Source organism: Falco rusticolus, chromosome 1 (genome assembly GCF_015220075.1).
Source record: "Falco rusticolus isolate bFalRus1 chromosome 1, bFalRus1.pri, whole genome shotgun sequence".
Taxonomy (NCBI): domain Eukaryota; kingdom Metazoa; phylum Chordata; class Aves; order Falconiformes; family Falconidae; genus Falco; species Falco rusticolus.
The window spans coordinates 80828120-80954612 of record NC_051187.1 but is presented as its reverse complement, the minus strand read 5'-3'; the positions used below and the strand labels follow the sequence as shown (position 1 = coordinate 80954612).

General features: G+C 42.8%; 5 protein-coding genes across 5 annotated transcripts; 2 read left to right on the top strand and 3 right to left on the bottom strand.

Moving 5' to 3' along the window:
- Positions 1-5063: 5063 nt before the first annotated feature.
- On the bottom strand, positions 5064-13256 carry LOC119147571 (stem-loop binding protein). The gene is made up of 8 exons (XM_037386773.1): positions 13058-13256; positions 12471-12599; positions 9924-10028; positions 9327-9386; positions 8956-9087; positions 8161-8310; positions 6789-6873; positions 5064-6050 (listed from the first exon to the last, which is right to left on the bottom strand). Exons 1-8 carry the CDS (start codon positions 13099-13101, stop codon positions 5934-5936), a joined length of 822 nt encoding a protein of 273 aa, XP_037242670.1. The 5' UTR covers positions 13102-13256; the 3' UTR covers positions 5064-5933.
- A 5457-nt stretch (positions 13257-18713) lies between these two features.
- Positions 18714-33313, bottom strand: LOC119151420 (histone RNA hairpin-binding protein-like). The gene is made up of 12 exons (XM_037395351.1): positions 33056-33313; positions 31798-31820; positions 29952-30053; positions 29114-29245; positions 25803-25952; positions 24806-24930; positions 24004-24120; positions 22909-23016; positions 22399-22512; positions 21987-22100; positions 21023-21215; positions 18714-20120 (listed from the first exon to the last, which is right to left on the bottom strand). The coding sequence occupies exons 1-8, from the start codon at positions 33311-33313 to the stop codon at positions 22940-22942; spliced, it is 984 nt and encodes a 327-aa protein (XP_037251248.1). The 3' UTR covers positions 18714-20120; positions 21023-21215; positions 21987-22100; positions 22399-22512; positions 22909-22939.
- A 1219-nt stretch (positions 33314-34532) lies between these two features.
- On the bottom strand, positions 34533-50566 carry TMEM129 (transmembrane protein 129, E3 ubiquitin ligase). Its single transcript, XM_037386758.1, is given in 7 exon segments — positions 34533-38873; positions 46565-46724; positions 49106-49137; positions 49140-49324; positions 49327-49368; positions 49371-49580; positions 50274-50566. Coding segments are annotated over 7 exon segments (1083 nt in total). The 5' UTR covers positions 50479-50566; the 3' UTR covers positions 34533-38624.
- A 4819-nt stretch (positions 50567-55385) lies between these two features.
- On the top strand, positions 55386-57085 carry LOC119151356 (transforming acidic coiled-coil-containing protein 3-like). Its single transcript, XM_037395224.1, is given in 6 exon segments — positions 55386-55407; positions 56630-56707; positions 56710-56754; positions 56757-56800; positions 56940-57027; positions 57030-57085. Coding segments are annotated over 6 exon segments (333 nt in total).
- Positions 57086-58709: 1624 nt separating this feature from the next.
- Positions 58710-73134, top strand: TACC3 (transforming acidic coiled-coil containing protein 3; the record flags this gene model as incomplete). The annotated part of the gene is given in 15 exon segments (XM_037386746.1): positions 58710-58834; positions 59369-60415; positions 61559-61658; positions 62098-62152; positions 62155-62289; positions 63289-63341; positions 64188-64312; positions 64984-65095; positions 65804-65956; positions 68287-68363; positions 68456-68499; positions 69523-69683; positions 70977-71083; positions 71292-71412; positions 72967-73134. Coding segments are annotated over 15 exon segments (2481 nt in total), but the record flags the coding sequence as incomplete, so codon positions are not given.
- Positions 73135-126493: the final 53359 nt, after the last annotated feature.

Here is a 126493-nt window from a genome sequence, read left to right as displayed (position 1 = left end):
ATCAGGCAAAGCCTCAGCTCTGTGCTTTACATTTCCTGCCATACTTGGCCTAGCATAAAGATTGTTCCTGCCAATTTAGTTTGTCCAATAAGAATGAGGATAAGGAGTTTTATGGGCAAATGTCAGAAAAATTGTAACTGATTATTTTGGTAACCAGTTTGCTAGACTTAGCATTAAATGTGTTTAAGCATCCTCAAGCCATTCTTTCTTAGTCAGTACTGTGTATTTTCTTACTAGTCTTATCTTTAGAGTACACTGTTCCAGAAATTCTAGCAGAATACTGAGGCATGAGTCTGCTTCCAGATAAGCCTGGCTGGCTTACAATGTCTTTTTTCATTCCAGGTAAGTGCTGAACTGCAGAGGACCACCAGAACATCCTTTCATTCCTTATACCGTGTCCTTGCATACAATGTCCAGTCACTCAGGCTACAAGCAGACTCTAGATGGGACTGACTCTCTCGATTACTTTTTCTGGCAGCCCTTCCTCCGTGTACCACATGGGATAACCTGATCAACATACTCTTTTCAGTTGCTGCTAATTCCCTGCTTTGATTTCCCATCCCACACTCCCAACTACAATGTGTAATTTTAATTCAGACGGCAATGCTTTTACAGCACTGCTGATTCAGTAGGTGCAAGAGACAAACATGTTCTGACAAATGTCAAAGAATATGGATTCAGTGTTCAGGAATATTCTGAAAGTAGTTAGCTGTGGATAAAATCCTGAAATTAATCTTCCCTGGGAAATCTCAAATCGTCAGGAAAAAAAAAAAAATCAGTTTTCTCTATTCTTTACAAAAGTAAAAAAAGAAGTGTCTTCATCAAGCTAATTTAAGCATTTTCAGATAATTCTGCTGTATAGCACTAAGGATTTTAAATGCAAGCAGGCTAGTACTATCTGTCAGGAGGACTTTTTACCCCCCTGAAGTCCATTTTTTCTCATTTCTGCTGTTAAGTTACTATTATCTCCCATTCCCTGTAATAATGGGCTTAAGATCAAGTGAAACTGGAAATGGAAAGAACAGTGAAAGATGACAGACTTGAAGGGGTTTTATTGGAACTGTGAGTTGCTCCTAAGGTCAGAATCAGTAAGTATAATTAGATTCCTGGCATTTACAATAAATGTAAAGCAACTCTGAGATCTCTTTTGTGTGCATGTAATTAAACACGCACTGTTACTGCCCTCTGCAGTACTGCAAAGTTACTTTGATTCTAGCACATGAAAGCTGATTGAAAGAGCAGGCGCAAATCTTCATCTCTATATTGCACTCATATTTCTGAAAACAAAGCATTTTTCAGAAGAAATGGAATAGCCCCTTTCTAAAGAAACACAAAAGAGAACATTGTTTTGGCTAATAATTAGAGCCATTCCTGTACCTCCCAGGAACTTTCTCAATAGAAACTTGAATAGCTTGAAGGCTCCCAGCATAGACAGCTGAACCCCAGTTTAATCCACGGAACAAGTTCCAACTTCCCACTTTAAGTTATTTCTCAAGTGCATGAATTGGCACTTCTTGGATAAATTAGTTTGCTCTTGTGCTCAAACACAATCCAAGAGAGGTAAGTGGCAAACTCAAAGAATGAATAGCACTGGTAATCCAAAAATGCAGTGGGGACCAGAAGTGACAGATGCTAGATCTTGATTCCTTGCATGTTTTGCATTTAGGTACTACCCAGATGCCACAAAATTATATACTACATGTATAGAATAAATTCTGCGCAGCAATACCACTTTCTCTTCTAACCAATCCAAGTATATGCACTACATCCTAACTACGCTGTTTTCTTTGAAAATAAAATGGGGTTTTGACACTTCCCAAAGTAACTTCAATCTCTTTAAATATTTATATATTTTGCCAAAATTACGCCTGTTTATCAGGAAGCACTTAAAAAGTTATTCTTGCAGAGTTAGTCACCAATCCTCTCACATTTTGAGAAACTGTAGAAGAAGAAAACACAGATGAGTAAGAACTTCCAGTAAGTTCGAGATTATTTCAAAATGGCTTTTTTACCCATCCAGTTTTGATAAAGAAATGCCTGATCCCCCAGCAGACTTCCACATAGATCCATACTCCAGTGTACACCGTTGCTCTACGCATGCCTTGCCTCTCTACCAGGGGTTGTATTTGCATTAGCAGCACGACAAAGCAGATAATCCCAAAAACAGCTTCAGTAAATACAGGCATGAACGACATGTTGTTAGAATGGTATTTTTGACTTAAAAACGGATCCACAGAACAAAGGTGGTTTTAGCTTGGCTTACTTAGGGGCTTAAATTGTTGCACTGTCTTGTCTTTTCCAAAACATCTGTTCTGCCCCTCTAATTTTTGAACTAGCCTTCAAGGTATTTAACAAAAAGGTATATATGTTCCGTTAAATTTTACGTGACAACAGGTAATTAAACAAAGGAAGACCCAGTTAACGCCCAAGTGAAGGAAAAGTTGGGACAGCTTAGCTCTTAAATGTTCTGCTTGCTATCCTATCAGCACTTGCATACCAACTACCCAGTCAAAACAGATGGAGCTTTAAATTAGCCATAGCTGACACTAATGTCAGTTAGCCAGGCATGGTATGAAGGATGTTGAAAGAAGACAGGACTCGGTGTGAAGGGAGTAAGAGAAACTTAAAACAGAAGGCACAAATCTATAAAAAGCAGGGTTGACAGGTTCTGCTGCCTACGTAACAACCTGTTCATTTTTATTTTTAAAGGAATTTAACCTAATAAGTCTAAATCTTGACAGCAGTACATGCCAATGCTCCATCTGAAGCAAACTCCACTGTATGCAGCTATGCACAACTGAGCATATCGATGTTATTTTTCCCTAAGATTAGGCTATTACCAGACGCGAAGCCGAATGACTGACGCTATCCCACACATAACCTCCAGAGGGCTTTATTCTAGTGCAAAAAAAGCTCTTTTCCAATTCAGTGTTTGGTACCTTTGAAACAACATCCAAACTCAAGAGAACAGAAGCACTCCCCCTAAATGCAATCCATAAAAACTAAGTTCTCTAAGTAGCTGAAGCAAAAGGGACTAATTCACAGGATTAAAGACACTACTGTGGATTCCCGGCTGCTTCAGGATAAATTAAAAAAAATCTGAGCCTGTCTCACAAACAGCTACTGAACATGGACCAGCTACATTTCTAGGCTGAAATGTTTTACCAACACATACCTAGCTCCTGGGTAAGCACACATGCTGAACAGCATACACCTGAAAAGCTGAGCAGCACCTAAGGTTTGCGTATAACGAAGGCAGCAGAATTAAGTTATCTGTAAGCTTCCTGGAACACATCAGAGGAAAAAAAAACAGGTGACAAATTAGCACATAAAAGGAACAGTAACACAGGACCTTACACCCTGAAGCAGAAGTGACACAGCATAGCTCTGAAAGATGGAAGGATGGAACACAGTTGGAACTGAGTGCAGCACAGTGAAAAGCAACAACAGGGATGTCATGTATGCAAGTGCAATGCAACAGGGCAGACTGCATGCAATGCTGAGAGCAAGATGATCACACCCCAAGGCCTATACTGAAAATCTTGGCTGAGTAGTAGCAGGTTAGTTGGATTTGTCTCAAATAGACATGAGTTTATGGACTAACCACTTAGAAGTTACTCTGCAGAAACTTAAAAGCAACACATTTGCCAAAGTAGAAATATTTGTTCTATGTTCCGTTGTAACAGAAAAGTCCTAGTCTCAGTTGTTTGCCTAGTACCTTTCTATACTGCATAGTATTGGGGTTCTTCACAATGTCTTCCCCACATTCCCCCACACCTAAATCTTACAGACTCGTACATTTCCTCCTCCAGTACAGATTCCAAAGAACATGGCTTCACATTACTCATTACTAACCTTTAAAACATTCAGAAGTAACACACATTCTCAAAAAACCTCTCTTATGAAAATAGTCTAGTACCATCAATTACTAATGGTCAAGTGGCACAGAGACGTAACTGCGTTAAGCTTTAAGTGGCTGACTCAAATTAGATGTATTAACCATTAAAGAAACCTAACAGTAAGTAGCCATGACTTGAAAGTGTTCCCAAGTAGCTTCATATGCAATTGTCTGTCAGGCCTATCATCAAGGTCAAAACCAGAAACACTCAGAAGTTACTGTGCTACCTGGAAAGTCTTGTTTAAACCCCTTTTAGACATTATATAAAAGCCTTAAGTAAAGGGATCAAGTGATTCTAGTTAGACATGGAAGAATTTGGCTTGACATTAAGACCACTCTTCCTATATCCCCTTCAATAAAAAAGTTCCAAAGCAAATTGCGGCTGAAGCTACAATCAGGCATTACACAACAAAAACACTTAAGAACAACCAGAGACAGCGTAGTCAGAAAATGTGCCATGAGAAAAGCAGTCTGGGGAGGGCAGAGAGGGTTTACTCCAGGTAGCGAGCAGAATGAACTATCACTTTGCTGCCTTTTCTGGAAAAAAATACATCCTAGGAAGGCTGTCCCCTTAACACCCGAGTGTAGCTCCAACCTTATCCCAATGCCACTGCTTCCTCTTTTAAGTTTCCCCATCAGATCAAGCTACCAGATTTAATTTAAGAGTGCCTAGCAAACTGGATATCTAGTAGTATTGCTTACAGTTAGAGTACTCACTTGAGTTGAAAAGTTTAGTGTCTCCACTGAGCCTGACAGTGTCGTAACACCAACACGCAGAAATCCCATTTTAGAGATAAAACCAGGTACAGTGACTTTAAAAAAAGGTCCTGTAGAGTAAACAAGACTGAAGGGCCCATCTAGCTATTCTAGCAGTTTTACTAGAGAACAGAACTTGGTAACCAGCTAACAGGCATCTACTAAACTAAACCGCTTCTAAGGAGTCTGCAAAAGGTCAACAACAGGCTTACCCATTATAACCAAGTTTTAAACTCACTCCAGTGGCCTGTACACAAATAAACAGCTTTTAAGGTCTCCTTAACTTAAAGCACGGCGCTAACACATCTCCTAGCCTAGTATTGGTATCAGTCTTAGATCCATGGCTTTCAGGATTTTCCTGCATTTTGTTATCCATGGAACATCACTAGTAGGAAATGAAGAAGAAGAGTTGTAAGTAAATGCAATTCGATTTATTTTCCAACAACAACTCATACAAAAGCAAAAGAAACACTGACTGCTTTCAGCAGAAAATCTGTACAGCGTTATCATTTACAACAGTTTTACATTTAAAAATCAGAAAAACAGAAGAAACAAGCACTTTCCCTAGACATTGTTTTCTTGACTGTATTAACAAATGACTCCTGACTATTTACAAATTTCAAATTCAGGCTACTGCTTCTTAAAGCGTTATCGCCTAGGCTATACCATATTGAATTCCAATTTCTTGAAAGTATTTCATTTCCCAATTGTTTTTGAAACAATTTTTGCAAATAAAGAAATTATTTTTCTAAAAGGTGAGGCAGTTAATCTTACAGTAAATTATTGCAGGAGTGAGTTTACTGGTAAAAATGAGCAGTATAGTTTAGTTACCACTCATATTACTTCAAGTCAGATCTTTGTAGAAGAGCCAGATGAAAAAGCAAGGTAACATATAGATGCTCAAAAATATCTCCCTTTGCTCTTGGTCTGCAGGTGGACAACTGAAATTTTGGACACAATGGCAGGGGTGGGGGAAGGGTATCAGTAAAATCTTGCTGAACTAATTTTAATTACTTGAAGACAGTACTGCCTTTGGCTAGTTTTATTATTAGAAGCTTTCATTATAAAAATCTCATATACATAAATTAAAAGTTAAACAGAAGTCACACAACTTAATTGTATTTTTACATAAGTTTTGTTCAGAAATTATGTAGACCAACCACAACAGAGAACAGTCTTCAACTTTGCTTAAGCTTTCTTACTCTTAACAGTTTATGATTCAAGCTAACTTTTCAAATTTTAAAATAAACTTCCTCTAAAACAGCTTGCACAACACTATTTAACTCACAGTATCAAAATCTTTAAGTGGCTCACTTAAACACACTTCCAAGTCAAATTCACCTTCTGCTTGATAATCAACATGTCTGACTTTGGTGACAATGCCAGCACAGGTATCCTGGAATACAAAGCAGTTAATAATTAGCAGTTAAATACAGGTTTAGTTATGCTGTAATTCATTTCACTCCTGTAATTCATTTAGACCACCTGGTAACAGAGGCTTACAAACACTTTAAAGGCCATACAAAACCCAAGGCTAGTCTAAGATCAGAGAGTTAAATGAAGGCTTCTGCCCATTCAACCACATTCTAAGATTTCCTGCAAATGTTTTAAGGCTCTATCTATGCATAGAGTGAAACATTATACAGATTCAATATTCACCAGAGAAACAAATCCAGTAACAAAGCCATTACTACATCTTTACTGAAGTTTACTGCTCAACTGTACTAAATGCTTTCTGGATATAAAAGGAGCCTACTTCAAAAAGCCTGAGTATGCCGAGAAAATTACATCTTATTTTAACATTAGAAATTGCAATCTGAAGTAGTATTTCCACTGTACATCACAGTCCATAACCAACATGCTTTGAACAGATACATTTTCTTTTGCAGGCTATGAAAAAATGAGACACTTGTCATTTGAGATGGTAACTTAAGTTCTAATTCTCTGGACTCAGACTACAGATGGATATTGGCTATAGCTGAGAAAATGTCTGAATTTGAAGATTGATCAGCTTTATGAACAGTCCCTAAACACAGCGGATTATGGAATTTTTCGTGTATTAAGGCTACTCTGGATGTAATTCTTTACAGACCAATTACTGACAACTATTTATGTAAATGACAGATATGCTTACATCATTATCTTGACAGCTCGTTTGAGATTCAGTAGAATTACTTCCAACAGATTCTGTCTCCATCTCACCAAGGTCAACAGGACTACTGTAAAATAATTAAAAAACAATACAGCTTAAAACAAATTTATTTTTTTCAGTAGTAGGTGCAGTTCTGAAAATGATAGCCAAACAAGAGCAGAGACGTGCAGAGATTTTAGGGACAAACTGCAATGCAAACTGCAGAGACCAAACAGGTCAACTCAATACAACCAAAATGCCAAAGACTAAATTAAATTCTCGAGATTGAATACTGCAAGCTGTCAAAGAAAAACACCCAACACTCAAACAATGCCCCAACACAAATGATGACGAATGTTATGAAAGAGCCAGGAAATTCTTTTTCCAAATAAGGTTTTCATCAACTTGTTTTGAAACCTAAGATTTAACACCTACTATACACAGAACTAGACCCCAGCATCTGAAGACAAGACTAGTATTTCTAGACCAATGTATACAGTAGGGTTCAGGCTGAAATACCAACTCCCATCTCATCTATTATAAGGAAGCTAAAAGTAAGCTTTTGCTTTTAGATCCCATTGCTCCATTTTGGTTTTAATATCAGCACCGTTATGGAAAACAACAGTAGTTTATTACCACAAAACTGTTTCCTGAGGAATAAATTTACATCTGTGTCCCCTTTATTCTGTAGTCCCAGTTTTATTTCAGATGTTCCCTGATTAGCTTTATTGCTTTCTATAGAGGAAAATAACTAGTCACATTATTCTACATCTTTTAGAGCAGAATACCATAGTAGCTTGGACTGTGAATAACGTGTGGCCACGCTTTTAATTTAATGGTATTTTGCAATGATTTTACAAGTACTTCTTTCCTCCTGTCTGCTCAAAAAGCATTTATACCACTTTTCTTGAACTAGCAAGTGAGGCTACAAAGGCAGGTTCTTGTACACTGTACTGGTCCAAGCTCAATATTCATGAGATCTGTCAGCTAGTGAGAACCCTCCAGCACTGCTTGACCACAGATAAGTCTGCAGACTGCTCTGAAAGAATCAGCTTGCCTCAATGGTGTGGTATTTTCTTTTCTGATTTCACCAAGTGGATATACATTAAAAAAGTAAGGGATATATATATGTACGCCCTTGCAAGGATACTGCGTAAGTTTAATCCCTCCAGCTAGGTCCAGAAAGCTCTTAGATATTTTGACCGAGGAGGAACTGAAATAGCACTAAAGTGTGGACAAGTAACTAATGAAAACATTCAGTAATCACTGACTTGTTTCAAAAAGGGCTATGCTGGTTTTTTTGTTTGGTTGGTTCTTTAACATCACATTTTATATATTAATTTCTATAAAGGTATCTTGAATACTGTGTACATACATTTCTTGCAGATCACATCCTTCTTCAGTAGGCGGATCCCAGGAATGCAATGCAACTTTCCATAGTTTAATTTGCTGGTCCCATGACCTACGGCTGTACTTCTTAAATTTATTTGGAGTTCTGGGATGAACTCCTGGTATACGATGGCATCTATTCAGATATTGGACACAAAAAAATCATTAGTGTTTTTCACATACTTAACATTTAGTTTTAAATGCTAAGACTGACTGCAGGCTACGCAGATTCATTACAACACAGCAAATTCTGGATTATATCATTTATGAGAAAAGACTACTACACAGTTCCAGCACTCAGGTGAATGTCAGCTGTATGATAAAATTATTAGGTTTTCTGTCTTTGAGTCAAATGAAATAAAGTAAAATAAAATTTTAAAAAAGGCATATCAATCATAGGTCTGAAAACCTCATTTCAAACTTAGGAGCAACTGTAGTCTATTTTGTGTTTTATTTTACTAATTAGAAAGTTGACTGCAAAAAGCAGTTTCATTTCCTCTAGTTGATGAGCACAACAAAAAATACTTTCACTTCCATTTCTGCAGCATGGGAAAGCCTGAAGGGATATTCTTCATGTACTGACTAGTCAAACAAAAAAATCCACATTTCATTTGATTGTTAGTATGACTTATCAATTAAAAAATGTCTTGGAAAGTTTAATTTGTAGATGCCTCCTATTTGCATGTGTCTCAAATACCAAGTTCAGTATGTTAATATTCTTATAAAGAACAGGTATGGCTTACAATCGAACATTACTTTTCCAGAAACTCAAGCAGCTTACCTAGGAACTTCTTTAATGTATCTATCATAGGCGATTGTGTTTTTTCCGTAGTTTATCTGTTTTTGTCTTCTCATCAAAACCACTTCATCTGTCTCAAGTTCTACTGTCACAGTGGACTCTTTTGAATCAGAACTAAAGAAAAACATCATCGATTCGGGACTACTAGAAAACAAGCACCGCTCAAACTCACGTGTAAAAGATTATAAACATGTTAAAACTTTTCAAATGAATGCTTTGAATGTTACTAAACTATGATGTTGGGGCTTAAAATGAACTACTTCAAAACAAGCATTTTCAGAAGCAATATGGTACGTGTGAAAATTCAGATCTGTTTCAGGATTTTCCTCAGCTAAGCTAGAAATTTATCCTACCTTCCAGAGGAGGACTTCCTTTCTCTTGTAAATTCATTTATCAGAAGTTTTCTTCTGTATCTGTAAGAGTTCAAATCAGTATTAAAAATACATATACACAGAGATAACATGTAAGGCTGCACTGTCATAGCTCACAGTTGATTCCACTTCTCAACTAAGCAGCAGTCTTAAAGACAACCCAGACACTGTAAAAGTCTTTCCACTATGGACTGGATGCTTCAGTTTCCCACTAAAAAGAAAAAAATAATCTGAGGACTTTCTTTTCCCAAGTCTTTTCCCTAAAAATCTTTTTATAGCAATGATATGCAAAAACAGTAATTAGTGAAATAACATGCCAAGTAATCGAATCCAAGAGATTCAGGAAAGGCTTCTTCCAAAAGGGAGATACTTAATGATACACATCAACTCTACAGAGAGTACGCTACGTTATTCCTGCAGGACTTAAGTCAAAGCTGACCTAAAAGCACCGGACAAGAAGCTAAGGCTGGTCTTATTTTACTGCAGTGGTGAAGTTGAAAATAAAAGTCAATACAGATTCTGCAAGACAACTACCGTTTCCCCTCGTTTCCCCACTTCATCTTAAACACCCATGAATACCTGGCAATTTCTTTGTTAACACTGGTCCTCATTTCATCTTCTTCCACTGCAGTTCCCCAGTCTGCACTCCGCGAAAGGGGTCCAGGGCCTTCTGGTGTTGTAAAACTAGAAAAAAAACCCAACTCTACATTAAAATTGTATTATTTTTTTTTAATTTCCCACCCCCAACTCAATAGCTATTTAATATATTAATTTATAGTATTCACAATGGCTGTAAAAATCTTGTGTTGAATTAAAATGTCATCATTATAAAGTTAAGCATCAGTTTAGAGTTCCACCTTGAAGCTGTCTGGTTTAGGTTTGGAGTTTTTTATTCTTAAAAAGTTTATGTAGATATCTATAGAAACATACCACTGCAGCATGTAACCTAGCCTACACTTTCAATAACTTTAAGCTGGTATCCTTCACAAAGCAGTATGTGAAATATCAGCTTCACTTATTTACTCATTTATTTTCATTCCACTGAACGATCTAACGAATATTTTTTCTTCATGATCGCAGACTCACTAGCTATGAGACAAAGTTAGAACACAGAATTAAATTGTACAACTAATTAATTAAAATTACACAATAGCACCAAGAGTTTCTGCATGTGAAAATATACTTAGTAGAGAAGGCAAAGGCACAAGAAAAGCCATCTATTTTTAGCTAGCAAACCAAAATTTGTTACGACTTTGCAAACTGGTATTTAACAACTTTATTGCAGCCCATTAGCATCACAAGCAGATTCAGACTGTTGCAGGGGAATAAACTTATATCCCTTCCCAGCATCAACAATAGCTTGCATTCAGATTATTAAGTATGCTTTCCAGTTTTTCCCCTTGATGATCAATTTTCCTAAAGTACAAACTCAAAACTGTATCCTACAGACCAGAGCTTTTTCAGTAGACCTGGAAATGCTCTGGAGACTTACCAGGACTCTGTGTAAATAAGTGCCTTGAAGTCAGGGAATTAGATGCATCTGTGCTAAAACCAGTTCCAACTGCCTCCCTGCTCCCAGCTCAGCAAGTGGCTCGCACTACACTTTTAAGCTTTTAGTAACTTCAAACTAAAAGTTCTTTTTAGATTAAATCCAGTTATGGCCTCAGAAAAATTAAAAATCCATAGCAAACAGTACAGGTCCCTCTCCAAATATCTGTTCAAACTCCAAGGATTTTTAACATTTGTGTATATTGATTTCTAACTTTGAAGAAAATGCAGGTCACGTTCAGTTACAGCTCTCCCATGGCAGAGAACAGTGCAATCCCAGAAGTACTCTGTTAGTCTCACCATCTGAGCTTTGTCCTCAAAAATGTGTCATACTTTTTCATATTTGTTTGATTCTGAACCTGTGCTGCGTATACAGAGAATTAGGGAGAACATGGAAGGGTCTACAGCTTTTTCTCTTGATTAATTTGCTCTGGTGTCAGACATACTAGGCTTAGCCATCTTTCTAAAGCCTCTCATCCCCACATGCTATTTCATGCTCAGTAAGAAGCTCTGGTGCTGTACTAGGACTGCAAATGGTGCTCAAACTCTGCCAGAGGGGCAGAAAAACGAGGCCATAACCGCCCTGCCTCCATCTCGATCCCCTTCCCATTTTAAAATTTTATTTTGACAATGTTGAATTAGCATAAATAAGAAGTAGTTTTAGTGCAGGAAGAGAACAACTTCAATCAGCCGAATCCAAACTAAACCAAAAAGTATGCCTGTTCAGTTCAACAATGGAAGACACAAAAAAGCACTGCTTATTTTGGTTGAAACTGATGAAGGACACAGGTCCTGAAATGAATTTCATTTACACCAGATACTGTAATTTGAGCCATTAACCAGTGCCTTCCCTGCTTATTCTCAGCAAAGAAAAATGGGGAGTGACAGGGCATAACCCATCTTTTTTAGATTAGAAATCTATCTAGATTCAATCAATTGGGCTGCAGGCCACAACTCCCATGCACTAATAAAAGGGACTAAAAGCACCATGGCATAAACAGCTCAGACATGAAAACTGAGATAAAATAAGATACTTTCACTAAACTGAAGTTTACTTGTGCTGGGAAATGGTAAGGAAGGCAGTGAGCAGCAGTATGAAGAGTGAGTGACCTCAGAAGTGGACCCCACCACACATGTGCCAACATACTTAGACAAAACTTCCCAAGATGGTCTGTACTGCTTCCAGAAACATGAAGGCACCTGACTTTTAAGACTTGACTTTTTAATTTGTTGTCTTGTTTAATTTTAATGCAACAGTACGTACAACCTACATCCACAAACATAGTTAGTTTGTGCAGTTATTGCATCATGGTAAACAGCAATAAAAAAAGCGTGAAATAGAACCGAAAATGACGAAGAATATAACTAAAGACATAAGAATGAAAAATGTTCGTTCTTAAGAAGTGACTCCAAGATAAGCACACTGCACTAGGTTCTTTTCCCCTCCTTTAAGACCAGCTGTTCATGATGAGTGATCTACAAACAGACAGGGCTGGAAAAACAGAGTACAACAGTCAATTCAACAGCTCCTGATACACAAAACGGCAGAGAGTAGTTTCTTTTGCAAGCGGTAGCTACCTGTCCAGTCTGCTGTCAGGTCTGTACTTTTCTTCCTCAAAAACGGATGAATCGGGCTCATTCTGCTTTCTCCGCTTCCCATCCGCACCACGTTTCCTTCCTTGGGACCAGCGAGGCGGAGGCTGAGGGCTGGCAGCAGAAAAGCGAAGACGACGTGAGCATGCCAGGTGGCTTTATTTTACTAACCTCTGGGAAACCTCATCGCATGCAGGCACCGTAGTTTATTTACTAATTTTACCTCACCCAGCCAAGCTCAGCGACACAACTGGGGCCTGGAGAGCCCCTCAGAAGGAGGCTCTCCCACCCCAGGCAACCGGGCCGCTGCGGACAGCGGCGGCCCGGCCTCGCTTTCCCTGAGGGACCCGCACCTCGGCGAGGGGCGGCCGAACATGGCGGACGCCGGCCGGCGGCCACGCAACCGCCGATGCCTCACGCAGGTGAGCGCGGGCCGCCGTTCCCGCCCCCCTCGGCGCCGGGCCCGCCCGGGGGACGGGGAGCGAGGGCCGCTCGCCGCCGCCCGCTGCTCCGCGCCCGGGGGGGGGGGGGGGCAGAAGGGCAAGGGGTGAGCAATGGTACCGCCGCCCCACCTGCTCTCGGTGCCGCCGTGCGGGCTCCTCTGGCGGAAGGACATGACACGGAGTGTCCTTAGGAAGGCTGGAGGGAGAACCGGGCGGCGAGGGACCGGCGCAGGCTGCGGACGAGCGGCACGGGAGAGAAGAACAGCCTGTCTTCCCGCTCAGCCCCTTCGCATCTCCCGCCAGCGCGGACTGACGCCGCCCGCCCCGCCTGCCCGCGGGGCGCCTGCGCCGGCCGCTCCATGAGGACAGGTGCGCGGGGCGGACGAGGGGGAGAAGAGGGAAAGCGCAGCGGCCAGCCCGCGCCCCCTCCCCGCCCAGCCGAGCCGGCCGCTGGGCGCGAAGCAAACCCGCTCCCACGCCGCGGCCCGCGCGTCTCTGAGGGCGCCTACCACCCTACACCCCCCCGCCTAGGGTAATGGTTTAGCCCGCGCCCTGCGGCCCGCCCCGGCCCCGCCCCGGGGCGTGTTGGCGGGAGAATCAAGCGCAGCGGCGCGCGGTTTTGGCGCGCGCTTGCTGCGGGGCGGGGCCGGGGTGAATGGCGGGACCCCCACCGCGACCACCCGCCCCGCTAAACGACAAAAACAGCCCAAACAAAAGGAAAAAGAGAGTGTCCCGTGGTTTAAAGGTGAAGGGTCGCAGTCATCGGCTCTGTAATCCATGGAGAGCGCATGGCATTGCAACCCAATATAAATGGCAAATTTATATTCCATAACATGACATATGAAATATTTTTTAATCAATATTGATTAAGGTTGGATAATGGCACAACACTGCAATGCTTTAGGAAGTGGAGTTTCCAGGTGTTTTTAGTGGCAGACACAGAATGAGATCCTGTTATCTGTGGGATCTGGTACATACGGACATTGTGCAACAGTCACCTGGGAACAACCTGGAGAAGGCCTACGGCAGAACACAAGCACAGCTGTCAGTAAAAACGCCTTTGCAGCCCTTGTGGACTGAAGGCTGTTGGAACACTTCACAGAGAGATGCACACAAACCGGGCAGCATTTTCCTCTTCTGGCCTTAGGGTCACAGAATCATTCAGGTTGGAAAAGGCCTGTAAGATCATCAAGTCCACCCATTAATCCAGCACTGCCAAGCCCACCACTACACCACGTCCCTAAGCGCCACATCTACACAGCTTTTAAATACCCCCAGGGATGGGGATGGTGTCTCCACCACGTCCCTGGGAAGCCTGTCCCAATGCTCAGTCTGTTTTCAGTATACCACAACGATCCCCATCACGACACCCCAACTGACCTTTAAAGTTACAAAAAGGTGCCGCCTACTGCTGCAGTTCACAGGAGCAACACGCGAGAGAAGAAAGCCTGCAGTGGGGACAGTCATCCTTTCTTCCCCCACTCCTAGCCCATTTCTCCACAGCACACTCAGGTAATACTCATTCATCCTAATTTTTCTGGTCATAATTTTTCTGCTGTCAAAAGATAAGTTCTCAAGAATTACAGGCTAAGAGCTACTGTCACCTATGGCCATATTAGCTCTAACTTGCCATATAAGCTGGCACAATTTTGCATTAATTCTAATAACATGGTTTCTGCTAGCCACGTCATGAACCCAATCATCTGTTGCACTGGCCCAGCTTGCCTCTTCATAGTATTTGGTTACTGCATGCAGCATACAATTAACTTATCACCATCTGTGTTCGCTGCCTTTTTTAAAAAAAAAATTAAAAAATTACCACTGTACAACTATGATAACAAAAGTTAAAAAAATCCCCAAAACCAAAAAAACCCACAACAAACCAAAACCAGAGCAGTATTACAGTCGTGGTAACAGGATACAGAAAATAGGATTTTAAACTTAGTTTTAGCAAGCTTTCTTCAGGATCATACATGGTTTGCTTGTCTACATTTTTGCTACATGCTTTCTCTCGCAGGTAGCAGAAAGCCAGCAAACCTGGGCTCTGCTTACTTGTCAGAAACACAGTTATAGGCTCATACTGAATCTAGCTCATAAATGCATGGATTCAGTCTAATCTGAAATCTAGCTCTGAAAACAATACAAAAATTCTGCAGGTTTCACCAGTAAAGCTTTCTAGTGCTGATATGGCCGTAGTCCAAAATACTTCTGATGATATTTAGGGATACGAGACTACTTTAAAAAGTGCAATCAAGATTTCTTGCTGTTTTAACTTGCTTATTTGTTTAGCAAGGTTGCAACAACCAGTGCAGTTCTCAATCTCTGCTCTCTCACTCTAAGACTTGAAGAGCAGCAATAGAAAATTTAATAGTCACCTGAGCACGTGCAAAGCAGCCCTGGAGTAGGTGTTTTTCAAATTAAAGCATAAAACATGTCTTCTGACGAACCTGGGTGATATTCATTACTATGAAAGGCTGTATTTGAGTAATACTCGCAAGATCGGCAATGGAATGCGTCAAATGAATGGCAGAAGTAGCAAAAAGAAGTTGGTTTGTTTGGGTTTGTTTGAACAGCTTAACACAAAAAAGAAACTACCAAAGCCCAGCAACATTTTTTGGAGAGCGTTTCTGAGCACACATTGACAGCTGGTGTTTTGATTTTTTTCACGCGTACTAGCAGGGTTGAAGCATATATTGAGAGGGAGAATTTGCATCTCTCTACTGCATGGTTTCACAAACTACACAGCTTATGCAATTATTTACAGAACTGAAAGATACCTGCTACTCTGACTGGTGTTTCTGGTTATCATTTATATAGAATTGGAACTCTTGTGGTCCACAAGTTGAGTAGAAAGAACAGTCACCAGGCAGAGTGGGTGGCAGGACACACCTTCACGTGCTAGGAAGAAGGAATTACCTGAACAGCGTAACTGCAGCAGAAACAAATACATTCCTCTAGGCCCGTATTATTTAAGTAATTAAGACAGCTGTTAGAGGAACAGCACCTGCAAATACGCAATACATACCTTAGGTCTTTCTGCCTTTTCTTCACCACATACTCCCATTAATTCCAGGTCTCTAGACTCAAACCTCGAGTAGTTTCAGGAACACATTTTCTTCGTTTCCTGATTCATCTTTTTCAGATTTGAACTGAATGGCCTACAGGAACATCCCAGCTGAAGTGTAGTGAATAACCACACAGCCTTCCTTAACCCTTTTGCAGGTATAAAAAGGGGCTTTCTTCAAGGCTGTGCAAACCCATACAGTACAGTATCGACAGCTGCTTTTAACTCTGGGCATAAGACCAAAGCAAAGAAGGTAGAGGTCAGATAAGGGTCTCAGATCAGCCCAGTAAAAACTGCTGAATTTTCTTCTACCAGAGACCACTGCTGTATTATATATGTGGTCTTGAAAGCCAAGAGAAAGCACCTGCTCAGTGAAGCTCAGGATTCCTCAGATGCACGAAAGACCCTCTTCACGGTGAATTCAGAAAGCTCGTTGTACATTGTCTTGTTAGAAGTGGGAAAAACTCACATTACTTTTTTCCAAAAAGGCACAAATACTATTCAACCACCTGGCTGGTTTTTTTTTTTTTTTCCTCCTTTTTGCAAAGCTGTGCTAGACAACAGAGGAATGAGTACACACAAGACACACCAACTTCCCAGCAAAACTAACTTCAGCAGTGGGAAGACGACTGCTCCCTGCTAGCCTGCCTTGGGGACTGCACCAGGCCAGACCAAGAGTCTTCAGACATAATTTGCAATAGCTTTTAGAAATTAAAACTGTTTGAAATCTCAGCAGTTGGCTTGCTTTGTATTGAGTTATCTTGCATTACTTCGCTTGACTCTTCAATGGTTTTACACTCCCCCCCCCATTTGTGAATTCACTGAATTCAAATGTTTCACTTCTACAAACTGCATCTGCATTCTCATGATGCGTATCTCAGACTCCTGCTAAGTATCTATTTGGAAACAGTGTTTTAGTTGTTTAATGCCTTTTGGTTGGAATGACTACATACTTTAGTGCTCCTAGCTGAAATCAGTGGTATTTTGAGAGGAGGTAAGGGGAAACTGTGTTCACTTTCCATCAACTCCTCAGTTTTTCCTCAAAGGCTGTACACAGTTCCTGTACTTAATGTCCTCAGAGATCTCTGTTGTAGGATGTCTCCAAAATGCTTGCCTCTGGGCGGTAACAGTCAGGCTGGCTCTATGCTCAGTAAAACACTAAACAGTACAATGTAAAGGATTTACCTTGGAAGTTCTTTTCCCTTTACCTGGCCTTACCATAACCGTACAAACGCATGCACCTCCTGTGTGGCATCTGCATAAACACCCATGCTCCTGCAGGAAAGTCTGCCATGCTAGCACCTTTTCTTTCCCACACACTGCTATGAAAAACAGAACTGTGTTCCTGAACCAAGGACATGCCTGAAGTACAGCATAGGTTCAAAACACATACAAACTCTTGCTCTGAGATAAGAAGTCTTGAACTGCACGTTTACCTGAACACATCCAAGTGAGCCAGACAGATAGCTCCAGCCTAGAGGCCACACTACTTCTAGCACAACACTGTGTAGAAGTTAAATTCAGTTTATCCAGCAGAACTGCCTGCTGTAACACAGCTTAGGGATTACAGCTGCCTTGCATCTTTCTGTCCTTGTCAGCAAAGAAATTCCTTCAAAGAAAACACTTTCACACCACAAGTACACATAACCAATGGCATAGCAGAACTGCTGGTGAAGGACTGTTTCTACAAGCACAGATAACGTATCATCTGTAAGGAGATTCTCCCAGTGGAAGCATGCCAACAGGAGATACGTGTCACTTCTTTGAAGAAATTTAAACTTGGCCGTTCAAGTTCAGTGTTTATTTTGACTTAATTGCAAACTTGAGCACAGATATATGCAAAGTGGATTTAATTAAAATAGGTAAAATTTATGGAAGGCTAGCAAATACAAACTGGAGATGGACTACCAGACTTCAGCTTTGCCTACCTCAGTTGTAAACTCTTATGCCAAACAGCCTTGGATAAACAAATTAGTGGACTGTCCGCATTCCAGTTTTAACTGCTCTGCTCAGACTGATGAGGTTACTGTTACTAATTAGAAGACATTAGGATGGTCCTACATCCAGTGGCAGCACTGCAAGAACGACTTTAGCAGACCTCAAACCTATCTCAGTATCATTCCTTTCCTTGTGCTACCATAGCTTGGCCAAGCATACAGAACCTGGATTAGGGAATAAATCTGCCCAAAATTTAACTGCCACAGGCAAAATGGTTATATTCTATTTCTAGTCTAAGTATCTTCAACTGAGAAATAAAAGATCTTTTAAGGACTGCTGAATTACAAATCCTATGGATTTGTGTCCATATATCCACTGCAGGTCCTATCCATCATAGGCAAAAATTTAAGGGCTCTGACAGCTGACCTTAAGTATTCCATGACAGCCTATTACTCTTACCCAACTGCTCCATCTTCTCCAGGACACCTTTCTCATGGCAGAATGAGTGCTGGGGCTTCAGCTGCTCCCTTCCACTAGGTTACAATGCACTAAAGTTCATGACTAGATGTCAAAATAAAAATGAAGGGTTGGACACAACTCAAATTGTAAACTCCCTTTAAGAGTTTGTTTTCATCTCTGAAGAGTCCTCCTTCCCCCTTTTAGCAAGGGTTACAAATAACTCAAAACACCATAAAACAAACAAACAAAAAAAAGACAACTGAACCCACATGCTCCTTTTGTAATGAAACTCTGACAACATAACATCAAAAGCAGACTAATAGGGATCTTTAAAGTTAAAGTCTTTAATTCTGCTGCATAAAGACAAAATGCCAAAAATTTAACACATTCCCGTATTTACAATCACCATAAATCACATGAAAGCATGCAGGCTGGAACAACAAGGTTCTAAGTTATTCTTACTATTACTTCTTAGAAAACTGCTGTACAACTGTGTTCCTACTATACACACACTTGAGTGCTCTGTGGTGTGTGACTGAGCCACCCTTGTGCTGGGACACTACTGAACGCTATGCCCGAGCATGCTAGGAAATCATGTTTTAGAAGGGACTGGGAGTAGTTTCTGGGGAAGCAGCTTACTCCCACATCAGCAGCACAATAGGTTTTTGGCCCTTGGGTACACTGCCAGCCCCACAACAAGGCCACTGTGTGTCATCCCTAGGCCTGACATAGTTCTGCAGTGGTCTTGCAAAAAAAAAAACCACCAACCAAACTCCTACAGAGAGACAATTCCCAGCTCTACCAGGCATTTGTATCCCAGTACATGACACACAAAATGCCACAAGGGCTGTAAAAAATTCTTGTAACTGGCACATGAATCTGGTCTAAATTCTACTGTAGCCACAAGCCCTCACTTTGACCTTCTGATCACAGTGCTAGAAGAGTAAAACAAAGGAGAGCCTATCTCAACACCATCACCACCCTTAGCCCAGACAGCCCATGCCCAGAAGCAGCTCCAAACCTGCAAATGCTGCTGCTCACCTCCAATTCCTGTAGGAACAGCAGGCACTGAACTCATCCTCTTAATACCCTTAGCAGTAGATTGTCTCTTCAGGTCAGGATGCAATAACATAAAAGCAAAATCCAGGTATTTACACTGTGTTGCTGTTCATACAGTCACTTACCCCCTTAAAGAGAGGGATCAGATTTTGATAAACCATCTGCCCTTGCTCTCTCTTTTCTCTCACTAGGCACAGACAAATTCAAACTTAATATATCTTATCTCAGAGAACAGTAAATAAGGCCAAATGGATGAGCAACCAATCCAAAAGCTAAGAACAGTTTAACTGGAGAAAGGTTACAATTATGTACATTCTTTTGAAGCAGTTCTTCAGGTTGGATGTTACAATTCTGGTCCAGTAAAAGAAACAGAGTTTAACTCCTTCGTTTAAAGGGTGGCATTCTGCAGATTGACTCAATATTGGACCAATTCACCAGCGTAACATTAGCATGCTAAGTAGCACGATCTCCAAATGGCAACAGCAGGATCCATCAACTGAAACAGCCTTTATAACGATGCACATGTCATCTGCCAACACAGGTACAGCAGAAACGTTCTCGCAAAAGCTTTAAGGAACATCCATCATCATTGTAGCACAGGCTTAGTGAAACCTGAAGTTTTACACTTGAGGCAGAGCTTGCAGAAAACTATCCTTAAAGAACTGGAGAAACCTAAAAAGGTAGATAACAGCATTTTATAAATACAATCTATCTAGTCATTAAGAGCAAAACATTTACTATTTTAAGCTGCAGTGTTATAGTAACAGTAAATGAAACACAGCGCTGCATATGGTGAGCTTAAAACACAGTATAAAAGACAAACCTATATTGTCAATACTAAAGAAAGTTACAGATAGTATGAACACTTTGCGAACATAAGTTATTGGAAAAACATAGAGAATACTACATATTCTATACTCCTGAAGTATTTGTCAGAGCAAATGAAGCAGCTGAGCCTATCTTTCCCAGTCCCTTGCATAATTTTCACATAAATGTCATTATTAATTCATAAAATACATTTTTATCTCAATTCTAATTAACACATTTCTGCTGTATCATAAGTGTCCTACTAAGGTTTTTTCCTTTCAAAAGCAACCACATACATTCAAACTTACAGACATTTAACTGGGCTTCAAAACAGCCACTTCTGTTTTTCCCATTTAAGACAGAAGTTTTCTTTTAGCAAAAAGGCAGGCGGTATGGAATTCTACCATGTAAACCAGTATCTGGTTTGCAAGCAACTTTTCCCTGCCACAGCTGACGTTCTGCCAATTGAGTTAGAGCTCATCACACCTAAAACCCATGGTTAAAGGCAGTGTCTCTTAAATACTGATCTTTGCATCCCCAGGAAACCCATGTGTTGCTCCACAGAGAAGCTATTTAATTCACTTTCTACATTTTACGTGTCACAAAGATTTTTTCAATTAGAATGAGTGATTACGAACCCACTGAATATATATATTCCGTAATAGAGCCTTATTTACAAAGACAACTGCAAAGCAGCTAAATATCAATTATACAGAAGATCAGAAAGGCTCTCTTAACTATGATGTACAAAGGCATGCTTCTTTTACCTGCACATTTCACCTTACGTTGATTGCACATATGCTGACTGTAAATCTCTTGCTTTTTCAGTACAGATTTTATGCGACTGCATCAGTTTTCCAAGACTTGATCTGCTGATCTCACGACTATAACCCTATTCTTCAAATCATTTTCTGTCACAGGAGAAAGTCCTTCTTCGATACTTCTATATACAAAGAGAGACTAAATATTTTCAAATACTGAATTAGCACTTTTCTAAAGTGAATCCGTATTGTCTTATTCATGCTCAAAGAGTTTAAATTAAAAATTAATAAAGTCAACATAAAAATATCATTAGCACAATTTTTTACTCTACCTGCCTTTTCCTCATATTGCTAGAATTCAAAATCTACATAGTCTAAAATTAATACTGTGCTGTATATTTAATGCCATATGTTTTACTATGCAAAATATTCCCACATCACTATTAAACAGATATTTACATCCTAGTCCATAACATTTCAGAGCCTGCACTGAATGTAGATCAAAGACAATCAAGTCATACAAAAGGCTATTTGCTAATAAAAGCTATTTTGACTCAAGATTACTACCCATCCTATTAATGCACTAAAGGAATCTACAGTCCAAGAGAAAATTTTCATTGAAATCTACTGCTGCAAATGCAAAGTTGTGATTTCATCACAAAAATATTAAAAGGCAACAAAGCCGCTACTGAAATAATTTAAAAACCTGACTCGTTATCATTCGGGTGATAACACAATGATAAAAATTTTCTGGCTGAACAGGTAAAATGTTTCAATTTACCGGGTCCGAAGTATTAGATCTTTAAGTTGCTGCATTAAATGCAATCAGAAGTGATAAAATACTAATACAATACAGGAATAAAAAGAAAAACTGGGCTGCTTGAACTGAACAGTTGGATTCTGTAGAATGACACCTGTATATTGGCTACTGAAAAAAAACAGGTAAAATAAGTAGTCAGCATGAGCTCACCTTGGTATTTAAATTTTTTTCCTCATTATTCTACCTTCAGCACTTGCACTTCCCCATCCCCTTTCAGGGTATTCTGGCTGATGTCCTTCCAATAAACTGCTACAAAGTTTAAGCCTACAAATGAAAAAAAAACAAAAACCAAAGAGCAATTTGTTTTAATATGGTAACCTTTTATACTAAATACAGCTACAACCTGCTATTTACTCTAATACAGACCATAACACAAGAACATTAAGGACATAATATTACCACACAACATATAAATACTGGCCAACACATCCCTAAGAAGAATAGTTAAAAAAAATATCTATGTTTATAAGAAAAGCTTGGATTGAAATACAGCAATAAAGCAACTGTGTTTCTAACTTAATACGGAAAGAAAAGCCCCTGATCGATGAGTTGCATTTTATACCTCTCCAGCCTGCAGTCTGTATCTCTGCAAATTTTGCTGTCAGGCAGAATGAAGTTAGTTTTTTTCTGTTTCTGATTGTTCCATCCTGAAGAACAGCTAGCTGGAATCGGGTCACTGCATAAAAACAAACAACTATCATTATCAGCACAAAACATCTTAACCTCTAAGGAGGCAGAGAGGAAGCTTTCAGCTCCTAGGCTGTGCAAGTGAGAGGCTAGTAACAACCATGGGGACCAATTCTGTAAAATGCTATTGCTTTCCATAATACAAAGAGGGTGAAAGGGGTTCACCATTTTCCAGCATTACTTAATGGCAGAAGCAGCAGATGGAGAATCAGACTGGAAAAAGCCAAGTAAATACAAATAACAACCAAACACACCGCATGTTGGAAGAAATGGAAGAAGAAAAAACCAGTGGTATTAAACAGTGAAAGAAAAGAAAGATAAAAAGCAAAGGACAACTTCACAGCACAAGCAATAGACAGGAAATCATGATGACTATGGTATTTACCTTGTTATTTCTATACCATGCTGTACTGTCATTACTTCGTTATTTTCACCAAAGGCTTCCCACTCTGAGCACTTTGAAAAAGCCTCCTGACATCCTGATTCAGTAAGACTAGAAAGAAAGTGAAAAGGTCTGAAACCATGGACCTTTGCAACACAGTTCCTCTAAATTCTTCTGAGGGTAAGGGGGCTAAGTAGAGAGAAAAAAACCCACACCTGTATAAACTAAACTTAGTGTGAAAAGTCTACTAAATCCCCAAAAACGTAAATAATTGTTCCACTTTTCCTGGGGTTCTGACAAAACTTTGTATAATTAAACTATGCTCTCCTCTACATAGCCTATCAGTTCTCATTTATAAGAAGACTTCTTGTGAAGCAGCTAGGAAAGGAAAAAAAAGGAAATATGATAAAGACCAATTGCTAGAGGAGTAGTTTAATTCCTGAACAACTTCAAATGAAGACGTAGCCTGAAAAACTCTACCCTTTTCTTCCATCTACCCATACCATCTTTCATAAAGGCAGGGAAAAGCTTAACTAAAACACACAAAGTTTCTTTCACATTCCTTCATGGATACGTATTCTCTTTAATACCTGTAGCAAAGGAGGCAATATGGTGAGAATTAAACAGGCAGCAAGTTCAGTATTTGCTGACAGATTGCAATGAACACTGGCTGATTCCCTTACCATAACATTCATCAACTTGTACACACTCTGCAAGCCAAAAAGCAGAATACAGTGCACATAAGAGGTACAAGAAATAACTACGGCAGATGCCTAACAAGTTCAGAATTACAACCTCTGAAGCAGAAACCAAGTTCCACGAGAAAGCAACAGCACATTAGTTTTGCCTAAATCTACACACTAGACTGTGCTATTTTGTGCATTCTGACACTGAAGTTTCTTCACTTTTGCAAAGGATCACTGCAAATATTTGCTATCATACAACACAATTATCTGGCATGATTTCCCTTCCCCATTAAATTGCACACACATTTAGATAAAAGTAAAGCTATTAAGAAATGGAGGGATAAATACTAGCCATATTCCAAAAGTCAGTGCATAGTATCAATGAATCTCCATATGGAAAATAATTTCATACCTTTCCAGTGTGTGGCACATATGCACATAATGTTTTTTGCTCTGTGAAACCCCAGAGGAGTCAGAATTGTTTCTTTTTCTGCGTTTCCAGACTGGAGAAGAATCTGGAGAACAGGGACTACAAAAAAAAGACAAATTACACACTCAACATTTCTCATTTGTGTTTAAATGCTTATCAGAGTCCTGCAAAATAACAGTACATGCTACACAGGAAGACTTTTTTTGAGGTATCACTCTTCAGTCACAACAGAAGAACAGAGAAAACGGCTCAAATTTTGGTAACCACTCCACTGTATTCCGGCAAGTGAACCCAGCCACAATCGCAGAAGAAACTTGGAAGCAGGACCATTTTCAGCTCCATGCACATGCCCCAGATCAAGGTATCTCAGTAAACAGGGAAGTGCATGAGGTGCTGCACTGTTAAGTCTCCCTGCTGTTCTGCACACAGGCATAATACTGTTAATTAATGATGGTCACTCTTGTTTCTGAAAAAGGTATCCATCCTACTTTCAGCATTTGGCAACAGTAGTTGAAGAAATGTCAGTACCCCACTGTATAACCACAGAAGCTGAAAAAACACTCCCTTTTGCCACTGTTAATCATGCAGTTCTGTAATGCTGATATTTTTCCACATTTAGCACTCCATACCAGTGTGGATTACATTCAACAGCAAAAGTGCCAAACTCCAAAGCTGAGCATTAACTGCCCTCCCTTGTTAAATGTTTCCTACAAAACATCATTCCTGACAGCATCAACGTGTATTGAATTGTTTCAGTAAGTTAACCATAGAAGTGACCTCATACCTCTCCAGTGCGTGGTTAGTCTGTCTGCATTCATCTTCACACTCGTTTTCTGCTTTTCGTCAAATACAAAGGAGCCGGAAACATCCTCGTCTTTGCAGAACCATTCCTGGAACTGCCTGAGGGTTCTGTACTTCTAAAACCAAGAAATTAAAAAAGTGAAAAAGCCGGGGGGGGAAGGAAAAAAAGGGATTTACATACTACCCATCTGGCTTACCATTCCAAGCAGAAGACAGTTAAGCTGCAGTAATAATTAACAGTTCATCTTGTATGACATCGAAATGGTGCAAACAACTGCGCTTCGACCTTAGGTCAATTACACACAGCTAAAACTATTTACACAATGCAGTAACAGAGCTAATAGAATTCCATAACTCTTTCCTCTCAATTTACTAGTTCAAATCTTACAAAGTTTTAGGTGGTGTCAATTAGCAGAGCTAGCCTTGTTACAGAAATACAAAGTTCTGAAAAGATAAAAAAAATTCCATCTTGAACATAGCTGCCACTGTCCTGCAGAGCACAGAAATCTCTTAATACTCTTACACTTCTCAAACCCTCTAACGTATTTTTATTGCATGAGAAAGGCTGTTCCACTGACATCAGAAAAAGGAAATATGGAAAGGTTATCAATGTCAAGGCACAGCAATAATGGAATTTCTGCTTATGCCTATCCTTTTCTAGAAAAATAATTGCACCTTGTGCTCACCAGCATAAACACCCAGAGGAAAGAAGCATACTAATGTAGACAGACCAAATACCTTGCTCCCCAAAGCGCCGTATTGAAGATGAATTTAGACTAAATAATGGGAATATCTTGAAGACTAACAATTCAAAAGGAAAACAAGGCATTCAAGGAGACTTCCATTTCTAAGCCTGATCCCCTCTTTTCTTCCCAGTTAGGAATTCTCTAAAGGAAATACAGATAGGAATGCTCTAAAGGAAATAGAGAGTCCTCCTGTATAGCTAGAGACACATGCCGACTTAATTCACCCATACGCACACTGGCTGCAGATCCCAGGTTTCTTCAGTAGGAGGATCCCAGGCATGCAGTGCTATCTTCCATAACCTGATCTGCTGGTCCCAGGACCTGCGGCTGTACTTCTTAAATTTGTTGGGAGTTCTAGGATGCACTCCTGGTATTCGCTGATTCCTGTAAATACAAAGTAACATTTATTATTTCAGAACATGATTTCTGTTCTTAAAAAAACCCTCAGTCTATCAGATCACACAGGCGTCAGTGGCCTAATAAATTAAATTTTCATATTTTTAAACACTTAACTGAAATGCCTATGTTCTAAAACATTGTCAAAACCAGACCACTCTAGCAACAACTAACAATAACATGCTGAGTCAGACAGAGGTTCTTCAAGTCCAGCAATCTGACAGCTGTCAAAACCTGATCCCTACTGCCCATGGTCAAATATGAAACAGAAGCAGCATAACTGATACTCCTTTGACAGCATCCTAGCCTCCAGCTACTTCTGTCTCAGTTTTACTGAGACAGGTGCAGTTTCTTTGTGTTTAGCCTTGTACGGAGTCTGGCTGGGATGGAGTTAACTTCATTCATAGCAGTACTGTGTTTGGGATTTATGGCTAAAACACTGCTGATAACACACAAATTTTTGGCTATTGCTGAACAGTACTTGCACAGCTTCAAGGCCTCCTCTTTTTCCCCCACTCTGCCCTGCGCCCTCTCGCAGCCACTAAGTTCAGGGCGAACAAGAAGTTGAGAGGGCAAACTGCTGGAACAGTTGACTCAAGTTACCTAAAGAGATATATTCCACACCATAGAATATCATGCTTAGCATAAAAAACAAGAGCACAGGAAGAAGGGGAGGTGTCTTCCAAAGCGGCCACTGGTCAGAGACTGTCAAGGCACCAGTCTGCTTGCAGCAGGCAGTGAGAGTGATTGAGTGCATTTGCATCGTTTGCTTCCCCCCCCCCCCTTCTCTTCTTCACCTATTAAACTGCCCTTATCTCAATCCATCAGTTTTCTTGCTTCTGTTCTTCCTATTCTTTCCCCATCACACTGGGGAGAGGGAGGGAGCAAGTAGCTGTGTGGGTACTTAGCTGCTGGCAGGGGTCAATGCACAAGTATCTTACGTCAACTTTTATTTCACCACTGTCCATGCGTTACTACAACAGGAATTGCTAGAATTCTAAATAGCATTTGTCGCTTAGGAGTTTAGAAAACAAAGTACCCCACTCTCTGCGTAAAATGTAAATGATATGCCTTTCCACTGAGTTACACTGAGCAGACACTGTAACAATGGGGTCTGGGATCATCTCATGGCTGGAAGTACTTTTTCTCAGCTGGTATCTCAAACCCAGATCCTGCCCACCAGATTACTACTGGAGAGCTCACTCAAACTGTATCTACAGCACAAAACAATCCCGTTTATAGTCCTACTATATCAGAGTCAGCTTTATGCCTGGCAGGACGTATATTACAATAATGTTTTAAATCATAGTAAATACCTTGGTCTTAAGTGGTTCCGTCTACCAGCTTTACAGATCAACATACCATAACACTTTTCTAAGTTAAGATAAACAGATCCCTGCTAAGGAACAGTATTAAAAACTACCCCATTAAAGTGCAACCCAAACACTTTTTTTTTTTTTTTTTTTTAAGGTTTATCCCATGTTTTTTCTGAACACTGTTCTCACCTTTTCCTGATTTCCACCTATGATTTAACTGAACACAGCACAGCTATGCAAGTGCCAGGCATCACCGTAAGACTGGCTGCAGTCCTACCACCGACAACAAAATGACAAGCAAAATGACAATTCACAAAGCAATCCCAGACTCTTTGAAGAAAAAAAAAAGTGTAACTGAAGATGTGACAGTGTGTCCTGGTTTCAGCTGGGATTGAGTTAATTTTCTTCTTAATAGCTGGTACAATGCTGTGTTTTGGATTTAGTATAAAAATAATGTGGATAACACACTGATGTTTTAGCTGTTGCTCAGTAATGCTCACTCTAAACCAAGGACTTGACAAGTTTCCCATGCTCTGCCAGTGAGCAGATGCACAAGAAGCCAGGAGGGAGCAGATCCAGGACAGCTGACCCAAACTAGCCAAAGGGCTATTCCACACCATTGAGCGTCATGTCCAGTATATAACTGGGGTGGAGTTAGCCTGCCGATCACTGCATGGGGACTGGCTGGGTGTTGGTTGGCACGTAGTGAGCAACCGTATTGTGCATCGCTTGTTTTTTTCTTTTGAGTTTTATTCCTCTCTCCCCTTTCATTAAAATAGTTATTATTTTATTTCATTTCACTATTAAACTCTTATCTCAACCCATGAGCTTTACATTTTCCCCCCGATTCTCCTCCCCATCCTGCTGGGCAGGATGGTGGAAGAATTGAGTGAACGGCTGCGTGGTGCTTAGTTGCCAGCTGGGGTTGATTCTCCTCCCCATCCTGCTGGGGCAGGATGGTGGAAGAATTGAGTGAACGGCTGCATGGTGCTTAGTTGCCAGGTGGGGTTAAACCACAACACCATGTCATTGTGTGATATCTGTGATCATTTATGGTATCTGTTAGTTGATTTTTAGTCATCTAGTCTAATCTTCAAGTTTTGCTCAACAACAAGCTTGCAGTGTCCACTGCACTTGGCTGGCAATTTTCACCCAGACTCTTAACAGGTAGAATCCATAGAAAGCTGGCAACTGTAAGCAGCAAGCCATATTAGAAAAACACCTCTAAAAAAATAACCCTCAAAACAAACAAACAAATGAAACACAAAAAACCAATAGCACAAGTACACATCCACACATTGCTACAACTAGCTTCTGAATCTTGACAGCTCTGCAGTAAGTAGAGGGGGCTGGCTAAGAAATCTTGTCTGAAGCCCAAACTGGAATGACAAAGAATGACAAAAAAAAATTCAGGTTTTGATTTGTTAGTTACTGATGAATTATTAAAGACTGTTCTCCCTTACCAACACTTAAATGCAAGGCTTGATTCAGTCCTCATTCAAAGCTGACATTTTCTGGTATCAATTAACGTCACATTGACCTAGCAGCACAGTCACCAGAAGCATCACAAGGAGCTGATTAATACAGAATTTATTTAAAGTATATTTGCTAATAGTAACAGCAATACACAAAGGGAACATTTAGCTTTAAATTTTCGCTAAATTTGCTCATATACAGAAAATACCTAGCTTCTCTTTGATAAAAATAAATTTAAGTTTTCTTCATTTACTGCTCATATAGTTTTAAGAGAACTAAACCTGTGTGCCGATCTACACACACACACCAGGAACAAGTAAGAGTTTATTTGGAAATGTGCGACACAGTGCAACTTACTTTGGAACTTCTTTAATATATCTGTCATATGCAAGAGTATTCTTTCCAAAGTTGATCTGTTTCTGTCTTCTCCTCAGAACCACTTCATCGGTTTCCCTTTCAGCTGGATTAGCAGAATCAGTTGAAACAGAACTTAGAAATAGAATTAGAATTAGGTTGAAAAGAACCTTAATAGCTTCACAGCAAGTTATATGAACACGTACTCTAGAACTGCTTGGGTTCTTACCCTGACAGACAGCAAGCACAACTCTTACTTCACTAGTTTACACAAGTGAAAGTTGTGCTAACCAAATGAATCATCGCAAGAGCAGGTTTTGCAAGTTCATGCAATTGCTCAGGTTTGTAACAAGTAAACATACACCTGAGGGTACTGGTGCTAGAGCTGCCTTACTAGAAGCTTATAGCTAGCCCTACAAGCAAACCAAATGGTACATGATTATTGCATATGTATGTAACCTCCTAATACAAATATGAAAAAAGCTTAAACTCAGTAAGACGGATAATAATAAAGGAAGCTAGCTTAAATAATCTAATAGTCATTTCTCTCTCCAAGCCTCAGTGGTTGGTTTTCATTTTTCCTTTCACAATTCCTGTATTTTCTCCTATGGAAAATTGTAATGAATGTACAATTTAAACTGAAGAAGATAATCTGAAATGATCATACAAGTAGCTTTTGAGATAAGACTTCTCAGTGCTACTATGTCCTTAAGGATTCCTTCAGGCTTGAAATGCAACAGCCTGACTGTATTTCAAACCTTCATTAATACATGTAAAGTAGTCAGAGATCATCAGATGGCTATTGCTATGCAACAATAGTTAATAGTTGTTCAGTACTTACTTCATAATTTTTTTAGATGTTCTCATTGCTTTGTCTTCTTCAATTCTACTTTCCCAGTCAGGGTAACTAGAAAGAGGCCTAGAATGTTCTGGTGCTGTAGAGCTGGAAATAACGATAACTCAGTATGAACATTATTGATGAACATTTTTAATGAACAGAATCTTCAGTAGTGGACAAAACAGCTTCATAACTATAACATCACGGGCATGCCCCTACTCTTATTTCAGTTCAAAGTCAAACAATAAAACATTTCAGCCCAAGTCACCTTCCAGCAGTGATGTAAGATTATCAGTTTTACTTTGCCAGGAAGAAATGGACATGAAGTGAATTTCATGTCAGAACACAGACCTGGCAACCTCTTAAAATACTCCCAGCTCAGCCAATGCGAACCCACCTTTCTACTACTCGAGGACCTTCTCAATACTGCAATGCCATTAAGGGCACAACTCATGAATTACTTGAAGTCAAACTCATATCTAGTTGCTGCTCTCTGTCACTGGCAAAGGACTTTGTAAAGGACCAGGGAGATGCTCAAAAAATAGAAAAATGCCCATCATGTGAGCAGAAACAACATTTTGTCAGACACCTGTCCTATCACAACATAATCATTTCAAGAATGTAAAGCTGGTATGTAAAGCCAAAGAGTGAGTCAGGAAGCTCTTAGTTAAATAATCAGTTGGATCACCGGTGCTCTCCGAGCAGAGAAACACTTATCAGGTTCCTCATTCAACTTAAAAAATATAATAAATGAAAACTGTATAATGTTGTAATTATCTGCAGTGATGAAAACTCCCTTCTTTTAGTCTGTCCACTTCTTTCAACATTAATGCCTTAACAGTTAACATAATACAGAAGTACATTTAGCTTATAGTCATACTTACCTAAACAGTTCACATGAATAGACAAAATTACCATCTATGCCACCAATCTTATTTTAACACACAACAAAGATTCCACGGAGGAATCTACTCAGCAGAAGAGAACACCAAAATGCTGCTAGCACATCCAATGCGACTCACAATCATAATATACCGTTAATATTTTTTATGATAGTATCAAAGACAGAAAACAGTCCTGAATACAAAGGCTTTCCTAAGCTCCTCAAAAAGATTCATTATTAACTGAAGCATACAAACAGCCACAGAACTTACAATAGCCTTCGTACAATGTAATACCAGAGATGTACAAATTATATATTATTCAGTAAAATATTAATCTCCTTTCTAACTTACATTCTACCCATGTATCTGCACATATCCAAGCACTCACCACTTTCATATTCTGTCCGACATAAAGATACCAATCTCAACATGCCCTCCACCTTAGGTGGTAGTCTAAAATACCCAAAGCAAAGCAAAATACTCTTAAAAACTACCTACCTATAAAATTTGATCTCATCTCAGAATGTTCTCAGTACTGGACTACAGGAAAGAAAATATTTACTAAAACTGTAGTACAGCTAAATATACCAAATATACTGTCAAGTGAAGAGGCAAACATCATGCTTGGCCCACGCTTAAACTTTTTATGCTTTGCTTATGCACCTTATATAAAAGCATATTGCTTTAATGGGAATGTTACACTAACACTGAAGACCTCCACAATAAGGGCTTAAACTACTACCTCAGCATGTACCATTTCTCTCAAATGGAATACTTGCTAAATTATGGCATGTATTTCAATTAGCCAACTGAATGGTCTACTCTTGCACAATGCAGATACTGTCTGCTAACTCTGTACTACTGTATTAAACATTTCATCTAATCACATCTAAGGTTTTGTTGGAATCCTAAAGAAAAGAGCACAGCAAAGTGAAGATTTAAAACAAACCGCACATACTCCTTACCTCTCCAGCCATTGGTCTAATGTCTACGTTGATATTCATCAAACACCAAAGAATCTGAATCATTCCAGTTTCTACATTCCTGTACTTGATGCCAGCAGTATGGATGTTGCACAGAACTAGAACACAGAATTTTCATCAGAAATCAAGTCACTGGAAGTCGCTGAACATTGCCTATACAAAACAACATGGACAAAAGAGTATCATCATCTATATTTACAAAATGCAGATTTGGCATACAGATATGTTATTTGTGTCAATTTACTCATTCAGGCAACACTAACTTAACAAAGTGTGTTAGACAATGCAATTGCTGAGAAAGATCTTGAGTAATCCAAATAAGACATCAGAATTTTAAAATAAACTATTAATACTTAGATTGCAAACAGAAAGGGTATACTTTTGGCTAACAAAAAGGGGGAAAAAAACCCCAAGAGGACTGTCACCAGTGCTTATGGAACTGCTGATATGTGCCAACATTCATAGACTATCTTCTGTCAGCAACACATTATTTGACATTATATGCCATTCTACCTGCTACTAAACTTGTGGAAGAGGCAAATACAGAAACATCACTTCAACATAAGAAACCAGCATGTCTAAGGAGAAGTAGGTCAAATGTTTACATGGAACACTTTTACACAGGAAATTCTTTACCAGACACTGCTGTGGAGTCCTCACAAGTAAGCAGGGGGACAAGGAGTTATCTACATTTTCCTCCTCAAGTTCTGGCGGCTTGGCACCTTAAATGATAGGTTACTAATCAAAACACCATCACAGAATGTGCTAACATCAGGCCTGGCTTCTGGGCTAAGGACCACACCTGCAGATGCATCACCACCAAGCCTGAGAGAATGATCCCATATTGCAGACTCCACACTGTAAACATACTGTTGTTCTGTATGTGAGAGTAAACAGCAAACACACATTCTGCATGTGTGAGATCACTTTTTAACTCAACAAGCGAGAGGGAAGGAAGGCTTCTGCTATTTTAATCCTGCATTAACAACCCATTTTCTTCCCCTTCCTCCTCCACCCTGACTGGCTTTGGGAGTTTCCTGCTCCCAGAGGCCTCAAAGTTACTAACACACAGCACAAATAGCTCACTCCAAATCGTGCATCTAGGCAAACAGACACTTTCAACACATCACATTCCATTTTTGCAAAGGTAGCGAGTGGATAAAACTTTTCTCCAATCACCCTCAACAACAACTACTCAAAAGACTTGAAAAAGACCGGGAAGGCACACCACCTAGCATACCTTAGGGACAACACTATTTGAAAATCTGGGGAAATACGGTAACCGAAAAGTATGCCTTTTAGAAACACTCCAGTATTTCTTCACCTGCCGAGCCGTGCAGTCGCTGCCCACCTCAGGGTCCGCCCTAAGGCGACCCCGCCGGACCGGCGCCCTCCCCACCCGGGCCCACAGGCTGCTGCCCGGGCTGCAGCCCGTCTGCCCCGACCCAGCTCCCTCCCACTGCCAGAAGAGACCAAAAGAGCCCCCCGCAAGAGACATGCCCTCAGCGAGGGGCTGAAGACGCTCGGTGGAGGACGGCGAGCTGCTAGCACCTGCTTCCCCCGGCTACCGAGGGGGGCCGGGCTGCAGGCCGGGGAAGGCGAACGAAGCCCACCCCGCGGCCGGCACCGCCTACCCCCACCCACAGACGCCACACGCCCCACCCGCCCACACAGCAGAGCGCCGGGAGCTCTACCGCCGCCCTGAGGGAGCAATGCCCCTCACGCCCCGGCCCCCCGCAGTAGCTCCCACCTGCGCAGCTCCCCCGGCTCCCCGCCGCCGCCCCGGCGCCGCGGGCCCCGCTGCCCTCCGAACATGGCTGAGGCGAGCCAGCCGCCGCTGCCCGCCGAACATGGCTGCGCCCGCCGCCTGAGGCAGCGCGCACGCGCGCCGTTCCTGCCGGGCGGGGCGGCCCCGGCGCATGCGCACCAGCTCCGGTGGGTGCTGGCGCACTGTTTGGGGCAGTGCTGCGGGCCGGCAGCGGGAGCGGGCCGGCGGGGAGCGGGTTTTACACGGGCAAGGCGCGTCCTTCAGCCCACGCTCCTGTGAGGCGGCGGGGCGCAGCTTCCTCAGGCCGAGGGCACCGTTTCCCTCACAGCCTCCCCGGCGGCTGGTCCCCCAGGCCCGCCCCGCCCACCGATTACCTCACTCGTTAGCCAAGGATTCGGTTTTGGCCGAGCCAGGCTCCTGCTAGATGTGACGTGAATGAGCTCAGCAAGGGGAGTCGACAGGCTCCACAACTTACGCTGGAGAAATGTCCCCCACATCTCATCCTGCTACTGAAATGCACTGCCTTCTGTAGCCTGGCGCTTGTCAGTGCATCGAAGCAAGGCCACAATAAAAAAGTTGTTTTATACAGGATATCTCACCACTATAGGCCACCGCTCCCCTGGAAAGACAAATTTCTAGTCATCACCCCTGCTGATTTCATGACATCCAGTGTCAATCCCTCCCCCTGCTAGTTAGGGAAAGTATCTTTTTTTCCTGGGATACATACATCAATTTTTACACACCTCCTTTCATTTGTGCAACACTCTGCGTTCAGGTTACAGTAGGAAAATTCATCAAAGAAGGAATTATCAGGTGCACCTTCAGAAGAATTAAGTCCTCATTGTATTCATACATTCTAAGCTAAATTCTGGTAAGTCAGACTGCATTCTACCCACATAAAATTTTTACTGGTAAACATAACTTCAAAATGAAAACCAGAAGTCTTATATAAAATCAATTGTATTTTTATTCAGCTCTTCAGAGAATTTTAAGATTAACTACATGTATTCATTAAGCCTTTTCCTTAAAGCCTATCCAAGTAATACTGTCCATTTAAAAATAGGTAAGCTATCCAGGTAAAAAAACCCCAACAACCAACCACAAATAACCAACCCTGCGGTGTATCTTTGGAAGAAAATGCTTGCAATGCATGTAAGAGCTTGAATATTTGTATCTCAAAGTCAAAATTTCTTTAGAAATGGTACTCAGAACTTTAGTTAGTTATGTCTTATTGAGGTTTAACCTGACTAGAACAGTACATAGCTGCAGTCTATCAAGTTTCAACACAATAAAAATACTCATACTGAAGAGATCACATAATAACCTGGTATTTTGGTTTCAAGCTATAGCAAACCTCATGGCAAACAACTGCATTCATATCATGGATCCAAACCAAATCCTGCTTGGACAAAATGCCTTTTTTGGGTCAGCAAAGTATGTTAACCTAAAAAATCAACAGATATGTAACAAGTTTTGCTACTATTTTCCGGAATGCTACAATTACAGAAAGAGCACAACTGTGCAAATAAATAATACAGCCACAGCCCATGTTTTCAGAAACATCTGTTCAGCTGCAGCACACAGGGAAAGTTGGGCTATACATGTATACACACATATGGGGTATTTATACTGACACTGTGCACCCACATATAGATTGTCGTATTGTAATGACATTACATTTATATAACATACTTCAGACTACTAACATTGCCTACCCACAATGTGATGTGGAATTCAGTGACATGGAAAAGCAACACTAAATCACTAGTAATTCAAGAAAATTCTTTAAGTATTTTAGCGCATCACATTACTTAGTTCATTTTTTTCTTAGAAAAATGCTGTAAAAAGGCTGATTCTAAACCCTATCGTTATGTTTGAGAAACATATCAAGATTGGATGGGAGGTAATGTATTTCTTTTTACTGCAGATGGAGAGAGATCTTCTCTAGAAATAGCCCTATATGTGCATGTGGTTCTTCAGGTGATGACCTGAAACTACCATGTAGAAAATGCCTGTTCTTGTACTCTGTTCTTTTCACGTTCAGTGATTTATTCAAGACAAGTAATATATCACATGACTGTGCTGTGGGAGAGGTCACAGTTTCACCTTCTACTGTCTCTAAGAAGAATACATCACATGCATTTTTACAAGTTGGTTCTCTAACACAGCCTTTAAGAAGCTTACAAACTGTGGAGGCATGCCAGGTTACTTTGAAAATTTAAACTTGGGGAAAAAAATGCTTGTTTTAAGGGATTTAAGCCAGGCACTGTTATTAACATAAATTGTAATTTTATTTTGGTAATTATTACTAAGTTTTCTAAGAGGCACTTCTGTGGATAGAGCACTACCATTAAAAGATGCAAGAGCATTACACACTTATGACTGTTACTTTGTCATACTGTTATATTGGCAAAAGAAGTAAGATGAATAAAAGCAAAGGTCCACTGAAATGAAAACTTCCAATCAATTAAAAGTAAACTTCTGTAAAGAACAACTCTACTGCACAAGCAATTAAGAGACCAAAGCTCTTACTACATGAGATACTACTGGCAACTGAACTACTTTTCTTGTATAAAACCACCTGCAACCACAAGTATCTATTATCTCAGTTTCTCAAGGCCTTTGTGATTTTAACTTTACACATCTTTACAATAAATATTTGTATTCCAAACAGGAAAAAAGCTGTAGGAATTGAATGACTGTCAATGGCAAAACAACTCCAAAATCCTATCTTCTCTTCTGCAACTATTTCAAGGACCGGACCACATACCTTATCTGTGACACATGATGCAAACTTGCTAGAAGTAAATGTTACAAAATACTTATCTGTAAAGGCTGTTGTGTAGTGAGGAGGTGTATGTCAGATGACACTACCCGGGCCCTGGAAGAATCTTCCAAAGGTCAAAAAATCCTGAAGAGGCCATTTCAGACTTCCTAATAACTTTCCCACAGATGTACTGGAAAATATTTTAAATTCAATCACTGATCAGTTCCTTCATTTTTTATTAATTTTCAGACTTATTAACAAATCTGTCTGAAACTCAGGAACTCAATTAAATCCTATTCAGTTGAAGAGGGACATACCTCTCTAGATCTTTTTGAGAAAAAGTGACAAAACCATACTACCAGTCTTAATGTCAAATTTTCAGTCTGTACAATCCAAACCAACAGGTACTGAAAAACAGAAAAATCACCCTTATTAATAGGTAGTATAGGTAATTGCATAGTAAATGTATATGTAACAACTGAGATATGCTCAAGCAATTAGCATCCTTAAACCCAAACAGTTTGGACTTTTTAAGTGTATGACTAAAAAAACCCCACAAACAAATACTCAACACCAACAATAGAACATATATAGTTCTCCAATGACGCTGTCAAATCTGTTCTCAGTTCCTTATCCCTCTCCAAAACATGGCTTGCAGCCACATTTGTAACCATTTTCTGGCTGGCTGGCTCTAAGTGCAGTTCAGCATCCTGTAGCTAGGCTGAGCCTCTAATCTTTCACGGTTGTGCTTCCAGTACTTCTACCGTTTTTAACATCCTGCCACCTATTCCTGCTCAAAGCAGTTGCCTGTCATGGTAATCAAGACATTTTCATGTAATCACTGACATGTCACCTACAGTAGTGATTTACTGATAAGATCCATCTGATCATGCAGGTAGGAGGTATTAGGGCTTTTATTCTCCTATAAGACCAAAGCTTTAAAACATTCCTTTCTCTCACTATCTGACCCACCTGTCTGCCTGAGGTTACTACCCCTCTAAGGTGGACAACCCAAGCAAGCAAATACCTGCATCTCAGCCCCTGCTGTGTACAGGTCAGTGTAACAACTCACACATTCTCCAACAGCTCAAGGATTTCCATCAAGCAGTATGCCAAATAACTGTTCATTGAAGGGTGTGATGGATAGCTAAAACACTAAGCACTGCATTTGGGTTTAGGAGTAGGGCTTTCTTAAATGTATGGAAATGCTTTTATTGTAATTTACAAATTATTCTGATGCAGATCAGATCAAGAAGTATGCATCAGACCCTATGAATATTAAAACAGTGACTACTGCTTATGATCAGTTTTTGAATTGCAAACCTGAAAAACTTCTGTTAATGATGGTTATTCTTCGGGTATGTAGCATGGCGACTTAGACCTTTGTGATCCTGGCATCTCTTTCAGCGGAAAGGTTACCCCTCAGGAAAAGCTTACAGGCTTTGGAATAGCTGGGCATTCCTTCAGAATATTTAGATAGTTCAGATGTTTGCTGCAATCCCTCCAAAAGTATAAAAAAAGCCCATCACCTAAAAAGCATCGAAATAAGCAATGTAGCTCCTGGAAACTGATAGATTTAACGATGCATAGCATAACCATGTAGGTAGATGGCATATTTTTCTGAATCCTGCTGTTGTTTGAAATAAATGCATCCATCAAAAAATAAGCTAGAGGCAGATTAATGGAATAAAAGCTCCCTATAGGAGTTTTAAATCTTCAAGGATTAAATTCCTTAACCTACAGAAACCTATCCCCTTCATAAGTGTAGGGGACCAGGAGAAGGAATACAACTGGTATAGTTTGGTGAACACTTGCGAAGATTAGTAAGAACTGTACAAATGTATTAAAGAAAACCAAAAGTATCAATGAAGTCTAACCAAAGTAATTTTCTCAGTTAGCCCTTTTGCTGAAGAGTCAAAACCCAAGTTAAACTTAAAAATTGAAAGAATTTAACCTACGTTAAAACTTGAAAAGAGAATAGTACTGAAAATATAGAGGGATACCCTTATCCATCCAAGATATAAGAAAGTCAAAATAGGGTTTAAAAAATCCCAGTAAGTACAAAAAATGACATCTGGTGAATAAAATCCCAAGGAAAGGTAAAAGTGGAGAGGAACTGAAAAGGTTTACACCTTTTTCAACACTGTAAAAGAAAGCTTTGGAGTCTGCACCCCAGTAGAATATGAAGTCTCAGAAAACAATCTACAGCGCTTTCAACCAACCCACTATGAAATACATTCAAATTAAAAAAGTTAAAACATACCCAAGTGTTATTCATCGTATTATGCAAACATCTAAAATGCAAAATTTGGCTCGGCAAGTTGGACAAGGCACTTGGCTTGACAGCCAGGTCTCTGGGTGCTGCTGATCCTGTCGACTCGCAAACCATTTGCCCATGCAGGTGAGGCACCACATGGGACGACAGTAGCATTGCTGGCATTCCCCTTCATTTGGCTCCTGGCAGTTCTTGACGAGCTTGATGTTAGCGATAGTCTGCATACACCCTATGCATGGCTCCAGCTCCTAAAGGAGGAGAAAAATGTCAAAATAATGAACTGCACAGAATGGTTTCTGTTACTGCTTTTCAAAGGCTTTTGGAAAATTATCTGTGCACAGGCATAGCAGGAATCTGAGTTGGGCAGAGCCTCAAAGCAGAACTGCCCCATCAGAAGACACCAAATGGTTTCCATCTTCACAGCAGTGTTTTATTAGAACACCCTCTAATGAATGAGAACAAAATACCTCTTTAAACAGAAAACTGAAAACTGCTGCATGAGACTGATTAAACAAAAATGACTGGAAATAAACATCTCTCCCTCTGAAGAGCGCCACCTGTTTCCAGAGCACAGCAGCCAGAGCAAGGTATGCAAGTAGCCCTCCTTATCATTCAGACATAGTATTTTTCAAAAAGCATACCAATATAAAGGACAATAAACAAAGTAAACAGTTCTTACCATTTATTACAGCAAATGGCTGTTCTTGTCTTCCGTCTTGGTAAGTAAGAGGCATAAATAACAGAGGAAATTAGGGCTTTACTGAACACAATGGGCGCTCATCTTGAAGAACCAGAAATCCACTTAATTTTTCTTGGCTAATATTAGAATAATTCATATTTCCCTGAAGTTAATTACGCCACACAAACTTGCAGTTGCATATAGGAAGATCATCTTGCTATGAAGTGATTTACAATTAATAAACAATAATTAGCGTTTCCCATGTGTACTCCAGCCCATGCTCCCCAAGAACTTAACAAAATTCAAAAGACAGCACACTGAACAGGCACGGAGACCTGAATACTATTCATACCACTACTGGTGTAACAAAAAGCAGCTCTGCTTTGTGATCTCTAGTTCCCACCTCCACTGTCTCTTCCCTCATCAGCTCAAGTGTCTGTTCAACCACACTGGCAGCTTGACTGTGGGGCGGATCCAGATGAAAACTAGTCATCTTTCTTTGCCTCTTTTAACCTCAATTACTTCCCCCAACCAGGTTCATTGCAGGCAAAGTCTTGTGTCAACATGGGGACAAGGAGTGTGCAGGAAGCAGGACTGCTTCTTTCAGAGGCTGTTATCAGCTTTAACTTAGGAAATTAGGGCTTATCTTAGTTTTTCGGCAGGAAAAACTCTTAGCATAGAACAGTTAAATAACTTTTTTCACTTATTAATAGAGCTCCAGAACAGGGAGGAACCCCATGCTGTATTTTTAATGTCTGTATCATAACTTCTGATGTTATTTATCACTCAATGTCATACCAAAGTTCAGTAGTTCAGCTGACATTTAAATGTGTCACTAATTAAAAGCCCTGCAAGAAAGCAACTCAAGTGAATAGTATCTTCTATTTTGAACATTTCTTTTTGCTGTACGCTGGCACTGCAATCAGAACAAACAACCACATTATGTGCAGACATATCTGATCCAGTTTTTTTTAGCTAGCTCATGTAACCATATAGTGAAGACACCATATAAGCTGCATGACATTACCAAAGATATCAACTACTCACTACATTAGCTGAAACATCTGACACACTGCAAAGTCACCAGAACCAGTTTTATTAGTTACCTCTGGTACACTGAACAGTGCTCTACTCACACTTCCAAATGTTGAACAAGTATAGTAATGACCAGGTCTCCGTGAATATTACTGAAGGTAGGACTCTATGGCGTTACTGACAACTAAAGCAAGATCCAGTTAAGAATAATTCATTTATTTCAGCAGAAGATCCAGCAAAATCTGGCTGTCTAGAAAAGCAAGCTGTAATGCAGCAAACTGCCTAAAGAACAGGCATTACAACTGCGATTCTAGCTCCCCATAAACTTTCTGGAAATATAACCTCACCATTTCCAAATAAAATTTTAATGGAAATTATTATAGGGGACTTTCTTCCACTATGCTGTTTCTCATGTCTTAAAAATGCAATGCTCATGATACAGTTCATCTCCTCACAGAAGGCACAGAAGAAGCTGCCAGAACTGTATTTACTGCATGTTTACTGAAATGGAAGGTAAGCCCTGTGACAGAGGCACCCACACTGACCGACTGAACAGCATTTTGGTTTAGTCTTCACGGACAAGGAGACCTGACTACAGTCAGTCCTGCTGTGCAGACCTTGAGAAATTGTGCTAGGCCATGTCTTCTCAGGAGCTGATGGTGCCAGCCTGAGCTGGAACTATACGAAAATAAAATTGCCACAGCTGCACACCCTCACTGGAGGGGAGTGTGACTACCAGTCAATCACTTTATGCTACAAATATCCATAGCTCCCCCACCCCCCCCAACCCTGAGTCCATTAAGCTCTCCTGTAAGGCAGCGGGCTGCACAGTGGTGATCTCCCCTTAGGCAGGACGCCTCTCAAGGTTACTCCTTAAGGTCAAGAGACTCCTTACCCAGCATCTCTTATCTACAATGAAGTAAGACATTTTATATAAGATCTAAAGCATACTGTATACAAACTAGCTTAATTATTAGAATTGTAGTAGGTCACGGGGTGTCTGACTGCTGTTTGATTACCATTTAATTACTATTTAATTACTGTTTTATTCTTTTTAAATAATCATTGTTTAATAACTATTGTTTGCTCATAATATAATCATTGTTTAATAAAACTGGTTAACCCCACAACTTCTCTTAATAATTCACCTGCAACAAGGATTGGCATAGTCAGCATTAGGGCGGGCTCAATCACTGACTACTTATGGAGGCATGGGATTAGCCCTTCGCTGAAATTTTTGGAATATTGGGCATGTGAAAACTGGGATAATTGGAATAAGATAGAGGAACAGTTAAACCTCACTAATGGGAAAATGAGAGACGGTAAAGAAGAGGAAATAATATGCAAAACATTGGAAACATGTTTGGAAGCAGCCTGTCAGTATAAGGAATGCAAGGAAAGGGAAATGCAAATCTTAGAAGATAAGGTTGAAAGAAAGCAACAAAAGAAAAAAATCAGTTTATTTACAGCCAATTACTATTTTACAATAATGCTTGCTTGGCTCACAAATATATGTAAAAAGTCCACAGATGTAAATAAAGCCCAATTTGAAAGAAAATGGACAACCTTTTCTTGCTAGGAACTTGAGAGTCCTAATTGTGCTGGCAGTCTGTAATTGCCCTCATACCACTTCCTTTGTGCACCTATACGAATCAAAGAATATTTTGGGTTGGAAGGGACCTTAAAAGATCTAGCCCAACTCCCCCTGCCATGGGCAGGGATACCTTCAACTACATCAGGTTGCTCAGAGCCCTGACCAATGTGATCTTGAATGGTTCCAGGGATGGGCGTCTATCATCTCTCTGGGCAACCTGGTCCAGTGTTTCGCCACCCTCATCATAAGACATTTCTTCCTTATATCTACCCTGTTTCAGTTTAAGACCATTGCCTTTTGTCCTATTGCAACAGGCCCTGCTAAAGTCTGTCCCCATCTTTCTTACAACCCCCCAGTAAGTACTGAAGGCTCCAATAAGGTCTTCCTGGAGCTTTCTCTTCTTCTCTAGGCCGAACAACCCAGCTCTCTCAGCCTGCCTTCATAGGAGAGGTGCTCCGTCCCTCTGATCATCTTCATGGGCCCCTCTGTGGACCTGCTCCAACAGGTCCATGTCCTTCTTATGCGGGGCCCCAGAGCTGGATGCAGTACTGCAGGTGGGCTCTCACCAGAGCAGAGGAGCAGAATCACCTCCCTTGACCTGCTGGCCATGCTGCTTTTGATGCAGTCTGGGACACAGTTGGCTTTCTGGGAGACGAGCACACATTGCTGACTGGTGTCTGGCTTTTCATCCACCAGTACTCCCAATTCCTTCTCCTCAGGGCTGCTCTCAATCCATCCAGGAAATCAAATGAGTTTTATATTACTGGCATTTGTCACCTCCTGGATTTGCTCCTTAAGATGTTGATATCTCCCTAACTTTCTCAGCCACTGCATCAGCAGTGATGATGGGTTTACTCTCATATCTAACAGTTAAGTCCATCACAGAAGCCTGACCTCTCTTGACAAGTATCATGTCAGTTACATAATTAATTTTGATGGTCTTTTAAATTGGCTCCTGAATATTACCCGTTCTTTCTTTTTAGCTTCCTCTGCCAAGGTGGTTGTGTCTCTTTACTCTAGCACCTTGAACCACAGCGCAATATCCAATACGGAAAATGTCTCACTCTCTGCTTGACAATGCCGTTTTAATTAGTGTGTCCCTGCCTTACCTCTTGCCAAAGCTCTCTTGTGGGTAGACTTTAGCTCTTAATTGTAATTCGGTGATGAGCTTTCTGTGAGGAATATCCCTATAATATTAAATCCAGTTATTACTAATTTTATCCTTGTCAAAGTTGGTAATCCCATGGCCTTGGGATGGCAACTTGGTCCCAATTCAAAATTCCTGCTTTCACCAGTCACAGGGTCTCAGAAAGATGACCTTCAGAGCAGACATCTCCCATTCCAAGACTGGTTCCCCACTGCCCACAGCTTCTGAGATTGACATGACTGCTCAGGGGTCCCAGTAGATGGCATTTTCTCTTTATCACCACCTGCCATAATCTATAGTTTTTCAGACTCTTTCTCTATACCAGGGGTCCTCAAACTACGGCCTGCGGGGCGGATACGGACCCCCCGGGGTCCTCAATTCGGCCCCCAGTATTTACAGAACCCCCCGCACCCCCCACCAGGGGTTGGGGGGGAAACCAAGCAGCCGCAGATGACTGCCTCCCACTTCATCCGCAACGCCGGCCCCCTGTTAAAAGTTTGAGGACCCCTGCTCTATACCTTCTTGCCAGACAATAGATCTTATAGCATCATCCAATGACTGTGTGATTCCTGACAGTCTATGGGCCTGCACACTAGGAATCCATCCAGAGAGGCCTGGTAATACCCGCCCTCCACACCAAGTGCTGGAATACAGGATGGCATCACAGGTACGTGCAGGCAGATGTAACCAATCCTTGATGGCCGCGTGAATTGCCAGATCAAGGGTCTTGTAGGCATGTGGCTTTCACACTGGCTTGGTCTGCTAAGTAAATCAATCACGAGATAGTGTATCTGTTCAAGATGTCCACTTTCTGAAAAAACTTCAACAAAGCCTGCCCAATCTGCTTTAACCATTTGTTGTTTTTCTAGTACTTTTGGCTTAGATATTCTAACCCACGGCCTCTATACGTAGTCCCAGGTATTTTTCCAAACTACTTGGATCAATCATATTGAGAAGCATGCCATTTACTGTCTGTGCCAGACAGTCATTAACTGTGTAGAATCCTTTGTAGGCTGAATGTAAAAGGCATGGCACTTCTCCCCTTGTGTTTTGAGGCTTGTTAGATTGCAGGAAGACCTCTAGAATTTAAATATTTTTCTGCATTCCATCTCAAGATTCACTTCATAGGACCAAGCCTGTCCTGCGAAGACTGCTAGGTAGATCTATCCTGGCTACTAAAAGATGTAAGCAGTCCAGAGTATCCTGCCAAGACTTGTGTTATTCTCCCTTTCCAGTAACAGTACTGGAAATGAGACTGGAATGCCTCTCTTGGAGATAGGATTGATCATCAGAGGAATATTCATCCTTCTCACAGGAGGTAATTATCATCAAGATGGACCAGATCCGGTTTACACCTCGACAAGCCCGGTGCACAGGGTGGAGGCCCTCACTTCTTTTATTTGTGCGAAACAATATGGTAACTGTAGTACATTCTGCATCATCCATGTTTAAAATTGATGGAAGTACAGGGATATTGGGGGGAACCAATAAAAACCTAACAATGACAATTGTAAAAGCAAGTAAGAATCACCTTATTTCTGTTACACTAGGTGACAAGAATCTCTATTGAATGTAATGTGACAATTATGCAAAGGAAAACACCTACATGATCATCAAGAAGATAAATCAAACTCAATCAAAAAGCAAAGTAGGCTGTCCTCATGCCCAAATTGTATTATTAGTTTCCTCTTTAATGACCCAACTATAGAAGCAGTGCACCTGTGGACAGATAAAGGGAGAGAGAGTGAAAATGGACTATCCCTAAAAGCATGCTGCCATCTACTTCCTGACCTCACACTATGCCAACAACTGCCGCTACTACCTATCAACCTACTTCCCTATTCTATTATTCCCACAACTGACCAAGCTACGTATCCACAAATTTCTGTGACTGGACCCCTACACTAATAAATGTACAGAACAGGAAGAAGTCATATTTAACCTGGTGTGATCCCTGAAAAGGGTAAAACTGTCCATATATACTAATCCATGTAAGAACACTTTGGAAAGACTTAATTGTTGATAGAAATCTTACCCATAATGTGATCAATCAATCAAATGTGTATCTTCATAACTTTGTAAACATTACTGGATGTGACTTCAATTGCACAGCCCCAGTGACACTCATACGTACTGTTAAAGGAAAACTATACACTGTATCAAAGACAGTTTTACCTTTTCTCATCGGAATAACTTGACACTGTTTCACAAGCTACTTGAAACATAAAGACTTACAGGCCTTATTACAAAAAGTACAACAACAAAGCAAAAATGCAGTAACTGTACATCGCAATAGAGAAGACATACTTCTCTGCATACTAGGAAGAGTGAAGAAAGATGGGGAACATCACTGGTAGGAAACCCTACTATGATGGTCTCCAATGGCAACAGATGTATTGAATGCCAGGTTACATCCTGTAGTAATAATGTTTGCCTTCCTGATAGTTTGTTTTGCTGTTACTGTCTTTTTATATATTTGAGTCTGGGTTTTGGACCAATCGGTGTATCTCATTATAAAACATACACAGTATCTTGCTACTGATTGTATGGACCTATCTTATAATCAACTTACTTTTTTTTTTTTCATTTGTCACTTAACCCTCCAGTAGACAACATGATGCTATTACTGCCTCGTATTTACAGCACAGAGGCAAGAGATGGCTGTACCACCACTCTGTGAAGCAAAGTGAATTGACCGTCATCACGGGTGGAGTGTGAATGGATGCACCCACCATGACCAACTGAACAGCATTTTGGTCAGCCTTCACGGACAAGGAGACCTGACTGGAGTCAGCCCTGCTGTGTAGACCTTGAGAAACTGTGCTAGGCCAAGTCTTCTCAGGAAGGTAGGGAATCTAAGCCATGTCTTCTCAGGAGCTGATGATGCCAGCCTGAGCTGGAACTAGATGTAACTAGAACTGCCATGGCTGCACACCTGCACATACAACAAAGGGGGGGTTGACTATGAGTCAATCATTTTACACTATAAATATCAGTAGCTCCCCCGAGCCCACCGAGCTCTCCCTAAAGCAGCAGGCTGCGCAGTGGTGATCACCCCTTACGTAGGATGCCTTTCACGGTTATTTCATGAGGTTGAGAGATATGTGGACCTAGCACCAGTTATCTACAGTGAAGTAAGTGACATTTTACATTAGATCTAAGCATATTGTATACAAGTTAGAAGCTAGCTTGATTATTAGAAGTGTAAAGTTGTAGAGTGTTTGACTGCTGTTAATTACCATTTAATTACTTTTTGATTACTGTTTAATTACCATTAATAACAATAATTTAATAAGTATAATTAATCATCATTCTATTTTGGCTTAGACTTAATAAAACCTTTGGGTAACCCCAGAAGAATGATTTCTCTTAATAATTCCACCTGTGACAGCCTCAGGCAAACAGTTATCAATTACAGAGTAATCACAGGCTCAACTATATTGCAAATATATTATTACAGGCTCATATGGATAGAAGGTCTCACCTGAGTGCTTGGAACAGAATACGTCTGGTTAATTTCCACCAGAGATGTAAAGGTTTCTAGAAATAAGTCACTAAGGCTTTGATGGATCACAACATTAGCTGCATTGATAATAGGAGCACGGAGCTTTTCTCGGAGCTCCCCATACTCTGTGGAGTTCAACCTGAAGAAGAAAAGATGGAACAAAATGTCATCATGATTATCCATTCAAATACCTTGATAGTACGTTGCAGAGGCTAGCATCAGAGAAGTGAATCCCACAGAAAAGCTATTTAGTCAGAATATAAGTCACATACTAACCAGAATAAATACACAGCAGCATTTTGTTTTCTTTTGCTGTTTAGTTTGCAGTTATATTAGACAACAGAACACGCTGTCCTCCTTCATATCCCTGTCAGACTACTGACAAGATATGCCAGAGATTAACTAAAACATCATACAAAAATAAAGGATGGCTTTTGAAGTAATCACCATGAACAAAAGCAACACAGGTACATAAATAATGCATTAACTGTAAAGTATTGCACGCACAACTTCGTCCACCTTTTAATGCCTACTTACTTAAGACTATATGTAGTTTATAAACTCCTGAGGACAGAAATCAGAGTTATGTCATGTGGCACATATCACAAGGCGATACAGTACATGTAAGCGTCAGAAGAATGTCAATCTGTATTAGTTACTGTGATTTTATAATACAGGCTTAGATGAAACCTGAAATTTCACAAAGGCTACAAACAGCTGCTGAATGTGACTTGCACTCTGATTCAAGCCTGTATTAAGTTGCGTTTCACACTAGGTTGCTTCTGCTGAAGTCTAAGTAAGGCCCACAGACCTCAAGTGGCATATGAAACCTTGTGCGACCCTTTAATGACACATTACTGTTGTTACCCCTTTTTACTATAACAGTTTTAAATGGTAGATTCAGAAACTCCCCAGCTCGATGTTTCCATTCACTAAACAGCTTTCATGGAGAAGCCCTGGGAACATCACCCTGAAATTCCTCGTTCTTCCTACCACTCACTGACTGGATTCCAGTACAATGCAACGCTGGCTTAGCTTTAGCTCCCGGTGGTCTCCATTGTTTTAACTACTATAGGATAATGTTGTTTGTTAAAAGAAGCTATCTGTGCAAATAACAGAGACCTTTCTATCCTGAGGAAAAATTCACATTGAACACATGGGACCATGTGGCCTGCCTGCACAAAAATGTTTTCTTCCAGAAACACCCACTGTATCTAATTCTGATTCTGGATATATGCAATGATCCTATATCCTTAATAGGGGAGTTTTTTCCTATGGCACTTAAATCCTCTATGACTGCATTCTAGCAGAGGTTTGCTATTTCTGACACATCTTATTATAAGAACTTTGAAACACTGTTTCTCAGTGCTGTTCTGTTTAGCAACAAAATATAATTTTGGGGGTTTGGATTTTTTTTTTCCCTAAAAGGACTTGTCAAAGCCACCATGATTTTTCTCAGCTGGAGATGTAGTTTTATCACTCTGGCACTGAAGCACTTGCAGAAGAAAATCATTAGTTGTTTGATACTTATTTGGTCACCACTCTCACAGGTCTATAAAAGTCTCTTCTTTTCTTAGGATTGTCATGCTTGCCTTAACTAACCTCTCGTTCTGAGCTCTGTTCACCTGGATCTAACAAAACCACCTCTATGCCTTCTTTATGCTTGCCAGGACCCCTCTGCTAACCCACAAGTCTGGTCATATGCCTACTTTCAGTTAACTAGTAAATAAATGCTGCCGATGTACAGATTTACAGCAAACAGGTATTCAAATGCCTTTTCAAATATATAGTTTTAGGAGCACCAACGTGGCTTTGTGTAGTCCTTTTAATGACACAGTAACAACAGACTTTAGCACCATTCTACTCAGTTACGGGTTTCTGCAGTTTGTACTTTTGCCTAACTACACAGAGAGACTGCTGAAAAGAATTTCATGGGCCCTTGGAAAACAAGCCCTAACAGTTCACAGCACGTTTGGCTATGATTTACTGCTACAGGAACACATACATCAGAATGGATCAAAATTACTTCCTTGCTCTGAGGGCATTTGGCTTGCAGTAGCTCAGCGAGAAACTCTTCTGAGCAGTGACAAAACTACGAGTCTTGAGCAGAAGAAACGAGAGTGTCATGGGTGAACAACAGCCAGTGTTAGACAAATAACTATTTCTCTCCTCCAAAATTGTGAAGCGCAAAGACTCTCCCTTTCATTCCTGTTCTCCATCTTTCACCTGTTTTCTAGTTACTTCTTTCTGCATCCAGTACATCCTCTTAAGAACAGATTCAAACAGGGAAGTCCCTCTGTTAACTATTGTGCATTCAATACTGCAGGTGTGTGAATCCTTATAAATAACCCTTTCTTCACTGCACCGAGTGGCAGAACTGCACATAAACATCTTGAACACCAGACAGGGAGCAAAACCTGGAGAAGAGACGAGACCCAAGAAGTCTTTACATCTGCCACAAAGCACTTCATTAGCACCATCAGACGGCATATATATAATATAATTGTATAGTTGTTTTACCGGATATCAAATGCCTTCACGTAGGGATTAAATACTGGCAACACGGCATGGTGAGGAACTGCACAGGCATATTTGAGTCTGGGGTGAGTTCATGCTGTCTGGAGTCTGTCACAGTCAAATGAATGTCCTGCTGCTGGGCAACATGTAAACAGTAGGTGGTCACTTTAATCACCCATGTGTCCGTAACAATCACCCTCGCTCCTGGGGCTCCAGTAGCAATTTGTCGATTCTCCTAAATTCTGTATTGATGGAAGAAGCTACTCCCTCCAACCAGACTGTGGGAGAGCATGAACAGCAAGTGTTCGGGCTAACGGATGATTATTCCAACCTTTCCGTGACCAGTAATACGCCAGGGCACTGGTGACTGCTGGAAAGAGAACAGCAAAGAAGAAGAAAGTTTTCCATCCTTTTGAAGCCAGGTAGAAAAAGCAAAGATGTTTTTCAGGTGCAGCAAAGCACATACCAAGGTAATAACCTGCAAGGAAAAAGACTTACTTTCAGAAAGCAATTAAGTACACACATAAACACATACCCCTGAATCATACAGCTATCTAACCAATGAGCTCACCTCCAAGAGAGCTGTTGTACTTCCAGATGACAACTCAAATTCAAGCCTCTTGTCCTAAGCAATCGGAGGTAAATTCTTACCTGCCACTGATTTTTACCAGAATTACATAGCTATATGAAGCTGATTTGAATTTGCAGGTTAAATAAAATTACCTGTAAGATGCCACTTTTAACAGAATTATATACTTAAAAGGAAGCCAATTTGAATTTGCTGGTTGAATAAATTTACCTGTAAGGTGCCACTTAGTTTTAGCAGAAGTATATGGCTAAAGGAGCTGATCTGAATTTGCTGGTTACATAAATGCTATTCCTTTGTAACTGCATGTATGCTGATGCAGCCAACTAGTTACAAAGTCTAGGGTATATGCTGCAAAGAAGCTTGAGCGACAGTAAAACCCTGCATTTCCAATCTGTGTAGCCTGATTCACCCACACCTGCGTGCACCCAACACGCGGACTCGGGTGAAGAACACCGGGCACAACAGGTTTCCGAGCGCAGGCTCACCCAGCAACGGGCTCGCCTCTCGATGCAGTCTCCCCGCTGTGTCTTTGCCCGTGGGGACCCCCCCCGGCCCCCTCGCCCGCCGCCGGCCGGGGCTCACCCAGGGGCAGGAGGGAGTGCGCCAGCAGCGTGCCGGTGCTGCGCCGCAGGTGGTACTGCACGAAGGCCGCGTCCTCGCTGCCCAGCCAGGCGGCCAGCAGGCTCTGCACCGTCAGCCCCGCCGAGCGCACCTCGTCGGGCGGGAAGACGAAGCAGACGGCGAACACCAAGTAGGCCAACGTGAAGGTCACCGCCGGGCTCTCCATGCTGCGCCCCGCCGGGCACGGCCCGCTCCCACCGCGGCCCGACCCGCCGCCGCCCCGCGGCTCCCTGGGAGCGGTAGTTCCCGCCTCAGCCCCGGATGGACGGCGCGGCCGCTGCCAGGCTGGCAGTTCCGCCGGGGCGGGGCGGGGCGGGGCGGGGCGGGGCGGGGCGGCGGCGCGGCCGCGGGAGCCCCGGCCGGGTCTGGTCCCTCCCGCTGGCGGGCCTCAGGCGCGGAGCCGCTCCGCCCCGGCCGTCCCGGGGCGAGCCCCCGGGGCCCCGCTCCCGCTGGGGACTGGCTGGCTGTCTCACCCCGTCTGCCCAGGGCTGGTCAGGGCTCGCATCTCCAGCGGCCAACCCTCCCCGTGGCCTCACGCCTTACAAACCTCTCAGGTCATGCTTCACAGGCCTGGCAAAAGAGACCAATTCCCATGATCTTCAAGGTCTTTTCCAACCTAAATGGTTCTACAGTTCTGTGATTCTAAATGTAAAAGAACTGCAGAATGAGGGCAGCATCCTGAAGTTGGCAATGGCCTGTTCCACTTAAGGGTCTGCAAAACCATTTTTTTCCTGGTATATTTTATGTAATGTTTTCTTCCCAGAATGATTGAGACAGGGATGTAAGCTCTTAAAGGGCCTTAAAGAGAGACAGATTTTAAGACACCTTTGTACACTCCTGAACACAGTACAAGGGAGAAGCCTGGACATCTCTGGTTGGTATTGAAGTACAAATAATAACTACTAACAGTCACAAAAATCACTATTCTCTTAGAAAGCAACAAACCCACTGCGTGCACCCTGTAAAACATAATAGCCATTATTTGTCTCTTAGAGAAAGGGGAAATTGCACAACTGGAAAGCACAGCAGAGGAAACAACATGCAATGTTACACACTACTGATGGGGAACTAAATCAATAGGAAATGCAGCCCACAGAATGCAAAATTTACACTGGCAGATGGCTGATGTGTAACTGTTGTTGATGGACATGAGGAATCCAGTGACAGTGGAATAAAACAGTTGCATCAGTAAAGTTATGCCTGGATTTTGGGCATCTTATTTCATTCTGAAAGACGTCATTGTTAGCAAGTTACTGTTTTAAACAATCGTTCATTGTTGCTGTCTAACGACTCAACAGTAAGGACTGTTTTTGCAGAATGGACTACGAAGTTCAATAATAAAAATCAGGTTGTGAAAGAGCAAGTTTTCTTTCTGTGGTTTTTATTCAGACAATTGTTGAAGCAGAATGACTGAGACGTGGATGTGCTTGGGGCTACAGGGGACCAGTGGGTTTATTGTGAGGGGCTTAAGAGAGGGTAACATGCTCTAACAGCTACATGAGACAGTGTGCAAAAGTCCTGAAGATGATGGAAGTTTATGTCGTTATTTATCATTCAAAATCTAACTGTGGACCTTCTTCCTCCAAAAGCTTTCCAGCTTCTGGGCTGACCCTACATTAACTTCTGTGTCAGCAACTTTCATTTACTTTAAGAAGTCTTAATAGTATCAACACTATTTCATGAACTCAGCACAGGACTGAGTGTTAGGGAACATTCCAAGTTTACTCATATTGACCTCTTTATGAAGCTTGTGTAGGCCCCCCTGACACATACCTCCATAGCAGACACCTACAAGAATAATACTGGAGTCTACATCTCAAATTCTGGCCCAGTCTTGCTTTGCGCAGAAATCAGAGTGTGCATAGCATGCAGCACTGAGAATGGGCAAGTGCCTGCCTGGCTGCCTGAGCAAGGTGACGGAGAGGCTGATGCCCAAGATGCATGCTGGTGTTTGTGAAAATCCATATGGGGCCTTTAGGCACTTTGTCCCAGCCCTCTTATTTTGGTTCCTTCCACTGCAAAAGGGTTCGAGTATTAAGAGTTCGCATTTCTAAAATTTCGTGCCAAAGGGTGGCATTATTTACCTCAGAATTTGCAGACACAAGTATCTGCTCCTAGAGACAGTTAATGCCTGTGGGGCCCGATCTTGAACTAGCAGTAACGCCAGATACGACACATGGTTCTTCCCGAAGAGCACAAAACGCGTAGTTTTTGACCCAAAGCCAGTACACGCTTGCCCGAGCATGGGTCTGAAGCAGGACTGCGCTGCGGACCGCTAGCAGGCAGAGGCATTCAGCCGCCGTTCCCGCCAGCGCCACGGCGATGCCCTGCGCACTACACTTCCCAACATGCCTCGCGCGGGAGCGCACTCCCGCGAGGGCTGATCAGCCACGAAGCGCGGCTGTCCCGCCTCCCTGCAGGACGCGTTTCTGATTGGCGGGCGCCTTCCGAATGACGCTTCCTCATTCGCGGGCCGTGGCTGCCGTTGAAATTTGAAATCCTGTGACGGCTACCGAGCGGGTGCTGCCCGGCGGTGGCTTCAGCGGTGGGGAAGGTTGAGGCCGCCAGGACCCGCGTACCGCCTCAGCCGAGCGTCCTGCGGGCTCGGACCTGGGCCCCGCCGGCAGGTAGGGGTCCTCTGAGGGGGTGTGGGGAGGGGGCTGCTCCCATTGTCTACGGAGCTGTGGGCTGCCCCACTGAGTTTGGGAGGGGGCACACAGCCTCGGGACCCCCTCTGTGAGCAGCTTGGGGTGGTTGGATCTGGGGGGTGAAGTGGGGGCCGGCGCGCGGACCTCCCTTTGTGAGCTTGGGGTGGTGCGGGGCTGGGGGGACGCACACACAGGCCCAGGCCTTCCCCGCCCCCCCCCCCCCCTCCCCCTTTGAGCTTGGGGTGGTGCGGGGTCTCAGGGACACTTGTGAGCTTAGGGCTAGGAGATTTGTGGGAAACTTTTGTGAGTTTGGGGATGAAGTGGAGCTAGGAGCTGGGGGGTAACGGAGGGGGCGGGGGGTGATGGAGTGGAGCTCAGGGGCTCCTCAGGAATTCGGGGGTGAGGTGGGGCTCAGGAGGACCTCGGGAGCATCTCTGTGTGTTTTGAGGGCGATGCGGGGCCGGGTGGGCGCTCTGAGGGGATATACGCGGGCACTTCTGTGAGGCGGGGGGGACTCCGGGGCCGAGGGAGGCTCTGGTAGCCTAGCGGCTGGGGGGTGTTGGGGGGGCTCTTGTGGCCTGGAGAGATTCGGGAGCACTGGGAGCACCCGGTGAGCTGGGGGGCTGCGACAGGGGCGGTTTGGGCTTTTTTGTTTGGGTTTCTCTTGCGCCTTAAAGCACGGCTAGGCGCACTGATGGACAGGGGCGGCGCTGCCCGGCCTCGCCGCTCCCCCGCTGCCCTGCCCGGCCCGCGGAGGCCCTTCACCGCCGACTCCCGCCCCGAGCGGCGCCTCCGACTCGGCCACTGAAGGCCAAGGCCACCTTTTGTTCCCTCGCAGCCACTTGCAGGCCCGAGTGCCTGTTGCGGGGGGTACCGAGGCCGGCTCGGCTGGGGCTCGGCATCTGCTGCCTCCCAAGCTTGGTTTTGGCTAAAGCTGCTGCAAATTCCCCTTCCCGCACTGGTGTATTGAGAGTCGGGTGACTTCTGTAGTCGGGGGAAGGTCGTGAATATGAAAGAGTCGGTTAACCAGACAGATTTGTTCTGAGTTGGAGATGTTGCACTAAAAAAAAAGTAGTCAGCTTTGTGTCACTCTGTATGGAAATATTCACAGCCTATACTAAGTTACTTTGTCAGTGAGCAAGTGTCTTGCATCTTGGCTCCTGGCGAAGTTCAGAAGGGTAATTAAGTAGAAAAATTCCATCTTTGCCCTGAATGTTCAGTGGCACGTTTCAGGCATTAGTCACCAATTGGTGTTTTGAATGTTGTGCCCCAGTGTTCATGAAACAACAGGTAGTTGCTATGAAGCCCTCAATTTACATACAACAGGTACCTGAGGCTTAATTATCTGATGTAATTGAATTTTATGTCATTCTCAAATACAGAATGACAGACTGCTGCTTGTGTGGCAGATAAATACGCTTCTACAACTAGGAGCAGGTTCATTTTTTTGAACTTTGATAGGCCGTAGTGGAAACTTGCTGCCTTTCACAACACTTGCATGCCTTAGACACTGACCACTTCAAACACAAAAGATGTCTTGAATAAAGCTTCCCTTTCACTTTATCACAGCTGCTAGCTAACAAATTTTTTAAAATACAATTTAGATCAAATCTGATTGCAAATATCTTAAATGCTGAATTACTTGCAATAATTTAATCTTAGAAAGGAGGTTTTGGGGGTTTTGTGGGTTTTATGTTTTGGATTCAGTATCTAAAATGCTGGGCAAAAGTGGTGTAGGTATATGGTGTCAATTTACTGGATATTTTAATGATCTGAATCTGGTTTAGCAAGGTGTATGAGTAGCTCAATGACAAACCTGCAAAAGTATCAAAACAAACCTCCCCTGCTTATGAGGCTTGTTTTAGAAGGTGTTTGACAACTTTGTCCTGTCCTTGGCTTTGTTTCTAAAGTAATTACAGTAAACCAGCAACAGTTTTTAAAGATTTACCTTGACCTGTTGTCTCATTTTAGTTTGGAATGAAGGAAAGCAATGAAGTTCACTTCAAGTTCTAAAAGTTGTTAATGGAAAAATGTCTATGTAGAAATAACTTGGGCTAAAGTATCAATATGATCAAGAATAATGGAGGAATGAAGAAATAGCTAATACAGGCTTGTTTGCTTGCCATTGCTTTTGTAGCCATTGTTTGCATTCCATTACTGATTAGAAGGGCTGTTGTCAGGCTTGCAGACAGAGCAGCTAGTTCACCTGGACAGTATGAAGCAAATTTTCCCATAAGGATTATTGTAACAGTTGGAAACACATATGGAGGCTTAAATACAGAAATTTGAATATATCAGAGGTATATGAGACTGAAAAACATAATTTAAAAACTTTCAGTGGGAGTGTTGCTTATTACCTCTTATGACAATGAAGACAATCATTTGAGGTCTTCCTCGGCTTATTTCCTGGATTAATCTTGACTACATGATGGAGGACAGAAAACAAAGTAAGGATTAGACTTCTGGTCAAGTTGAGCATTTGAAGATCACTTGGCATGGTTATTCATTGCAGAAAGCCAACATCTCCACTTGATGATGCTGATTATCTTGCAGAGGTGGTACAAGATAACACATCAGTTCTTATGAAGGAAGTGCTTTGTTAACAGTTTGTCAGTTAACTAACTGCACTTCTCAGGGGTCATACTTCATGGACAGTGATTATGCCTTAACAGGCCTTCTGTGCTCTGGTACTTTTGGTGGGGGTTTGTTTTTGCTGTTTAAGAAACAGCAATAGCATGCACTGAATATTAATGTTAAAGCTTTAAAGAACTGCAAAGGCTCCAATGGGAATGAAGGCTGACAGAGTTAAAGTACCTATATGTGCTGGTTTGCCTGGCATATTTGAAATGTGTGCCTTCTCCAACTTATGTTCAGTCCGAATCTTAGTTGTGATGCAGGCTTTATAAGTCCTTCACACTTGAAATACTAGTAAGATTTAATCAACCTCTATGGGTCTACTAAAGCTTGTGCATGTCCAATGCAAGAACAAAATTAAAGAAATACCCTTTTAATTTTATTTTTCTTCTGATTTGCATACAGTATGCCTGTGCAGCAAAGGTTCTCAAGTACTGTGTCTCTTACAAAAGCAGCACATGCCAGACAGTGTAGGAAAATGCCAAATGATTTTATTCAGAGCTCTGATCCTAAACACACCCTAACTAACAAAGTTTGGTTTTCCTGTTTGCTGATGTACAATGTAGTAATGAGACAATATGAACAAAATGGAGATTACTGTCATCTGCCCCTTGCAAAAGCTGTCATTTTGCGTAGCTAGATGCACTATTACAAGATGCATGACTATGTCACTACAGGCTTTAAGGGGTCGGAAATGAAAAAACTTGCCAGATGGTAGAGTTCCCCTTAAAGGATGGGCAGCTTGATTAGTAGGATATAATGTTAACTGTGGAAAGTGTAATATCAACAATTAACTTCTCAGATGTCTAACAAAGCAGAAGGCCTATGCAGTGCTGTGCTTAGATGCTTTTCAGGGTCTTTTGAAATATACCTTTTCATATGAAAATATTTAGTATTTCTAAAACTTCTTTTGAAGCTGTTAATCTTCGAGAGCAAGTGGCAGGCTTCCAACTTCTTAAACTATCTGAAAGTGCATCTGGCTGACCACACCTCTCATTCATGCAGATGTTATATGTGTTGATGTTCTAGAATGAGTCCTGCAGATTTTAAATGCAGAAAATGGAGAAAATGGAGCAAATGTCAAGGATGACCTAACAGCGGAAGACTCGGGCTTTTCTTTGCACCAGAACCTACAGGGAGACCTTCTATTCTATGCCTGTCCCGAAAGAAAACTTGCCACGAAAAAGTGTGGCAAAAGCTATGAAGGTAAGGTAAACTTGTGCTTTTGTGTTGATTATGTTCTTCTATGATCTCTGCTACTGAATGCATGTGTTTATTTGGAGCTTGAAAATACTGTGGTGTTCATGTTCTACGTTTTTTCCTCCCCTCCACCCCTTTCTTAAAGGTAACATTTCAAACTCCTCTAAGAGATCCTCAGACTCGAAAAATCTTAAGTCCTGCGATGGTGGACAAACTTGACACTACTTTCATGCTTGTGATTGTAGTGAAGCCTTGGTGGATGATCTTTTAATCTGTACCTGTCAATGTTGAGTAAGTATGTATTCACCACTGGTAGTACTAGCTATGTGGAACACACTCAAGTGACTTTTTCCCCGTTATAAACTGCAACAAATTAATGTTGACTATGTTGACACCTGATGCGCTTTTTTTAAAAGATAAAATTTTCTCAAAAGTAATGGCAATTATATTGATTGTAATATTGAATACTGAACTCTAACTTCTCAGTAACTGGTTTCTTAAAGCTGACTTATGTATAAATAGCTTAAGGGACACCTTGGGCAGAGAACACGAACTTTCCTACGGTAAGGTTTTCATGTGAGACTACAACTACTCTGAAGCTAAACCTTAAAATTTCTTCTCTTGTATGTTAAGTACAGTTTTATCTCTTAAGATTTTTTTTTTCTCTATAAGGTAAATCTTCTGAAGGGTTTAGCTTGGATTGACACCTCAAGTCAATGAGTATTAAGATTAAAGAAGATCTAGCGACACAAAGTGATATAACATCAATCCCAAGTACAAACAAGTTTGTGCACCTTTATAGTTTAACAGCCTGTGTCTAAGTGGCTCATGGTAGCTGTCTAGAGAAGAGCATGAAGTCTGCAGGGTTTCAGTTTGGGGTTTTGCAACTGTCCTTTACTAGAACTATATAAAAGGTTACTAATACAATGTTATTTAATAGGGCTTTAATACTGACTTTTTTTAAACCCCCTTAAAAAACTTGTATAAGCATCTGACAACTGTAATTCCCAGTGACAAGAAATCTCAGATCTTAGCTTTGTCTTCTGCAAGGAAATACATCCTTTTGCTTGTTTTTATCTACCCAATACTTTCATTTGACCATTATTGTTTTTGGGAAGGGAAGAAGGAAGAAAGATGGGAACACTTAAATGCTCTTTAAATGTATGATTTACTTCAACTGTTAACTTGCATGTATCCTCCAGTTTAGAAAAGTGCTTGTGAGCTAGCTACCACAATTAAGTGACTTAGTTGCATTTAGGCCCCAAACTTATTGCTCACACAAATAAATGAAGATTTAGTACATAAAAGGTTCAAGTGAGTTACAAGGGCTAGCACCGAATTGGTTTTAGTGAGGGCATAACTATGTGTGAAGACATGCCTTTACTTACTGTACGTGTCCTTTCTACTTTTTAAAATGCAAGGATTTGTTTGTAGCAAATAAATTTAAGCACTAGGTGTTGCTAGTCACGTTTGACTAGTGTCAAGTAATTCAAGTTTCAAGCAGGTGTCTCACTCTTGACTGGCATTTATTAGGTTAAACACTGAAGGAGAATGGGAGGGGCTTGAGCAGTTGAACCAGCCTGGGGCTGAGCTATTGCAGGGAAGAGGCACTCAGACGGGTGAGAAGGACTTCCTGAACTCTTATCTCCTGCCTTTGCTTTTGGGTTTATCAAAGTGGTGTTTTTAGTGTGTGACTTCTATTCATGTTCTGTTCTACAGCAGATTCGGATAGCAATAGAAGTAATAAGTTTACAAAGGGGCAAAACAATGGGAGGAAATCCTGTTTCAGGAAGTCATGTTTTAACTCTCAGCAGTCTGAGGCCAAGCCTCTGAATTTGAGTAGGGTTTGGGGAATCGAAGTGGAGAGTGGTAACTTGTAGAATACTCGGCAGCAGTGAGTACACAAACTCTTTAACCTGTTTCTTCTTCTAGAGAATCTTATTTTTCTATTACCGGAGAAGTATTTTCTTACGTACCACTTGGATCTCAGATCTGCTATGGTACAGAGTTTAAAGTGCCTGCAGTCCAAGTTCTGTTTTGGTATGTAGGCCTTCATAGATGAAATGCTGGTGCATACTTTGAGGAGAAGAGTAGAGACTAGAGTGGGAGGACCTGAATCATGACTCAGGTTGGTCCTAGACTCATAGAGGAATCTACATGAAGATGTGCTACTAGTTGTGCCTGTGTTTGAGCTGCTTACTGTTAGTAAATATTCCTAAGAAATGTATATTTCACTGTCCAGAGAAACGGAAATCTGCTGTAGTGAATAAAGCAGCAGTCTCCAGCAACGGCTGGCATGAGGTCACATAGCTGTGTAGAAGGGGTAGCTTAAGAATACAGACTAGTTTGAAGGATTGATCTCCCTATAGTTCATGTGTACCAGAGCTCATAACTTCTGTTTAGGTGGCAGCTGAATTCTTGCTGTTACAATATTCTTTTTGCTGCCAGCAGCCTTATGTCAAAAAAATCAGATTACTCTGAGTGTGCAAAGCTACTTATGCAAATATATTTCTGAAGATGACTTCAAATGATGTCTAAAAAATATAGCATGTGTGATCCTTTTTTTAAATGCAGCACATGTCAACAAAAGCCTGAAACTGGACCGAACAATACAGTGATAAATACACAAATGCCAGAGAAGGTCAGCACAGCTCCTTACCCAGATGATGAGATGCCAGTGAAGAGTCGAGGTTCCTACAATATTGATTTTGATAACTTAAATGACATCAATCCTTTTCAAAGTGCAGTGCAATTGCAGCATTCTCCTGGAAACCTGCAAAAGTCTCCTGTAAGAGTATCTAGCAGCCCTGAGAGAACTTCTGAAATAAGTAGTGATTCTGTTCTGCTGGATGATACAGCTCCTTTTGCTTCAACCACAGCAAGCAGAGACTGCCCAAGTGAAGAGAAGACTCTTTCCTCTGGAAAAGAATCTGTACTGAGAGAGTCAGAGTCTAATAAATCAGAGTTGTCCCTTAAGCAAGGAATCGGTGACTCTGTGAGGGATGTGAAGTCTGCTTCCACAGGCGTGAGTCAAATTGATGATTCGGCAGGCTTAGAAGAAACATCTACACCTGCTGTGCAGTTATCTGGTAACTTGGGTCCCAGTGATACTGCTAAAACTGGGGAATCAAAGCTTCAGAATGTTTCAGTAGCAGAAAAAGCCTCTGTGGATGAGCTGGCTGTCTCCGAAGGGGAACCTGCAGAAAAGCCTGGTGTCACCAAGGCGGGACCAGTAAAATTGGAATTTGACTTTGATAATACCACTGTTAGAAAGCCACCTCTGAAGAAACTAGGTAAAAGACTTGGAATTAAGCCACCTTCCAAAAAAATTCCTGTTACCAAGACAAAAACGGAGAAAACTGAAGTGCAAAATAAGGGTCATGTGGAAGGTGAAATCCCTGTTCCCAAAGCATCTTATAAGTTTGACTGGGACAAACTTGATGATCCAAACTTTAATCCGTTTGGAGGAGGCTCTAAAATTTCCAGCTCACCCAAGTGTTCTAGCCCTCAGAAAGCTCACCTGCCAGACGAGGAGAAGGATAGTATCTCATCAAGAAGGGAGCCTCCTTCAGTGGAGCAGGACAACAGACCAAGTACCTGTGAAAAAGAATCCAAAAATCTGTAAGTAAATCTAGCTGAATGTAGAAGCACCTTGAACTAACGTGAGGAAAAGATAGCTAGATGTTATCTCTAGCTACTCCTACCTCTGACTTAGTCTGAGGCTAGCAGTCTCTTGCATGTTGCCGTTGCAACATATTGTGTTTAAAAGTTAAAAGATCTCATCAGGGAAACCATCCCAGCATGGCTAGCTCTGGGAAAAAGATGTACTTAAATATGGAGGAATGAGAGGGAACAGGCTTATGTGGGAAGAGCATTAGTACCTTGGTCAAGTGTCTTTTGTCAGTCCTCCAAGACTAGACTGAAATGTTAAGAACTGACTGAGTGTTGATGTCTTTCAAAAAACAGGTAAGTAGGCAGCAGCATCACACATCATACATCCTGTGAAGGGACTAGGCAATTCTGTTCTCTCCTTAGTGTCCTGGCTGAACTTTGAGGTACTGTTTCTTCCACACATGTTCTTGGTATCTGAATGCAGTCTTCAACAAAAAGACCTGTGCATTTTTTTGGCACCACATAAAACTTTCTGGAGAATAGAACATGTTGTGTTGCTTTTCCTAGGAAGTCTAACTAATGAAATGTCAGCATTACTTGCGGATAGCCAGGTATGTGCTTACCAGAACTAGATTGGCACAAAATGTTAATTTGACAGGAATGTTTGCTCTCTTGCTCCCTGTATTACATGATCAGCTAGTGTTTACCAAGGCAAGAAGTTAAGTTTGTGCTGTCAGCAGTAGCTAAAATATTAGGCTTCACTACTGAAGTTCTGTGTTTTACACCAGTAACCACTGCATTACTTTGGAAAGAGTAGCAGGCTGCTTGTAATTCTGTTCTTAAAGATAGGCTTTTTTTTAAAAAAAAAAAAGCTTAAGAAATGGAAATAGAGTGTTAAGTGAATGGGAATAAGTGATACTGCTGTGACTTTCTTCTTCCCAGATAGCACTGCTTCTGATTGAGGAAGGACTTTGTCATTTAAGTTGTCATCAGGCAAGCCAGTGTATTTACATCCCTACCTTCTGTAAGACTTGCTGTACTGTGGCAGTAGAAACTCTGAAAGAAGCTTTGTTCAATGCTTCAACGTATCTGGTAATACAGAGTTCAGAACTGTCTATGGCTTGGATTTTAACTTTTTTCTTTTTTCTTTAGGGAAATCAGTAAACAGAATGTGGTAGAAGACAAACCCAGAACTCAAGAAGACAAGCCAGGAGTTCAAGCAGAAGCTGAACTTCCAGGAGAGATAGCCATGGTAAGGTATAGGAAAGGTAGCCAGTTCTTCCCGAGTTGTTCCAGGAAACAGTTCTTTGACTTAACCTTATCAAACCCATGTTTGATATTTTGTCTAAGAATTAGTGGGTTTATGTATCTTCAGCAGCTCTAGAATGGGTATCAACTGTGCAGACTTGTCTTTTGAAGGTAACATCAGACAGCCAAATTGGTGCCTTGGTGTTTATCTTTTTTGATCAGCAGTCACATATAAGGGCAAGCATAAGGGTGTGGACTCTAAAAAAAGCGACTCCTTTATAATATGAGCTGTACTCAGTGTTGTTAGTTTAGTTTCTATGCTTGTGAACTCTTGGTTTATTACACTGACTGCCCAGTTGGTTTATGACAAACAAATTTGATCATTATTGTGATCTTTTTACTGTTAAAATATTAATTTAAATGGATTCTGTTTTTCTCATCAGGAGAAACAAATGAGCCCATCTACAATGTCTCTAGCTAATGTCCTCTCTCAAGATAATTGGTTTCTGCTGACAGTGGAAAAAAGTCAATGTCTGCAGAAGAAATTAAACCTAGTTCCCACAGAACTGAAATAGCAGCAGTTGAGCAGACAGCTAACACTAAACCTGAAGAGCTCTTCAGACCATCGTCAGAAGGTAAGGACACTTTAAAACAGGCTGAAAAGATAGTGTTACAATATCTGTATATGTATTTCTCTGCTTCAGTTCTGTCATTTATTCTAGTTTTTGTCTCATCTTGCTCTTCTGAAAGGAATGTAAAACCTATAATGACTAGCAGGGGTGGGAAATGTACCTAAGCATACTTAAAATTTTCTCTGGATTAAGCTAAGTTCTAGAAGCCGACTATTAACATTCAGCTGCCTGGAAGGATGAAATTTAGGCTGGTACAGAAACAATTTTAGAGTTTTATTCACAGCTTTGTGTGCTGAAATTATTTCAAGGGACCACTTTTTCTGGTAATAAAGACCTTCAAAGTTGAGAGCACTAGAGATAAGCAACTGCTTTCTGTATTTGAGTATTATAGATTATTGCAGGCCTTAGCACTACTTGAACACTGGCTTCATATTGCAATGTGGATGGTTGTTCTGGACTTGCATGCCAGTCTTGAAAGCTTACTGCATAGATGTGACAACTACCTGGAAGGGTTATTCCTTGTAGGATGAGCTAATGATTTGACTGCAGTGCAGTCTGTTACTTACCTTAATATTTCAGTGGAATCGGTGTATTGAGAAATGGCTATAACTTCACTGCTCACATCTGAGCTGTATGCGAATTTTAATGGGGAGATTGCCAATGAGTAGAATATCTGAATGTGTGTATGCTGTGTGTTCTTTAACCATAGAACAGCAAAAGTTCTTTAACAGTGTGATAAATTCTACATATCCTTACTGGTATTTGGGGACAAATGGAAGCTGTATTTTTTGCTTAGCTCAGAAATCTTTGCCTGCCTTCTAAGTTTTTTTTAAGGCCCAGATAGAAATACAGTACTAGCGAATGAAAAACTTGGGCTCACAAGATGGGAGCAGGGATTTATTTGCTTTATATACGTACCTATTTGTTTGCACCTGTGGGTGGCTTCACTATAGACAATATGACAATATTGCATCTTCATTGTATCATTTCCTTCTTTTCCAGTTCTAGGAATGGGCATAGAAATAGACTATCTGGAACAGTTTGGCACTTCATCAGTGAGTATGGTGCTTAAATGTTTGCCTCCCTGGAAGAGGGGAGAAGAAAGGAAAATGAAACTGTCAAGTCTTAAATGTTTTCATAAAAAACTTCACTTTGAACTTGCCCACAGAAATACAGGTTCTGTTCCCAAGGAATGTGTCAATGAGGCTGGGCATGGTGTGGTGGTAGAAGGAGATGTAGTTATAAGCAATTTGGCTAAAGTCAGATGTCTTTTGCTTTCATTTTGCAAAGGTGCTCTTTTTCTTTAGTAGCAGTGAAACTGAGATGGCTGACATTTTGTCTCTCTGATTGCCAAAACTGCAAGGGCATAGCATAATGCTTTGAAAGTGCAGGATCATTGTTTTGAAAATATTTTTTTTCAAAGTTCTTTTGTTTTATGAGCAGTTTCAGGAAATTTGTCTCTAAATTGGGCACATCATGTTTTAATCAGTTCAGCTTAGTTCTTTCTCCTACTTTGGTCCAGAGTGGGAGTGGCTCTGCATATACAGAGAGTACACACATTGTTTTTGATCATGCTGTGTTTGTCCTTATTGTATGAGCAGAGACAATGACATACACTGCTTATTCAGCTTACAATACTATCTTTCCCTTTCAGTGTTTTCTGCTTGTTTTGAATAGTTCATATGTGTTTGCCCTTTTGGTTCTGTCTGTGAACAGATTGAGCTCACTTGATATTACATAAGGACTTAAGCTTGTGGGCACAGAGTTCTCTTACGTAATTTCTTTCCAGAGAACAATGCTCTGGTCACTGAAGAATAGGCTTACCCTCTCCCCAGAGGATTACTTGTGTGTGTGTCATGCTATGAAGCAGCATATCTGCCAGTTTATTTCTCTTCCCTTAGTTCAAAGAATCTGCCTTGAGGAAACAGTCGCTGTATTTGAAGTTTGACCCTTTGTTGAGAGACAGTCCAATTCCTGGTACTGTTGAAACAAATACAAATATCATGACGGCTCCACTTCAGCGTGGGTATGTGTTGAACTGGTCTAGGCTATAGTATGTACACTCATAGAATTGTTTATATTGGAAAAGACCTTTAAGGTCATCAAGTCCAACCATTAATGCAGGACTGCCAAGTCCACCACTAAACCATGTCCCTAAGCACCACATCTACAAGTCTGTTAAATACCTCCAGGATGGTGACTCAGCCACTTCCCTGAGCAGCTTGCTCCAATGCTTGACCACCCTTGCGGTGAAGAAATTTTTCCTAATATCCAGTCTACACCTCCCATGGCACAGCTTGCAGTTTCCTCCCGTCCTGTTGCTTGTTACTCGGAGGACAGACTGATGCCCAGCTTGCTACAACCTGTGAGGCAGCTGTAGAGAGCAATAAGGTGTCCCACTTCAGCCTCCTTTTCTCCAGGCTAAACAACCCCAGTTCCCTGAGCAGGTCCTCATCAGACTTGTTCTCTACACCCTTCCACCAGCTCTGTTGCCCACCTCTGGACACGCTCCAGTGTCTCAGTGTCTGTCTTGTACTGAGGGGCCCAAAACAGCAGGATTTGAGGTGCGGCTCACCAGTGCAGAGTACAGGGGGATGATCACTTCCCTAGCCCTGCTGGCCACAGTATTTCTGATACAATGTTGTGTTGAAGTGCAGCCTTTCTTTGTAAAGCTCTTGTATGTTTGTTCATTTTTAGCCCTGTTGCTGATTTAAGTAAATTGCTGAAGGAAACTGAAAATCCTGCAGTGAATCTTCAAAGTGAAGACAAACCAAAAGGGCTAGATCTTCTGGGAACATTTACAACTTCTGTAAGGGTGTTCAGAATTATCAGGTTTCATGTTGATACTTCAGGAAAGGGGCGGCCTAGGTTATGGACTTAAGACTTACACGGATATTGTAAGGATTGCAGAATGCTTAATGCTTATTTAAACTGTTATCTTAAAAACCAGCTTGGATAGTCACATAAAAGTTGAATTTCTTGATGTACTTGTTTTCTTAAGTATTAAAAAATCATTTTTGTGGAAACTGGTGGCATTTCACATGGTCTAGGAGAATTCGAGCCATTTTTAGAATGCTTTAATCAATCTTTTTCATTCAGCTGAAGCCACAAAAATAAGACAAGCTTGTATTTATTTTAATAGCACTGCTGGGATGAAAAGCACTATTTTGATTAAACTCGATGCTCTACAGTCTAATGTTTATAGTTTGAACAGCTCTTATGTACAGATCTGCACACAGCAGTTCATCCTGAAGTGGTGCTTTTTTACTAGCGAGGAACAGTGTGGTGTTACCTACTTTGTTTCCAATAGCTATAATTGGTGGATAGCAGTTTGTTATGCCTTGTAGATATCTTTTAGAAGTATGTAGTTATCTTTAAAGTAAGAAGGTTACGGTAACAAAGTTACGGAAGTATTTTTGGTGTTAAGTAAAATATTTTGACTTAGGTAATCTGCACACAGCTAATCAATGGCATGAAAATGGGAACCTGCTGAAACTGTACTCTTTGCTTCTCACAGGACACTGGTCCCGTAATTATAGATTCCCTGACTAGCGATGTTCCTCCACTCCCTATTGCTGCTTCGGCAAACAGTGCAGTGGATGCTATTATCGATGTGCTAAAATATAGCCAAAAAGACATGGATGCAGCTGTTGAACTGGTTCAGAGAGAGGTATGGCGAACCTTCCAAAGCAGAACATTGCATAGCCTTTAAAGTCCCTTTTGTTTAGATTATCTGGTATAAATCTCTATGCTTGGCAATTCTTTCCATTATACTTGACATAAGCACTTCGTTCTAAAGAGCTTGCTGTGCACTTGATAGGAGCTGTAGGTACAGAACTCCTCAGAGCTAATACCTAAGGAGGTATGGTGAACTTCAGTATTAGCCAGGTTCTGCCTTAGAACTGGTAGGTATTAAAAAGCATCTGTTGTTGGATGGAATGGTTAAGCTTAATATTGGTGATCTGAATACCCTTTATTTAACTGGGCAGGAAATAGCCCTTCCTACCAATGGGAGGGAGCAACTTCTTATAACTATTTCCTTAAAACAACATAAAACTGTAATCCAATTTAGTGCAGTGATCGGTTTTTTTGTGGGATGGGGAGGCAAAGCAGTATGTCTGGCTAATGAAAATGAGTGAGATCTGGAGCTCGCTCTGGAGGAGAAAGATTAGTGGGAGAGAGTAGATTAGTGGTAGTTGGGGGATTTCAAGCATGTTCTGTAGCTACAGAAATTGCTTTTGAACCCCTGATGTCTTAATGATACAAGAAGAGCTATGTATCCACTCACTTCAGAAATTTGAGTACTTGATTCATTACAGATTCAGGATAATGAATGTAACATTACAGATACTAAATGATGTAAGAGGAGTACCTAAGCGTAACCCCCCCTTAAAGCTAATCATGTAACTTCAAAATTAACTTCAGAAGAAAATGGAGCATTTAATATACCTAGTCAGGAATTTTGCAGGTACTGATGTGAAGGACACCCAGTTATTCTTTCAGAGTGAAAAGATACTCACTTTTCTGGGAGTAACTTTTGCTTTTCCTCATTTAGGAGGACACTTTTCCTGTACTAGACAATATGCTGGGTAAAACAAGTGCATCTCTGGCAGTGGACAGCTCTTAGTGAATTGATCTAAAAGGAAGACTTTCTATAGTAACAGGGAGTAAAGCTTGTAATATTTTAAAAACTGGTGCTCTAATCTCTTCTTTCAAAGAACTATTTTAAACATGCAAACATAGTTGTAGCGAGACAGGTGTGACTGGATGACTCCTGTTGTGTGTCACTTAAACAACAACAACAAAAATGTATGGAAGTACTATATTAACCTGAAAGGAAGGCAGGCTAAATCTTAGATTACTTTTTGCTGAAATAACTCAGGAGTGGGAGATGATGAAAAAACTTTTCCTTTTTGGGAAAATACAGCACTTCATGGAAGCATGCTTTTTTGGGTTTACTAAAGCATTTCTGTTGAGTTTGCAGATGGAAGTTTCCATCTTCATGTACTTTTGCTTTTGTAACATCTGTTTCTAGCCTAACTGCTGTTAATTCTTTCTCTTCATAAAATTTTGGTACCTTTTTAAATTTGGGCCCCACTTCCTGTCATGAAATATTACAATACATTTAAAATTACCCTAAATACTGAAAATCAGTGTATTTATCTACTGTGCAACTTTGAGGGGGGAATCGGCAGTAATCATGTACTCTGACCTTCTCTTTTTTAAAAAAAAAAAATTCCAGGCAACTTTATGTATTTTGGGCCTCTGTCTTCAAGGCCTCCCATGCTACAGCCAGCTGTCAGTGTTATAGCTCTGAATAGAAAGCCCAGGACAAAATTAAGGTTATGGAGTTAGCACAAAGCATTTGTGCTTATACTTCTAATACTGTTGCTGTGGACTGTGCTTTAATTGAGCTAATGGGAAACTAATAATGGCTATTCTTAAGTGAACTGTGTTTATTCTTAAGTGAACTGAGATGTCTTTAAATTTGGAGACATGGTAGGGGGAGGATTGAGTGTTGAATATGAATTACTCCAAACAGCAGCTTGATCTTGACTAGACTAGACCTCTGGTATTTGTGCTTTCCTGTGTTAAAATTAGCAGATGTGTGGCTTTTTTTGTCTACCTTGTAAATAAAATGAAACATGTATCTTGAGAGAACCTAATGGGCCAAGGAACGTATATGATTAAGAACATAATTGGCCAATGATGACATCTATGATTAAGAGCAGGCGAGAGGTTGGCCTGTGGTTTTGCCATCTGAAGAAACATTGGTAATATTGACTGGAAATCATGTATGTGAAATGTACCTATCAATCTAAACTTGTTTGACTCAAATCTATAAAGAAACACTTAATTTTGATTCTGTTAAGCAGTTAGAACTTATTTTTCTCCATATCAAGTTACAAGTATACCTAAGCTGCCCTTCAGACTGTTCTGAGTATCAAATCTTGTATCTCTTCCTGTGTGATAAATAAAGGTTTACTTTTCCCCTGAAAGGTTCAAAAGAAAGAGCTGGAAACTCAGGAATGGAAAAAAAAGTATGATAAGCTTCATATGGAATACAAGGAAATGGGGTATGAATCTGTCCTGATTTTTATATCTCCTTGTTTATTCCAGCTGCTTTTTCTAACTCTATGTTCAACATTTCTTTTAATGTTTTTTTTAGAAAAATAGTTGCTGAGTTTGAAGGTACAATAACACAAATGATGGGTAAGTTCCATATTTATACTTTGAATGGCTTGGGGTGAGTGGGGCATGCTTAGCCTAAGGTTAGTAAGTGGAATTAGTACTCTGTCACTTCTGATAGTATTAATATTTCAAGTGCTTCCAGGGTGAGTGTAAGGTTTCAGACAAGGTAGTTAGAATAACGTATTTATGAAGACATGATATCACTTGATGGGTAATGATGACTTCCTGAATTAGGCAAGAACACAACTAACTTATTTTCCAGTGGAGTGTGAGCTGTTGGTTTATTAAAACTGGCACATCCAGTTGTCCGCACCTTCTGTTTAACTGTTTATTATCTGACCTCATTCAAGTTATGTCAGTAGGCGTTCTTGCTGGAAAAATCTAGCCTTTGCTTCAGTTAAGTTTGTGGCCTCAAAGCTAGACAATGGAAGATATTCAATAAAACTCTTGTTGCATGAGTGCATTCTCCTAGTTCAAGGCTGAATAGCCAAATCTATGCCTTGCTTAATAAGGAGACTGAACATCATGTCAGGTTTTTTTGTGCTTCTTTAAGCCTAGTTTAAGGGAAACAGCTCAGGTGTACTAACAAAAGCTTGTCCTGACAGAGGTTACTAAAAGAGGTTGCAATGCTAGTTTGGCTTGTTATACTAGATCTCTGCTAGATATAAAATGCATTCTATTTTACATATTTAATGAAAACGAGTATTATTGAATTCCTTGCTTCTGTCATGACATTTGAGGCTCCTGTTACGGTAAACTTGAGCATAGTATTTTGACTACGTTGCAGGAGAAACATAGCTTTGGGCAGCACCTTATAATCTGTGTTTAATGACCTTCGGGTTGGTGTGAAGCAGTATGTAACAAATAAAGAGAATATGGCTGCTTCCTTAAAAGCAAAGATATGGTGTCCTTTCAAAGGAGAGGCTACATTGAGACCCTTTTTTTTAGTTTAGGAGGAAGACTTGAGGGTGTGGGAGTTATCTGTGGAACTAGTTTTATGCTAATGCAGTAACTACTATGAGTGTAACCCTGTTCATTCTTCAGAGGATGCTCAAAAGCAGAAGGAATCGTCAAAGAAAGAGATGCAAAGAATGATGGAAGAGAAGCAGCAAGTTATTTCAGATCTGAACTCTATGGAGAAATCTTTTTCTGAACTCTTCAAACGATTTGAAAAACAGAAAGAAGCGCTAGAGGGTTACCACAAAGTAAGATGCTATAATGCAAATAATATCCTTCCAAGACAAATGAGGCTTAGTAGAGAGGAAATGATGAATTTCTAGAGCAGCCATTAATTTGCTGGTATAGGCACTATATGTAAAACCAGGTGCTAAGCTGTTTATTTAAAGAATTTAAAAATTACTTGTTTGTTATATTTGGTGCTTGGCTTAAAGTATGGTAATGACTGCTCTGTTAGAACCCAAAGTTACTTCAAACAGAAGAATGAGCTGTTTCTTGCTGCATGCATATAATTTTTCTGTTGGTCATAGAGGCACTCTTGTGTAGCAACTGCTGTATAAGGGCAGCTCAGTTCCCCTATATATTGAGTGCATGCTGAAGAGGATTTGCTGTTACAAGTCAAAATGATAGTAGTTTATTGGGTGTTCTTCAGCTTTGTTCCTCCAGTCTCTGAAGATGCTGCAGAATGCAGGCCTGAGTTTACCAGTTTGGGTTTATTAAGCTAATGAGCATATGCTGTGGCTTCTTGCTGCATAAAATGCACAAAAATTGATTCAGTTGGTGTTCAAAAAAGTGCCTTTAGATTTTTTGCCTTCAGTTATCCTTTTAATATCTCCTATTTATTCAAGCTTAGAACTAGCCTGTTATAAGTTTTGTGGTAGTCTAGGTTTGAGAAATGGGCGTAATGTCTGTGTTAAGTCTTAAGCTTCTGCTTTACTAACACGTCAGGCTTCATTTTCCTTTCCATCTCCCCACCCTAAATTTGGAAGCCCTTTCCTTAGCACAGAGTTAAAGCATCACTTGAAAACAGTCAGGAGCCTCAGCACTTGGCTCAAACAGTTCCAACTAGCTATAATAGCTAATAAAGTAAGGTGTCTTTGCCTACCAAGATGATTTTCTTGCTGTTAATGTTGGATTAATTTGTCAGGGTCCAAAGCCTGAATCTTTCCATGGATTCTCTGAAGTACTTGGATTCCTAGCTATTCTTGAGACAACTGCAAGCTAAAACAAAGTTGAATTAAGAAAAAAAAAAAACCAACCCAAAACGCACACAACTGCTTAGTGATGTTTCCCCTTTATTAAAAGTTTGCAGCCAAGTAAACAGTATACCAGGAGGGAAGTGGGGTGAATAAATCTTATTTTGCAAAGTTAAGAGTTGAAAGGGGGCACTTTAGTCCCTGTGTAGGTCTGTGGGACTTCAGTTGTTCCTGTTATTCTGATGAGCAAGTATTGCTACTTTGGTGTAGTCACTCCATTTGTGGAGAGACTCTTCCATCTACTAGCACATAAAAAGCTAACTAAGCTGCTTGATTTTGGGACAGAATGAAGAAGCTCTGAAAAAATGTGCTGAAGAATACCTGGCTAGAATTAAAAAAGAGGAGCAGAGATACCAGGCACTAAAGGCACATGCTGAAGAAAAACTGCATCGGTAAGTACCATGTCAAGAAACCAAGTACTGGTAGTAAATACATAGTTTTCACAGTTGCTGCAGAATGTGATGCACTAATACCAAAATTTGGCTTAAAATATTTTTAGTTTGGGGATTGATCCAAAGTACAAGCATCTAGTGTGATTCTGTTAACAGTGTTGCTGTGCTGTCTGAAGCACGTGTAAACACAGTCTTGCTTCCATTTCAGAGCAAATGAGGAAATTGCCCAGGTACGAAGCAAAGCTAAATCAGAGACTGCAGCACTACAAGCCAGTCTCCGCAAAGAACAAATGAGGATCCAGTCTTTAGAGAGGAGCCTTGAACAAAAGGTTAGTGAAAATGCCATGGCTGAATTTCCAAGTTATTGCCTTAGACTAGGTCAAGAACTATCTTGTACTGGTGCTAGAAGCAGGCATGCTAACTGCTTGTTTTGGTGGCTGCTGTCCTGGAAAGCTTTGGGAAATAAGCATTGAAACTTAAAGGCACAATTGTATGTCAAGACTCATCTGTATGTTTAGATTATTTGGAGCAAAAGGTTTGTTCCCATAGGTAGTGCACAGAAGTGATCAATTCAGGCTGCTGTGTCAGGATGTTATCTGACCTTCTGAATGAGATGGTGATCTAAGAATTAAGCATAGATTCATAGAATGGTTTGGGTTGGAAGGGACCTTCAAGATCATCTGATTCTGTCCCCCCTGCCATGGGCAGGGACATCTTCCACTAGACCAGGTTGCTCCAAGCCTTGTCCAACTTGGCCTTGAACACTGCCAGGGATGGGGCATCCACAGCTTCTCTGGGCAGCCTGGGCCAGGGTCTCACCACTCCCACCATAAAAACTTCTTCCTAATACCTAATTTAAATCTACTCTCTTTTTAGTTTAAAGCCATTACCCCCTTGTCCTGTTGCTATGGGCTGTACTAAAAAGTCTGTCCCATCTTTCTTATAATCCCCTTTTAAGTATTGAAAGGATTAAACATGTCCCAGAGCTGAATCTGGGAATGAATCTTGACTGTCTGGTTCAGCTTGTTTGTAAACATGATTTGTAAGCTATTAGCACTGATACATGCTTTTGTATGACTGAACTTTCAGTACTGTTCAGGCCATTAATCCTTGATTTTGATGTTGGTTTGTATTGCTTAAATAAAGTCTTAGAAAGTGCATCAATTTCCTTTGCTAGAATGCTTCAAAGGAAAACTTTTTGAGGGTTAAAAGTCATGCATGCTATTAGCTTTACTGCATCATGGTTGTATCTGCCAGCATTGAAGACTCAAAAATAGATAATTGCTGACACATTCCCGTTGGGGAGAAGTCTCATATTCGTGTTAGTCTTCAGGCTTATGACTAAGGTTTGCATAGCTGAGGAACCAGTAAGCCTGTAACTGGAGAGATGAAACAAGCCATCTAATACAGAGCTGGTTTTATTCCTGTTATAAATACAGCAACATCTAATGTTAAGAACTCTAATTGACCATATAAGGAATTATTTAAACTGGAAATTATTGCTGTATTTCAGTTATCAAAGCGTCCTCTGAGTTGTCTGTCTTGTGAAGATGAAAATCTAAACTGTCACTATCTTGAATTTCAGTGTATCTAACAAAAAGACTTTGAGTCTGAAAAATCTCATCTCCCTAGTTGTCTCCATGTATCATGGGAAAGTCTGTGGAAGTAAAGACAGTATAATTTCCTTTGGCTCTTGAGGCTGCCATGTGACTCTCTACAAAGTAGACTGTCCTTTAGAGTAAATTTGCATGTGTCACTAGTATGTAAATAGACTTTCTATTCCTTATGTTGGCAACCATGATTTGTCATGCCTCAGCTCACTCTGGAGGTCTTAGGCATACCCAAAACTCACACTTTTTCTTTTTTCCCCTCATCTTCAACAGGCTAAAGAAAATGATGAACTGACAAAAATCTGTGATGACTTGATCTTGAAGATGGAAAAAATTTGATAGAGGAACTGTCTTGTACATATGTCTAGTGTCTCTGACTTCCTGTCTTGTGTTCACTCACTTTTACTTTTATGTGGGGAAAAATAAAACACTTTATTTGTACTTGTCTTGCTTATTATTGTCTGTATCTTTTTGTGCAAAATTTCACTGAAATTCAGTTGCTGCTTGCAGTAGGTAAGTCTTGCATTACATTTTCGCATGTTGCTTAAAGGAAGAACTTCCAATTGTCTTGCCCTCAGTCTTCTCCCTGTGTAAGAACATCATGGTTCTGTACTCATGACCTGGCTTTGGTGAGGGTCAGCATGGGCCACATCTCTATTTTGCAATGCCTGCTGTCTCACATGAAAACATTCTGGAGTCACAAGATTGTAATAAAACCTGACCTGTCGCAAATGCTATAAGGTATTCAGTGATGTTAAAAAAAAATAAAATAGAACTTCACTTTGTGAGGAGCGGGAGTGATTTGTTTTTGCAGACAGGCTAAGCAGAGTACTGAACAGCAGGACAGATAGCTTGCTACTCTTATTTTCATGGTTTCTTCTGTGTCATTATTCTGTCTGATGCTACTGAGTTTCCCGTTGCCAGTTAAAAGCTTTCTGCCACCTGCCTGTAACAGTCTTGAGAGATGTAGGCTGCAGGTCACAGGTTAGGATGAAGTCGGCTTTAATTAGGGCAACAATAGTCATCTGTGTCTGTTAAGTCATAACAGCTTAACAGGATTGTCTTGTTGCAAGTTACAGTGTTTTATTTCTAATATTAATGGGAGGTCCTTCCCCTCCTTGCCTGACTAGTAGCTCTTCTGATCAGAAGGGCTGTTGCTGCTGGGTGTGCTTGTGGCCTTACTTGGAGCCCTTCCCTCGTATGGAAGGGTAGTTAGTCTGCCAGGGCAGGTGGAAAAAAATGAGCAGCAGTGCTTAGGAGTCTGGGGTCTACTCCTCAGTTATGTAGCTACTGCTCAGTATTGCTAAGTGTATTGGCAACTGTAGCAGGAACACCCTACAGAGTGGAGCAGGTCTACAGTTAATTAACATGCTTCACGTTCATAGTATGTGGGGTTTTCTTTGTGATTTTTCCACTAACCTGGGAGAGTTAGGTGTTATTACCAGTAGCAACAATATTGAATGCCTAGCTGCCGCAGAAGTGCTGCTGTATCTTTGTTTTGTAGCTTAGGAAAGTCCCAGGAGTACCAGAGAAAAATAATTGTAGAACAGTGTACAAACCCAAAGTTTACTCCCTGCCTCAATGTCAGATAGCAGGGATTACTCTGGACTTTGTCCCTGTGTATATAGACTTGATCACACAGATGAGAAATCCTGGTCTAGCATGTGAACTGTTGCCCATGTTGTTTAACTAGGGAAACTGATTTCTATTAAAAGTCTTCAGTGTTGGGGTTGCAAGCTGATGTTAGCCTATAACTAGATAAGGTTCAGCACACAGCCGCAAAGGTTAGGATTGCTTTTTCCTCCCTGGTGGATCACATCTCAGTGGTGTGAGCCAGACAAACCAGTCTTTGGGAAAGGGTGTTGACTGGATGAAACTGTTTTGCAGTGGATTAGTGTGCTGTGCAGGGTCACTGTGTACATAATGCACAAAGAGGGGGGGTAGAAAAGGGCAGAGCATTTCAGCAGAATCCCCGATTAGATTACTGCAAAGCTGAACTTGCATTATGAACTTGTAAACTGGCGTTATTGGGGAGAAGCCTGCAATGCTAAATCTTTCCACAAGATGTAGCTGCTGCTCTTTGAAAGATTAGACTGGGCTGTGCTCCAGCACACGGCAGAGCTGGACACTGACTAGCTTCTCTTCTCCGGTTAAGCTTAATGCTGATAAGAATTGTGTTCATAAACTCCTCTTGGAAAGGATAGAGAGCTACAAAGTGATGTATGCCAATGGACTGATTGTAAATAGTGACAACGCTGTCTGGAGGTTTTGTGTTACAGGTGCCAGAGTATTACACCACTGCATGCACCTTTAGGCAACTGCTGCACGAGGGAACACTGAGATCTTCCTTGCCTTCCTTTATTTTTTCAAGGTAAAATGTCTAAGATTCCCTCTGGCTTTCTACCATATTAATGCGGAATATCTCTGGTCCGGACGTTTGCTGGGTGAAGGGAGAAGAGCTGCTAGGTGGAGAAGGGAAGGGGAGACTCTTCCAACTGATCTTTTGTTGCTTGAGTATAGCAGCCTTAGACATCACTGTCCCCAGTCTGTTGATGGAGGTGGATACAGCAGAATTCCAGCAGAGACCAGCATACCAGATACAGGTGCCTGACAAATCCCATTGGATCTGATACCAGGCATGTTATTAAGAATTACACTTCGGTGGTCGGGTATCGTCTGTTGGCATTAGGTAATGGAAACGGCACTTCAGTGTAATGTGGAAAGCCAGCACGCCACGTTCCCGTGTAATCTGTGAGCACTGCCTGTGAGATCTGCTTGGGGCTCTCCTGTTTGCTGGTTGTGTCGGTACTTACAAGGAAGCTGACAGTGTGTTAAACCCAGTGCTTGAATGGAGATTGGTATAAATGCCCGGACGCTGCAGAGGGCAGTTCTTGAACATGTGAGCTCCCAAGGCTTAACTTCAAGGCATTGCGTGGTTTTCAACCTTGGTAACTATATTTTTCTTGCCAAAGGCTGGGGGGCCAGGAAGGCCTCTGCATCTTTAAAGTGCTTAAAAGGGTTGGCTTATTTTTCCCCTGCAGTTGCAATATGTACCTCCAATTTAAATTTTTACAGATGGTGTGAGTGTTTAATATTTTGTAATTCCTGGCTGAAAAGTACTGTTTAAATGTTACCTTCCTTATTTTAAGGAATTGTGCTTGTCATTACTATCCTTCTAATGATGGGCAATCTCCTTCAGAAGAATTCTTTACAGCATACAATATAGATGGCCAAATGCATGTTAATGAACTTGGGTGAGCTGTTGTATGTAAAAATTATGTGTGTTTCAGTGGGGTTAGTATGCACTTAACCGAGATAACAATCAAGCTGGTTAGTTTGTTACCTGATTGCCACTTACTTACTGGACCTCATCTGATGTGAATTGGCCTCTCTGCGAGCAGTTAATAGGAAGGAAAACTGATACTGCTTGGTTTTATTTATTATTTGTAGAAGGATTACTAGGTGCTGTACAAATAGGATGACAGTTGTTCTTCCAGACAGCTTGTTTCCAGTTCAAATATGTAGGAGAATGTATTTTATTTCAGAGCTGATTAGGGTAGATCAAAAGTACTGAATCTGTTTGTGTGGTTTAACAGCATTGGTGTGTTGCTGTCAAGGTTTTCCACAGGTATGTGCTTTTAACACCTTTTCATGGCATTTCTTGGGTTCTCCAGGAAGTCTTGAGGATACACATCTGCTCTTGGACTCTTCTTGACCATACTACCATGCAGGCAATCTGTGCCAGATACCTGCATTGATGTTGGTCAAACTGTTCTGTGATGGGACTTTCTCTTCTCTTTGGCTTCCAAAGCAAACAACTGTGTAGCTTTGCCTACAGAGCCAAAAGTCACCTTTCCAGTCATTTCCTCTCCTGTTCAGCCAAAACCAGTTTTCAGCAGAACACTTGTCATGGTCTGAGCACAGATTTTAGTCTCTTGCATAGTTAAAGACTTTGATTTAGAAGCTATGGCTTAAACCCTGCAGGGCTCAGGGAATGTCTCCAGATTGATCCTAGAGTCGGTGGGCTGGATTCTGACCAACTTTCTAGTCCTTTTGTGCTGTTCTGACAGAACAGAGTAATTAAAGAAATGTCATAGCTTGACATGAGGGAATTTCAACAGTCATCTTGGTGTGAAAATGAAACTAGATAAGGGCTGAATCAAACTCTGAGGTTTCAGCTGGACATCTAAATGTACAGCTTCACTTCTAAGGTTGCAATTTATGCCTCCAAAGCAGGTATAACTCATCTCTTTCCCCTTCATGTTGTGAAAATCTAAATTGTGTAGAAGAAAAGCAGAGAAATAATGGACCATCTATTTTCCTTCACTTGGGAGGACAGATTTTTTACCTGAACCAGAAAACAATAGAATGTCTTAAAGCAGAAAAGGGAAATTAATACTGTTTTTCCATTAGAAAACAAAATTATAGAGCATTTAACTTCAGCATGCTGTCTTTGGCTGTATGAGGAGCAGTCTGTCTTTTCAGAAGTCATTGGATCATGACATGACTAATTGTTTTAAGGTTTTGAAAGACCTGTGTGGTTTTGACTTTGTCAAGTAGATCAGTCACAGCATCTACTTTCTTAGAGATTTCTTTTCCTTTCCAGTGTGCCTAATGCAGACAAACTAAATCTCTGCAGGAGTGAAGGGGAAGGAAGTTCCTTGTGAGTTTTGTCTTATTTTTGATGATAGTGCCAGTAAAATTAACTGCAGTTAACATCACATTTTTGCTTTTCCGTGCTTGCTGCCAGGTTTTTGCCAATGATGTTTGAAAGTCCCTCCAGTAGCTTGCAGCCTCAGAACCTCTGTCAAGGCCCTGACTTTTCTCTTGAGAGTTTCCCAGTGGTGGTGATCTGCTGTCCTTAAGAGGGTTATGGTGTAATTTTATCCATATCCATGGAGTCTCTCTTAGCTCTTGGCATGCAAGAGGACAGTCCCTTGGCTAGTGTCACCTGTCAGAGTGCTACAGGAGTTGATGGAGCTGAGGACCAGCTTGTCTGGCTCTGTGAGGTATATCTCAGTGGCTCAGAAGCAGCTGTGACCATTTAGTGGGTCTAACACATGTTACAGGTTGCAGCAGAGCACCAAGCGTGCTTGTGTGTTGTGTGGCTTATTAAGCTTGAGGAAAGAGCTCCTGAGAGCATGAACATGTGGCGAATCTTCTTCCCTGCATCCCTTTAAGTGTACTTAGACTTTGCAAGGCTTGGGGTGTGTGCTTCCAGAACTCACTTCCATACTGCTGTAGTCCCAAACCTGGTGGCTGGCCCTTCTGTACAATACCAGGGTTGACTTCAGACTATTGTGAAGGAAATGTTGTAGGATGGTATGGAGCTATCTAATGAATCATTTAAACTTTTTTCTTTATTTTTCTAAGCTTGCTGAGCAATATTGCGTCCTGGAGCCCAGTTAACTTCTTTACTTTTTGATTTTCAACTTTTTTTTTCATGTCCTAAAAATAAGATTGCTTTATATTGTCTGATTTAAGTTGATCCTCAAAGAAATAGTTTCCCTGCAGTGCCGTGTCATCTTTTCTATTTTTTTTCCAAGCCAAGAGCCTATGTTGCTGCCTCTCAACACAAGTAAATGTTGTGCTTGTCAAATTCAATCAACCCAATTCCTTTTGTACAAGTTCTTCAAGCCAGTTCTGCATTGTTTCCTCTGGGGAATGCACTAGCCAAAAAGAGAACAAAGCTAACAGAAAGGTGATGCTGTCTTTGGGGACCACGCAGCATGTATTAATCAGTGTGAATAGGCTGTGCATCCTGGAGTGCAGGAGGGTGCCAGGCAAGCCCAGGTGGTGAGGGAATCCAGATGTTTTCCACTACTTCCATGTCTGGAATTTGTCCTCAGTTTAAGTGAACAGATACCGCTAAGGAAGAAAAAAAACCCCACCAGCAATAGATGGTAGACCTAAGAATTGAACTTTTTTGGGGAAGCTAGTTATGCAACATTTCATCATGCAGAAAGTTCCACTGCTTGTCTGCCTTCTGGCATGTAAAACAACATCCCCTGCCTTTCTTTCCACTAGCAAAGCCAGCTGGCCTGTGCTTGGGAGACAAGTGACAAGCGTTACCCTGGCTTGCACCAAGGAGTTGTGTGGGAGCCTGTGCCCAGCAGCTGATAATGTTATTTATAATCATGGCACCATGATTCACTGTTCTATTTGAAATCATTGTTGGTATTAAAAGGGAGAACTATATTTGGGTTGGAAGAGAGGTAAATGCTGGTCTAACAATAGATCCTCAGCCTAGCTTGTAAGCTGTGCTCAGCAAAGCTGGGGCGGCAGGGATGTGATGGCTGTGTTTTCCCAGTCACAGGATCATCTGCTGCTACCCTGATTTTATTGTTGCTATTCACTATGGCCCCCAGAGCCTCAATGCAGAAAGTCATTGGGTATAATCCATAGTATCAGTCAACAATGTTGTTTATTGGATCTTGCAGTTAAAGGTGGGGTTTAGTCCATTGCAGTGGGTAACAGTCCAGGTGATGGGAGCTGAATTTGAGTGCTGGGAGCTGAGGGCTGAGTAGTAGTGTGCTCTTTGAAAAACCACTTTGGTGCTCTGCACCTCTGTTTCCATGGTGCTGGCTAGAGACTAACAATGTCTGCCACTATTACGTGACGCACTTGGAGGTTTTCAAGTTCCAAAAGCTGAGTATATTACTAATGTTTTAATTTTTACTATAATCTGATGGGCAGCCTGGAGCTAGCACTTCAAGCTTTAGCTGCCCAGATCTTGTGATAGGAAAGCTGTTGTTCTGATAGATGTACTAATTAACAATGAAGCATCACATCTGGTTGAGAAATCTCTGCTGTAGTTTCTATGGAGATTTCTGTAAATAAATAAAATCCTTTCCAAAACAGTGTTTTGATCAGCAGTTGCTTCCAAACAATGGAACTCATATCTGGGTCCCAAATCTGAAGTCTCCAGCTGAGACCTAGTCCCACTGGAATCCAGGATATCAGGGCTGGAGGATTTGCTGTAGATTTAACTCTTTATTGGAAGAGAGGTAGATTAACTTCCCCCTTCCAAATAGAAACCTGATTTAAATTGAGCTGGTGCTTTTTGCTTTACCCATGACAAGCGATGCAGAAACTGCCTCTGTTCGTAGCTCAACAGTACCTCTAAAATACAGTGCAGTAAATATCACCTATTTATAACAAGAAAAATGTGCTGCTTCTAAATAAAAATGGAAGTGCCCCCAGGTTTTCTGTAAAACAAGGGCTTTGGACCCTGAGCAGTCAGTGCCTGGGAGCAAGGCAGAGGCATCTCTTGGGCATCCTGGAGGACTGGCCGTTGCAGAGTCTGCAGCAATTGGTGTGTTATGTACTGTTTATTTAGCTGGCACTGACAAATCCATTGCTCAGACTTGTGCCATTTCAGTTGTTGGAGTGATTCAACAGAAGCACTGAGTGTTACTAACCTCTCTCTGGTGCCCAAGGCCCTTCCAGTGACAATTATGCAAGGTGGAGTCAGTTTGTCTGCTAGGGATTTGTCTGTAACTCATTCCTGCGAGTGCTGCTCTCGTCTTTTACTGTAAAGCCCATCTGAGGAGCCCTGGGAAAGCCCTTGTGCTTTTGGCTTAGCTAATGACAGCGTGAAGGGCAAAGGAGGGTGCTGGTGGTGACACTGGCTGGCCATGTAGAACAAGGTGACTGATCAATAGCTGGTCCAGGTGTGAACGTACCATGAAACATCCTTGTATGGATGGTATTCTTGGTATGGACTGAGAATATGCTGTCCATTCAGACTGCGCAAAAGAAAAATTAGGAAGTATCTGTGCGTACTTGAGAATAAACACTGTGTTTGGCTGGCTCCTGACAGGGAGGGAGTCCCATCTGGAAGGGAATAAGTTTCCCAGTGCCCTTCGGAGTTGGGAGTACCTAGTCTTAATTTCCAGGGTTAGGTCTAATCTGAGCATATGTGTTTACCTGAGCAGGAGAAGAACTGCAGTTGGGGAAATGTTGGCAGCATATTTGTCTTTTTCTGTTTACATTTGTGTGTGTGTATATATATAGGTATATTTGCATCTACTCCTTGCTTTCTGTTTGAATCTTTCTAGGACACCAGCAGCAGAGGATGTGGTATGTGTCTGTTGGGAAGCACAACTAAGGGTTGTTTTTAATATCTATCTATTCATTTTTATCCCAGCATTAGCTGGGCAAGCTGCTGCTTGTTGTGGGATCTGTTGTGCAGACCTGGAGCTGGTGGTCCCTGGTATCTTTGCTGGGAAATCTAAGAGGATGAGGCTGGCTGCAGAGAATTGACTATTCCCCCTTGCACAAGAAGATTAAGTCACTTGAGGTATTTTCAAAACCATATGTGAGAAATAGGCATGTAGATTTTATTGCTTTGCAATAAAAAGAGTCGGGGTCCAACCATCTTCTGAGTACAGGTGGCCAAGCTTCTCGACCCTACGGGCAATATCACAAAATCTTTGTGTGCTGAAAGCCACCAGCCTTGAACCATGTGCCATGGAGGAGAGTAGCTGAGAGGCAGGTGATGATGTTTATCTCGGAGGCCCTGTTACCAAATGGGAGTGGTCCTGTCGGGCAGCCTGGTCCCAGCTACCAATGCCCTGTGCTGCCAGGGATGCGGAGTGCCCCTCACGGTGCCCCTGGGGCTTACCTGCTCAGAGAAGTCCTGACATAGCTGAAGAAGGATCCTGATCTGCTGACAGGAAGGCACTCTGCGTGGCTGCCACGTGTATTTCAGCTGATTTGCACAGGCGGACAGGCAGCAAAGCAGCTTGGTTGTCATCGACAAGGAATTTGGCTACCTGTACTGCCTGTCCAGCATGAAACTGCTGTGCACTGAATTGCTTGCTTTGCTGACAGTGATACTCCATTTCTCAGCATTGTGAAGAATATTCTTCACAGGAACCTTATCCTCCTGGTAACCAACAAAGTAATTACTTCAGACTGCATCTTTCAGTTGGATTTTGCTGTGATTTGTGCCTGTGAAATCCAGAGGATGTTAAAGAAATGGATAAAAGGGATTTAACATTCTTGCAAGTACAATGAACTGCAGCTTGGGTTTTAGTTTGACTAATGATCAGTAAAATACGAAGGAAAGGGCTGTAACCTAGAGACTGCAGGAGAAATTAACTGTATGGGACAGTGAGAGTTCCAGGTCTTCTGGTATGGCTCAGGTGGGGTCCCTGTGTTAGCAGCAAGCCTGCCTCTAGGTCCACACAAGCGTACTGGGAGGGATCAGAGCTGTGAATTCGTGGTAGGCGATGGTGGTAGGACCCCAGTTCTATCCCTCTGTCCTATTCCAAGTCACATCCATCCTGGCAAAAGCAACAAAGAGCCAACACCTCCTTGCACAGAAATAGAGAAACCTGCCTTGCTAGAAGAAGATAACAATGTCTTTATGAACCACAGGACAGGTCCATAGAGCTGTGTGTGTCCTGGGGCATGTCCCTTGCAGAGACACCACAGGTCCTGGAGTCTGCAAGAGTGGAGGAAGCAGAATTGCAGCAGTGAGGGTCTGAGGTGCTGTGGTCTCCAGCCTGTTTCCCTGTGGCTGCCCAAAGTGCACGGTGTGTCCATGGACAGTTTCTGGCAAGTGGCTGCCACCTGGGCTGGCTGGCCGTGTCTGCTGTCCACAGGTAACAGACCCAAGTCTTGATGCAGAGGGACTTGCTGAGCCAGGGTGGAGTGAAGGTGGGGAAGGTGATCCAGGAAGGAAGGCAGACATCTCAGCTCCTGCTTTCTGTTGCAGGTGGGCATTTGGACATTTCCTGAGCCAAAGAAATTCTTGCAACTGACCTGAATTTTACTTAGAACTCATTTCAGAAGCTTGATAATTCCAAATCTAAGAGGCTGTTTCAGACCCAAACTTGCTGAGTGAGAGGGAGAAGAAAAACAAGGATTTTATTTCCTCCCTAATCTCCTTTCTGCAGCTACTGGTGAGGGAGCAAGAATTTTTTTTGTTTTGGTTTGTTTTTTTTAACCCTGTTTTGCTGTCAGACTTTTCTGCTGGGGGGAGGGTGGGTTCTTTTCTTGTGCTTACTATGACGACTGTGCACACCAGCAAGTGACTCTGCATAATAAATTGGAGGTGACCTGAAAAAAAAAAAAAAAAGGATAAGCTGCCTTGGAGTTCAAAAAGCATATGCTCCAAAACCTGTTTGTATATTGACTGTTATTTCTAATTGCCAAGGAACTGCATGTGTGTGTCTGCTTTTTCAAAAGCGCATTGTGCGTGTTGTTGACAGGAGGCACTTTGGCTCCGAAGTACTGCTAAATAGCCTTGTCCAACAAGGAGGGATTTTTCTCTCCCTTTCCCTTCTTTCTCTCTGTCCCCCTCACACCTTCTCCCTCTTCCCTATCCTCACTCTTTTTCCCTCTGATATAGGGTATGGGGTGAGAGGCTGCTGTGTGCAAAGGGATGGATTTCAGACTTTGCCGTGCCACTTGTGTTTCTGACTTTTTAACTGTTGAAGGACCCAGTGCAATGGCAGTGACCTTAACAAGGTGACAAGGCCTTTGGTGTCATGCATGAGCCATGATTGCCTGCAAAATGGCATGAGAAGGTGACAGCCCTGATGCAGAAACACCAAAGGTAGGGAGATAAACACATGCACCTGAAGGCAGGTGTTGCTGACGGGGTCCTTAGCCTTTATTTAATATAAAATTCTTAATATTATTGTGCTTAAATAATTTAAATACATACTTTTTTTTGGAGTTGTGATTAGAAGCAACAAATATTACTGAGAAAGGCAAGGAACTTAAGTTGTTATTTTGGCTCAGGAAGTGTAATATGAAAGGCAAAGGTAGATAGCCTTCTCCCTCTGGATTTTGTGCCTCTGGTTGTAATGTTCTGGTTCAGGAATGTCTATTAATATTAAATAATTCGCTTGGGTGACTTTTGTAGGTGGAAACCAGAACAGATTTCAAAGGAATCCAAAGGAGGCCCTTCATAAAGGAAACAAATAATTACACGTTGTTTTTTATTTTATTATATTTTTACCTTATTTGTGTCCAAGAAACTTTAAATAGGCTTTCTTTGTTTGTCCACACTGGAGCAATATAACCAGGAAATTTGGCAGAGCCCCAGATCCTGGCAGCAGCTGCCAATAAAAGCTTGCTGAGCAAGTACAAAAATAAAATCACACAGTATCATTTTTAACTTTGATTAAGTTGTGCTGAATTGCTCCAAGGGAGGTAATGGTGAGCTCAGAGGGGTTAGGACCAGCACGGGATGTGAAGGATGTTTATCTTGCAAGTGTTTGTGCTGTATGTGTAGTTCCCACTGCTGGGGAAACACTTCGTCAAAAGCCCACTATTAAAAGGGTTTGGGGAATAAACATTGCAACAACAGGAACAAATAAAAACCTTTATACCGTTATATGCATAGCAAGCCACTGTCAAAGAAAAAGGCTGAATATGCTTTAAAATGCTCCCTGCCATCCAGCAATGGTGCTGCCTTAGTTTTGCCAGCAAGTGCCTGGGTGATGCTGGGGACCATGGTTCTTGCTCTGTTATGCTGCAGCTGATGTGCCATGAGGAGCAGATGGGTGAAGGGCATGGGCATGGTCTTGCTTTAGGGTGGCCACAGTAATGCTACTGTTCCTCTGCAGTGTGATGCTATTTAGCGTGGGATGCTAGGGAAGTTGGCACCTGATATTTTGGCCTTGTGTGCTGTGAAAGGTGGCAGTTTGGGAGGTCTCCTGGAACAGGCACGTCTGAGAAGCAGAGGAAGCAGCCAGCAACCTTAGGGGGTTGTCTGTGGGTGCCAGTGGAGCAGTGCTTGGGACACTTGGCTGTTTGTGTCAGCCAGGCTCATGTCTGGTGTTTGGCATGGTGGAGAGTTAACATGGGACCATGTTCATGAAGCCAATGGACTGTACCCATTCATGGGGATGTCCCTCAACCTTGCCCAAGGCCCTGGGGGCTGCTGGCGGTGCACTGGGGTGTGCTTATGCCTTTTTCCTGCTCTGGTCCTTGGTTGCTCTGCTCTGTTGCAGTAGTTCAGGGCCAGTCTTCTGCTTACAACATCCTTTGCTGGTTTCAGATTCTCTCTGTGACCCATCTTAAGGAGTTATCTCTGAGTATATGTTGAGAGAGCTGTCAGCCTTCAGATGTTTCACATTTACATTTTCTTTAGGGTGCAGGCTTTTCCCTGCATGCCTAGGATGTTTGGGATATCAGGTCAGCCTGTGCTGCTCTGCTCCCTTCCATAAGGGAAGGCAGCACAGCTTCAGAACCATGGTTCACGATTGCCTCTCCCTTGAACATAGAACCTTATCTGTGTTCTGGAGTAAAAACATCTTTACATGGAGGGGAGAGGAAAATCCTCTAATTCCATCTAATTTCACCCATCTTTGAGACCTGCTTGGACACATGCTGTTACACTGGAGAGCCCCAAAGTCTCAGCCACCAAAAACTTGGGGGTTTTTTGCCTGCTTCTGGCAAGGAAGGACTAGCTGGGGGCATGAAGTAAGCCTCTCTTCCCCTGTGCTGTTGTCCAGAATTTAAGTACTTTTCTGCATCACTGTGCTGCCCTGCAATAGATGATTTCCCCATTCATCTCTCCATCCTGATTCCCAGCCTCCCTTCACCAGAAGCTGTGTACTTGCTCAGCTCAAGTGGTACCTGTTCGCATCCTCTCCCTGGACATTTCTGCTGGCCTTGCTCTTTGGAGGTTTAGCCCTGCTGCCCTCAGTAATTCCTCCTGAAAATCTTGGGTCCCGTGAAGAGTGCTCTCTTGAGTCAGGAAGTGTTTGTGCTTCCCAGTTTGTATGTGGATGCCAGAGTTCTCAGCTGTGCAGCCAAAGTCCCTACACTACCCTCCATTCCTTGGATACAAGGGGGGAAAAAAAAACCTAACCAACAAAACTCAGACAATTGTATTTCTTTTCATTCTTCCAGTTGGTGGAGTCTCAATGATCATCAAATGACTCCTCAGCTTTTGCATTCCTTTGGACATCATTCTCCAATGCCCCACTTGATTCACATGCTTTTCATCACAGTGAGACAGTAAAATTAGTTGCGGTGTTGTTTCCTCAACTTTATCCGATCAGCCTGTTATATACACTGTGCTTGCTTACACATTGCTCTGAATGTGGGTTTTTTTCCTCTAGAAATCCATCACTCCCAGGAGTCCTGGCACTGGTTTGCTTCATTTCAATGTGGTTTGCCTACTAACGTGCTGCTCCAGAGCATCTCTGGCCTGACGTTCATCATCATGTCTCACAGACACACAAGCTGATGTAACTTACACACTTTACTGTGGAGAGGTTTTTTTTTGTAAACCCAATGAAAGAGCGTAACAATTGCAGTGAAGACACAGATTTTAACTGGGGCTGTGTTTTGCCTTTTTGAACGCGTCCCAGGCACAGTAGGACTGCTCTGTGTGGGGCTGCAAGTCAGTCCTTGTACCATGAGCTTCCCTGAAGGTGACAAACTCCCTGCTGACAGCAAAGGAGTGATCCCATCCCCAGAGACAGACATCTCGTGCTGGTGAGATGAACTGAGGTGCCAGCAAGGTCCTGAGCAACCTGTTCCAGCTGATCCCACTTAAACAGGGGTTGAATGAGGGGTCCCCAGGGGTCCCTTCCCCCCACAGCTGTGCTGTGACTCTGTGATAAGCAGAGGTTAGGGACCATCCCTGGGATGCTATTGGGTTAGGACTAAGCCTTGCCCAAGCTTCAGAGGTCCAGCTGTGAGGAGATGGGGTTCCACTGCAGTGTGGAGACAGGGGTCAGTGGGAAGGATGCTGCTTGTGGCAGAGCTCACCTGCATCAGCTTGTCACTCCTATAAACCTGTGTTAATGCAAATAGGGAACGGCTGTACTTATCCTTCTGTTTCTGGAGCAACTCCACTCTGATTTTACCTTAATTTTGTATCTTAGGCTACCTAAAATGACCTGACCCTGTCCTGTGGTCTTTTCTAGTCATGGAAGTGGAAAACTCATTTCTTTTCCCTCTGCCTATACCCATTTCCTTGACACTTCATCCCTTGGCCTCCCTTTTTGACCTAACTTAAAAACTAAGTCTATAAAACTTTGTCACTATTGCTATATCCTGCTACAGCCCCTGTGTTCATTTCCTTTTTATTATCTGTATTAGTAGTAATATTTTTACTCTGGTACAGCATTTGGTCTCATCGTGTTCAGGACAGAAAAGGAGGGAGCTCTGTTAGGGTCACATCATGTTCTTCAGGTTTGGGGTGGTTAATCACCCAGAGGAGGTTGTTCTTCAGGGCTCTGCAATGATGTAGCCAGCCTGTGACTGCAGGCAATACCACTGGAGGACTCAGAGCCATGAAAAGCACTGCCAGATTATAAGAAGAATTAATTGTTGAAGTGCTGGTTGTAGCTGCTACTTAAGGCATGGACATACTGGATTCCTGCTGCTTTCTTTGGGCTCTTCCCTTGGGAAACCTTGTCTCTTCTTGTCATTCCTGGGCAGAGAGCAGCTGTTTGCAGGATCTGACCAACCATTTGCTACTCAAGGCTGCTGCAGCAGTCATTTTGTGACATCTTTTTACTTTTCCAACAGTGTCTCAGTTCTGCCAGATCATATTTCCTGGTTATCTCCAAAACCCACCACTAGCAGGGCTGGAAGAGGGCTATGTCCATGTAAGACACCTCCTCACAGACCTGTTGCAGCAGGGTCCCTTCTCCATGCTTCTCCTCATCACTTATCTACAACTTTGTCACGGTGGAGAAGAAGCTGTGCTGCAGAGAGAGTACAACTTCCAAGCCCTTCCATGGGGTGCCCCAAGCTGCACACTGAGCAGCTGTCTTCCTCCTTTCTTCTCCACTGTTCACTGGGTTCTAGTCCCAGATTTCAGATGGGTTCTGTTGATGTGTGGAGTTAGTCCTCTTCCCTGCTACATCAATGGCAATAACCTAGTCAGGCAGCCCACAGGACCAGAATCTCTTGAGGTGTGTTTCTGTGTCATTTATGGCATCTACTGAGCCACCAAAAAGCGCAGTGCCAGCTCTTCACGTGTTGTAGCTAACAGGATTTCGCTGAAGATGCAGAGGTGTCTCTGTTGCTGTAAGCCCATGTCGGGAATGCAGCTGGCAGATCTGGTCAAGGACATTCGTTGTGTGCCTGGATGCCCAAAAAATGAGAGGACCCACCCAGGAGAAAGCAGGGAGCAGCCATGCCCAGTGCCCATGCATGCTGAGTGAGAGATATCAGCAAGGCGATCAGAGGGTGCATGACTCCAGGATAGCCCGTGATGTCTCTTGTCTATCAAACCTGGCCAGGAGAGCAGAGGGACTGGGGCTGGTTGTTGATGTGTATATTCAGCAGGCTCCCATTATTCCTGTGCTTGAGCAGCAGCTTCTTTTAAACCTTCACCTAGGGCTGGTTTAGACAAAACAGGGCACAAATGCCTGGCCAGCCTGACGGCTCTGTGAGCAGCCTGGCTGGAGATCTGCCAGCCCAAGGCTGAAGGAGGCACCTGACGTGCAAAATTTATCATGACGCTTTGAATGACAAATTCTCCTCTTGTGAGTGCACTGAAGAGAGGAGAGACATTCGCTCTCATTGGTTTTCTTTATGAAAAACCACAGGTTTTCTTTGGCTGCTTCTGTAGCACGTTTGAAAACACAAGAAACCATTTCGTAGGGAGCAGCCAATATTGGGCAATGAGCCCTTTAACTCCCAACACGTTTCCATTGACTTTCACATATTTTTGTTGTATTTCTTTTGGCCTGTGCTATAATTTAGGCACTTGCTTCTATACCTCTTTGGTAAAGGTTTAAACAGAACTAAAATCCCATGGTGCTTTGCTGTGCAGACTTAGGCCTGGATAAATATTTTAGGATTTTTATCTCTGCTGATTTTTTTTTTTTGTGTGTGTGCTGCATAGCACCATTGGTTAAGAGCTCTACTTTTGCAGTAAATGGCAGCCTGTTTGCGTTTATTGTGTTTACTCTTGCAGGAATGCCAGTAGTCATGAGAGAAGCTTCACCAGCAGAGGTTTGTGTGATCAGTGTTATTGTACGCTGGTACTTCTTCTTTCAGTAGTGGTGGGTAGGATGTATGTATATGTGTTAAATAGCATCATTCCTGTGCCCCCTCCAGTGTATCTGTGGTAAAATGATAGTAGTGTAAAAATCTCAGAGGGAAGCCCTGATTTGCATCACAGAGATCGTCATCACAGGGGATAGACATAGAAGACAATAGAAATTAAACTGACTTTCATTTAAAAAAGGATAATGTCCTGCAGTACAATACATTGTCCTTGGGTGTTCATGTTGATAAATATTATAAACAGCATCCAGTCAGGTCTGTGGCTTTGAGGCATCCAAAACTGCCAACCCATGAATATTCAAAACTGCAACATATGCAAAAAGCACCCTCCTTGCATGCATGGATGTCCCATTGCTGCAACCAGGATGCAACCAGTGTCCATCACGCATGCCTTGGTCCCTTGCTCAGCTCCTCCCCAAAGGGACTGCTGGACACACCAGTGGGGGTTTTGTTCCAGCAGAGATTACTAATTTCTTTAAACCTGTATTGTGGTTTGGGAAATTTCCAGATGTACCTAAAAAGTCCTAAAAATTTAATCCATTTGAGGTTCTTACTGCATATTTTTTTGACACACACACCCCCCCCTGGTGTTGTCTGATGCCTTTGCTGTTCGTTACTAGCTGAGCATCTTGACTGCAGGCTTTGCAGCTTGACAAGCAGAGCCCCATGTCAAAGTGCATGTTAAACTAGTGAGAGCTGGAATCTGTGCATGGCTGTGAACTGAACATAAGTCTGCAAGGCTGAAAAGCTGGCATGTTAACCCACCTTGCCACCCCTTTTTATAACAGTGACTGACAAAGCCTGAAAGGATGTTTATGCTGGAGCCAGCTCCCATTATGTGAATTGAACTTCTCCTCCCCCTTCCTCCCTGAATCTGGCATCAAAACACTTCAGCATAATAAATATAACAACTATGTAAACCCTGCTATTTACTCTGACCTGCTTGTTTGCTACTTTACAGCATGCTTGCTCGGTTAAATCACTGGCCACTCGCTTGGGGAAGCTCAGCCCATGCTTTGCTGCTGGAGCGCTTGGGATACATCCGTGTTGTGAACAGGTCCCAGGCTGCCGGGTTTGGGGCAGTGGTGGGCTGCGTGCAGGAGGGAGCCTGTTCTCAGCCGTGCCTGTGCCAGGGTGAGCTTTCGAAGCTGTGGTTGGCAGTGAGGTCCTTCTCCTTAAGTTTTTTTTAGTGGCCGAAGTTTTTCCTTAGTGAGACGTTAGGAACCAGATGCTTTTCAGTCCATGTTGAAGCTGAAGTGTGGAGGAACATGTTAACCTCCAGCTGGGGTGAAGTGATTTGTACGTCATGCCACAGCCATGTAGGGACTGCTGGACCTGGAGTTTACTGCTAAATACCACTCCTGGTGCTAAGAACCTCTGCCCTCACCCAGAATTTGACACGTTCCCACTCCTTTGACATATCTCTTAGAGCGTCCTTCCATACTCACAGAGGATGAGGCTGGGTTTAATCTTCCTGGATGTAGCTTTTAAAAAGTAAGGTACATGCTTAGTGTGAGTTAGTTGTCTTGCCCCTTGCCTGGTCACTGGGGAGGGATGAGAATTTCCAGAGGGGGACTCATCCTGCTCAGCATCCTTGTTTAGGATCAGATGACTCGCAGCCCCAGAAGGGCTGAGGGGAAACTCAAAGCTGTTTTTTGCAATCCCATGCTCCAAGGCAGGGCTGGCTCCCATAATCATCTGAAGCATCCCCACATTAAGTTCTGGGAGGAGGTTAGCTTGGTGTGGTGAATCCAGAGCCATCCCAGCACTCTTGCCCTCTAGCCTCTCCCTTCCCATGTCCCCATGGGGTTTTGCCCCATGTGCCTGCAACAGTGTCGCTGAGGACCACAGTCCTGGAGTCCCTGGGGACTTTCCAGTCCTGCCTAGATATTTCAGCCAGCCGTAAGTTTTCTGACAAAGGAACAAAGCCACACTGCATATATCTGCATGTCACAAAAACGAAGGGCAAGTTTTCCTATGCATGCATATCTATTGTATCAGAAAATACTATTTTCATACACTGACATCAGCAGTGCTGTAACTTCCCACCCTGACTCTCTACAGGGGAGAAGGTCTGCAGAGATGTGACTTAGCTGAATCAAGTGCCTAAACCTGTTTGTACCCCAGTATTATTACAGCTCCCCCTTAAAGAAGAAGATTAGCACTCCATTTAACAGCTCTTTGTATGACAACACACCATAAATTAAATTCAGCATAGAAGGAAATACGTGCATGCCTAGACCTAGTCTCTGAGCCTTTCTGTTAGGAGTAAATCAGTATCACAAGTTAAGATGCTATAAGGGCTCTGAGCTTTGCCACAATTAAAGCATCTTCAGGTCTGAGCTGTAACACAAGACAGAAGCCTGTGGATCTTTCCGCTCTCTCCTGAACAAAGCCCCAAAAAGAAATGAGAATAGGTTGTAACAGGGAACCTGGCCAAATTGCTTACTTTCCAGGCAAACATTTTGGGGTGGATGAAAGTGTGAAATATGTGGGACAAGTAGAGGAAAGCCATGAATAAAAGGCCATGTGTGGGTGCAGGAAGGAGGGATTTGGAGCATTGCCAGTGGCATTCTGAAAAAAATCAGGAGTAGCAGCTTTGGATGCTGCTCTTGTGCCTGTGGGACCAGCGATTGGCCTTGGGGCTGAGACCTCAGGCAGCCAAAGGCTGAAGAAAACCCGAGAGAGGTGCTTTTGAGACCTACAGAGGGTTTAATGGAAAGACAGTAGGAAAAGAGGAAACTGTGTGATTTCCTAAGGGCTATCAGAGCTTTTGTGTCACTGGAAATATCTCAAGCTCAAGAACTACTCAGTCAATGCTGATTCTGGTATTATGCATTGCCAGATGAGACTCAGGTGGCTTGACTGGTATCCTGCAGTGTACACCCTCATTTTTTGCAGAATGGTGATCCTCACCAATAAGAGGAGGGAAAAAGCTGCTGGCAGGAGGCTGGCCTGACAAAAGAAGGCAGACTGGACACTTAGACTACAGTAAATAACAAAAATCTGTGAATAATTCATGCAAAATAGTGGACTGAACGAGGAGTGCTGGTATGACTAGTGGCACTCCCTGCTGCAAGGCACCACGAGGGCTGGATGCTCAGCCTGAGGAAGCAAACGAGCAGACCTTGGAGGAGGTGGGGAAGACTCAGAACCTGGTTTCTCACCTCTCCTCTTGTCCTTAAAAGAGTCCTGTAAAGGACATTCACCTTCATAACTGGCTGTAGATCACCACCACCACCACCACCCACCCACCCTGAGACAGGCTCCCACAGAGGAGAGTTCTTTGATACTGGTTTGCTCATGCTGTCTTCAGCAGTAACAGATGCAAGACAAGGCTCTGGGCCTTGTGAGGGAATGTTTCAGTTCTTTTAGAATTCCTTCATTAAGCTGGTTGAGCCCCATTGTGAAGCCTCCTGGGCTGGGAAAATTGGAATGGGAAAACTCGTTCCCCTCTGATTCCTCTGCACAGGCAGGAGTGGTACCAAAACAGCATGTGTATATACATATGTGTGTGTGTGTGTGTGTGTGTCTATGTCTGTATCTATGTGTGTGTCTATATCTATATCTATACACAGACACGCTGGTACATAGGGCTCATAGTTACAGACCCTTCATTGATCTGTGCTCACTCAAGGATGTAGTCACTGCATACAGGCATTGAAATGCCAATAACTTATCACTGCAGCGTTTTTCAGCCAAAGAGCAATGGGAACAGAAGTATATTTCTGCCTCTTATTAAAAATGCACGCTTTCAAACACAGGGCCTGTCCCGACCTCAGTGACTTTGAATAGCTCATCCACTGTAGGGGAGGTAGTCCGGATTATGCTGTGATATAGAGATCGGGATCTGTCCTGTTATCTGCTGTTATATTTTAATCTAAATATAAAAACCATTGAAATGATGGCTGATCTTTGAAATAATAGTTGCTCTCATGAATTGTTCCAACTGTGGTTCAAAGTGGGCTGTAGAATTCATAATCAAAAGGAACGTGCAGTTTCTAGTCCATCCTAGATTCAGCTGCAATTAGCATCCCCATTAATATGCTGATTTATTCCCATACAACCCCTTTTTACTCATAGAGAGAGAGAGGATGAACAAGATCAAAGATGCACGGGTCCTGGCGCTTCAGCAATCTCCTGGGAAATCTCTGCTCCCTCCTGCCAGGAACTTCTGCTTTGCAGTTGTGGCTCTTGGACGTGGTCATTGCTACCCCTGGGTACACGAGCCTGTGATGTCCTACTGTATATAGCAGCTTTCCTCAGAGTGTTTAAAGCAGTTCCTCAGGAGGGCAGAGGGTTCCATCCAAACCACCTATGGGGAAAGCAGATCCTGACCACATTGCTTTGCTGTTCCCCAGCATCTCGTGGGAGGCCACGGACACTCATGGGACTGTGGACCGTGTCTTGCTCCCATCTAGGTTACTGGTATGAATGCAGCCACAAAGTACAATCTGTGCTCCAGAGAGCTTTGTCTGATGCGTGCCAGTGGGGTCTTAGCTCAGCTGGGGCCGGTACTTCCTGCCTTCTGCGGAGGAGAGGAAGGACGGGACGATGAGGGAGAGATCTATCTGTTCCCTTGGGTGTGCTGGTCCATGGCTCCTGTAATGCCAAAGCAAAACACAGATTTGTTGCAACAACAGACAGGATCGATTAGGATATTTTGTTCCATTTTTTGGTGCACCCAGCTCTTCCTCCTGCCTTTCTGTGTGTGTCACGACGCAGATGTACACAGCTGCTGTGATGTCCTCCGTGGCTGTGTGCAGCACCGAGGCCATGCAGGACTGTCCTTTCCTGTACAAACCCCGCTGCTCTGCCTAACCTGTTTTTCAGGATATGATGTTTCCAGATCATTCTGGGGAAAGTAGCGCACTACCCCATGCTCATTTCTAGGGTACTGGGTCCCCTATCCAGCTGAGCCCTTCAAAGGCCAGCCTAGCGAGTTTAAAGCAATGGGTCATGACAAAGGGTTTTCCCCTAGTCCAGAAGACAGAGGGAAGCAGGGATTTTTCCACTTTTGCTCTCCTCTGTGTGACTATGGGGCACACTCTTCTTGCCAGCATTATCTCAGACCTTTGTTTTACAAATCCCTTCCTACTGCAGAGAGCTGCAAGAGGTTATGCCCTGGGTTTCTCCAGTTCTCTTCCAGTGGCATGTTAGAGTGATTTCACATGGGTTTGTGCTCTGAGTTAGAAGTTTGCCTTGTCAGTGGCCCTTGGAGGTGCTGCACAGAACCAGTGCATGTCAGGGTGCACAGAGGGACTGTGCCACGGGCCCTTGTTCTGACCTGGGTGGATGTTTTTAGGACGTCGAAGGCAGTGACCCTCTCCGTTCACCTTGGGAAAACTTACAAAGACCCTGCTGTTGGCTGGGAAATTGTAAGCGGTGCCACAGGCTCTGGTCCTAGCTCTGTCACCAGCTGATTTTATAACTTTTCCCTAGTTGTTTCCTCCATTTTACATCATGGAAACAGTATACAAGGCTCATACATCCCCCGTCGGAGGAGCTGTCTTCTCTAAAGGTGTACAGTGCTACCTGAGAACAAGGTAACAGCTACAAATCACATCCTTTTCACCTCCGACTGTACAAAGCCTACCTCCCCTCTTTCAGCACATGACACCAGCTGTGTATGACTGTATACCTGCTCTTCTAGCCCCAGAGGTGCTGTTCGGTCTGCCACCTTCTCTTTTCCAGACTAACACGTGTAAATTATTTGTGTCTCTCTCTTTTTATTTCCCCAGCCGTCGATGGCAGCAGGCGGCGGTGGGTCCCGCAGGCAGGTGCGGGCTGCACCAGCGGCGAGCCGCACCAGTAGCGGGCTGTAGATGGTGCTGCTGGCCCAGGAAAGCAAAGCTCGGCTCGCCGGTGGTAAAAGCTCCGGTAAAAGCAATGAACAGCAGCGACGTGAACGAGTCGGAAGGGCAGAGAGAACCAGGGCGGCTCAGAGCTGTCGGAGCACCTTGACGGATAAATCCTGAGCTCTGGTGCCAAACGCTGATGAGTCAAAAATGGGATGCAGAGGGACGGTGGCGAGCGATGGGGGACCACTGTGGGATCCCCAGGGTCTCCTCCGGCTGCCCGCTGCAGAGCCATGCCCGCCGACCGTGAAGCCGTACTGCTTTGCCTGGGCGAGCACTTCTTGGGCAAAGGCTGGAGGCTCTGGCAGGAGCTGAAACAAGCTGCAAGAGATTAGGAATAACTGAACCTCAGAGAAATTCCTTCGTAATCCCCATTCACTGGTTTAAACCCTGAGGGTTTTGATTTCTTCCAAACCTCTTATTTTTTGTTTGTTTAATACTGGCTCTTATGACCAGCTAATCTTGTTAGCCATAAATACAAGCAATTCTCTTTTGGATTCCTGCTAGATTTGTTAGTTATGGGAGGAAAATCTCAGGCAATTGAATTATCATGGTATAATGAATTACCACTTCTCCACCGAGCTGTGGCCACTGCCCATCTGTGAGCTTTTAGCCCTCTGCAATTGCACAGTGGAGCTCAGCAGCAGTTTTAACTGAGATTTAACCTGCATTTACAGAAGGGTAGGATCTGCCCCAGCACCAGACACTGTTTCAACATCATCCAGTGTGCTAGGGGACCATCCATGACATGCTTATACCCAGAGTCCTGGTAATGTCTTGAAGCAGAGTTTCACAGGTCAATTGGACTGTATTTAAAGTATTTTGTAACGCTGGTAACATGTCTGCAGCTGGCCAGGTGCCTCCAGCTTTCCTGTAACCTTCTAGCCCATGCAAGACAGAGCCAAGATGACCACATGGAGGCTTGGCCTTGACTGCTGTGACCTGACAGGAGGTTTTCTGCCCCAAAACACTTGCCAAGCCCGGCACACCCTCACCCCTTTCTGTGTGGAGATGCTTATGGAGCAGCTTTCTGAGCCCTTCATCTGTCCTGTGCATGATGCTGGTATTTGTGCCACTGCAGCAGCAGTTTGGGATGGTTCAGATGGGGCCTTTTCTTGTCACATGGCTCAGGGAATGCTAGGTAATGCTGAAACTTCAGGGCTGAGTCTTTATTTAAGGGCTGGCAGGACTCCACGAATCCTGAATAAACACCTTCACCAGTCCCTTCAAGTAAATTGAGAAAGCCAGCCCTCCTCAACTCCATTTCAGGCTTGCAAAGACTTTTTCTTTTTGCCTTCCCTCTCTCAGAGGAAGTTTATATCAGAATACTGCTGAAATTCAAGATTCCTCATCTGCCTTCCCCCATAAAAAACAGAGGCACAAAAGAGGCATTAAAGACACCGAACATGCAAATAATCGAATGTTTTCATATGCAGAAGAATGGTTGCTTTTAGTAACTCATCCTAGAACACGACGGCATTAGAGGTTTTGGAATGAGGGCCTCCCAACAGCATCAATAAAGGGAAAAGGTCCAAAAAGTAAGCTAAACAGTGCTTCTACTTGAATATAGCCTTTCATTCAGCCATCCCCACACCGTTTCGGGCTCATTTTGGAGTTTTTTTTGATAAATGATGGAATTTGTATTTTTTGGCTCCCATTCAAGAGTTTATATTTTCGTTCTATAATTTTCTTAAACGTTTAATTTCCTACATTAGTTGACAGTCTCTTGCATCTGCCGGAAAATTAGTTCTGGTGCTTCTGTGCCTGCACTGGGAATTTATTTTTTTTTTGGAAGATGCAGAGAGAGCGAACCCACCCATGGGTAGATGCTACTGTACACAGACTCGCAGCTTTGTAGATGATACAGGCAGTTAAAAAAAGTATTTGAGTCAAAGGGCTCTGCTTTTACAGTCATTGGAGGACGTTCTGTTTAGCTGTAATCCTGTGGCCATCTCCAACACATCTGAACTCAGAGGTGACAAATACGTGGGTAACAGAGTTTTCGTACAGATGTTGCCATTGACCTGTGGAAGTTGCTGCTGTGAGCTATTGGTGCCACCATTAACCACTGGGAAGTGTTTCTGCAAGGTCTCCCCATTCCTCCTCCATCTGTTCTGCTCTTGCTTCCCAGTGCTGCCTCTGCAAACGAGGTGTTCCTCATTTCAAGATGACCCTCCCTAAGATGGTGGAGCTGGCACATCTGAAAAGTGGTGATCCCAAAAAACAATATGAGGAAATATTTTTTATAGTGTCAATTAGGACTCCAGGGAAAGAATTAATCTAGCATGGAGCATCAAAGAAGGCACTCAGCATCATTGCGAGAGAGGCCCTGGTAAGGTCTGGGAGCAGTAGGAAACAACTGTGTAGATAACAAATTAGTTAGGAAGAGAGTAAAAAAGGTGAGAGGTAAAATTGTGCTGGAAAAATGTAGTTATGTAGTGGATCATGAGAGTGATTAACCTGATCTGTCAGACAACGTGGTACCCTTCCCTGCGTGACTGAGTACCAAAGGGGACCCCCTCCTAAAGCCAGGGCCAGCGGGCAGCAGGCAGGGTTGCTCAGGCTACTGTTGTCCCTCTCTGTAAGTGCGTTTGGACATTTTTTCCTGGAGTTTGGGAGGGGACTTTGCATCTGGAAATCCTGATTCCTAGAATCCTGAGGAATCACATGGTTTGAGAAACATCGTTTGGCTTTGTGCTGTCTTCACTCACCCCCTGTGTCTCAAGCAGAGACAAGGGTTTTTGGAGGCAAAACCCCTGGACCCAATGCCACAAATACATATTTTCATGCTACTGCAGGAGTGGGAAGTAATCGGTTCTATTGCCCTGACACCAGCAAATTATTTCCCACATGGAGTGACTCCTCACCAGTTCCTACTGGGCAGCTGTAGGATTAATTTGCAGTGATGCAAAATGATAAGATCTGTCCCAACTTAGATAAGTTGTGCATTATTTAAAGGTTACTGAAAGGTTGAGAATTCATGATTTCCTTGATGCTTGGCTGGAAAGAAAGCCACGTGCTTCAGCCCTTTGGAGTGTGGAGGACTGAGTGTTCTTGGCACTATGGCAAGGAAAAAGAGGTGAAGTCCTGGCCTGACATGGGATCGGACATCTGAATGAGCAGACCTCACAGCAGTGGGACCAGTTGAACCTACTCTGTCAGCAAGTCAGGTGCTTTCTGGCCAGGTTACAACATTTCTAGGACTTAGGTCTGGTGAGGCCAGTCTGTTCTTAACAAACAGTCCCGGTCCTTGTAACAATCTGAGCCTGCCACCCTGGTGTCCAAGAAAATCTGATCTGGTTTGAATTAGCATAGCATTATAGGAGATAAAGGCCCCCTCCCAATTAATATCAGCTGATATTTGCTACAACAGACATTTTTCCCAGTCCTTTGTTAAGTACATCTTCCACTGATGGGACCTGAGAATGTGTCATATCTTGGCGGGAACGGTCTGATGGAAAGCGTAGCAAATTCTGCTCATTTATCAAGCCCACAACATGCACAGTATGTTTGTGGCCATGGAGACTGTGTATCAAAAATCTTCCTACACCCTGAAAATACTGGGAAGATCAAGACTTGTTTGAAAGTAGAGAAAATGCTTGCTGCAAGGGATGCACAGAGGGCTGTGGGCTCCAGGAAGGAGCTGCTTTTGCTGGGTGAACACCTGCCTTTGGAACAGAACAATCCTCTTCTTCAAGATGTCTGTCCAATGCATCATTTCTAGCTTTCGGCTGGATGCATTCTCACAGTCTGTGATATATATGACTTATGAGCTATGGCAGAAATCAAGCCGCCTGTTACATCAGAAGGTTAAGTCCACAGTAAATGAATGGTCGTGATCCTAACTCAGCAGGGTGTGATTGTTTGGCCTGCCAGGAAACCCACAGGAATGCAACCCAAGCCCCTGGGACAGCCCCCCACCCCACCAGGAGCTCTGTAAGGGGCTTGGACCAGCCTTGGGGCTGAGCTGGCAATGAGAAGCCCACTTTTGTCTCCTGCTGTTGTAAGACTTTGGCCCATGGAGAGACCTGCAAGGGGTCTGAGAGGAAGCAATAGGCATGCCAGCCTGCACTGCCTGCCCAAACTGGGGCTCGCGCCTGGAGGAATCTCTCATGTAGAGCTCTAGGATGCAGGTCATGGGCCTTTGTCCTTAGTCTGTCCAAAGCCCCACTCATTTTTGTAGGTTTTTTGATCTGAGCAAGGGCTACACGGTCCTTTCCTGCTGGAATCCTGTTGGATTTCATCTCCTTCCTTTCTGCACAGTGTGTTCGTTGTCTCCTCCATCCCCCTCTTGTTCATCAGGCTGGGATATTAGAAGATCTGTGTGTGGTCCTAGCCAGCTTCTGATCCATGCTTGCTCCAGGAGAAATTGAGGTTTCGAAGGTAAAAAGGGGGTGTGTGTGGAGTAAGGCTTATTTTTCTTGATACCAAAAATGTCTGGAAGAATGAAATTTGGCAAGGAAATTGCTGTACAAGCCACAGGTCACCTGAATTCCCAGAAACGGAATGGTTGGAGAGCACAAAAATGTATGTGAGAAAGTATCAGTCATGGAAAACATACAATAGCATTTCTTAGGCCAGACATGTTTGAAAAATTAAAATTCACAATCAGTTCCGCCATCCTTTTCTGTCAGGTGATGTGAAATCTGGCGCTGAGACTGGCCACCAGAAAAAGGTACAAGGGCCCTTGTACCGCTGGGATTTTTATTACGGTCCGTGCTGAAAAAGGTTTTTCCTCCATTCTTTCAAAAGGTGACTTTCTTCCTGATGGCCTCACTCACTGCAGGCCCCACACCCTGATCTCCTCTGGAAAACTGGGAGGCAGGACTGGGAAAAGTGACCACAAAAGAAGGGCAGGTTTAGTGAGAGCTTAAGCAGCAAGCTTAAGCTAGAAGCTTGATCTCTTGACGATGGTGGTGGAGAGAGGAGATGGACAGATCCAGCCCCCAAAATGGATCTGGGTCAGGGACGTGCTGGCATAGACAGGCATTCCCAGTGCTGGCCACCATGGTCTGCCTCTCCTGCCTGTCTGCATCACGGAGGAGAAAGCAAGGGTGCAGTTCTGCTATGCAGTTTGAGGTGGGGATGTCTCTGGAGTGCTGACAGACCAATACACTATTACAGCTCGCTGAGAATTGTCCATCTTTTATGCTAACAAATAAACAAAGCCAACAATACTGAAATAAAATGTGTGTGTTCAGCTGTATTAGACATTTATGTATGCGCAGCTCACACAGGGTGGAGACCTGGTGTCCTGTTCTCTTAGATAGACCAAGTCATTACCTGGACTACATACCCCATGATGAACTGCTGCCTCCTGCCTTGATGCATTTCTGGGCTGTGCTATGGGCCCTGGTGATGTGTTTTGGGTCAGAAGGCTGGAGTGTTCTGAAGCTGGTCTATAAAGGAGCCTGAGACCACGAGGCACTTGCATGGTGACCTCTCAGCAGCTCAGCCAGGTGCAAGTTCAAGTCTGAAACATGTCAAAATGACGTACAAAATATTGCTTCCCAGAACACTTTATTCTATGAAAATGCTTTGATATTTCAACATTTTGTCCCAAGTCATAACGGAAACAAATACAAAAATATTGGAAATTCCTGTGGGATGAAATTCCTGTGAAGCTCATTTTTGCACTTAGTGAAAGTAAATACAAAAATGCCTTGTGGGTCATTTTTTGTTTTTGCTCCCTTAATTAAAGTTTCCTGATTTTTCCACAGTGTGAGGGATGGTTTAAAGGGCTTACTCCCTTCAAGAGCCATTGCACGCAAATAGGCCTTGGGATTTTCCTGTAATGGGAAGGGAGATGTGCATGGAAATCCAGATTATTAGTGAGAATAGTCCAAGGGTAGGGAACAAATCCTCCTTCTTGAGTGGTTATGGGCACCTCTTTGCAGAGTGCTGATAGTTGCTTTGGTTTGTTCGCTGCTTTGCATCAATGTGATACTGTCAGGAAGAAACAAAGATATGCATTTTTAATTCATTTTCTTCCTGGCATATATAAAATGTGCTGCTTTGTTGGAAACGTTTTCAGTTTATTTTTAATAGCAGTGTGGGACGTCAGGAAGCATTTGGATTTCAAGCCTTGCACAGTGGCAGAATTCACACTTCAATGAGGTTTGAGGGAAGGCTTCCTTTGGTCAGCAAGGTGCTCGCCAGCCCTGGTGTTCATCTGCAGGCCAATTCCTTCTCCTCCCCAGTCCACAGCTCAAGGCATGATGGCTGGTAAATTCATTGCTACCGTGTTAACACCAGACTGGGGCTTTACAAAGCAACTGGCATTTTTGGCAGGCTTAGTCCCTCTGCCCCCTGAGATTCCAGTTTGAGGTCTGATATTTAATTTTTGTTTTACTTCAGCGTTCACAAATATTAGTGAGTTGTGCTGTCACTTTTTTTCTCCAGGATAGGCCTTTCCCATCAGCCAAGGACCCTTAACCTCTCTAGCTCTCATCAGCAAGACCATTACCCCCTTTCCTCCATGCAACACGTGGCAAAACATATAACAAGGGCATGTCATAACTGGCAGCGCGTGGCTGTCTGGCAGCTGGACTCCAGCTGTTTCTGGCCAGCCTTTTCCTGTGTACATGAGATGCTCTGATCTGCTGATTACATCTTTCCTGAATGGCCACACAGGTGGGGAGGGTGTCTGGCATTGCCTTTCCATTTCAATATCCCTCTCAATCTTCTGCATCTTTGCCATGTTTGGAGTTTGCAGGTTATCCTCTGAACAGGGTAAATTTGGGGGTGTCTGTGCTATCAGGGTGGATCGATGCCACACAGATCCCCTGCTTTTGCCACTCCTCCAGCACCAGAGCTCCCCAGCATCAGTGTTTCCCAGCCTGGAGCTGAGGGGGCAATTTAGGATGGTCAGCACTCAACACAAGTGGACTGTTTTCTTGAACACAGAGTATTCCCTAGCATTTCCAGCATGTTAGAAACCTGCTTATTATGTTTGTCCTCGGAAAGGAAAGTATTATGTACAAGAACAAAGTCCCAGGTTCATAATACTTGCAGGGTATAAGCACAATATTTACGGTGTGGTGAGCATGGGGAGACACAGAGGGAAATGAACTCAATGCTCTTTATATGTTTGGTGGGGCTGTGGCCCCACACTAGCACAGGTCCAGAGAGGCGACTTACCCAAGTGACTTTGAACCCACTTGCGCATACAGACTCTCTTGAAAATTGCTGTGCTTCCTGTGTATCTAATTTGGGATTAGTGGGTCAATACTGTGGTAATTTAAGCAAGTGGTTCTGGGTGTGCGGCCCTCTGAAGGAGCTGGGGTGGCTCCAGAAGGCACAGCTGCTTTTAAGCCCTTCTCTGCAGGCTGACAGGGGACTGCTGCTCCTCAGGTGGCTATCACTGCTGACCATTGCAAAGACAAGTTATTTAGGGGAGAAGCTGGGAAAGCGATGTGTTGGAGACAAGGAGACAGGCCAGAGTCTCTTTTGCAAGGGTGCTGCCAGCCAGAGCCTCCACTGGCAGTGCAGCCTGCAGGGATGGGTGGCTTACGGTGATGCCTGCAACTCAGGTCTCCACAGCATCCACCCTCTCCAGCAAATTGCAGTCTGTTTTCCCGAAGCAGTCAGAGCAGCACCCCCTCAGGACCATCATGTCGTTAGGTGACAAAGCTGTTCCGTTGCAGACAAGCCATTTGTCTTGTCTTTGCAGGAGAGCAAGCAAATGCAGTTTTCGTGAGCGCCATTGTGCTCAGGGGAGGTGCTGCTTTGGGAAGTGCACATCACACAGGACTCTCGCTGAAGGACCGGTGTGAGTTTGACAAGTGACATGAAGCCTCGCACTTTTTTTAGCCAGAGCAGCAAATTCAGCATAAATGCCCCCCTCCCCATTGCTACTTCACCTTCCTACAATAATCCTTCCCATCTATACCGGTCATGACTTATACCTGCCTGTCTCAATCCCTTTGGTTCTTGGGAGGAGTTAACTGTAGGATATGTCAGGCAGCATAAAATAATTAGTCATGTGGGGTTATTTCACTATATGCAAAATAACTTGAGGCGCAGATGTACCAAATTGTTAGGCTTCTTTCACCCTTGACCCCATTAGAACGCAATGTGCGGTGTTATTTTAATACAACACGTGCTACTAACCCACAATAGTAATGCTCTGTCAATGTTATAAAAATGCCTTAATGCTAGATTAAGCACAAAATAATTAAAAGTTTTCCGCAGAATAATTAAACTTCTCTGAAATCCCATATGCGTGGGGAGATTTCATCCCCAGCTCAGGTGTGGTAGGACCAGGAAGACAGATCTGATAAAAGAGTGATCCTGGGCAAATGTGTGTCCGCTGACAGCAGTTTCACACACTCCCTGAGCTCATTGCTGCCGTGGTCCATCCAGCAAGAGAAACAGCTGTGCCAAGTCCCTTTCAAGTCACTTTTCCCCATGTTTTTCTATTCAATGTCCAAGAACTAGTTGCTCTTTTGTGTGCAAAAAGCAGTGTCTGACATGATAAGACCATAATCTTGATTGATTTCTGGAGAGATAATGGTAACAGCAATAATATTGATGCTCACTAATGGTTCAGAGAAGGGACACGTTGCAGGGGAGATAACTGTAGATTAATAGAAATCACATAGATATAGTATTGGAGATATTTGTTTTTATTGTTTTCTTGAGACTGCTAGATTTCAGATTTCAAAGTGCTTGCCAGACACAAAAATAGTAAATAATTTAGACATCAGAACAACACAGACGTTACAAGAGTAAGAGGAACGGAGGGTGGCTTTTAAGCTGGATGAGAGTTGTGAGATATTGGTATGCTAAGCACAAAAAACTCGTCAGCAAATTCAAAGAGTCCAGAGGTGGGGGGTGGCTGATATGGCAAACATTGCCTTGGGAACATACTTCAAAAGGTGAATGCATGGGGTGCTGCCAGACATGGTGAGAGAAAACAAGTAGTAGCAGCTATCACTGTCTGTGAGATTTTCCTAAGGGGACCAGACGGTTGGGAGGGGAATGGTGAGTCCCCAGAGTCTTGCTTGCACAAGCCTTTCCCTGGAGGACAGCCCCTCTGCTCCCCCCACTCTCACAGGCACAAGGTGTGCATGTCAGGGTGTTGTGATCAAATGCATTGCCCTTAAAATGTGTTTTCCTCCCCTGTGTACGGACATGCCCAGCTGAATGGTGTTTGGAGCTATATAAACTGACTAAAATAGAGTGGAGAAAGCACAGCTGACACTGATGACTGTGAAAGAAACATTATTTTTTTTTTTTTAAAAAAAATATTCTTTTCACGTGTCTGTTCCTCCCTTGGGCATTGAGGAATTTGCTCCCTGCTTCATTACCTTCCCCGCTGTGCTGTGGTTCATGATTCAGAGCAGACCTGTCCCACCTTGTAGACTTCACTCTGCTCCAACCTGACAGACTGAGCAGTCTATGGCGTGATGGAAACCCCTTCAGGAGAGACTGCCCTACCCGGGGAGCTTCTTGCCGGGCTGGAAAGCTCTGCCTAATTCCCTGTGTTAGATTTGGCTTTGAGAAACCACCCACCACCTCTTAAAGGCTGCACTGGTTATGCACGGGCATCCTCCAGCTGGAGACACTTCCTGGGTTGACAGATCTCCCTGTGAGGAACCTCCATGTGAATCTACACCTGAAGGATGCCTGCCCATGCAGTCAGCATGCATCCCTGCTTCTCCCTCACCACCTTCTGCTGGTGGGCTTTAAGTCTTCAGTACCCATCCTGTAAGAGCTGGAGTGAAGCTGTTATTTTGTTGGTGCAAGGTGCTGTGCAAATGCAGAACACGTGGGAAAATGAGCAGAGATCAGCCGGCACTATGCTGGGTGATCCAGTAACCATGCACATTTTTCTCTGTGGTTCGTGTTCCTTTTTATCACAGAGGAGGTGTTTTTTGCTCCTAAAGCAGAGGGAGAGCGTCTATAGAACCGCTGGTATTTGCTTAACTGCCTTCCTGTAAATCTTCCCTCTTTCCTTCTCTCTCTATGGGGGTAAAACATTCAGCAAATCCCCTTTTTCAAGTCAGGGATCAGGTATATCAGTAGGCACAAAATGAATTTCGCATTGGGTTTGGATCTCCTCCTCTGCAGGGATCTCTGGGCCTGCTAAACTTTCACACTTGATAGCTGAAATCTGCTTGTGATTAAAGGAGAAAACGAAAAGCAGATGGTGGAGGTGAAAGGTGCAGAGCGCTCCATTTTAGTGCCCTGGATGCAAAACCAAAGAGAGCATCACATCTTCCAGACAGTGTTGATGAAGGGTAGTATCCAACCTGACTAGCTACAGGATGTGGCTTTAGCATCATAGCAGCTTCTCTGTATAGGGAACTGAGGCAGAAAAGCTGGGTAAAAGGTACTCGCTGAATGTTGGCCACTGGGATGGACAGGCACCTACTGGGGCACTGTGGGCTAAACCCAATCTGTATACCAGTCAAAATGCCGTCACAGGTGGCAGTATCAAAAAGAGTGGAACAGAAGAATCAATAAATCAGTGAGTGGTGGTGCCCAGGGTCCTGTCACTTCTTCCAGAGGAGGTACCTGAGATCCTGGTGGAAAGGTGTGACATCCTGCTGACATTAGCAATCCCGGCAGGAGCCAGGAGGGCAAAATTGGCTGATGCAATTTTTAAGCTCAGGCCCAGGGTGATGGGGTGGAAGGAGCAGACACCAGACAGGTATTTTGGTACCCAATGAATCAACCAAAGTGGCAACATTTGTAAACAGAGAGATGGTTCCAGCCCTCACTTACTCCTTTCCAAACCCTTCCCCTCCTGACTCACTTCTGCCAGCTTGGCCGTGCGTTGGGATGGAGCTGGGGGTTGTGCTCCACCTGGGCTGGCCAACAGCCACTCCGTGCTGCAGTCTGCGAACCAGGCACTGAGCCAGCACACCCCATCCCACCCGAGTAAGTTCACCCCATCCCACACGAGCAAGTACATCCCATCCCACCAGAGCAAGCACACACCATCCCACCCATGCAGCCTTGCAGCCCCAGGGCTGTCACCCCCCTGTCAACTCTCAGGAGCACCTCTGCCTTGGTGGTGAGGCACAGCCCAAAATACAAGGGTCAAGGTGGGAAGTTTGGATTAGACAAGCAAAGTGAACTTTTGCCTTGACTTTTGTGCTAGCATCTCTCACCAAAGTAGATGAATAATGTTTTTTCATGAGTTAGAAAACTTTACTAAACCTTCCCAGACAGGCATTGATGAGCACTCATGAGGCACAATCACTGCTCTTGTCTCAATCAAAATAGACAGGCTCTCATGGTGACACAGGATGTCTTTCTAGCTGTCTTTTCAGCTGGGGGATGGGAATTAAGCATATTAGACCTCTGTGTTTTTATGGGCTCTCTGAAGTGCACAGCCTGAGAGCTCGTACTATGAGGACCAGACAGACACTCTTCATATGAGTAGATGAAGTGGTGAGAAATTATTAAGAGGATTAGCTGCTGGTCCAAACACATGTCTGCTGGAGCACCCAAAATACTGCTGCTGGTTCATAAGCTTCCTTTTGTGTTGTCTACAATTTCATAATCTGGGGATTCAGAGTTCATAGGGGAGTTAAACCAGGGAAGCAGCAAAAGAGTAGATTTCTGTAACAGATCCTTGAAAGCAAATAAAATAAGGAATGTGATTGAAATGTCACTTGCTGTCACTACCCATGGAGCCAAATCCTGGCACGGACCAAGAAGGGTCAGGACAGGACTCTGCCAGGCAATTGCAAGAGGCACAGTTGAACAGAGCAGCACCCTCTTCCCTGCCCCCTGCTTCAGCTGTTTTTATGGAGGGGTAAACTGGTATCATCCAACATTTTCTGGAGCCCTGAAATACTTGCAGAAAGGGCATTCTGGCTGAGTTGGGACAAATCTTAGGCCTCACAGAAGAGGCTTCAGCTCCTTTTCTGCCCACCTTTCCTCCTTCTTGCCAGCAAACTCCTCCTTCAGGTCCTGGGATGTATTTGCTCAGGACGTTGGCCCCTAGCCCAGCAATATTCCTCTGAAGCCTTTTATTTCTGAGCCAGTCCATATTTCTTCTTCTCTTATGTGATACAAAACCAAGGGTGCAGTTTATCCAAGTTTCAGCAGTGGTTCCTGCCAGAGTAAAGAGAGGTAAGAGTCACCCAGTTGCCTGACTGCTTGCTACGAGCCTGAGACCTCAGATCTGCGTTCCCTTAAGGGTAAGTTGAGACACTTAGGTCCCATGTTTAGCTTAAATTGTGGCTACCAAAAAAAAAAAAAAATCAGATTTAGGCCGGCTGGCACTCCAGAATTCAGGACTATGAAGACTTTGGTTTCTTAATTACACATTGTTTTCATATGAAAATAAGACAGGCAGTAATGAACATAAATTACAGGAGAAAATCAATTTAGACATTAGGAATAGTAGAAAGGCAGTGAAGTGCTGACAGTGTCAGCTGTGGGATCTGCTATGGGGATCTGTGGAAATGAACTTAGATCTTGTCTTCATAGAATCATAGAAAATTTTGGGTTGGAAGGGACCTTAAAAGATCTAGCCCAACTCCCCCTGCCATGGGCAGGGATACCTTCAACTACATCAGGTTGCTCAGAGCCCTGACCAATGTGATCCTGAATGGTTCCAGGGATGGGCGTCTACCATCTCTCTGGGCAACCTGGTCCAGTGTTTCACCACCCTCATCATAAGACATTTCTTCCTTATATCTACCCTGTTTCAGTTTAAGACCATTGCCTTTTGTCCTATTGCAACAGGCCCTGCTAAAGTCTGTCCCCATCTTTCTTACAACCCCCCAGTAAGTACTGAAAGGCTCCAATAAGGTCTTCCTGGAGCTTTCTCTTCTTCTCTAGGCCGAACAACCCCAGCTCTCTCAGCCTGCCTTCATAGGAGAGGTGCTCCGTCCCTCTGATCATCTTCATGGCCCCTCTGTGGACCTGCTCCAACAGGTCCATGTCCTTCTTATGCGGGGCCCCCAGAGCTGGATGCAGTACTGCAGGTGGGCTCTCACCAGAGCAGAGGAGCAGAATCACCTCCCTTGACCTGCTGGCCATGCTGCTTTTGATGCAGTCTGGGACACAGTTGGCTTTCTGGGAGACGAGCACACATTGCTGACTGGTGTCTGGCTTTTCATCCACTATAGTCCTTCTCCACAGGGCTTGTTTTCTTGGGGCAGCACAAGGCGGTACATGAATCCTGGGATTATTTTCATCCCTTTTCTCTGATTCTGTACCAAGATTTTCCCTAGTTTCAGCTGGGTGCAAATTTTTTATTGATTTCTGGTCCCAGTGTTTCTGTTATTCTTTCTTGACTTAATGTAGGCTAAGGCAATTTATTTTCTGAGGAAGGTGAAAATACCTCCATATATTAATCTATAATCCTGAATTACTTTGGGATGACTGTAATAATGTAAGTGTAGTTATGATTTATTATCTTCTGTGCCTGACACATAGATGTCTCACTGTACTCTTTGTTTGGAGTTCATGCCATGCCCACGCATTGCTGCTCCTAACAAAACTGTTGATTCTGGATTTGGATTCACAGCTTTCAAGGAGATCTGCTGTCTTTGTAGCCTTGAGCAGTTTTCTTCATCAGCCCTTTGAAACCCTCTGGATTTATTTTATGCATATAGATAAAGCTTATTCTGCAGTTCTTTTAAGCATGTTAAATATAAGCGGGGAGAAAGAACAGCACATGTAGAAGCATAGAGAGTAGAAGGAAAAAACCTCTTGTTGAATTGTCAGGGCTCCTGTGTGTTTTTATACCAAAGCTCTGCTTGTTTGAACTTTTGACCATTACCCAGATCACGATGGAAAAAGAAGCCACATTTTCCATGTTTATCAGGGTGAATGAACGTCTGCCACAAAATGTCAGACAGTATTTCTTAGTCTTAACCTGGCTGGTGCAAAGTTTTTTGCCAGCTTGAGACATGTTTTAATGAGTCTGTGAGTAAATTGATGTCTATCAGAATTATTTGTATTGCTATTAATTGTAGCTACCCAAACTGCCATTTTAACTCTCTGCGGGGATAAGGCAATAACCTTGCAGCATGAGATCATGACAGCTATAGAAAGCTGGAGGAGAAAAGAGCTCCCTGCTCTCGGGAAAAAACAGCGGGATTAAACCTGATCCTGCTGAAGTTCACTTATTACTGATTTCAAATGCCCTGGTGTCCATGCAGGGCTTCCTTCAGGTCCCTAGGACCTTCCTACAAATCTACACTTGTTCTACAAATGGGTCTACAAACGTTCATAGCCAGTGCCAAGCCTCATGAAATCCTTGAGTGTCCAGGGAGAGACTTTGCAAGACAATAATTGCTTGAAAATTCCCAAGTGATGGCATTTGGGATTTCCTCTTTATCCTGAAAAATAAACTGCTTAATTAAAAGGAAGAGTGGAATTGATAACGAGGAAAAGACTCTTCAGTAGGTCATGAAGGCTACAGTTTGTTGCTTGGCTCAGTTCAATGAACTCTCCTGCACTCAGTGGCTCAATTAGCTCTGAGTATCTGGAGCAGTTTTGCAGCATTTCCTAGCCAGCATAGTGTAAAGCTTTAAAATACTTACTAGAAGTACTGAAGATTTTTTTTTTTTATTATTTTTTTTTTTTTGCTTTTCCTGCTCAGGCTCAGGGAGGCGGTATAAGGAGATGACAAACTTGGGCATTTTATTTCTCTCTTGGAATGATGCTGTTTAAAAATTTCCTTCATCTTATCAGGCCAGCCAGAGTGTCTGCTCTCTTTGTTTGTGTTCCCTTACACAATTACAGGAAACAGCTGGAGTGATGGAAATTGTGAGCTGATCCTACCAGAAATGGTCACTGGCTGAACTGACTGTCAAAGAGCACCCTACAGTTCCTTATTGCCTGGCTTCTGTTTTTCAGCGCCAGATGCAGGTGGGATTTGAAGGTGATCCCTGTTCTCCAGAGGCTCACAGAGGGGAAGATCTTTTCTTTCTCTGACTTCAGCAGGGGATTTCTGAATCTATTAGCTGAAGCACCACCTCAGTGCTCCCCTCATATTCAGGACCCTCTCACAAAATGTGAACAACTCTGTGTTTCTCTGAATTGTACCTGCATCAAATTGTGAGTGGTATTATGAAAAACAAAAAAGGAAATCCTCGGATATTTCTAGACAGAAGCCAGTGTCTTTCTCACTGGACTGAAGACCTGGCAGCAGAGATGAGAAACCATGCCTGCATCCAGCCTGCAGTGCCTCAATAGCTTTTGTGGTGTGAAATCAAGGTGTCTATGTACCTGAAGGGTTGAGAGGTGATAATCTAGTTGTCAAAAGAACTGACAAGTTTGTAGGGTAAAGAGATGATATTTTATTAGGTTACTTTATCTAGATAGAAATGTATCAATGACTAGTTGAACACACAGGTCCCTCTTCAGGGCAGATCTGAAGAAGAGCTTAAACTCCCCCCAAACATGGCAGGTCAGCTGTACAAGAAGGGCTGTGTGCCCTCCAAGCTGATGTTCAATTCCAGCATTACTAGTTGCCGCCTCTCTGAAGTCTGCCCATCACTGCCTGTGACGGCTAACACACAGGCAAACTATGTCGTCTTGATTGCTGGGGAGGTGCATGTGCTCACAGCCCCGACCAGACAGCCAGGAATTGAAGTGAGCAGAGACCTTGGTGAAAGCACACTGTGGGACATGAAGAATAACAGTATTCATTGCTTTGAGGAAACCTGGCAGGATGGGCAGTTCCCCTTGTATTTTGGCACTCCTGCTTCTGATCTGGGGACCCTGAAGAACTGAGGGGAAAAGAAAGAAGAGAGGAATAAAACCCAAACCCTTATTATTCAGACTTTTAAAAACCTCCATCAAAGGGTTGGTTTGTGTTTTGGACATGTCTCAATGTAGGTTGTCATTAGTGACTGACTAGCTATATTTGAATAGATGCAGTGACAACCCAGAGCCTTTTCCCAGCCTTTTTTTCACTCTGGTATGTAGGGGAAAAAAAAGGTTCATTGCAGTCTAAAATACGTCTGCAGATGGTGCGTGCTCCTTGGCTCCAGTTGGGGCTCAAAGTGAAACACCACAAAATGCCCATTGTCACTAGCACTTTCTGCCCGGCCGTGGTAAGAAGCCCTGTTTGCTCTCAGCAGATTTCGATCCTGGTTCCTGTCCCTAACATATTCTTATGAACTTTTTTGGATGGCACACCAAACTTTCTGAGGTTTGGTGGTTTCTGATTATAGGCTGGTTGTTCTTGGGAATGGGAAAAAAGCCATAGTACCAATTCTCATCCTGTCGCAAATGTGGACTGCATCCCAGGACCCCTGAGGTCAAGCAGATCAGCAGCAGTGGATGTTAGAGGCAGTATGAAACCACAACAACTCTGCTGAGGCCCTTGGAAGATGGGTAAAGTACATTGCCGTTACTTCCAGTAAGTCAGGAATTTGGATCTTGATCCACAGAAGCATTTAGGTCCCTGATTCCCAGTGGTTTCCTAGCTATGGTGCAGGTTAGGGGCTGACTCCGTAAATAACTGGTGGGTGTGAGCCCAGTGCCTCAGTGTGTTCAGAACTAACATTAGTTGTGGTATTGCTGTATACTGAAGTCCTGGCTGGAATCCGGGCTCCTTGAAAAAGAGTCAGAGACATATAGGCTGGGATTATAGTGGCCAAATATTGATGTTTACAGTGTGGGTGCCTACATTGGAGCTACAGGCAGTGGAAACATTACAGACAATACAGTTTCAGTAGAAAGCGGGGCATCATGAAGTAGCCACCTAACCCTGATCTTCTGAGAAAGCTTCTTTCTCTTCACCGACTGCAAGGGAAGCTGGAGTGGCGCCTGTGTTACTGATGTCTAAATTTAGGTAGAAGGTCGCTCATCCAGAACAGGACACAATACCTTCTTCAAAGAGGTCGTCATGCTGTATAGTCAAGACAGCTTGGTCTGGGAAGTGAAAAGCAGAGGCAGTGAATTGTAGTTAAGACCAGCCAGCAGAGCCAGGAGTTGGTACCATCTGTGTCAGTTCTCAGGTTTGCTATCCACTGCCCTGCTGCCAACCCCAGCGGTGACTCTCCACTGATTCACAAATGGGACAATCTGTTCTTCCTTACGCTGAAGTCTTCAGAAATGAGACATCCAAGGTCATCAGACACTCTTGAAATCTTTCTCTGTCTGGTGTTTTCTCTGATCCTCTTCCCCTCTCTCCTCTCACTCTCTGGCTCAGTTGTTTTGATTACATGAAGTGCAAAATTTTCTCTCTTGAAGCTTTTGCCCAGAACTCTAGCAGGACACTTTTCCCTAATTTCCAATATCTTTGGAGCAGATCAACAAGTTTTAGAAAACTAATTCTCCATGGTAGTAAATCGGAACATTTCACCTGAGGCTATAGCCTTTTACCTTCTGTGATGTGCTTTGAACAAAGATGGGGAAACATGAAAATGTTCCCTGAACTTTGTTTTATGGATCATAGGAGACTTTTCTTTAATTTCTGAGTTGTCAGGGGGAAAATACCCAAACCATCACTTTGCATATTCAGTTCAGAAGCTGTCAGAGCAGATGGTGAGAGTATTTTTGCTGCAGTCTCCATGTGCACTCATGCAGTTCAGTGCAGTAGACCCTGATCCCAGCTCAGGCCTGTGGCGGTTCCTGCAGTACACATGACAGCACATTTTCTTTTCTCGCGTCAAATGCTGGGTGTGTTTCCATCCCTTAGATAAACTTTATACTGTTACTATTTCCCTTTCCCCCATGGTACTGATTATCCCAGAAATAGATAGGAGCTGGAAAGCTCTGTTCTGGATCTGAACTATTCCTGTGTTGCATCTGGCATTGTGACTGGATCCCTTTTTGGGGCTGTGTTAATTTTGCATTTGCCCTTGTGCCAACTCTTCTGTCTTTAAGCCTTATCCTCTTTCTATCCTCTCCATGAACTGGACTGATTTTTTGTCATTTCAAGGACTTCTTGTTTGAAGCTGCCTCTTTTCTTCTCAATCTTTCCACTTGTGTATCTTCTCGACTCTGTCATTTGTTAACTTCTGCTGGGTTGCTCACCCTGGGCTCACAACAGGGGCTGCCTGAGCTGAGCCTCCTGCAGTTGTAACACAGCCACAGTGGGGTACAATGTTCTTTAGGGAAAAAAAAGAAGACAAAGGCCGTCTTTAAGCTTAGCCCTCCCTAAAGAGAAGCTTAAACCCTGGGTGAAATGCTCATCTGTTGATCACAGAGAGATTTCAGCACACTGCAGTTATTCTTGGAGAATGTGCAACTTCTGCAGGACGATGTATACTGGGTTGATACGGAAAACTTTGGTGTCCTTCTGCGAAGAGCAGTGCTTCAGTGTTGGGTCTTCCACTCAGGTGAGTGTGAGTTGTCTCTCCAAAGCTGAACCCCAAGCTGCAGATGATTGCTGACTTTGGTCTGTGTCAACACTAAGAGGAAAGCCTTTGTGTGTGGCCTGTGGAGGGAGTGAGGACATAGATAAATGGATATTTCTTGTTAAAAGAAAGCCAGACAAGGCAAATATATACATAAGGATACATGTAGCTCTATTTATTATGCGTCGTATGTAGCATGCCGCATGGAAACAGGATGTGTAAGTATCACTCTGATCCTTTCAGTCTCTTTAATAGGACACCATGGTCATCCCATCAAAAGGAGACTGACCACTGGTAACACCAGTAAGGTTGGGATGAAGCATGCTTAACTGGTGTCATGGCTTAGGCAGAAGCTGAAAGGGAGGGCTTAAAAGTTTCCTTGTATTGTTTGGACATATGGAAAATAGATAAACCATAGCACAAGAGAGGAGAGCACTGAGGGAGTAAAAAGAGAAAAAACATCTCAATCAGGTCTTTGAACCTTTATCTTCATGCCTTTGAGGTCAGCTAATGCCTGTGGAGATGATGGCAAAGATGTTCCATTGTTTGGGGGTTTTTTGTTTGTTTCAGGAAAGACAGTAGAGCCAGAAACCAGACAAGTTACGTCCAGAGTGAGCACCCAGTAGCCAGAATGGGCTGGAAATGGAGTGATCACAAAGGGGCAATACAGCACAAAGTGATACCAGAGTCCTAGACTTCAGGGATTTACTGTCCCTTCCCTGCACAGCATGCAGCCATTGCCAGAGCACCACGCTGCCGGCCTCGTTCACCAGGATTCAGCCTAACACTTCTGCAGACTTCGGTTGGCATTATTTTCCCCAGTTTTGCATTTCCCAGAGTTTAAAGCCAAGTGGGCAAAAACATAATGTTCCAGGATGCAAAATGATGTGTAAGGTCATATGGGAAGGGAATCTGGGTCTTCCTGCTCATCTCAGATTGCTGCACTGAAGGGATGTCAGGGACAAAAAAGCTTCTGCCTGGAGTAGGGAGACTGACCCTTTGAACAACTAATACCACCACAGATACATGACCTGCAGCCCTTGGAACTGGCCAAGCTGCTCTAGCTTTTCTTTTTGAGATGTTTTCCTTCTCTAGAACATATGACAAAAAAGACAGGCAACCCTTTGCCATATTCCCAAATGATCTACTAGAGTCCAGGAAGCTGGATCAAAAGGTGAGCAGGGCTGAGCTGTGTCTGCCTCTGCTTTGTCAGCATAAAGGTCCCATAGTCTGCAAGTGTGCAGTGTGAGGCAAGGGACCCCCATGGATTTTAGGACAACGACCCTAATAGGGGTTAAGAAGTGATGGACTGATGCTTGAGGATGGTGGTCCAAGGATAATTTTCTAGAGTATGTTGCCACCTATGAGCTGATATTGACTTAAGACTTTAGACCCATGAGATTTTCCAGTTGCTCCTTGAATACCTGGAGAGCCCTGTCTCTCCTTCTCCTGCCCTTCCTGCGGGAAGGTAACTTCAGCCTTTGAGGAGACCGCTACTTTGGGAGGCTCCATCAGTATGAACTTGGGGCATCTCCTGCCAAGGAAGGCAGGATATTTTCCATGATTTACAAAGCTCTTTCAGATCCTTGGGATAAGATTATTATTTTGATGCTGTTGTGAAATCTCAAGGGTCGTGACTCAAGAAATAATTAGCCATATGGAAATCAGAATGAGTTATTTCAGTAGATGACAGGACTATCCAGAAAATAATCGTAACGTTTTAAGACTAGATAAACAAGACCTATGGGAAAGACATAAACTCTTATGTTTAAGGGCATAACTATTGCGGGTCAGGAAGTAACTCTTATTTCAGGCCATTTATTCTGCAACTGGTGGCTGCAACTGGAGCCAGACACCATCAGAATCAATAACCGATGGCAGAGGCACCTCTGATTGTTTGTTACTTCCAAGTTTTGCAATGAATTCATTGGGATAAACAAACTTTTGTTTTCCTCTTGCAAATTCAACCACCTCCCCACTGCTTGTATTCCCATACTTTATATTCTTCTCGGCACTAATTGCATGCTTTCAGTCAGCGTCTTTCTGCTTTCCAAGACCGTAAGCCATGACTTGGGGGCACAGTCACATTTACATCCCTTTGCAGATGGCCTGTTTCTAGCACTGTCAGTCCTTGGGTTTTATTTTTTTGCTGTCTTTATGCTGAGGAACAGACACTGCTCAGTGGGTCTTTGTGATTCTAATCTTTTTCATACAGTTTGAGGAGCAATGAACTCGAAAAACAAGATCCCTTTCTCCTGGGGGAGAAGGCACCTGAATTTAGGCCTGTCTTTGCCACCCACTAAGGATGTGCGTGACAGTTTAGAGAGGGCTGAGAGCAGCGTGTTTGTCGTCTCTGTAATGCCCTTTGTTGTTCCCATATAGCTCCCATTTCTGTAGGCACCATCTGTTTGTTGGGAATTTTTTTTCTGCCCCGTCATTGCAGACTTCAGGAAATGCCATCTTGCCAGGTGGCATCTCTATTTGCTGCTGCTACAGGCGCTCTAGAAGCAGGTGCAGTTTGTGGCATAATGTAGCTTTGTGCCAGCCCATTACAAGCCATGGCCCATTCAGGGACTTGGATTGGGTTATTGCTTTAGCTCAGCTCCATTCGAGACGTGGGCACTGCATCTGAAGTGCCACTGGCAGCTGACTTCTCGCTTTGATTTATGCTAACCTTAGGGCTGCTGGTAATTACATGCATGTTCTTGTATTCAGGAAGTTATGCAGTCGCCAGGGAGCAGGGACTTCTTCATGCAACACCGGGAGGATGAATTGTTCATTTTGATGAGCATCTTGGAGACTTTGGGGCATATGAAAAAGCCTGCTTGTGTGTTCCTTCTTGCGATGGCGGAAGGGCTGGTGGAAGAAGAATTGATAATAATACTGCAGCTCTGCTCTGCAAGAGTTTCTGGACTGATTTGTTGGTATTTCATCAGCCAAAATAATGTGTATAGAGTGATGGGTTTGCATAGTGTGATTCTGTGGCTCAGTAACCGGGTTGGATGACCAGCTGGGTTTCATTGTTTTCTTGGCATCCCTTACAAGTAGTGCAAGTGGAAGAGTGGTCACTACACATTTTTAACATGGCACTTAATCTGCCCGTTTCAAAAGGGCTACATCAGAGAAATGGTCAAAAACTTTTTTCAAACTGGTGCCTCCTCTGTGAGTGCCCAAAAGATAACATTTAGCTGCAGTCTTACACAGGAATATCTGTTCTGGCCTGGGCAGTGACCACTAACCTTTCTCTTCTGAGCTACCAGGCATTTCATATTTTAGATAACATTTCTTCAAACAGGTTTGTAGGCTCTCATTGCCTTTTTCATGCACTGCTGGAAAAGATTGGAACCAGCCAGGTGATTAAAGAACGATTTGCCTTAGCAGAGAGTGTTGTCATATTATAAGCCCTTGGGTAGGGCTTATAATAAAAAGTATCCTTTTCTGCTGCTGCTCCAGATGAATTTGTAAGGAAATACGAAGAATGTGAGCCAAATTCAGAGGTGAAGTGGGAGGGAGTTTCCTTTTGAATCACCTACAGATGCTTAGGTGAAGAGCATAGGAAGAGCTTTTCATCTGGTGAAACTCAAACATCAAGGAAACATAAGCAAGAAAATCTGTGCTTTCTCTCAAATTCTGCTTTCTGCCTTTGCACACCCTTCCCCCTGCTTGCAAAGTACAGTATAAGCCCAATGCTGTAATGTAAGTGACAACAGCTCTGAATAAGGTCAGTTATTCCTAATAGCACATGGCTTGTTAAACCTTGGAAACCTCGACACTGGAAGAGCCAACGTCTCCACCCACCTTCCCCTCACAGTGAAGCGAAGCAGAAGTTGGTGTGTTTGCGCCTCATCCTTGCTTGCGTGGGCAGTCAGGGTGTCTTATACCTGCTTTGCTCCTACTGCCATGCTGCAAACATCAATGATGCCAAAGCAGGTCCTCACTGCGAAGCAAAGCTCAGGTCTTCTCTGACATTCCCTCAGCCCATCAGCACTCACTTGTCACATCCAGTGCAGTGTGTCCATACGCAAGCGAATACCAGATTGCTGGCCTTCTGCCCTGCCCGAAGTCACCAGGTGAGTGTGTAGAGCAGCCTCCGGGAGTCTGCTTATGTTTCCTGTGTCAGATTAGTCCCCTGCATCAAGCATCTGGGCTGGACTCTTAGAGCCATTACATTACACTTGGAAGGCAATAGCCTAATTTTCTGTAGAAACTCTCTCTTCTGTCACTGTCAAGAACATCCTCCCAGTCCCTTGCGGGTGCCAGCAGAGATGTAAACATGGAATCTATTACGGTCCTTTAGCATCTTTGTTTACAGCTGCTCTAAATGTATTCACCTCAGCACCTTCCTCACATTGCTTCAGTGCACAACCACTCGCTTTAATGCAACTCATCAAGCTAATAGAGATAATTTGTGGGATTTTTTTCTTAAATTGCACAGGGTGATTGTACCCAAGAGACAAGGATGAGCCTAGAAACACTGTGGAAAACACTGTCTTTGTAGAAAATTTAAGGTGTATTTTTATTGATTTGTTTCTTCAAAATAAATCCCAAATTAAAGGTACCTGTCAAGTCTTGTTCCTCTTTCTGGGCCTGATCTAAAGCTCCACAGAGATGCTGAAATAATTGCCCTTGGCCCAAGAGGCTTTGGATTAGGTCTTCTATTAATGTTCATTTCTCCATAGTATTTAATTGCAGATTAATACACAGATGTGCCATTAAATGGGCTCTAAGCAGAGTTGGTAATGCCACTAATAAAGGTCAAGTAATAATTTTAACCTATGTGAAAAGAAGGATTATGTGATCATTCCCTCTGCCCATCTGTCTTCATTTTTTTGGATCGCCTGGCTAACCACAAACCAGTTTTGAGAGAAGGGAGAAGATCTGCAATACAACGAAGTTCCTGCAAGTTCTGTGAAACTTGATGGCTGACTAGAGGATAAAGACACGTGTTAACTGTCCTGAAAATGGGGAGAAAAGGTCAAACCTCATTATGTCCATGAGCACATGGCTCAGGACAAACTGCAGTGCATTTTGTTGCTTCTTCAGTGGGGCAGAGCAGAAGGCACGAGGCGAGTGAGGGGGATTACAGGGGGTTGTGTTAGCCGCCAAAGGCTGCACGTTGAGGTGAAACCACATTTCCTCAGTCTCGTTGTTCAAGGAACAGCTTGCTTAACATGAGCAAAAGAATGCATTTTTCCTTTACCTTGTGCACAAAATCTCCTGAAATGTTTTGTCTCAAATTAACTTGAAATATTTAGCCTGCAGCAGATATCCGAAGAATAACATTTCAGCCCGCACAGTTGAAGTCTGGCAAAATAGGAAGTGATTGGAAGCAGGGTCTGTTCCAGGACCATCCAGGAGGAGACAGAGAGCTGAACGGGACAAGCTCTGCTACTTGTTTTACCTATGCCTGACCACTTCTGCAAAATATCATTGAATTGCTGGCTATTATGGCTATCCTCCGCTCCAGACAGATAGGTCTGAGTTCAAGTAAAAAAAGCTCTTTCCTGAAACACATGTGGTACCGAGTCTCTTCAGAAACCCAGCTGTACTGCCTGAGGTATTTCACTGGCAGCAGAATGCAAACCTTGGGTCAGGATATTGTCTTGGTTGAATTTTGTGTGTGTAAAAGCAAATATGCCAGAAACACCAGAGAAGGAGGGAGGAGATGGTAGCAGAAAAGCCCAGAGCTGCCACAAATGAGCTGTGCATGTAACCCCAGCTGACCACAGGGAGGGTGTTTTGAGTATAGACTTGACCAGAAAGAGAGACCAAGAAGATAGGGAGAGGCTGTTGTTTAGTCTTTGATTCCCACTATGCCCAGAGGAAAACAGGAACACAAACTTTCTCTGCAGATAAACAGGACTGCATCAAACCCATTCAGTTAGCATCTTTCATAATGGAGACATTCCCCATGATCCCAAGTATTGGCTCTGTACTGTAGCCAAATGATACTGCACTACATTTACATATATATGGAAGATATAGGTATCTATTTCTAAAATAATAAAAAAACCCACCCTGGACTAAGCATCACTTCACAGGTTTTTGCGAGAATTCTGCTTAAATTTGAGTTTATTCCTATTTGTCATGTTGGGTGAGATACATGCGACTAAAAGTAGATGCATAGAGCATAGATATTTCCACCTGAGCTGAGCTCTGCAGCTGTTTTTTCTATTTTTTTATATCCAGGCTATAATTCTGCTTATCTTAAAATAGACCTGTAAAGTAGGTCAGACAAGTATCTCCTTAAAAATCATCTATTGAAGAGCACAAGAGTGGCCAGCTCTACTTTGCAAGGCATCTCATTCATTAGGTGACATGAATTCATCCTCTATCGGTCACTAGGTACGTGGCGCCTAATGCCTGCTCTGGAGTGGGTGGTCTGGTCTATCAGGTCCTGGGCTGGATGACAGGGCTGTTTGCAAGTGGTTTCTATGAGCTGTCTGTGTAGTTTCCTTTGCAGCCAGATTTTAGCTTTTTATGCCTTGGATGGCGGTGGGACACCCCAGCCCTGACCGTATGCTTGTCTTTCTGCAGGAGACTTGTGTGATGTGTCTAGCTTGTGCATTTTAGCAACCCAGCCGCTGACCCTGGCCACTGTTGTGCTCTCTGTGGGATGACTGATGCCACTGGGTTTGAAGTGTTGTCAATTAACCCAGCTCTAGCAGGCGTGCAAAAGAAGGAGGGTGGTGTGGTGAAAGCACCCCACTGGATGGCAGGAGATCTGAGCTTGACTCTTCACTCTGCCACAAAAAAACCATCACTGTTGATCTTGGGTGCGTTTCTTAAACTCTTTGCTCCACCACAGTTTCCCCATCTGTAAAATGTGAATGATTTTTACCTACCTGGCTGAAAACTGAGGACCTCATAACTGGAACTTGAGGAACCTAGAGGGAAACTCTGGTCTGGGTTTGCTCATGACAAAGCATCTACTAACATATTTTCAGCCAGTGCCTGGCAAAGTAGAAATGTTCAAATTTCTCTTTAAATAAGCTCTTTCATCAGATGAAAGAACATACTAGGAACTGGTCAGCAATATGCTCTGCAGAGTGGCCCCTGAAAGGGGAGCGCAGACCAGGGAGTTAATAGCTTCCAGGTAATGAGAAGGGCACAGAACTGCACCAAAATCAGGTCAGTGATGGAGGACTGACCCAACGAGCTCCTCACCTCTGAGTAATCCCAGTTACTAGCTGCTGGTCACCTCTGCAGTGGGAGGTCAAGGGGAATGGGGCCATTGCACTTCACTTTGCCAGTGAATATTAAACAATAACCAGCTCCATAAAGCTTTTGACTTTAACTGGCATGAATTAAAGGCTTTGGTCAGGTTGGCCTTGGAATTGTTTAAGATGAAACTGATTCCTTTTAGCCTTTGAGAAGGTCCAATTTAAGCTGTTTAGCTGAGCAGTGTGGAAAATATAGCAGTTTAGCTATTATGTGGTCAAACTGAAGAGCAGACGCCATTTACCATCCATTGCTGGATCCATAACCCCACATCCTCTCAGAAACACCGTACTTATTACGCTTTCTATCGTGTGTTGTTATGGCCACCAGCGATGAAAATCTAGCCTGTTTTATCCATCAAGTTTTTTGGCTTCCATGTTGCTTATATGTCTTACACATCCCTCAGTACATTTTCTGCAGGGCAACAACACATGTTCATGGCAAGGTTTCCACTCCAGGCAGAAATGTGTGTGTTTTGAGACAGAAGGGCAGGAAATGCTTTTGGTAGATGTCAATGGCCTTATAGTTTGTAAGGATAAATGTGGCCACAAAGACTCTTACAAAAAGAAAAAGCATTTCTGAGAGACTGATTATTTGCTCTTTTAACCCTAACCCTTTTTTAGGCTGGCTACATTAGCATCTTGTTTTGCTTCGGACATCTAGAGATTGTATTAATATATACAATACCCAGATTTCTGCACTGGGCAGCCTCTGCCCATCCTACTGCAGAGATGGTTTCTTTCAGCAGCATTGAAAGTGGCTGGTCTGTGCAGACAGGACAGTCGAAAAACCAGAGGCTTCTTTTTTTGCTCAGACCCATTTTACATCAATTCTCAGCTGCTGTGAAATGATAAGGAGTACGAAGTTGTGAGCTTTGAATTGGCTGAGAATGTGACCTATATTTTGGACAATGGTACATACAGACAAGGGAAAATATTAATTTGGGCTCCTTTCTGGAAGGAAAAGAACATTTCTCTCTTTATAGTTTCCCTCAGGAGCTGTGAAGGTACATGGAGGAGCAATGAGAAAAACCTAGGAAAGGGAAATTTGGGGCAAATGCTAGTAAAGTGAGGTGTTAATCTTTCCCCATGAGGACACGATGATCATTTCTCAGCAACACGCAGAGGGAAAAGAGACAGAACTGGTGAGCTAATAGAAAAGGCAGCTCAGTTCAATGAGCATGGTCTTCACCTGGGTATAAAATGAAGAAACACAGGGGAAAACAAATGAAACATGGGTCCCTTTCCAGAAAGAAGTAACCCTGTGAGGGGACTCTTAGGCTGGACTGCCAGTGCTAATTGCTGCCTCAGAGGCATAACCCCCCCTGCTTTGAGTGGCTGCCCTCCTCAACAGGATAAGGACTGTTGCTGCCCTACCAAAATGAGCATGTGAGCTCCTGGGTAAGGACTGGACAGAACGGAGAAGAGGCATAATCCCATCCTGGTAGGCAATGAGCCTGGGTGATCTTAGAGGCATTTTCCATTCCTGTTTTCCTGATTTTGCACTGGAGTGATTAAACCTTGAAGTGGTCAGTATTTATCCAAACATTTCTATTCTGAAAAACTGGGCTTCTTGTGAGTTTTCCTGCCCTCCCTTGTGCTAGCGGTTGGAAGCTGCGAGGCCAGCTGTTGTCTGTAATGTCTTCTCGCTCCTGCTCCTGGCCCAGCTCTTAGGAAGTGCAAACCCATGCAAACAAACAAACAAACAAACAAACAAAAATAAAAGCCCTCATAGCAAGACACTTCAGGCAAAGTCAGTCTGAGAGTCTACTGGAAGGTCTACTTGAAGCTCTTTGTTCTTGGCACTGAAGCTGGATCCTGTCCCTGCTACGGATGTTGCTGGTACAGTGCCCACAGCTGTTTCCTCCAGACGATACCGTGCCCCTGGCTAAGTATGGGTGGCATGAGGGGAAATTGCCTTCTCCATTCCTTCTGCCCCTACTGATGGAAGTGGGCTTTCCTCCGTACCCCAATACACTAGCCCAAAGGTTACAAGTGCCACCGGAGTAATGACGCAGTGATTGCACCTTCACCCCCTGCACTATTCATGAAGGGCCTCACCTCTGCAGCTAGTATGAAATCTTCCAGCCAGCTCTTCTTTATATCTTCCTCTTGTTTAGGTCAGCAAAATCTGGTTTGTTGGAGCTATGTTTCTTATTAGGAAGGTTTTGTGGTCCAGCATGGCCTGTCATATCTTTTTCTTCCTGTAAGTGAAACAAATTTAGAAAATTTGGGTTTCATTCAGTTGTAGGACAAAACCAAATAGGAGAAAAACTCACAAAAGATGGGATTGTTTACTGATATAATCATAGCACAGCCCCTATGGCAGAACCCAAGCCAGTTTCCATCCCAGTACGTTAGCATGGCTATTATGAAGGATGCAGTTCAAGACTAACTGTGACAAGACAGACAAATGAATGCAGAATTTTCTAAACAACTACTTAATATGGACATCCCACTCTTTCATCTCCTGGAAATACATATGAGCTTTCCCATTTAGGTTGCTGGAGAATCTGGAAAAAGTATCTTTGGCTGCTGATTAGTATGGATGGAGTTAAAATTAGCAGTGTCTCCTGTGATAAAAACCATGTTATAATCATCATGGAGCCTGAGCAAGCACTTCCATCATGCATGTCTGTCTTATTTAGTACAGGTTTGGGAGACATCACTTTAGTCTCTGGCTCTGCCAAAGCAGGTCTCCACTAGAGAAAGTTACTGCTGCTCTTTGCAGTGCTTTGAACAAGCTGGGTGTGCCCATACCAGTGTTGTCTTCAACCTGGCAAAGGGAACCTGTCTGTCCCAATCACAAACGGCACTTTATCTAAGAATGACGGTCTGGTGCCTTGGGGAATTGTCTCCCTGTTCCCAGAAATGATGACTCGTGTGAACAGCAGTTGCTCATCCAGAGCCAAGGATGTTCTGTACCTAAAGCTGATTATGTGTCAGCTCTGTTTGAAAAGGTTTCACTTTATGAAAAGGTTTATTTAATAGAAATGTAATTTTAGGTGATGTTTAAGACAGCCAAGTCTCCATCTTGATTGGGACCTTTGATCTCAGTGGAGCATTGTGGCAATAGCCATGTTCTCAGAGGGATGAAGCCACTAACAAGTGATGGCCATGTTGGCTGGGTGGGTGCCAAGGAATGGCTGACGGGGATGGTGTGCCAAAGCAAAAGAGAAGGGACAGTCTAAAAATGTGTATTTGTTTGGAAAATATCTATGGAGGGAAAACCAGGTCATATTGACAAAACATGGGCCTAGGACAAAGAGCTGGGTTAAATACCATTGCTGGCACAGACTTCGGGTGTGCGTCCAAGAATAAGTCATGGGACCTTCTGCCCTGGTTCTCAGCCCATAAAATGGAGATGTGGAGGAGGATAATAACAGCCCCTTTCCTTTATCCTGGCTTTGTACGTGTCAGACCAGAAATCCCTCAGGAAGGGGCAGCATCAAAAACAATAGAGGCTTGTTCCCTTTTCAGGACTGCAAGCATTACTGTACAACAGACACAGGTTGTGCTATCTGGAGGCCTCTTTCAAGGTTATTTCATTGAGACAAGTGTTTAATTCTAGGCTTTAGAAACAGAAAATGAAAAGACTCAACTGTTCCAAAGGTCAAATTGTCCACCTGTCCTGGGCAGGCTCCTAGGCTGATATTTTTAGTGCATTCTTTCATGGTTTACTTTGCCTACAATCTGAGATGCAAGTTCAATGGCAATTTGCAGAGCAAAGCAGTAGCTTGATTGGAAAATCTCTGAAAGAGAAAGTTTGAGCTCAGCAAAATCTAACCTTCCTTCTGGGACAGCGTTTCATTTTAAGGTTAAGTGACTTTTGTCCAGGACTTGCTTTCATCAGAAATGCTCTCACATTTGGGAAGACAACTTACACCTTGTGAGATAAGGGTAATGGAGAGGGAATGATTTCTGATTCTCAACTTTGTATTTAATTCTGATTTTGTGTCTTTTTTTGTCAGAGTGGGAGCATTAAGGTAGAAACAAAAAATGAGTTCACTCTTTTTTTCCCTTCATGCTTTTTCACCAGGAAAAATAATTATTTTCTTTAGTCCTCAAATGGAAACAACTAACAGTGAGAAAGGGTATTGTTCCTAAAATTTGAAATGGAGAAATTTCTCTTGGGTTTGTTTTTGGTGGTTGTTTTTTTTTCTTTTCTTTAAAGAATGTCACATTTAAACATAAAGTCATTCTTGGGTAGAAATTTTTGTTGGAAAATATTTTTAGCTGCTTGTTAAAATATATATTTTTCCTCCATTTGTGGGTTGGTCTGTTGCATAGACTACAAAGCCATGAAGAGTATGAGCTACTCTAAATCACTTCTGTGGGATGGCCATACTGGTGTTCAGAAAAAATCCTGAAAATATGAAATATTTCACTGATAGTTATTTTAGAAATATTGATGATAGGCAAGGCATGTGTTACTGAGGAGAGCTACGTGCTTACAATTTATCTTCAGTCTGTTCACAACCTGAAGGTAACCTTTCTGAAAACTTGTAAGAGGATAATAAAGAAGACTGTACAGAAGAGAAAAAAAGATGAAAATGTAAAAAAAAAATTTGAGAAGGCTCCTAAGAAAAACTTATTTTCTGTTACACAAGATCAATGTACAAAGTCTAAAAAAAGCACTGCATATGGCTGATAAATTTTAATGTTGTTTTGTTTCCATTTTAAAATATTGTGGAGTTGTGCTAAGCAGAATTCCTGAGGCTGAAGGAAAACTCAGGTACTCCAAACAAATACTGTTTGAAGTGAATGTTTTTTGGCAAGGTGTTTCACAGTATGCATTGAATAATTCCATCCAAGATATTTTGATACCTTGTTTTAGGAAGAGAAAATGCTGAGGATTCAAAGTAAAATAAGACTTCAGGGGAAAGAAAATTAATCTGTTTTCTTGGAACATCTCTCAGAATGTTACAAATCCTGCAGAAATGTATAGGTAGCCAGAAGCATCAACTGAAGGCCTCACCATTCACTGGCCTGTTACCGAAAATGAACATTAGAGACTATTTCCTTTTCATGTTGGTGTATATGATAATTTTATGTTCTAGAGAGGTCCTGTTCAGACTAGCTCCTTAGGAATGCCACCCTCCAAACTCCCCCCCAAAATCCTCAGCATCAGACGGCACTTTGTGTATTGAAAGATCCGCTTATTAACCACTAATGTGCAATATTAACTACTCCTTGCAAAACCCTTATAATATGTGGAAAGTTAAGGCAAGAAGTTAAATTCCAAATGATGAAGGGATCCCTTGCTGGCTATCAAGGTAACAATATAGAAATCAAAGGCATTTCTAAACCATAGGTGAAACTTGAATTCTAGAGATATTTGGGCACACATCACTGAAACCATGAGTTGATGATGAGATGTTTCTACTTCTGCTACAGTCAGCATTTTGAGCCTTTTCTCTCTTCTGTACCACAGAGATAATTTATATGTTTGTGGGAGATACTACAGAGCTATAGGAAACACTGAAGCCCATTAAACTTTTGGAATGAGCGCACTGAAAGTTGTCATGCATTATTTGGGATTAAAGTTGAGTACTTCTAGCCAGACCTTCCACTACTGAAAGTTAATTGGTGAAACTTGATTTTATTGGCTGGCAAAATGCCTGTGCACCTCAGGTGAAGGTCAGGCGTGTCGCTTGCCTGCTAGGCAGAGGCAGGAACATGTGGGAATTTCAAGGCAGCTTTCATTCCGTATTTTGGATTTCAAGCTCTGATTGTCTTTAGAGGTTGGAAAAAAGCTGAGAAAAAGCACTTTGTTTCTTCCAGTTCCCTGATTTGGAGGAGTTTGTGGAAAGAGCTGTAGAAGCCCTGGATGATCAAAAGGACTGGCATGGCTGGGAGACTCTCCTCTTCAGACTTGGGCTGGATGCAGCCATAGGATGCACATGAGGTTTGGCTATGGACACAAGAGAGGCGCACAGTCACATCCACATGCTTCTAGGATGCATTAAATTTTATTTTAAAGTGAAACTCAAATTAATTAAGCTTAATTATTCCCAAAGGTGCCTACTTCACTCTACTGGCTGGGACAGACTCTAAAGGCTGACCTGAGTTCAATGGGATGACACCCAGCCCAGCTGCTTCATCAGGTTTGGCTTCAGGGGCTTGTTCCTATGTGAGTTACTGAGCCCTTAATCAGCTGGGATGGTCTAGCCTTAGGGTAACATTGCCTGGTCCGTGGCAAAAGCAGAAATCATTGATGCTCCAAGGTTTATTTCCCAGCTGTAGACAACTACCTCTGCACCTTGTCTGCACATAGGATGTGATGGGTCATAAGGCACCTCTCTGGGGTCTTGCAAGACTATCCAGTGTTTGGGATGTCATCAGCATTGTGCCACCCCGTGCCTGCAGAGGTGGCATCAAACTCAGTTGGGCTGCAGCTGCAGCAGGAGCATTTCTTGCCCAGGTACCAGGTCCA

Excerpts from the sequence above, each read along its gene's own strand:
- LOC119147571 (XM_037386773.1), bottom strand. The coding sequence starts at position 13,101 with ATGTCCTTCCGCCAGAGGAGCCCGCACGGCGGCACCGAGAGCAG. Across the intron at positions 9,088-9,326 it reads AGGAAGTCCTCCTCTGGAAG|TTCTGATTCAAAAGAGTCCA; the intron begins GTAGGATAAATT and ends GTTTTTCTTTAG. Across the intron at positions 6,874-8,160 it reads GGATGTGATCTGCAAGAAAT|TAGTCCTGTTGACCTTGGTG; the intron begins GTATGTACACAG and ends ATTATTTTACAG.
- LOC119151420 (XM_037395351.1), bottom strand. The coding sequence starts at position 33,313 with ATGTCTCTTGCGGGGGGCTCTTTTGGTCTCTTCTGGCAGTGGGAGGGA. Across the intron at positions 31,821-33,055 it reads CAAATAGTGTTGTCCCTAAG|ACATTAGACCAATGGCTGGA; the intron begins GTATGCTAGGTG and ends ATATCAACGTAG. Across the intron at positions 24,121-24,805 it reads ACTAACCACGCACTGGAGAG|TCCCTGTTCTCCAGATTCTT; the intron begins GTATGAGGTCAC and ends TTTTTTTTGTAG.